This window comes from Microtus oregoni, unplaced genomic scaffold (genome assembly GCF_018167655.1).
Source record: "Microtus oregoni isolate MIOR12 unplaced genomic scaffold, Mior012 000043F_ref0000047, whole genome shotgun sequence".
Taxonomy (NCBI): domain Eukaryota; kingdom Metazoa; phylum Chordata; class Mammalia; order Rodentia; family Cricetidae; genus Microtus; species Microtus oregoni.
The window spans coordinates 9,494,817-9,638,995 of record NW_024543210.1 but is presented as its reverse complement, the minus strand read 5'-3'; the positions used below and the strand labels follow the sequence as shown (position 1 = coordinate 9,638,995).

General features: G+C 40.7%; 2 protein-coding genes across 5 annotated transcripts; one reads left to right on the top strand and one right to left on the bottom strand.

Annotated features, from left to right (window-relative positions):
* The first annotated feature begins 35,524 nt into the window (after positions 1-35,524).
* Ppp4r4 (protein phosphatase 4 regulatory subunit 4) lies at positions 35,525-136,159 on the top strand. Of its 4 annotated transcripts, XM_041633446.1 has the most exons (25): positions 35,525-35,681; positions 37,051-37,124; positions 64,559-64,661; positions 88,656-88,803; positions 89,235-89,308; positions 91,407-91,513; positions 94,615-94,722; positions 98,293-98,414; positions 100,500-100,622; positions 101,736-101,905; positions 102,216-102,335; positions 105,473-105,550; positions 106,178-106,261; positions 107,733-107,915; positions 110,898-111,003; positions 112,433-112,580; positions 115,192-115,336; positions 116,087-116,128; positions 116,222-116,296; positions 124,898-124,967; positions 125,873-125,956; positions 126,661-126,754; positions 128,879-128,949; positions 132,124-132,271; positions 134,535-136,159. In XM_041633446.1, exons 1-25 carry the CDS (start codon positions 35,559-35,561, stop codon positions 134,557-134,559), a joined length of 2,625 nt encoding a protein of 874 aa, XP_041489380.1. In that variant the 5' UTR covers positions 35,525-35,558; the 3' UTR covers positions 134,560-136,159. The 4 variants fall into 4 exon arrangements, with proteins under 4 accessions (XP_041489380.1, XP_041489384.1, XP_041489382.1 ...); XM_041633448.1 differs by lacking the exon at positions 64,559-64,661 and having other exon boundaries at positions 35,623-35,681; XM_041633450.1 differs by lacking the exons at positions 64,559-64,661; positions 88,656-88,803 and having other exon boundaries at positions 35,543-35,681.
* Positions 136,160-138,338: 2,179 nt separating this feature from the next.
* Serpina10 (serpin family A member 10) lies at positions 138,339-143,582 on the bottom strand. Its single transcript, XM_041633350.1, has 4 exons — positions 142,883-143,582; positions 141,229-141,502; positions 140,077-140,227; positions 138,339-138,685 (listed from the first exon to the last, which is right to left on the bottom strand). Exons 1-4 carry the CDS (start codon positions 143,565-143,567, stop codon positions 138,494-138,496), a joined length of 1,302 nt encoding a protein of 433 aa, XP_041489284.1. The 5' UTR covers positions 143,568-143,582; the 3' UTR covers positions 138,339-138,493.
* Positions 143,583-144,179: the final 597 nt, after the last annotated feature.

Sequence of the window (144,179 nt, the reverse complement as noted above, 5' to 3'; positions counted from 1 at the left end):
GACATGATGAAAGCAGTGTTAAGAGGAAAGTTCATAGCACTAAACGCCCACATAAAGAAGCTGGAAAAATTCCACACTAGTGAATTAACAGAACATTTGAAAACTTTATAACAAAAAGAAGCAAACTCACTCAAAAGAACTAGACAGCAGGAAATAATCAAATTCAGAGCTGAAATCAACAAAATAGAAATAAAGAAAACAATACAAAGAATCAATGAGACAAGGAGTTGCTTCTTTGAGAAAATCAAAAAAATAGACAAACCTTTATCCAAACTAAACAAAAGGCAGAGAGACTATCCAAAATAACAAGATCAGAAATGAAAAGGGGACATAACAACAGACACGGAGGAAATACAGAGAATCATCAGGTCATATTTCGAGAACCTGTACTCAACAAAACTGGAAAACCTAAAGGAAATGGACAACTTTCTAGATAAATATCACTTACCAAAATTAAATCAAGACCAGATAAGCAAGTTAAACAGACCTATAACTGCTGAAGAAATAGAAACAGTCATCAAAAGTCTCCCAACCAAACAAAGCCAGATGGTTTCAGCTCAGAATTCTACAAGATTTTCAAAGAAGAACTAATACCAATATTCCTCAAATTATTCCACACAATAGAAACAGAAGGAACATTGCCAAACTCTTTTTATGAGGCTACAATTACCCTGATACCCAAACCACAGAAAGACATTACTTAGAAAGAGAATTACAGACCAATCTCACTCATGAACATTGATGCAAAAATAATAAATAAAATACTGGCAAATCGAATCCAAGAACACATCAGAACCATCATCCACCATGATCAAGTCGGCTTCAGAGATGCAGGGATGGTTCAACATATGAAAATCTGTCAACGTAATCCACCTTATAAACAAACTGAAAAATAAAAACCACATGGATCATCTCATTAGATGCCAAAAAAGCTTTCTACAAAATACAACATCCCTTCATGATAAAGGTCTTGGAGAGCAGGGATATAAGGAACATACCTAAACATAAAAAAGGCAATAGCCAAGATCAACCTAAATGGAGAGAAACTCCCAGCGATTCCACTGAAATCAGGAACAAGACAAGTTTGTCCACTCTCTCCATATCTATTCAATATAGTTCTTGAGGTCCAAGCTAGAGCAATAAGACACCAAAAGGAGATCAAGGGGAATCAAATCAGAAAAGAAGAAGTCAAACTCTCACTACTTGCTGATGATATGATAGTTTACATAAGCGACCCCAAAAATTCTAACAAGGAACTTCTACAACTCATAAACACTTTCAGTAATGTAGCAGGATACAAAATTAACTAAAAAAAATCAGTAGCCCTTCTGTACACAGATGATAAAAGTACTGGGGAAAAAAAAATCAGAGAAACATCACCCTTCACAATAGCCACAAATAGCATAAAATATCTCGGAGTAACTCTAACCAAACAAGTGGAAGACTGGCAAAAAACCCAGGATAGCCAAAACAATCCTGTACAATAAAAGAACATCTGGAGGCATCACAATCCCTGACTTCAAACTCTGCTACAGAGCTACAGTACTAAAAACAGCCTGGTTTTGGCATAAGAACAGACAGGAGGACCAATGGAACCAAATAGAAGACCCAGATATTAATCCAAACACCTACAAACACCTGATTTTTTTTTACAAAGAAACAAAAAAATCAAATGGAAAAATAAAGCATATTAAACAAGTGGTGCTGGCATAACTGGATATCAACATGTAGAAGAATGAAAATAGACCCATATCTATCACCATGCACAAAACTCAAGTCCAAATGGATCAAAGATCTCAACATAAAGCCATCCACACTGAACCTTAGAGAAGAGAAAGTGGGAAGTACACTTGAATGCATTGGCACAGGGAACCATTTCCTAAATATAACCTCAGCAGCACAGACACTGAGAGAAACAATTAATAAACGGGACCTCCTGAAACTGAAAAGCTTCTGTAAAGCAAAGGACACGGTCAACAAGACAAAATGACAGCCTATAGAATGAGAAAAGATCTTCACTAACCCCACATCAGACAGAGGTCTGATCTCCAAAATATACAGAGAACTCAAGAAATTGGTCACCAAAAGAACAAATAATCCAATAAAAAAAAATGGAGTACAGACCTAAACAGAGAACTCTCAACAGAGGAATCTAAAATGGCTGAAAGACACTTAAAGAAATGTTCAACATCCTTAGTCTCAGAGAAATGCAAATCAAAACAACTCTGAGATTCCATCTTAAGATGTAACCTGTAAGAATGGCCAAGATCAAAAACACTGATGACAACTTATGCTGGAGAGGTTATGGGGTAAAGGGAACACTTCTGCATTGCTGGTGGGAATGCAAGCTGGTACAACCCCTTTGGATGTCAGTGTAATGATTTCTCAGAAAATTAGGAAACAACCTTCCTCAAGACCCACTTTTGGATATATGTCCAAAAGATGCTCAATTTGCCACAAGGACACAAAAAGACAATTATCACATGTACTCAGTCATAAGTGGTTTTTAAGCATAAAACAGAGAAAACCAGCCCACAAATCACAATCCTAGAGAGCCTAGACAACAATGAGGAGCCTAACAGAGACTTACATAGATCTAATCTACATGGGTAGTAGAAAAAGACAAGATCTCTTGAGTAAATTGGGAACATGGGGACCTTGGGGGAAGGGTTGAAGAGGAGGAAGAGGCAGGGAGGGGAGCAGAGAAAAAGGTAGCGTTCAATAAAAATCAACAAAAAATAAATAAAATTAAAATGTTTTTTAAAAAAAGAAAAACCAAAACAGAGGGGAGGGGGAGAGACAGAAGGAAAAAACATGGCTTACAAGGCATATACTTGGTGAAGACTTTATATCTAGAAATATGCAAAGTATTCAAAAGCTAACGACCTGATTTTCAATGGGAAACCCAGGCGTGGGATGCAGGCCTGTAAGCCCAGAACCTAGGAGGTGCAGATAGGAAGTGAGCTTTGTTCGTTTGGGGTTTTTTGTTTCTTTTTCTTTGTATAGCCCTGGCTGTCCTGGCACTTGGTCTGCATGCTAGGCTGGCCTTTGAACTCAGAGATCTGCCTGCCTCTGCCTCTCAAGTGCTGGGATTAAAGGCATGTGCCACCACTGCCCAGCTCATGGAAGAGTGTGATCTTGAGGCCAGCCTTTTCTACAGAGTGAGATTCTGTCTTAAAACAAGATGGGAAAAAGTGTGCGCGCGTGTCCATGCTCACTCAGGCACCCACAGAAGTGAGCAAGCTCTGCACTGAGTGAGAAATACAAGAGTCCGTAGCACACCACAGGTTTCCGGCATCATGAGATATTGGGACATAGAAAAAGCTCACCATCCCAAGTGTTAGGAGGTGGAGCACGGTGGGAATTGAAGTTGGTCTTATGGCATTGGATGGTTGTCTGTAACCAAATAATCATCGAACTTTCACTCCAGATACTCTAGAGCAATGAAATAGCATTCGCACAGAGATTTGCACACATCGTGCAGAATGACTTCATTTATAAAGGTCCCTGGCACAAACCCACATGAGTAAACAAGGGATTTATGCAGGTGACACACATTCATTTAGAACAGTCAGAAGGTATAACTATGCCAGTCAAGGACCCGGTGAACCAGTCCTGGGGATACGCCATCCACCCGATGATGTGGCTGGCGGGTCAGGAATTTTGAGCTCAGGCACCTGGTTAAGAGCCTCTGCCAGTCCTACAGACCACCTAACCTACAGCTGAGGGGCTGGAGTCTTGCCAGCTAAGTTGGGAGGATTTGCTTCTGTGCTGATGTGTCCTCTTGTGTCCGTATTTGGAACTGCAAGCAAACAGCTGAGGAGTTAGGTAATAACCAAGATTGTTTGGGTTGGGGTGAGGCGGTTCTGAGGATTGATTAGCCTCTTGCACAGACTGAAATGGTTGCAGGGGTAGCTGTACTCTTTGACATATATATGTATATACACCAAGAAAGCTGGTATTTCTCACAGAATTCCCACCTATGTTTTCTTCCCTGCTCCTTCCTGGCGGCTCCAGGAAACCATGTTGTGAGCCTGATCTCACTTCTCAGACCACAAATGGGAACCTGGAGAATCCAGCCCAACCAAGGTTCTTTCCCTGAGAATTTGGAAGCACAGAAATGTAGAGACAGTAACCACAGGTTCTTTAGCATCTGACAGGGAAGGATGGAGCAGCCACAGTCTGCACTGTATGTGGGCCGAGTGGGAGAGAAAGCCAGTCGTCTGAGAAGTGTGACCCTGCTCACCGAGACCTCAGAGTGCTGGCTGAGACTCCTTCCTGCCGCCTCTCATTGCTAGCCAGCCCTGCGGTGTGGCTGCGAACCACGGGTTCTGAGAGGCTCCTGATGTGGCATCCTCACTGTCAACTTGACTAGATCTGGTCACCCAGGAGACACTATCTGGTGTGTCTGTGAAGGAGTTTCTTTTTTTTTTAAATTCATTTATTTTTTATTGAAAATTTCCACCTCCTTCCCTCCTCCCACTTCCCTTCCCTCCCCCCAATCCCCTCCCCTCCCTCTCCAGTCAGGTTCCCTACCCTGTGGGAAGTTCAAGATCCTCCCTGCTCCCCCCCAGGTCCAGGAAAGTGAGCATCCAAACAGACTAGGCTCCCACAAAGCCTGTCCATGCAGTAGAATAAAAACCCAGCACCCTTGTCCTTGGCTTCTCTGTCAGCCTCCACCGTCAGCCACATTCAGAGAGTCCAGTTTGATCACATGCTCCATCAGTTCCAGTCCAACTGGCCTTGGTGATCTCCCATTAGATCAGTCCCGCTGTCTCAGTGGGTGGACGCACCCCTAGTGAAGGAGTTTCTAGAGATGTGTGTCTAAGAAGGGAGACTGACCCTGAACCTTGGTGGTGTCGTCCTGTACCCAGGGGTCTCAGTCTGAATAAACAGGGAGAAAGAGAGTGTGTGCTCAGTGCTGTCTCTGCTTCCTGATTGCAGACGCCACACAACCAGCTGCCTCATGCTCCTGCCAGCACGCCTCCCTGACCATGATGGACTGGACTCTTCACTTCTGAGCCAAAATAAACCCTCCTTCCTCAAGTTCCCTTTGTCGAGAAGTTTGTCATCACTATAAGTAGTGAATACAGTTCCTCAACCTTTCTAACTAGGCTGCAGATCTCTTCTTGCTGGCCATTCCTTGTGCCCCATCCATCCATCCATCCACCCACCCATCCATCCACTTATTCAGTCAGCAAATCCTTACTGAGACGTTCTACATGCCAAATGCTACGGTAGATACAGAGAAAAGAGCAGTGGAATGCTGTCATGTCAGGGAGAGGAACATTAAACTAACCAACAAATACACACACAGCCTGTTGTCGACGGTGTTGGGCATCTTAAGACAAGCTGAGGATGAGAGACTATTTCTGCTGCAGTGTGGGTTGCTGAAACAAGATTCTTGAGGCTAGTTAACTCATAAAGAAGAGAAACCTGGGGAGTCTGGCTATCCAAGGTGGACACCTGGACGGCTGTACCTCAGAAGGGATAAATACTGCCACCTAATGGTGGAAATCAGAAATGCAGGGGAATCCAACTGGGTCCCAAGTGGAGCCCTTTGGAAAGGCATGGCACCTCACTGCGCCCTCCACCATGGATTACCTATCAAAAGTTCCATCTCTTAATGCTGTCATAGTGGCAGCAGCTGGCTGACGCTTGGAGGAGATACATTCAAACCGCATAAGGTAATATGTCAAGAAGGCTTCTCCCCTAGGGTGAGGCTTGAGTCAGAACCTGAAGGAACTACAGAGGCAGAGGGGGCCTGTGTGTGTGTGTGTGTGTGTGTGTGTGTGTGTGTGTGTGTGTGTGTGGTGTCATCTAGCCTACACACACAGTGCACTCACATACACACACACACACACACACACACACACACACACACACCACAGCAAGCACACCAAGACTTGCACGTCCCCAGACTGGGCCTCCTTGCCTTGGGAGAAAAGCCTTTCCCCAATACCCCCTCCACACAGTGTGTCACCTTAGGACGAGGCACCCCCCCTCCCTTGTTCACAGGCTCCCTTTTGGGTTTCCTCCATCCTTGGGAATTATGTGGTACTCCCAGCAGGGTGCGGAGTATCTCAAGACCCCACTGCTGGGTTATTAGAAGCCACATCTGCTCTGAGTTTATTTCCTCATTCAGGTGCTGTTCATGGACATCGCTCAAATGCAGTCTGCGTTAACTGTGAACAGCAGCGTTAACTGAGCCTGTTTCCCAAACCTTCCCAAGGAAGCACGTGAGACGGAGCGTCAGTCGGCTACAGGATGACCTGGAATCGACCGTGGTGGCCCATTTCCCCACTTTATTAATCTATAAAAGACACTGTCATGGAAAATGAATCCCAAGCCACAAGCCCTCATTTACACAATAGTGGGACAGTCCCTCACCGCACAGCCACCTACCTGATGCTTCCACGCCTCTGCCAAAATCCCGCCACCCGCTTCCCGAGTGAGCAGCTACATCCTTTACCAAGCACCCCGCACGGGGTCCAGGCAGGGAGGGGGCGCTCTGCGGTGCTCTGCCCAGCTCCTGTCTTGGCCCCTCTTCCTCCGCCCACATTTCTTTTTTTCCCTCTTCTTTTGTCCCACAGTGTTTCAGTCTGTGACGGGCACAAAGATGCTACTTGATAAAGGGTCCGCCGGCTGAGCCTGGCTAAGCCATGGTCCTGGTGATGAGGCTCCGGCTGTGGCAGCTTCAGCAGTTCCAATGCTTGCAGATGGTCTGGGGATCAGCAGAGGTGGCTTTGTCCCTGTGTTCTAGAGTGCAGCCAGATAAGAGACCTTCTTACAGAGATGGGAGAGACAAACAGCTCCTTCATTTTTTTTTCTTTTTCGGATTTTAATTGAGACAGGGATTCTCTGTATAGCCTGGGCTACACCGCTGGAACTCACTTTGTAGACCAGGCTGGCCCCAGACTGATAAAGCTCCACCTGCTTCTGCAGGCCTCTGCTGGGATTAAAGGCATGTGCTACCATGCTGGGCTTACCATTTTAACTTTCTATTTACAATTTTTTTTCCTTAAAGAAGTGTCTCTGTATGTGTGTGCTTGTGCGTGCGTGCTTGCGTGTGTGTGTGTGTGTGTGTGTGTGTGTGTGTGTGTATACACAATAGTGTGCTGCTGTGGCAGTCAGCAGATAACTGGCAGGAGTCAGTTCTCTCAGTCTTGTGTGTATCTTCGGGATCCAACTTAGGTCAGCTTGATGGCAAACATCTTTACATACCAAGCCATCTTGCAAGTTTCTTTCTCTCTCTCTCTCTCTCTCTCTCTCTCTCTCGTATGTGTGGGGGGAAAAAGATAAATGATATAAATGATATAATCATATTTTAATTTCAAAAAGAGGAACGAGTCAAATGTCTTAATGAGACCCATTACTGTGTATACTGGAATAAAAACAAATTTTAAAAAAGAAAGAAAACAATACCTTAAGTAGCATATCAAATGATTGTGAGAAAGGGCATCTTTTAACTTGACTTCCTTCAGCTATGGAAAGCACAGGGGACCAAGTTTCCCGTGGTACTTGCAAAGATCAGAAGGGCTTTTATCGGAGAAGCAGCCTCAGCCAGGAGTTAGGCCTTCAGGGTCGGTTCTACCACCATGGACTTGAAATATCCATTAGCAGGACCATTAAGTTGCAGCTGCAGTTGCTAGGGCAAGGGCAAGGCTGGGGAAGGGGCCTCCTGGCCACAGCAAAGCTTTGGATCCTTCTGGAAGCGACTAGCAAGTCTGTGGCAAGAAGGGCTTCCCACATGATCTCCTGTAATGCTCACTGCAGCTCCATAAAATTGGTCATTTTAGACCTTGACATTTCAGTGAGGGCTCCCATCCCTGCAATTTACAGCCACACTCCTCATGGGTAATTACTTGAGTGGACTCTCGTGGAGGACATTTCCCAGAACTGCTGGAGAATCTGGGGACACAGGTCACGCAAGTCCCCTTTTCTTCAGGCTCCGGTGAGGAGAGTGCTCAGTGGAAAGGCCAGTGTGCTGTGTGTTTCCATCACTAAGGTGTCTGCTCTGCAGCTCTGTATCTAGGAGGCACCATGGCCGCACACGCTGTCTCCCCACTTCTCTCACTGACCCCAGTCCTGGGTCTTCAGGTACCATCCGGGAGACACTTTGTGGCCTGGAACAGATGGAAACCCCTCCAACCCTTCCAGTGCCATTCTGGTGTCTGAGAGCCAGGTGCTCGCATCTTCAGTGGAATCTGGCCAACAGCTGTCCTGAGAGTCTGTGCCAAGGCACTCTGGTGACTGGGAAGGGCCAGCATGGAGGCCAGCAGGGTTGGCAGCAGAAGCCCTGATCTGTTTCTAATCTCCACCGTCTCATCTCCTCGGTATCCATTTCCTGTCTGGCCACCGCCAGCCCTCCCAGCCCTCGCTTTCCCTCCCCCCCCCCCCCGGAAAGGGCTGTGTTTCACATACTCAGCCTAAGGCATACTTAACTGTTCTGTGCTTGAGGAAACTGGGGCTCCAGTAGCCAGCGAACCCCATGAAGATCTTCTCCGGCTGAGCTGCTTTCATACTAAGAGTGCAAGGCTCCAAATCTCATTCTTGCCCATAGCTCCAAGCTTGCAGACTGTGGTACCCCTCACATAAGTTGGGGGAAAACACAGATTCTGAATCGATAGGTCTGGGAGAGCCCTGGGAATTGGCTTCTCTTTTTTTCCCCTACTGTTTAAATATTTATTGTTATTTTATGTGTCTATTTGACCTGCACATAGATATGAGTATTGTGTGTGTGCAGCGCCGGCAGAGGGCAGAAGAAGGCTTTGGATCCCCTGGAATGTCATGTGGATGGTAGGAACCAAAGCTGGATCCTCTGCAAGAACAGCAAGTGCTCTTAACCACTGAGTCATCTCTCCAGCCCTGGATTCTGCATCCATCACAAGCTCTAAGATGAAGTCCTTGAAGTAATCTTTGCCTAGCAAGTGTGTGTTGCCTTATCTATTTATTTTTAAAAGTATGTATTAAATTTTTTTTCCTCTTGATTCTTACTGTAACCCAGTGCCTTTGTTAGGGTTTCTATTACTGCTATAAAACACCATGACCATAAAGCAAGTTGGGGAGGAAAGGGTTTATTCAGCTCATACTCCCACATCATTGTTCACCACTGAAGGCAGTCAAGACAGGAACTCAAACTGAGCAGGATCCTGGAGGCAGGAGTTGATGCAGAGGCCATGCAGGGGTGTCTTATAGAACCCAGGACCACCAGCCCAGGAATTAACACTACCCACATGGGCTGGGTCCTCCCCCATTGATCACTAATTGGAAAATGCCTTACAGATGGCTCTCATGTGGGTATTGCCTCAACTGAGGCGCCATCCTCTCTGATGACTCTAGCTTGTGTCAAGTTGACACACAAACCAGTCAGCACACCCAATGAGACTGGCAGGGTATTACAAATGTATTTGTGTCTTCTCTTCTTCTTTGTTTGGAGTTAGGTTCTGTTGTGGTTTGAATGAGAATGCCCCCCATAGGATTATATATTTGAATTCTTGGTCTCTCATTGGTGGAACTGTTTGGAAAGGATTTAGGAGGTGTAGACCTTGGAGGAGGTCTGTCACTGAGGGCGGGCTTTGAGGTTTTCAAAGCCCGTACCATTCCCAGTTAGTTCTCTGTCTCTCTCTCTCTCCCTCCCTCCCTCCCTCCCTCCCTCCCTCTCCCTCTCCCTCATTCTGTTGTCTCAACATGTAAGCTCTCAGCTACTTCTCCAGTGCCATGCCTGCTGGCTGCCATGTTCCCTGCCATGATGGTCATGGACTCACCCTCTGAAACTGTGAGCCATAATAAACTTTTGCTGTGAAGTAGTTTTTAATTAGGTAAACATGTGTATGATTTGTTTATGCTGCATTTGTCCAATTATGTAAAGATGTGTTGTTGTTTTACCTTGCTGGCCTAAGAAACCTGATTGGTCTAATAAAAAGTTGAACAGCCAATAGCTAGAGAGTAGAGGAATAGGCAGGGCTGGTGGGCAGAGAAAATAAATATAAGGAGGAATCTAAGCTCTAGCAAGAATGAGAGAGAAATAGAGGGAGACTTCTGGGGCCAGCCAGCCAGCTGCCAGCCAGCCAGACAAGAGAAGCAGGGAATGGGACAATGGGACAGAAAGAGAGAGAGAGAGAGAGAGAGAGAGAGAGAGAGAGAGTTTGTAGGACAGGCATAAGAGCGTAAGATAAGGCTAAGCATTCATAGCTAATAAGTCTCCATGTCTTTATTTGGGAGCTGGTTGATAGCCCAAAAGAAAACCTATTATACCCTTTCTTCTTTGAGTTTCCTTTGTCATGCTGCTTTGTCACAGAAGTAGAAAAATAACTCAGACAGGGTCTGATATATCTTAGGCTGGCTTTGAATTTGCAACTTAGCTGAGAATGACCTTGAACTTCTGATTTTTCTGCCTCCTTCTCTTCTGGAGTGCTAACAAAATAGGCGTAAGCCATCAGGCCCAGTCTGTACAGTTCTGGGGCTGAGACCCAGGCTTTTGGGCAAGCTAGGCAAGCCCTTCACCAACTGAGCCACATCCCTAGCCCACCTTAGTGTTTTACAGGCTAGTTGGCAAAAGTCCAGAGAGTTGACATGCCATCGCTGAAGCCCCCTGCTGAGCAAGCAGCATTCCGGAAGAGGGCACAGCAAATGATTCAACTTCTTGGGCTTGGCCCATCACACTGCTCTCCTCCAATGTTGCATAAAGACTTGGCCCCAGGCTGCCAGACAAGATCCTGTAGCTGCTGCAAACCATTTCATGTGTTTGATGTCTCTTGAACCCTGCTGCTGAGAAGCAGCCTTGAGATTGTGACAACTGTTCCATTATTCTGAGGTGCCATTGTTCTGGCCTAGTGAGACACCCCATTAAAACAAAAAGAACCCTTAGAGAAGTTGCAAATGGCTGGAGGTGGAGAACACACACATCCTAGCGGGCCAAGCTTACTGTTTTCCTGTGCCGGATCAAGTGCGCTCTGAGAGCTGTCCTTGGCAGGGAAAATGGGCCAGATAAATGATACACTGAAAGAATAGAGGCTCCTGATCCGCCAGAAGGGCTGTGATGGAAGAAATGACAGACTCCTTGTAGGAGGACTGTGGGCTGTGCCAAGGGCACTGAGCATGGTCAAAAGAGGGGGCGGGCTGAGGCCAGGTGCTCAGTTTCTACATTTTCAATCAGGGCGGAACATGGGCTTTTATCTGCAATTAAAGCCTTCTAGCCTTTAACAAAAGACCATATACTCTAGGGTTCAGATCTTGGGGAAGAAAAGAAGAAAAACACTGAGTGACAGCTGAGCCCTCAGGCAACCGAGACTGTCTAGGTTGGAAGGTTGGACATAGGACAGACTAGCTGAAGAACAGAGGCCCAGGGATGGAGGTGCTAGCCCTAGGGCTGCCGATGCTGGTCCCAAGTTTCCCTGCTTGTTATTTCCTCTGTACCTTTTCATGGACCAGATCTTGTCTGACTTTTCTTTAAATAGTTCAAAGGGGATCTGGACTTAAGAGACCTGGCAGGAATCTATAAGGTTCCTATTCAGGGGTAAGGGTGCTAACTTCAATGTTGCCGAAGGTCTACATAGTACAGTACAGTCCCCAGTTTATGGCGATATTGGGAGCTGGCGGAGGCTTTAGAAGGTAGTAGAAGATACTGAAATCTCAGAGAATATGCTCTCGATGGTGACGCTGGGTCCCAAGCTCTGTGCCTACCATACATCCGAAGCAACAAGGGCTTCAAGTAGTGAAACCATGAACCCAAAGAAGCGTTTCCTCTTTTTAACTTGATTGTCTCAGGGATTCTGTCACAGTAACCTCTGACTAACACAAAGGGGTACACATGAAAGGGGGTCAAATCCTGGATATGGCCCCAGGGTGGGGGGGCACATTCCAACAGGCTGGCATCCCTTTCTGTCCCTGTGCAGGACATATTCTGTCTTAGGTCTCTGCTGAGCTGCCATTTCTATCTGCCTTGTGTTTGTCTGGCTTCGAGTAACGTTTGCTGGTTGAATGAAGGGCTGTCTGTGCATCAAGGCTTCTTCCCTTTTAGTTCTTATTCTCTTTCCTCCTAAGCTGGTTGACTCCTTCCTGTCTGTAAGACAGGTCCTGGGCTTGGTGCTGGCTATTTTTAAAAACGAGGGTTTTGTTTTCTTACTTGCTGAGCTCACTTACCAATTTGGAGAGCATTTTCTTTTTTGATTGTCTTTGTGGGTAACAGCACTCTACATTTCTCTTGTGAAAAATTTCCCCCAGGGCTTCCCCCTTTAGATTCTTCAGATAGCAGAGACCATGCGCACTAATGGCCTAGTCTTACTAGGCTCCATACAGTCTCAGGAGCTCAGGTGCCCTTTGTCCCTGGATTCTGTGTCCTTTGTGGGGCTTGAGTTTTCCCTACATCCCAGTGTCACCAGGAAATTCTGCTCATATGTTAAAACTGCAAAGAAGGCTGAGAAACGGGTCTTTCTACCATGTAGCCATCATCTTTGGCCTTTCTTGTCAGACAGGATGGGCAGTAATGACAAGTATCTGCCAAAACAAAGAGTTTCAGAAAGTGGGACTAGCTGGTTGTGGTGGTGCTGGTTGGTAGGACTTACTGAAGGAGGCAGAGAGACAGGAAGATCATGGTTTCAAAACCAGTCTTGGCTAGACTTTGGGGGAACAGTAGTGGTGGTTGTGGTGGTGATGCACACATTTAATCCCAGCACTCAGGAGGAAGAAACAGGTGGAACTCTGTGAGTTCAAGGCCAGCCTGGTCTACACAGAGAGAGAGTTCCAGGAGAGCCAGAGATACACACAGAGAAACTGCCTTGAAAATCAACAACAACAAAAATGTGGGGCTGGAGATGTAGTGAGAGCTCTTGCCTAGCATTCAGATCCCTAGGTTTAATCCCCTCTGCGGTATAAACCCAGGGTGGCGGCATATGACTGTAATTCCAGAGTTTGGAAGGTGTGGGCAGGAAGATCAGAAGTTCAAGGACATTCTCATTTATATAATTAGATCGGGACCAACGTGGAAAAACTGAGACCCTGTTAAGAATCAAGAAGTGCCTCCAGACCAGAGAGATGGCTCTGTGGTTAAGGGCATTGACTGCTCTTGCAGAGGGCTGGGTTTGGGTCTTAGCACCCATGTGGTAGATCACAAATGTTTGTAACTCCAATTCTGGGGATCCAACACCCTCTTCTGGCCTCAGCAGCCACCAGACATATATGTCGTGCACAAGCACACATGCAGGCAAAAAACCTCAGACACATAAAATAAAATGGATCATTTTTTTAAAAAGTACCTCAATTCTTTGTTTAAAATCAAATCAAGGGGGTCTGGAGAGATGGCTTAGTGGTTAAGAGCACTAGCTACTCTTCCAGAGGACCCAGGTTCAATTCCCAGCCCCCTACATGGCAGCTCACACTGTCTGTAACTCCAGTTCCAGGGCACCCAACAGCTTCCCACAGACATATGGGCACACCATGCACATGACACCAATGTATACAAAGTAAAAGTAAATTATTAAAGTCAAGCCAAGGGCCAGTGAGATGGCTTTCTGGGTAAAGGGGATTGCTGCCAAGCCTGACTTGAGTTTGATCCCTGAGACTCTCATGGCAGAGGAAGAGAGCCAACTTCTGAAAGTTATCTTCTGATCCCCACTTGTTGTTACAGGAGCCCACCAGGGATGACCACACAGACACAGTGTATAGACCGTTGACAGCAGACTGGACTATATTCAGGCATTCCTGACCTAAGGGTAGCCCTTAGCATTTACACCAAGGGGTTTTAAAGGCAGAGAGCACATCCTGATATCTTGCTCTGCAGCTACAGAGGAAGGTTTGAACAAGAAAGCAGTTTCACAGAAGCTAAGATCGCTAAAACATTCTGACCTCGGGTTCCTAGAATAGAGTTGGGTAGTTTTCCATGGGATCCTCCATCAGGGAGATCAAATTCTAGCTAAACCTGAAATGGCCTCAGCAAGAATACAAGATGGAGGAACCTGTGCACTGTCTTGCCCTGTCACAATGTGTATGTACATACACATACATGTACATAAAGGCACAATAAATAACCGCGATAAAAATTAAACTGAAGCAAATGAAATCTGGCTTGCAATTGCCACTGTCAGGGACTGGGCTTGGCTGATTATCAGTTTTGTGGTGAGACTGCCTCCCACATACCTGTCACTGCTGTTAGGGTAACTACACCTTGGGCGTCATACTCTTTCTGCTCAGGGCCCTGAGAGGGCACTGCGCCTCTGAAGAGGGAACAGGAGACAACAGCTAGGGATTAGTCACAGGGATGCCTGCCCCTGCTGGGACAGCCAAATTTCAGATCAGGGTTCTTGCAGTGTCCCTTCAGTCACCCCTCACCCGGGGTTGTTATGGAATATTAGTTTCAGATGTGTTGTATTCATTTATGCTGTGGAATATTTGTTGAGTGACGAAAAATGTGTTGCATTCTTTTATGTTACATTTAACTCTATGAAGCTGTGTTACTGTGCCTGTCTAAAACACCACATTGGTTTAATAAAGAGCTGAATGGCCAATAGATAGGCAGGAGAGAGAAAAAGGTGGGACCGACAGGCAGAGAGAATAAAAAAAGAGAAGAGTGAGGAGTGAGAAAAGGAGGAGAGGAGGACGCCAGGGGCAGCCACCCAGCTACACAGTTAGCCACAGAGTAAGAAGGAAAGAAAGATATACAGAATAAATAAAGTTAAAAAGTGCAGAGGCAAAACATAGCTGAAGAGAAATGGGATAATTTAAGTTAGAAAAGCTGGCTAGAAACAAGCCAAGCTAAGGCTGGGATTTCATAAGTAAGAGTAAGTCTCCACGTATTTATTTGGGAACTGGGTGGCAGGCCCCCAAAGAGGAAAAAAAAAAGAAACTACACAGGGCCTCTTTTATTTGCTTTTGCTTTGGGGCACTGTGTGGTGGGGGGCCAGTGCATCTGTGGGTCCCAGGATACCCCAATATATTCTTTGGAAATGTTGAGGATAAATATTTAATCATTTCAAATGTCTTACAATTCATATTAATGATGCTGTCTAGAAGTGTCATTATAAATTTTTAAAGTGTGCTTAAAAATACATCTAGAAGGGTCTCTGGGAACCTGAGGGAACCCATGACCTTTATCTACACAGAGTCTTGTTATGGAGATATGGGGAGAGTGGGTGGCAGTCAGGGACTGGCAAGGAAAGTTGACATTGTTATCGTGGGAGAGTTCAGATGAATTTGATGAAAGGAATATTCATAGAGGTGAAATCAGGTGTAGGGGAGCCACAGGGCTATCCTTCAGGATACCAGGCAGCCTGAGGGGACACGAGGAGCTGTTAGGAAGAGGGCTGCGAGGATGGAGTCTCTGCCTGATGACTGCCTCAGCCAGACACAGACAGAGAAGGCCTATGGGAAACGATGTGCTGACCACACTGTCCCCTCCTTCCAGCCCCTTACCAATTTTTCTCTTTCATCATCAGCTGAATCAACTAGGAAGTCAGAGGCCAGGGAACAGACATCATGCAGGGGTCTAGGAACTGTTGAAGGTGCAGCATGGAGAGACAGATGGACAAGGTGAATAGCCAGCTCTTCTTCAGTGCTTGCCCCCCCGCGGATGAACTCCGAGGCTGTTAACAGGCCACAGAACAAGACTGAGAACAGTGTGTGTATCAAGAGTGAGGACCGAGGGCAGCTTTTGCCGAAAGGCCCAGGGAGGACTTGCAGGGGCAGGTGGCGTCTAGCTGGGTCCTGTAGGTGAAGTGGCCAGCAGAGGATCCCAGATAAGGCACAGGGGAGGAGCAAACAGCATTCTGGATCGAATGGAGCAAGGACTCTCAGGACTCAACAGTAGCCGGTGGCATTGTGTGGACACCTAGAGAAAGGCTTGGGGGTGGGAAGGGTTTGCATGTTCAGACAGGACTGGGCAGAGGAGGAAGAAGGAAATCACTGCTTTTGCTGCAGCAGCTAGCAGGCTACACTCTCTCTGAGAAGGCCAGAAAAGGACATTCAGAGATCGTGAGCACCATCACTGAGTTCCCTATGTGCATGCCAGGGGCATCTGTGCCCATTCTCTACACTAATCACCACACTCCTGCAAGATAGAATCATTGCTTCCTTCTTATAGATGAGGAAACAGAGGCCCAGAGAGATGAAAGAACTTTATCAAAGCCACACAGTTAAGGGGTGGCAAAGTCAAGATTGTGTTCCAAACACAGTGAGTTTTCCCATTGTATTGTTGTTCACATTGGAAACAAAGAGCAAAATGCGGGCTTACAGAAGTTGAGGGGGGGGAGGACATGCAAATCACTGAGGAGAGGTAGGGTGAGGGTGTGAGGCACTGAGCAGAACAGGTGCATTGCCCTTTGAGGGACCAGCTCTCGTGACCATTGACAGACATGGGGTGGGCAGAGCTCCTTTATAGAGAGACTCCCAAAGCACATGGCGGGATTAGTGTGGTTACTAACACCCAGCAGGAGAATCCTCCTTAAGAGCCAGAGTCTAAGTCTGGAGGGATTTTGCCATACAAGGCATGGGGAGAACCTTTGGATTAGCTTCCATTAGATTTAGGTATCAGCTTAAGTTCTTGAATAGAAAAATGATGACAGCAATTAAGGAAGTCTAAAATCCAAGGTACACAGTGTACCACCCAGACTAGGCTTTGAGAACAACCCAGTTCCGTGAGCTCCTCAAGACAGGTGACTCGTGAACACTGGCGTTGTCTATGTTTTCCCTGTAGCATCAGGCACATGTGAAAACAGGGCCAACACAGCTAACACGCGAGCAGGGGTGTGCATTTGCCTCCTTCTCTGACTTGATAAATTTAAAGGACACTGCTATTCCTAACCTGGGAAATGAATGCTCACAACCAACCACCCACCCCGTGTGTGTGTGTGTGTGTGTGTGATGTGTGTTCACCCAGTTTAGACCAGAACAGTAGAGGATCCCCTCCACTGAGACAAGGTGAGAGCCCGGAAGGCAATTTTGGTATGGTGTTTGTTTGCTTTCGCTTTAATGAAACTGTCTAGTTCAATGTGTACTCTTACTATGGAGATTGAAAGTTGATGGATGAGGAGCAGGAGGAAGGTGGAGTGGATTGTTGAGCTGGTGTGCAGGTACTTAAGATGCCTGGGCAGGTGACAGAAAGAGCCAGCGATTAATATTAAGACACATCTAGCCTGCAGGAGGTGCTGCATTCACCATAGGGAAGAAGCAAAGAAATCAGAGTTGCTGATCCTAGGACATCAACTCATCAGGGACCCTTCTACCTCACTCAGTGTTAGGCGTCTAATGAGAGGTCTAAACCAGACCTGGGCATTGATATGGATCAACATCGCTGGAGTCAAGGTGTTAAAGGGTTGTTTAGTAAAACAGACGATGATTTTGAAGGTGAGTGTTCCCCCAGAGGCTCGTGTGTTTGAACACTTGGTTCCCAGATGTTGGCGCTGTTTTGGAAAAAGTTGTAGAACCTCTAGGAGGTGGAGCCTCATGGGGTAAGTGGCCACTGGGGGCAGGCCTTGAAGCTTTATAGTCTGACATCACATCCATGCCCTCTCTCTCTGCTTCCTGGTGGCCAGCTGTCTCACACTCCTGCGGCAGTGCCTTTCATGTTATGATAGGGCTATAGTCTTCTCAAAACAGAATCACCCTCCCCCTTCCTTAAATTTCTTTTGTTACCTGCTTTGTAACCGCGATGAGAAGAGTAACCAACACGAAGAAGACGGCTTTAATGCTGAAGTGGGGACCCGAAAAGGTCAAAGTCACAGAACGGAGTGGAAGGACAGTCACTAAGGATCAGAGGTGAAAAAAGTGGGGGGACATTACTCCAAGGGTCCAGGGCACAGAAGTACTGCAGGTCTGTGAGAACTAGTGCACAGCAAATGACCAAGCTTATTAACAATGCATGAATTCCATCTGTGCAATGTGCTGAGGGAATAGGTGTGAGGTCTTATCACACAGCTAGGAGAGGTAACGGGTGTTAAATAGCTTGAGTGTGCTAATCATTTCAGAATGTATAATGTAGCAAAACATGATGTATACCTTAAATGCAGGCAACTTTGTAGGAGTGTGCATGTGCGTGTGTACGTGTGTGTGAGTGTGTGGGCTCAGGTGCACACATGCATGACACGTGTGCAGAGGTCAGGGGGATGATTTTAGGTATTAGTCCTTGGACACTTTCTACCTTTTGTTTGAGGCAGGGACTTTCATTGGTCTGGGATGTCACCGGTAGGCCAGGATGACTGGCCCATAAGCTACTGGGACCTTCCTTGTCTCTGCCTTCCATCTCACCATCTCTGGGAGTATATACCCATTTTGCCCAGGTTTGTCCATGGGTCCTGGGGAGCTGAACTCAGCCCCTTATATATGTGATGTATGTGCTTTAGCCGCGGAGCCATGTCCCAGCCTGCACACAGCCTTTACTTCGCGGTCATACCCCATTAAAACTGGGTAGTAATGGATGACTTACAGTTCGGTAGGAACTGTTTGCTTTCCTAAGAGAAGTGATAGGTTCCTGAATGACTGTGGAATTCTGGGAAACTTCAGTCGCCAAGAGTTTCCCAGATCCCAGCTTCAGGGACACGATGATTGCAAGAAATTTCCAGTTACTTTTGCTTCTCTTGCTCTTAAAAGGGAAGATGGTCATCATATTGCTAGTGGCCTGTGTGTCCCATGGGACTGGAGAAAGCTCTGACCTCTGCCTCACTCTTCTGGTCTATGTACTTCATGATTTCAAGTTCTAGGTGCCCAGACATACAGGTAGACAATGTTTGAAGGGGGAAGGGGACAGGAAGTGGTTGACTGCTGACTGGTTAATCCTTCCTCCCTCACGTTCACATTTCTTCCTTGGCGTCTCCCTCCTTCACTTTTTCCCAGAAAATATTCTTCAGGCTCATAGGCAGTGTAAGCTTTGAAAAATGAAGCCCCTCCTGTTCCAGTCTCCGGTGTTAAGGCTGTGCAATTAAGTTGGTGCGACAAGTTGAAGTAAGAAGCAGTAGCCACACACTAATACCACGCAGTAGTGGTTGCTTAGCAACGAACAAGAAGCCGTCCGTGTAAAGCAGGTTCTGTTTGCGTCCAGGCTGTGCTGTCTCTGCTAGAGGTAGAAGGGCCACTCAGCTCAGCATGGAGCTGGTTCTCCAGAACTCACTGCAGTCAAGTCGCCTGTGGAGTTGGAGAGGTGGTAGTCGTAGGCCAGAGCTAATTTTCTGAGCAACTAGTCTTATCTGTCCATGTTTGACATTTACACTGTGCTGGGCTCAGAGCAATTCTCCTGCAGTAGCTTAGAGGAGCTTAAGGTCGGCTTTAGCATCGAAGTCCGTCAGATCTCCCTGTTTTCTGTTGCCGGAGTGGTGTTTTATTTTCGTTTTGCCTCTTGCAGTGGAGGTACAGAAAGGAGAAGGCAGGTGCCCACGGTCATAATTGGGCAGTACTGTATTTGATGGATTGCTACCTGGTCCAAGTGTGGTACCCAGAGTCCCCCCAGATCATCATGTTAAAAAAACATATTTGGGCATGGGAGGAGAGCAATTTGGTGAAGTGCCTGTCTTGCAAGCATGAGGACATAGCTTTGCGTTCTAGAACCTGCGTTTAAAATAGGCAGTTGTGGGGCTGGAGGAGTGGCTCAGTGGTTAAGAGCCCATGCAGCTCTTGCAGAGGACAGAGCCTACACTGGGTGACACAGTCATCTGTAACTCTAGCTCCAGGAGCCCCTGACACCTCTGGCCTCTGTAAGCACCTGTATTTACATGCATATACCATGCCCTTCCCCCACACTCACTCTCACACACTCAGAATTAAAAATAACATATATACATATGTACACATATACATATATACACATATATGCACACATATACACATATGCATACACATATATGTGTATATGAATATATATTTATAGTCATATGTAGTGACATATGCTTATAATCCCAGCAAGGGGGAGGAGGTGGAGACAGGTGAATTCCTGGGGCTTCTTGACCAGCCAACCAGGCTGAATTGGTGAACTCCAGGCCAATGAGAGACCATGTCTCAAAGAGGAGCATGGTGTTCTTAAGGGTGGCACCCAAGGTTGACCTCTGGTTTCCACTTGAACCTGAACACATATGCACATGCACCTACATATACATGTGAACTCCCATAACACATGCATTAAAGGTGGTATACTTTTGCACTATTAGCTCATGAAAGAAAGCATATTTTCCTTCCCTTTTCCATGTGATCTCAATTCTTCCTTGACCCCAGATCTGCCTACTTTGTTCCATGTATGGAGTCTGTATGAGTGTTATGAGAAATCCATGTGTGTCTGTTTGAGGGTATCAGGGATTTATTAAGATATAAAAGGTGGAAATTCACTCACCAATCACCAATACAGGATATGGTAAATCCAGGTGCAGAGTCCTTGGAAAGCTGGGGACCAATCACATGCTGCTGCATGCTGCCTGGTTTGGTCTCCACCACCGAAGAGAGTGCGACCACCCTACCTCCCTCTTTATAAGAGGTCACTCTGGTTTGAGGTTTTCACTGTGACCCCTCATGGTATTCCTGCACGTCTATGATATGTGTTTCCACTATCTCAAACCCAGCATGAAATGACGACTGTTCTAGCAAACCTTCTGGGTGAAGATGTGGGAAGAAATGAAGCTAGGTTGTCCTGTAGTAGCGTCCCTACTGCCTTCTGCATGCCTGGGACTCTAGGAGTGTGTACCGAATGAATGAGGAGGTGAACGAAAGATTACCCATCCCATCACATTCACAGTTACTTTACATGCTCGCCATACAGACCAAGGCAGAACACAGTGGTTTCCACTACCTGATACTCAGGAGATTATTTTTCTGTAAATGACACTACATTTGCCTGTTGCTAGAGAATTATAAGTTCTCATTGTTAGAATTATTGTTCTCTGTAATTATTGTGGTGACACAGGGAGAGGAGTGGCGCTGCCCCCTCTTATGAAACAGGGAGTTGGTGTGAGTCAGGCGTGAGTCTTAGTGAGTGTTGCAGGGAAACAGGTGGCGATGGACTGCCTCTGGTACCTTGTGCCAAGACAGACGCCATGCTGGCACCAGCTCTCAGGAGCCTCTCAGAGGCATGCTGAGAAAAATGTGGAGGTATTCACATCCTGGCTCCGTGCATCCCATGCTGAACGCAGCCTTGCTCACATGGGCTTGATGCTCAGGTGTTTCGAGATGTGTGTTTAGGAGCCTGCTCTTCAAACACAAGTAGGCAGGTGTTGGGAAAGATGCGCAGTGGGTGGTTTCACCTGCTGAGCCCGCTAGCTTGTGAGAACTGGAGTTTGGATCCCAAGAATGCATGCAAATGCTGGATGGGCATGGCAGCCTGTAGTCTCAGCCTATGGGGGGTGGAGAGAAAGGGCAGACAGGGGCTCCTTATAGGAAGCTGGATAATTAGAGACCCTGTCTCAACATAGAAAGTGGAGCGAGATCTAGGAAGACACCGCACAATAACCTCTGACCTCTACAGGCACACAGAGTTGCATCTTCACACATGTGAACATGCATGCATATACACAACAAACACACACACACATATTGAATAAATAATAAAACAAGCTAGTAAAAAATCCAGCCCACTTTTGATCGTAGATCCTACCTCCCAGGTCTCATGGTATTTGTACTGACTCTCTGCACCTCAGGTGTCCTCTAGGTGTCTGTCTGGACCACATGCAAGGCTCTGTCTCCTCTGCCAGAGTCTGAAAAGGTCCATTTGCCAAACACAGGATCAAAGTTGAGATGATTAAGCACAGCAGGATCCTCACAGCAGAAAGTCAAGTTCAGAGCATTTGGTAGCTCTGAGCTTGTATTCTGGCCCTGCCTGATTAATGAACCATTGAACATTCCTCCTTCTCCCCCTCCTTTGGTGCTGCTGCTGCTGTAAGGTAGGGTCTCTCTATGTAGTCCTGGCTGACCTGGAACTTGTCAGGTCCGAAAGAGACTCCAATTTCCCAAATTCCAAAAGGCCGTCCAAATGTCTAGAAATGGCCTTTGGCCTCTAGGAGGATTTCTGGTGTTCAGACTGGGCTAGCATTAAATTTAAATTCATAGAGATGCCTGCTTCTGTCCCTACCTCCGGAGTGCTGGATTAAAGGTGTGCACTATTACATCCGGCCCAAATACCGCTTTTTAAGGACAGGCCTATGAACTAATATCCAATGACAGACGTAATAATTCTTTGGATAAATTTTTAAAATTGTCTGAGCAAGAGTTTTAATTATTTTTTTTCTTATGTAAGGTTAGTTGACCAGTTGCAGTGCTGAGCAGATTTGAGTTTTACCAATTTGATTATGTTTTAGGGGGTGATAAGGGCTTAGGCAGTGCTAAAGAGACAAGGGGATGGAGACTGATGAAGTGTGAAAAACCCATGGTTGGAGGAAAGAAGTCCTTGCAAGGGAAATATTAACTCTTTCATCATATATTGACTTTGGTGTATTAATAACTGTTATGGTCCGCAGGGGTTCACCCGAACAAACTTATGGAGGCAAAGCTACTTTAAACACTTGGGGCCTGACTGGTAGGTTGTGTCTGCATGCCTCAGGCTTTCTTAGGGGGGCCTAGTATTAATGCCTGGGGGACTAACTATATAAAAGGGGGCAAAATGCCATCTTTCCAAAGGAGACAGGTGGGGAAAAAAGTCAGGGAAAGGACCTAGAAACACTGTTTTTCAGGGCTGAAATGCTAGAGAAGAACAGCAGAAGGAAGGGTATGTCTTTCTGGGGCCACAGCACAGCTTCAGAGACTTCTGAGACTGTGGGTAGCTGGTTCTGAGGCAGAGTGTCATGGCAACAGGGCACAGTAGAGCAAAGATGCTCATTGCATGGCGGCCAGGAAGTAGAGAGGATGGGGAAGGAACTGGAAAGGAGGTCGGTCATTCAAGAGCAGGCCTGTAACAGTCTCCTCTAACTGGGTTCCTTTTCCTTGTCTCTACCACCTCTCAAAAATGCTAGCAGATCATGAACTCACTGACGGATGAGTGCTCTGGGAAGCCAGTGTCCTCATGGTCTGAATCACTGCCTCAAAGCCCCATCTCTGGTTATTTCACTGGGGACCAAGTCTTCAACACTTGATCCTTTGGGGGCAGGGGCATTTCATATGCAAATAATAGCAGAGTCTTAATTAAATTCTTTCTCTCAAAGGAAGCTCATTTTAGATTAAGGGGTTCAGGAGAAGCAGACCTGCATTTGATTGATCCACTGAATCAGCATTTATTGAGTGCCTGATGTATGCCAGACACTGTGTCAGGCTCTGGGACTTCCCAGAGAGATTCAGCCAAGTCCTTGTCTTAAGTGTACCCTGAATGATGGCTGGAATGGTGGGCGAAATGTGAGTGGGTAGGAAGCGCTCAACCTCTTTGTGTTCTGTGAAATGACTTTTTCACAGCCCTCCCATGGTGGAGGAAGGTCTCCCCCCCAACCAGAGGTTGTTGTGGCTGTGTCACCATGGTAACAAACAGCTTACGGAGAGCTGGAGCTCTGGTGTGGAGCCCAGCTGTTAGAGCTGCCTCCTCTGCTGTCTGCCTGCCAGCCTGATGACTCTGCTCACTGCTAAGCTCACATCATTTCCCTGGATAGGAGATTTGGCTGGAGGACAGTAAGCAGATGGGACGAGGAAGCAGATGGGACGAGGCCTAGTAGAGCCACTGTGGGTTCACAAAGAATAAGTAAGCCAAAAGCCTGGCACGCAACTGCACTGAGCTAGGCAAGTGGCTTCGTCCCGTCTGAGCCTCTGTGAGACTGGTCATCTTAGATGGTGACAGGTTCAAGGGAAGACAGAGCATCTGTCCTAACCCATCCTAAAGTCATAGCTCTCTGAGCCTGATGACTGTGGTTCAGAAAGGCAGGGCAGGGTACCTGGGGGAGCAGTGGGTAGAAAGGACAAAATGCAGATTCCCAGGCTTGGGCCTCCGACTAAGTTACTGTCTGGAGGTGGGACCCAGGAATCCTCCACATCCCAGTGTGGCTTAGAGAGGGGAAAGTGATCTGTCCTTGTTGTAGGGCTAAGTAGTTAGGCTAGCTCAGTGGACTCAAAAGGAATGAATGTAAGAATGGGTTTTTTAACAGAGAATCACAAATCGCTGGGGTCAGGGTCCAAATGCAGAAGGTCATTCCTCATTTACAATGGCAAGGCTCCCTCTAAATGATGCTCCAATCAACAAAAAGAAATGAAAGAGGGAGAAAAAACCCTCTAGCTGGTGCTTATTATATTTTCTTCTCAGCATTTGTGCCTACAAAGCCAGCCCACTTCCCAGCCCAGTCACCAGGGCAACCAGCACCCCCACCTTGACAGCTCAGCCTCATAGGCAGCTTCTTGCACCCACAGCCAGGGCCGAGGGACCCAGCCCTATAATCAGCCTCCCGCTGCCTGTGCAGGCAGCCAGCAGCAAGTCTCAGCCCATCACAGCTCTGCGGACACCCCCTCCTCATGCTCACATGTGGCGATCTGCTGGTTTGCCTCCCAGGAGACGTGGGGCAGTTGATTCTGCCAGTGTCTCATCCCTCTGAAGGGAGGGAGGGATTCGCCATGAAGGGCACAACCCCAAGTGGCAGCCTGCGCAGGAGAAAAACACGCCCTCCAGAAGGGGAGTGGTGGCAGGTTCCCTCGCGGAGGAGAGGAGATGGCTTTGGGGGTGTGGGAGTTGAGGAAGAGTGTGCAAAGTGATGAGCTCATGGGAGGCTGGGCAGCACAAGGGAAGCGGTGGGGAGCTGGGCTCCCACTGCTCCAGTGTTATGGAATTGGCTCCCAGCTGGGCCTTCAGCCAGTCCAAGGCCACACACACCTAGAGCCTGACCCAGAACAGTTTCACGAGGCCAGGGATTGTCTGTCAGGGCTGTCGAAGGTCACCATTCTATCCAGCTCTTCTGGCTCCGATGACCCATCAGTTGGCAGGTAGTTTTTTACCAGCCTACTAAACCCGGTCTTTCACTGTTAGAGTTCACCAGCACTTCTGTGCAGCCCTATCCCCACCTCTGTTTTCCACTATCCAGCAGCTGCCTTCACTTTTCCTATCTTGGCCACGTTCTTGGCCAGGCCACCTAGCTGAGGTCTTACCGGTCCACAGGCAACAAGAAATGGATCTTTTCAACCCTTCTTGCTTAGTTCATGGCAGCCTTAGGCCAACCTTTGCAGGCTCTTCTGCTTGCCCCTGGACTAGGATGAAGCCTTCCTCTAGTGGACTGAGGGTCTGGCTCCCTCTAGGCGGCTTAGAGCCAGCTGTTGGTGGTGGTTGCGGTGGTGGCGGCAGCGGTTGCAGACCTTTAATCCCAGCACTGAGTCTACAGAGCAAGTCCCATCCATACACAGAAAAAACTCTGTCTCAAACACACACACACACACACACACACACACACACACACACACACACACAGAAGCCTGCTGAGACCATTAAGTTGCAAGAACATTAACTAACTCTCCTAGCTGGTCAGAGGCACAAGAGGAAGCCACAAATGCCCTCTTGCCTTAGGTGGTTCCCAGGCCTGTGCTTTCTGTGCAGCCTGTCTGGGATGGTCTGTGTGGCCTGGTGCTGAATGGAGTGGAGCCCGTTTGTCTGCACAGTGTCCTGGACTCTCTTCTCACCCTCCTTAACTCATTTCTTTCTCCATCTCTTTGCTGCTCCCCCAATTGTGCCCTCCCCACTTAGAAGCAGTTAAAAGGAAACATTTCACTCACACTGTTTTCTTGAGAGCCTAGGATAGATCAGTGCTCCTATGCTAGTAGACCTAGGATAGATCACTGCCCCTATGCTAGTAGACATAGGATAGATCAGTGCTCCTATGCTAGTAGACCTAGGATAGATCAGTGCTCCTATGCTAGTAGACCTAGGCTAGATCAGTGCTCCTATGCTAGTAGACCTAGGCTAGATCAGTGCTCCTATGCTAGTAGACCTAGGCTAGATCAGTGCTCCTATGCTAGTAGACCTAGGATAGATCAGTGCTCCTATGCTAGTAGACCTAGGATAGATCAGTGCCCCTATGCTAGTAGACCTAGGATAGGTTACTGCTCCTATGCTAGTAGACCTAGGATAGATTACTTCTCCTATGCCAGTAGACCTAGGCTAGATCAGTGCCCCTATGCTAGTAGACCTAGGCTAGATCAGTGCTCCTATGCTAGTAGACCTAGGATAGATCAATGCCCCTATGCTAGTAGACCTAGGATAGATCAGTGCTCCTATGCTAGTAGACCTAGGTTAGATCAGTGCTCCTATGCTAGTAGACCTAGGCTAGATCAGTGCTCCTATGCTAGTAGACCTAGGATAGATCAGTGCTCCTATGCTAGTAGACCTAGGATAGATCAGTGCTCCTATGCTAGTAGACCTGGGATAGATCAGTGCTCCTATGCTAGTAGACCTGGGATAGATCAGTGCTCCTATGCTAGTAGACCTAGGCTAGATCACTGCCCCTATGCTAGTAGACCTAGGATAGATCAGTGCCCCTATGCTAGTACACCTAGGATAGATCAGTGCCCCTATGCTAGTAGACCTGGGATAGATCAGTGTTCCTATGCTAGTAGACCTAGGCTAGATCAGTGCTCCTATGCTAGTAGACCTAGGATAGATCAGTGCTCCTATGCTAGTAGACCTAGGATAGATCAGTGCTCCTATGCTAGTAGACCTAGGATAGATCAGTGCTCCTATGCTAGTAGACCTAGGATAGATCAGTGCTCCTATGCTAGTAGACCTGGGATAGATCAGTGCTCCTATGCTAGTAGACCTGGGATAGATCAGTGCTCCTATGCTAGTAGACCTAGGCTAGATCACTGCCCCTATGCTAGTAGACCTAGGATAGATCAGTGCCCCTATGCTAGTACACCTAGGATAGATCAGTGCCCCTATGCTAGTAGACCTGGGATAGATCAGTGTTCCTATGCTAGTAGACCTAGGCTAGATCAGTGCTCCTATGCTAGTAGACCTAGGATAGATCAGTGCTCCTATGCTAGTAGACCTAGGATAGATCAGTGCTCCTATGCTAGTAGACCTAGGCTAGATCACTGCCCCTATGCTAGTAGACCTAGGATAGGTTACTGCTCCTATGCTAGTAGACCTAGGATAGATTACTTCTCCTATGCCAGTAGACCTAGGATAGATCAGTGCCCCTATGCTAATAGACCTAGGATAGATCAGTGCTCCTACACTAGTAGACCTAGGATAGATTAGTGCTCCTATGCTAATAGACCTAGGATAGATCAGTGCTCCTATGCTAGTAGACCTAGGATAGATCAGTGCTCCTATGCTAGTAGACCTGGGATAGATCAGTGCTCCTATGCTAGTAGACCTGGGATAGATCAGTGCTCCTATGCTAGTAGACCTAGGCTAGATCACTGCCCCTATGCTAGTAGACCTAGGATAGATCAGTGCCCCTATGCTAGTACACCTAGGATAGATCAGTGCCCCTATGCTAGTAGACCTGGGATAGATCAGTGTTCCTATGCTAGTAGACCTAGGCTAGATCAGTGCTCCTATGCTAGTAGACCTAGGATAGATCAGTGCTCCTATGCTAGTAGACCTAGGATAGATCAGTGCTCCTATGCTAGTAGACCTAGGCTAGATCACTGCCCCTATGCTAGTAGACCTAGGATAGGTTACTGCTCCTATGCTAGTAGACCTAGGATAGATCAGTGCCCCTATGCTAATAGACCTAGGATAGATTAGTGCTCCTACACTAGTAGACCAAAATTCTCGTTCTGTGTTACCTAGCCTGACCCCCTCATCTGATGGAGGGAGCTGAGGAATACAGAAATAAAAGGATTTTCCCAAGAGTGCGGTTGGACTGTGGAGAAGTGGCTCTTGCTCCTGTCTCTAACAATTATAACAAGTGTTTGTCATGTGCTCATAGGCACTGTGAGTGCAGCAGGGAATGAAACTGACAAAAATCCTTGGTTTTATGGGACATGACATTCCAGTGGAGACCTGGAAGAGAAAAAGACCATAATCCATACGAAAAAATAAAATCTTCAAACTGTTGGATTGGTCACTGCTGATTTGGGGATGGTTGGAATCAGGGGTTGAATATGACAACCCTAAAATTCCTGAGTGCAAAAACCCCAAGATCTCAGAGACCCCGGAAGCCCTAGGTGGCTAGGTTAAATGATTAGTGTTCTTGGAGAAAACTGGGACAGGTAATCAGGGATGCCTGTAAACCTAACAGAGTGATGGACTGACCAGGACAAAGCTGAGGTTGTCACTGCTTCTGGAGATGGCAAGTCTGCGGGTACTTTGGCTCTGGACTTTAACCTCCAGGACAGATTGTAGCAAAAACCTGGAAACAACCCCACCAATGATTAACAGACAATTAAATAAATTAATATTTTTAGGCCCAAAAATAGGAAACTGAGAGTGAAGATGAATGGCTCCATCATCCACGAAGATAAATCTTATGAGCATGTGGAACTGTTGAATGACATATGGAAACTGCTGAAGACTATCTACACCTTGACACCATCACAGGGCATTCTAAGACAATAATATGCATGTGATCCAAATGACTCCCCATTTAAAAAAATGATGAGATGATAACACAAAAGGCAGCCTATTATTTAGCTTTAGTAATGAATTGTAATCAGAGGGGAGCCCATGGAGAGCCTTAGAATGTTCTGCTGGTTTTTCTTATTTGATTTTGTTTTGTTTTAAGTAGCAACTTGTGTTTTTCTTTTATCTTTAAGATAATTTGTGTAAGAGTTCATATTTTAGATTTTATTAAGTATGAAAGCTTGGTCTTATTTTAGGCTTGTTAGCCTGTAAATATTAATCCATGTTTTGCCACATGACTCGCTACCTCCCCTTCATGCTGGACGTCCCACTTCTTCCGTGTCTGAATGGCAATTCTCTGCAGTTCTGATTCCTTCCCAGTGTTCCTAGCTCTTCCTGGAAGTCTCGCTGATCCTCTCCTGACTAGCTATTGCTGTTCAGCAGAGACACATCTTCACAGTGGACAAAAATATCATACAGTATGCACAAGTTCTCTTGTGCGTGTCTCTGTGGGAAAACAAGTAAGAGTTTCTCCTGGGCATATGCTGTAAAGAATGTACACCTAGAAGAAGTGATATGTCCTATTTTACAAGCAAGTGACAAATTCTTTTCCCAAGTGGTTGTACCAGTTTTCGCTTCAGCCAGCAATATGTACATGTTCTCCTAGCTTGTCATCAGTACAACATATGGCATGGTCAGAACTTTGCATTTTTGTCTGTTTGGTGAGTATGTAAATGTGTTTATCCTATTTTGTTAATGAATGTTTGTTGAGCCTAGTTATTAAGGTATTATTTATTTATTTTGTTTGGGGTATATACATGTACATGTTCATGTGTATGTGCACATATGTGTGCAGGTTTACATATATTGGTGTGTGTAGCCTGGAGGTCAATGTTGGGTATTTTCTTCAACCTTGTATTTTGAGACAGATTCTTTCATTGAATCTGAAACTCCTCAATTTGGTTGGTCAGAGAGCTCCAGGAATCTGCCCATCTCCAGCTTCCTTGGTGCTGGGATTTCAGATGTGTGTCATGAAGCCTAGCTTTTACATGGTGCTGGAGATCCAAACTCAGGTCTTTATACTTGCTCAGAGGCATTTTTCCAACAGAATCATCTCCCTAGCCATTGTTATTATTGATGACAAATTATTGGTTGTCATGGGATTACAGGCAATTAATCTGGAAAAGGTTTGTTAATCCCATAGATGCGATGAAAAAGACCTCAGATCCAAATAATAGCCTTTTTTTTTTTTAAAAAATCGTGTACATGGGCTGTTTTTCCTTAAAGGTGGGGTTCAAGAGGTCAGCATTGGACATGAAGAAAATAAGGATTTTTATAGCTCAGGAGTAGGGTTTCCAAATGGGAGATTTGATGGGCAAATAGGCAGGGTCACAGAAGCAGAACATGAGCATGACAAGGTCATCATAACAACTTTTGAAAAGAAAACATGGTTGCAAGGTAATTATAACAAGTCCTGAAACAAAGGCACAGTTGCCATTTCCTGGAACAGGCAGTACAGAATCATTTGTAGTTAGTCACAGGTGGGGCAGAGCCCAATCCTTGAGAAACAGAGAATGAACATGGTTTGTCTTTACTATAAAATGACTTTCAAGCCCAAGATGGAGGCAGACTGGTTTATCAGGTTGTATACATATTTTGCTCACTTTTTAATGTTTACTTGATTTTTAAAAAGTTCCCGGTTCTGGACAGTAATCCTTTCAGGATGAATTTGTCGCAGGTTTTCCCAGTCTATGATATGCCTTGTCACACTCTTTGATGATACAAATTCACATTTTTGAAGTAGGTTATGCTTTTTCATTAAAGAAAACACTTTCCTTATTTGGATGTTGTAAAATAGTCTCATATCTCCTTTCAAAAAATTGAGAGATTTGTCTGCCAGTTTCAGTTGTTGTTTTCATTCACCTGAAATTGTTTCCTGGGGTCTGATTCAGGTAGGAATCAAATTCCAGTTCATTTTCTTTGTGTTCTTTTTCCTGCTGCTGTAACACGTCACAACCAACCGGAGAGCAGAAATGACAATTTTGTTCTCACAGTCTGGAAGGAAGATGTCGGAAGCGGTTTCCACTGCGTTGAATCTGAGCTGTCATATGAAGATCTAGGGGAGAACCTTCAAGGTTTGGCGGGGCTTGCCTCCCCTCTCTTTTTGTTTTTGAACATGCATAGTGGCAAGCCTGGTCCTCCTTATGTGGACTTGCTCTGTCAGGACTGGCAAAGTCTGCTCCTCTTTCATGCAAAAGGTCCTCTATGGATAGACCTACTCCGACAAACAACTGAGAATATTCACCAGAAGATCACCTTGAACCATAAATCAGTCACCTCAAAGACCCTTTTCCATGCCAGACATCATGCACAGGCTCAGAACTAGGTCAGGAACATCTCTGGGGTCTGGAGAAGCATTACTTTACCTCCCACAAAAACCAAAGAGTTTACTACATCTTGTTGAAGCTTTTCTGAACCTGAATCCACATGGTTACTAGTCTGCAGCAATAATAGTAATAGCAACCATTTATGCTTGGAAATTTTTTAAAGCATCGAATGCATATTATCCTGTTAATTCTTTCAACCACAATTGATCCAAAATACTATTATTATTTAAGATTTACTTTTAATTGTGTGTGTGTGTGTGTGTGTGTGTGTGTGTACTAGTGTACATGTGAATACAGATTCTCAAGAAGTCCAGAAGAGGGTTCAGACCTTCTGGAGCTAGAGTTACAGACTGTTATGAACCTTCTGACATAGCAATAGCACTTAAGTCTTCTGGAAGAGCAGTATGTGATCTTAACTACTGGGCTCTTAAACATCTCTAGCTTTTATTGTTATTCTCCTTTAAAAGACTTATTTATTTATTATGTTTACAGTGTTCTGCATGTCTGTGTACCTGCACGACAGAAGATCCCATTATAGATGGTTGTGAGCCACCGTATGTTTGCCAGGAACTAAACTCAAGATTTCCGGAAGAGCAGCCAATGCTCTTAACTTATGAGCCATCTCTCCAGCCCTCTTATTGTTATTTTTTTTGTGTGTGTGCATGTGTGCATTTGGTGTATATATGTGTGTGATGGGTGTCTTTCTCTACTGTTTTGAATAGTATTTTTTGGGGACGGGCTCTCACTGAACCTGGAGTTTACTGTTTTGGTTAGACTGGCTGTCTCTGGAGCCTCCCATGATCCACCTACCTCTTGTGGAGTAATCTTTTTGTACACTGTGAAAATTTGTCACTTGGATTGGTTTAATAAAAAGCTAAATAGCTAATAGCTAGGTAGGATTTTAGGGGCAGAGAGAATGCTGGGAAGAAGAAGGGCAGAGAAGGTAAACAGATGGGGAATGAGTTGGACATACAACATGGGATAAAGGTAAAAGTGACGTGGTAGAATGTGGGTTAATAAAAATATGGGTCAAACTAAGTTATAAGAGCTAGTTAAGAAGAAGCCTAAGCTATCGGCTGAACTTTCATAATTAATAAGAAGTTTTGTGTGGTTATTTGGGAGCTGACAGGCGAGACAGAAAAATCTGCCTACACCTACCTTCACCTTCTCCCCGGCATGTGCCACCTATGTAGCTTTTACATTGGCCATGGGGATTCAAAGCCAGATCCTCACTGAGTGCAGTAAGCTCTTTACCCACTGAGCTACCTCCCCAGTTCTCTAAATACTATTACTGGTTCTAACTTAGAGACATTAAAGGACAGAGTGACACTACATAGGGTGGTGGGGAGTAACTGAGCCCTGACTAAAGTCTGGGCAGTAAGCTTCAAAATCCTTGTGTTTGGCCTCACGTTACTAGTAAATGAATAAATGAGGCAGAACTGTCTAGTTTTCCTTAGCGTGCTCTTCCCTAGATCACATAACTTCTCTGAGCCTCAGTTTCACGACTGGTCAAACAGTAGCAGTGCAGCGTCTTCTCTGCACGTCGCAGGCCTACTGTGAGTGCACACTGAGTCAGGTGTAAAAGCAGGGCAGGAAAGAAACCCAGCGCCCTGAGCACTTCCACATCGCACTGGTGGAGCCAGAACTGAGACTCAGGTTTCCTAGCAGCCAGGCTACTTCCATTCCAGGATGGTCATGGGAACACTTACAGGCTGAAGCCATCAAATTGTGCATTTTCTCTTCACCAACCTCCCTTCTATTAGCCAGCATCAAAGCCATGTCTGTGTAGTTAGTCAAGCAACCGTGTCAAAGAGTGTCACCAAATCTCATATGACACAGTTATAGCGTCCAAATATGCAATCCTTATTAGCTGGAGCAGGGTCAGGTTCATAAGTAATATTTACTTTTCACAATTGATCAAGGATCAAAGGGAAAGGGAGGGGAGAATTTCAGAAATTAACAGCAAATGGAAGCCACATGGGCTTTGGTCCCTGTTGCAGCAAGCCTTTCTGTCAGACTTTCTTTTGTGGGCCCGCCAGCCCCAAATAATGACACAGAGATTATTATTAATTATGAAACCTTTGTCTTTAGATTAGACTTGTTCTGTGCTAGCGTTCATAACGTAAACGAACCTGCTTTAATCAATCTATGGTTTGTCATGTGACTTTTTCCTCTCTTCCATTCTGTATGTCTAACTTGCTTGGCATCTTGCTGGCATCTCTTGTGTGCCTCTGATTCAAACTCTCTGAGTTCTCCTCCCTCTGTGCGGAAGTCCTGCCTAACCTCTCCTGCCTATCTATTGGCTGTTCAACTTTTTATTAAACCAGCTACAGTGACACATCTTCACACAGTTTAAAGAAATACCCCACAACACTCCATGACTTTGCCCCCATCCCCATCATATTTCTGCGCCTTTCCATGGCTCCTTGACTACTACTCTTTGTAGACTAGGGAACATAAAATCAGGATGCTAGCTGTGGGCTCACCACCAATGATTTCCATTTTGAATTTCAAAAGAAACATTGGGAAAAAAACAACAGTGAATAGTGGGGAGATGCACTCTATCAGACATTAAGACAGACATTAGTTCCCCCTGCTTTCCTTAGGGAATATATTTCAAGATGCTTGAAACTTAAGATAAATATCTGACTTTGTATATTCTGTTTTCCCTCTATAAATACATATCCAAAATAGTTTATGAAGTAGACACCTTAAGGGAATCATAATGGGAACTAACAATAAATAAATAAATAAATAAATAAATAAGTAAAATAAATCTAACCTAAACACAAGTACTGTGGCACCACAACAGCCTACCTGATAACCAAGATGGCTGCCAAGTGACTAATGGGTGGTTGGTGTATACCATATGGATACTCTGAGCATGGGGTGATTCATGTTCCGTCTCAGCTAGGATGAACAGAATGGCATGAGATAATCTTTACTTCAAGTAGAGCACGATTTAAAGTGTTGGGAAGTTTTCAGACCACAGATGATGGGCAGTAAATGAAACCATGAAAAATGACACTGTAGCTGGAGGAGTACTGTATAACTAAGGCATGGGAATATAAAGACAGGCTGGAAAAGTAGCTAAGTTGTTGGCCTGTGCATGAAGCCCTAGCTTTAATCCCGGGCTTCACACCAGGAATGGCATGCATACTCTCACTGAAGCTGAAGGCACCCTGTAAGCTCCAGAGATTCTTGTGTCTCCAGTCCCTACAGTGCTGGGGTTGCAGGCTCAAGTTTTTCTTTGTGTGTGTGTGTGTGTGTGTGTGTGTGTGTGTGTGCTGGGATCTGAATTCATTTCTTTAAGATTGCACAGCAAGTGCTCTTACTCACTGAGCCATCTCTTCAGTTCATCTTAGTCTTTAAAAAATCGTGTGTGCTTGTACACGCACGTGCACGTGCAAGCAGGCGTGTAAGATGGAGAGAGTGTGGAGGCTATAGGACAACTTGTAGGAGTCAGTTCTCTCTCTCCACCTAAGTATGTTCAACAGGCAGAACTCAAGGTGTCAGGTGTGGCAGCAAGCTCCTTTATCCACCGAGCCTTTTTGATCCCACACTCTCCTTTTCCTTCAAAAAACTAATGTGTATGGTGTTTTGCCTACATGTATGGTTGTGTACCACATGTGTGCATTGTTCAGGAGGTCAGATGCCCTGAAACTGGAGTTTCAGAAGGGCGTTGGCTTCCATGTAGGTTCTGGGAATTGAACCCTTGTCCTCTGGAAGAGCAGCCAGTGTTCTGCTCACCCGCCTTATTCTTGCTAGAACTAAATATAAATGAGTCTGCGAGCTCCTCTAGAGCAAGGCACTACTCCACCAAGGTCTTAAGTATCACTTTCCACTCACCCCACCGTGCCAAACACTAGCTTCTGGTACCCTAGGAAGAGCCGCTCTCGTCACAACCTGAACAGGTCCATGTTTCATTCTAAAAGGGCTGGCTCTAGCATCTCTTAGTAAAGCCTTACTATTTTTTCAGGATTCAGTTTAGGTCTCTCTTCTAGGAGACCCCTTGGGACTTTTCCCTTCCCCCAATGTCAGCGCCGTAGGATTGTATTCCTATACCCTTGTCCCCTACCCTCAGACACACATTGCGCACTAATCGTCCGATTTGGCCACTCAAAGTCCCCGTAGGCCCGGGGAGCTAAGCTAACAGGGGCTTGTCCGCATCAGCAGCGGGGCATCAGGGAAGACAGAAGCCCCCAAATAACCGGAAAGTTACTCTCACACGTGCATGACAGCTCAACCCACCGTCCTCTCCCCACCTCTTCACTCTCATTGGCTTAGCCTGCCCGCGCCCATTCCCCGCCTCCAGCCCGCCTCCCGGTCGCCTGGGGACGCGGAGAGCTCTGCGCACGCGCCGAGAGGCGGGGCGAGCCCCTTGAGGGCGGGGCGCGGGCCGAGGGAGCCCGACCGGGGCGCGTCGTTGCGAGGCAGTTGCGTCCTAAGGCGCGCGCAGCCCCCCGGGCGGGGGCGGGGGCGGGGCCGAGGCGGCCGCTGAGGCGGCTCCCTGCTCTGGTCCCGCCCCCTCCGCGCGCCCCGCCCCCTCCACCCACCCCGCCCCCTCGGCGCGCTGCGCTCGGGCTCCCGCCGCGCTCGATCTCTAGCCGCCCGCGGCCTCTCGCTCTGCTCGCCCGCGGCCGACAGCGGGACCTGAGAGTCCTTCTGGTGGGCGGCGCGGGGCTGCGCGCGTCCGGCATCCCGGGGCCGCTCGGGCCGGCCGGCGAGGGAGCCCCCCTCGGCGGTCCATGCATCCGCCGCCGCCCGCCGCCGGCGTCGCGATGGATTTCGGGCAGAACAGCCTGTTCGGCTACATGGAGGACCTGCAGGAACTCACCATCATCGAGAGGCCGGTCCGCCGGAGCCTCAAGGTGCGCAGGGCCGAGAGACGCTTCCCTCAGGGCGCTCCGCCCGACCCGGCGGCATCCGACGGCCCCGGTCGCCGTTTCACCGCAGTCGCCTTAGAGCCTCACTCTCCGCCGCAGCCGAGGGTCGGCCTGTCCCTGTCCCCTTGACTGAAGCCTGCCCCTTCCCCTGACTGAAGCCAGCCCCTCACTCTGACTGGAGCTAGCCCTGTCTCCTCGCTGAGGCTAGCCCCTTCCTCGGACTGGAACCAGCGGGGTCCCTAGACTGCGGCCAGTTCTGTCTCGGAACTGAAATCAGCACTGTCCCCTGACTGGAACCAGCCCGTCCCTCGACTCCGTCCCTCGACTGCGGCCAGCCTGCGCCCCACCCGGCTCCGGCCTCCCCCGCGAACGGCCAAGCCGCTGTTCTTGTAGCCAGCCTCGGTGTGTCCCTCATCCGCAGCAGGCTTCTCTCTGGGTCCGTGTTCCCAGGTTCTGGACGCTGGCCCACTTTCGGGTTCACACAGCCCTACCTCGGTCTCTCAACCGGACATCCCAGGTCCCATCCATTCACGGTCCTCACCCCGACCTCTTCATACGATCAAGCTTGGGTCTCCTGGTGCCCAGGGCGGCATGGCCTCCCTTCACCTCCCGAAGACAGGCACCCTTCCCAGAGTTGTCCTAGTTGAGGGTTTCAAAGCCTCTCCCATCCGGAGTCACCATGCATCCCTTTCCTCCCAGTCCCTCCAGGACTGTAGGTGGGACCCTGCTCCCCAGCCCCCTTGAGGGAGTCAACCTTTATTTGTCCGTCCCCCCTCCCCCATTAGCTCCCCCACCCCGCAAAGTCATCTTCCCAGCCTTCTGAGACGCCAACCCTCATCCTTACAGACGGTAAACCTAGTTTCGGGACCCTTTCCCTCCTCATCCGGCCACTCCCTCATAGTTCTCTTGAACCTTTGATTTCCTTTCAGCCTGAGTCGTCTCTTCGGCTCCCAACCGAGCTCCAAAGCTTGTCCTTTTCGATGCCATTCAACTCGCAGTCTATTCCCCCCCCCCCCTTAAAGCATTCTCTGGTGTGGAAAAATGCTTTAGTCTTGGAGGATTCTGTTGGAGATAAAAATATGTGAATATATGTATCTGTGTCCACATGTGGTATATATGCATATGAAGTTGGTTCCAGTGAGGTCCTGGACTCTGCAAGTTAGAGTAAAAACAGTCCCCGCGCCCAACCCCCTACTGGAGACCTTGATGTTTGCTATAAAGTAGAGGAATCATCAGACTGAATGAGTTGTCGTTGCTATAACTGAAACCTTTTCACCAATAGGGTCTTTGAGGGTCTTTGGGAGGCAAGAGGGACCAATGTTTGCACATCTAATTTGCATATTATGCTTGACAGACACCAGAAGAAATAGAAAGATTGACCGTTGATGAAGACCTCAGTGATATTGACAGGGCTGTTTATCTGCTCAGGTATGTCTCAGTCTTTCTGTCAGATTGCCGCTCTTTGCCTGTGGGGCAAACAAGCACTGTTTCTGAAATGTCATGTTTCAATTGTCGATGGTGTTCAGATTTACTCTCCCACTTGAACAAAGTACTTTTTTTTTGCATGCATCATAATTATGTTGCGAATTAGGTTAGGCTTGAGCTTATGAATTTGAGAACTGAAATCAAGTAACATATCTAATTTAAAGAACATTGCCTGGAGGAGGAAAAGCAGAAGAGCTAATGGTTTGAATTGAATCACATCCTTTTAAAATTACTTTTCAACTTTGCTCATGCAGGAGTCAGTTAGGATAGATTAAAGGGTATCCAGTGATTAATTTTAAAGCTCATTGTAGAGAATGAATATTACATGCTATTTCCTATATAGAAAAATTCACAAATACAGATTTGTGCTCAGGATATATTTATATTAGTTTTGCAGTATTAGTTACATTGCACAAGCGTTTCTTTTTTTAAAAAAATTAAATTGAATCTGGTCTCATTTAAGTTTCAGACCATCTCAAAGGCTCTATAGAATAGCTTCAGGCAAATGGTTATGTTATATTATGTATGTGTCAGATGATCCTACATTATATCAAACACAAAGGTCTCCAGTCCCATGCTGGGGGTGGAGGGCAGGGAGCGGAGACTGTTCTTACTCTTCTAACTTACAGACTTCAGGACCTTACTTGAATCAACTTCATATGCATATATGAACATACTAATACAAATGTTCAGAATCATTTAAAAGGTAAATATATTAATGAAAAGTCTTCAGAAATAGAAATGTCCTAGGCATTTTGTATATATTTAAAATTATTTTTATCTATTATGTATTTTTTTCCTTTTGGTAAATTAGTCTTCACTTTTGCTGTTGGGAATCAGATTTTGAAAACTGGTATTACCTCCTACAATGTCTGTTCTCCTTGTTTCCTTTGCTTACGTCTACTTTACTAGCTTCAAGTGCTGACCAGCTTCTTATTCTGTTCTTGATTATAGACAATGGATCACATTTCCAGTCCCATCATGTTTATTGAATGAGTATATAAGAAATTCCTTTTCTAAGATTCTTCCTTCTCCTCTTCCTCAGACTCCAGGCCTTGCCCAGTGAAGCAAACTGTTCACCACTGATCTGTATCCTAGCCTCTCTCTAGGATTTTTCTTAATTATTATTTATCTCCTGGTGGCACCTTGAGTTTCTGTTCTTGCTATTTATCAATATACCTACCATTCAGACCCTGTTGATTATGGTCTTCAATGAATATAACAAACAAAAACCAAGCCAAACAGATAGACAGGCAGACAGACAGACAGACTAGCACAAGGAAGCAAGCAAAGTGAAGGGGAGCTTGGTGGCCACACTTGTAATCCCAGTGTTTGGGACTGATGCAGGAGAATTGCTGAGAGTTCAAGGACAGCCTTGGCTACATAGAGAATACCAGGGTAGCCAGGGCTTCATAGTGAGACCTTTCCTGTCCATTGGCTTTCACCATGATTCTTCTGCACATGACTAAACAGTTGAAGAATATTGGATACATTTCTCTTGATATGCAGCCCCTAATGATTGCAAATAAGTCCTGCTTATTCCTGTGGCATACTTTTCTTTTAGTGTAAACCCTTACTTATGATCAGGAAACAGAGAGTCGTACAGACGCCTCACTCTAGATGTCATTGATAAACCTGTTTTTTAAGTTTATTTTTTATTTTGCTTTTACTGTTGATTAGAGAACTCAGTTGTCTTCCTTCCTTCTTCCCTCCCTCCCTCCTTCCTTCCTTCCATTCTTTTTTCTTCTTTTCTTCCCTCCTTCCTCCCCTCCCCTCCTCTCCCCTCCCCTCCCATTCCCTCCTTTCCTTTTCAGATATCGAACATAAATTTCCCTTATGGACCCTCATAAAGGCCTTATGAGACAGATATACCTCATACCCCTTTTCAAAGAAAAGAGTTTAAAAAGAGATCACCTGTCTCCTTTGGTTTCTTATGGATAGGGGAACACTAGTTTGTGTATGTGTGGGTTCTTTTGTATTACTACCCTCTTACCACCTCCTGGGGGCAGGTGTGTTTGGGAAAAGTGGGGTTTCTCTAGAGGAATTAAGGCAGGATTACCTGAAGGGTTCTTTCTTTCCCAGGACTCAGGAGGGGGCAGGGTTGTTTTGCAGATGTATTCAAACTGTTTCTGTTAAAGCTTGCTTTCTTATCTGCTCTCTTGGAGTGAGTTTTCTATTTTAAATAATTTATTCTCTTAAAAAATTGTCTGAATATTCTAGAACCTAATTAGGAACGTCAGTCTTTTCCCTCTGTAGATGATTTTCAGGTTTAATTTTGAGTGCTTCACTATTCCTAGTATTGGATTTGTGTATTTACTTGTGTGTTATATTTGCTTCTTTGGTTCTCTTATTGTGTATTTAAACTCTGGGACTCATTTAAAATATTTATTTATTTTTGTATATGGGTGTTTTGCCTGCATGTCTGTGCTCCACGTGTAGTCAGTGCCTGAAAAAGGCATTGGATCTGATGGAACTGGAGCCTCTATCTTGTGAAAGAACAGCCAATAATTATTAACAAAATTAATAAATTAATATAAAATAAATTAATAAAACAAATTAACCACTAAGCCATCTCTTCACGGACCCCCATTCTTGAAATATTAATAATACTGAATTAGAATGTGTAAGCATCAGTAGGCGAAGCTTTACATTTATGGAGGTTCTCATAGCATTTAAATTGAATCCAGCATCTATTAACAGACAAATTCATTGTTTACTTTGAAAGTGTGACAGGCCAGTTATCATTGCCATTTTAACAGAAAGTTGAGAACATTACGATGCTTGAAGATTTAGCACAGATGATTTTGTGGTTTTGCATAAATATGATGCTGATAGACCCATCTGTGGCATTTAGAACCGAAGCAAAACAACTTCCCAATAGTCACAGCTTGTGTCTTAGTCAAACTCAGAGCACAGCATCTTTTTCCTGTTCTCTCTCTTCTGTGTGATTTTGGCATGTATTTTAGGAATGTACTCAAAATATGTGAATAGTTTTATTAGAGAAGAGTCTAAGTATGCATACTGTATTTTCATTAAGTTTTAGCAATCTTAGTATACAGTTGTTTTTTTCCCCCCTATTTAGAAGTTCAGTTTCTCATGTAAAGGAAGCACTTCATGGCTTCTTTCTGGCATATCCAAATTGCCAGCCCTACTAGCCCAATGCTTTGGCCATTACTAAATAAGGAATACTTAAACACACACACACACACACACACACACACACAGTACTATATTACAAGACATTGCAAGAAGAATTTTTTTCATTTTTGCAGAAATGGCATGCTATTTATTATTTATGATTTTTTTTTATTTCCGGAATTTTCCATTCAGAATCTTCTAATAATAATTGTGGGTGAATAACAAACCACAAAAAGCAAAATCTTCGGTAAAGAAGAACTATTGTACCACATTTCGTTGATCTGTTCATCAGCAAATGAACATTTTAGGCTGTTTCTAGTCAGATCTGAACCTTTTGGAGCAGTAATATTAATTTTTTTTCAGTGTCACTTGGATCCATGTGGTCACCCTTCATGCTGCCTTTCCTCATTCCAGAATATCTCTTGTCAGACCTGTCTAATATTTAACATCCCAAGGTCCTTCTGTAATCTAGCACCAGGAGGCCTTCCCCAACATTAAAGCTTCTCTCAGTTTCCCTATTGTTTTAGTACTTGTATCTCTCAAAAGACAAGTCAGGCAGTGGTGGTGCACGCCTTTAATCCTAGCAGAGGCAGAGGCAGGTGAATCTCTGTGAGTTCGAGACCGGCCTGATCTACAAGAGCTAGTTTCAGGACAGGCTCTAAAACTACAATGAAACCCTGTGTCGAAAAATAAAAACAAAGACAAATAATCTTTTATGCTCCTTAACTTGTATGCCTTTTCTTTACCAGATTTCACACTTACTGAAGGACAAGTCAAGTTCTTTTTAATTCTTTCTTGTTCTTTTTGTGATCTGAATATATCTTTTTGTTTGTTTGTTTGTTTTTGAGACAGGGTCTCTCTTTGTAACATCCTTCACTGCCCTGGAACTTGCTATGTAGACCAGGCTGGTTTTGAACTCACAGAGATCCACCTGTCTCTGTCTCCCGAGTCCTGGAATTAAAGGTGTATGGCACCATGCCCACACAGTAAAGTATATTTAAGATGGTCAAAATCCCAGAGGAATTAAGCAACTTGTGGTATGTGTGTGTGTGTTTGTGTATGCGTGCACAAGCATGTATCGTGGGCAGTGGAATCAGGCTATATCCTTTTCTGTTATTCATTGCTTTTGTGACTATAGGAAAGTTACTAAAGTTTTGGAGATTGATTTTTTTTTTCATTTGCAAAGTGAAAATATCCCTATTTCCCAAAAATGTGAACTGTGTGGAGCACTTAGCACACAGTGGGTGCCCAGTTAATTCTAGACTTCAGTCTCTTTTCTGCTTTCTCTGCTTCTTCATCTCTCAGAGCTTAGCATACATTTCAAAATCATAAAGAGAATACTGCTATTATTTTTTCCTGCCAATAACTTAATAAAGTATAAGTAAAATTATCAACTGAAGTTTGCAATAGATCACTGTTAGCTTCCTTTGCTGAGTGGGATTGGCTTGCAGATGTATAGCTATTTTGCAAATGATGCCCCATCTTAGCAATATGCTACTGATATTTTGCGTTGAATGTGTTCACTAGATAGTGCACCTAACCCATATTTATATGTTGCTTACTTTTAAAGCCACTTGAAAGTATTTTCTACTTTGTACTGTGAGTTTTTAAACATTTTGTACTCTGGCAGTGAAGGAAGTTCAGGGGCAATGAACACAGGGCAGTAAATTATGGTTCCCACTAAGAGCTCTACCTCACTCTGTAAGGTGGTAGCCAGGGATAGTACCAATGAGTAGCTTTCTGTCATCTAGGTTTTGATTTCTATCTTACAGAATACCTATTCCTCTTAAGTAAAAATTTGTATGGAAAACCTTACTGGATGCCTACATTTTAAAGAGCTTCTATTTCCTTACATGTCTTTGCTTTTTCTTTATTATTATGATTTCTAGTTTTGAGCTCTTCTGCTTTCAGTGTTGTTTTAGTCGTTTATGGTGAGGTTCTGTTCTGTCTACTCTTTAAATACTTGAGGTAAAATTAATGAATTTAGAATCTCATTTAAAGAGTGACGTGTGTGTGTTGTTTTCTAAAGAAAACTTTGAAATTACACAGAAATGTTCAAAGGTCATAAATATATAACTTGTTTAACTTTCATAAATGAACACAAATAAGGAACTATCATCATTAATACATATTACATTAAGACATATTACATTAAGACATCAAACTATCTATTTGATTGACCCAGTAGCCTCCCACAGACTCATTCCTTTCCCTCCAGCTTCTTTATAGGAACCACAATCTGTTTTTTGTTTGTTTTTGTTTGTGTGTCTAGTCTCTTTTGCTCAACACTAAAGAGAGGTTTATCCATATTGTTGCAAAAAGCAATAGGTAGTTTGTTTTCGTTGCTGTATGATATTCTTGTAGGAATGTATCACAACTTATAATGCCAATGATGGATGTGTACCTTGCTTCTAGTTTGGGGCTTTTATGCATAATGCTGCTATAAGCATTATATATAAGTCTGAGGTAAATAGATATATTTCTTTTAGTTATCTTTTCTAGAAATAGAGTAATTGGTCATAGCATACTCCTATGTCCAAACTTGAAGAACTGACTGATGATTTCTGAAGTGCTTTTATCAGCTTCTAATTCTGTCAACAGTGCATAAGTGGTCCCACTGATATATTTTTAGGAAACAAAGCAACAAACTTCCTAGCCCACCAGAGATAACTTAACCGTCATCTCAGTTAACAGCTTTTGTGTGTTTCTGTCCTTTGTCTTGACTTTCTTATGTCTGTTAGCTTCTCTTCTTCCCCACAGGAGAATTTCTGTACACTTTCACAACTGGTACTTACTTTGTCTCGGCTGTCCTTAGAAGACTCTTTGTTACATGAGTAGTGAGATGTTTTATGTGTTTTTTTTTCTGAAAAAGAAGCAAAGCAAATGTTGAAGCTTTTTTTTTTTTTTTTTTTTTTTTCCCTGAAGGTACCACCCTTGTCCTGGTGCTTTTAATGAGCCCCAGAAGTCCTATTTTTAAAAAAAAAAAAAACTTCTGAGGGACATCCTCTGTGAAATTGATGTCCAACTGACTTACCCTTTTACATAGAAATTCCAGTACTCCTTTTATTTGTTGTTTGTATAGGACCATTGTTTTCTGTATTAAGAGACAGTTATAGATACAGCTCAGCTACTTGTCTTCCATCATAACAAACAGCAAATGACTTTAGTTCTTGGCAAACTGTGAAGTCCCTGTTCTGGAGTTCTAGGTCTCTGAATAGTAAGAGGCTTGGGGATGATGCCCATCTCTTTTTCCTTGTCTTCTGTTCTGAGGACAACTGCAGGAGGTATCTGCTTTCTTTTCCCCTCGTACTGAAGCTGCAGGAAGCTCTCTCTGTGAATCAGAAGGCAGAGCAGCCTCATGGGATCTGCAGGATAAGCTTCAAAATAAAAGGTGAACTATTTTCATCATTGTAAAGTGACCCATATAAAGTCATTGGAGAGGTTTGGAGTTTAATAGCAAGAAACTGTTATGAGAGAGCTAGGCAAGTTTTCATCTTGTAAGTACAGTTATCTGACTACTTACGAAAATGCTTAGAAATTTCTATAAGAAACTATTATAGAATTATTTAAAATAAATGATTATATACATTTGAATACAATATAAGCCAAGTCATGTAGCTACAATAATGTAGCTATAATAAAAATAAGTAAGTTTTACATACATATATATTTTTACAAATAGCTAATCCATACATACTTTGGGGATGAAGTTAAGGATTAAATTTTATCCTAAAGAATACATAATGGGCTCCCAGTAAACATTTGGAATTGTATTCCTTAGCTTGCAGCCTTAGATGAAGTTAACAGTGGTTTCTTAGTGTTTACATCAAGAATTAGTGTTTATTATACAAGTGATAAAAGTCATACCTGTCTTCAAGTTGGGACTAAATGAAGGCCATGAAACCATTGAACAAACTCTATTGATCATTTAAATCTGTACATTTTTGGACATGGACATTTAATTTGTATAGTGTCTTTCATGGGTCATGTTGGCCATCAGAAGTAGGAGGCAAGGAGAAATGATGAGGCTTAGTTTCTCATAGTCCCTGTTTCTGCCATTTCCTCATAAGACTCTAGTGTATGATAATTACATCAGAATTGTTAAATATCTTATGCCCTTCTTGATAACATGCCTCATAATTTAATCTTCCTTCCAATCAGAAATGTCAATAATGGAAGAGAGTTGTAGTGCAGCTAGAGGTTACTTTATAATGACTCTTATGAATTTAAATTGAAGTATACCAAATATTTATCAAGCATGTACATGCTAGGCTTTTCCTGATAAATAAATGGGTGTGCACTAGCAAATAACTGTATTCAAGGAAGTCATTGTTTAGCAGGCAAATAAATTTTATGAATTTTCAATGGCATAGAAGTCATTCCTAATTATTCACAAGTATTTTTTATCATTGAGAGTCAGTCATATGTGGAGACTGAGGCTTATTCACTTACTTTATTAGACCTTGGGTAAATAGTGTCTCTTCTCTGAACCCAAGCCTTGCCTAATCTTAGTAGGAATATTAATACCTATTTGTAGGATAGGCAAAAGGATTAGAGGGAATGAATGTAGCTTGATACAGAGTTGTGTCACGGAGGTTTTCTGCCCCGCCCAGTCCTGCAGCCGTTCAGTCCCAAAGAAACACAGAGGTCTACATTAATTATGAACTGATTGGCCTATTAGGCCAGGATTCTTATTAACTAATTCTTACATCTTAGATTAGCCCATAATTCTTGTCTGTGTTAGCCATGTGTCTTGGTACCTTTAATCAGTGAGGTGTTCTCATCTTGCTTCCTACAGAGGTTTCTGCCCTGCCAGGTCCTGCAAGCCGTTCAGTCCCAAAGAAACCACAGAGGTCTACATTAATTATAAACTGATTGGCCTATTATCTCTGGCTTTCTTATTAACTAACTATTTTTTTAAATATTTATTTATTTATTATGTATACAATATTCTGTGTGTATGTCTGCAGGCCAGAAGAGGGCACCAGACCCCATTACAGATGGTTGTGAGCCACCATGTGGTTGCTGGGAATTGAACTCAGGACCTTTGGAAGAGCAGGCAATGCTCTTAACTTCTGAGCTATCTTTCCAGCCCTTACTAACTCTTACATCTTATATTAACCCATAATTCTTATCCTAGCCATGTGGCTTGGTACCTCCTATCAGCATGACATTCTCATCTTGCTTCCTCTGCGTCTGGGTGACAACAACAGACTCAGCCTTTTCTCTTCCCAGAATTCTTCTGCTCTTGTTGCTCTGCCTATACTTCCTGCCTGGTTGCCCCGCCTATACTTCCTGCCTGGCTACTGGCCAATCAGCATTTTATTAAATCACTACAATATAAGTGACAGGGTACAAGACCATTGTCCCACAGCAGAGTTGTGTGGTCAGCAAAAGGTGATTTTTACTGTTCCTTTAAATTACCTGTTTTCAGGGTACAACATATTTTACTTTTGTTACAGAGGAAAATTTCTGTGCAGAAACCTTGTGTGGTCAGTTTTCTAGGCTATGATATCCGACCCCTCCTAAAATGTTATGCAAATAGCTTTATTGAGTATACATCAAATAAATAAATTAAGCATACAGTTTAATGATTTTGAAAAACAGATACCTCGTCTGACCAGCATTTCAGTCAACATATAGAACATTTGCACTAGTATCCTTTTGCAGTTAATCTTTCTCCTGACCCTAAGCAACCACTCATGTTTTTTTGTGACTGTTGGTTAGCTTTACTTGTTCTAGAATGTAGACATGTGTCTTCATATCTCTTGGATAAGTGCTTTAGATATAATACAATGAGTCATCTGTCAAGGATATTTTTCTCATTTTTATAGCTTTGAGATACACTTGACATCCAGTAAGCTATATCTGGTGAGAATTTACATGTGTACTTATCTGTGAAACTATTATGAATAGGTAATAAATAAATTAGTCATCCTAGGAAGTTATTTTGTATTCTTTTGTCATGATTTTTACATCTCCTAGTTTTTCCTCTACCCAGAACAATTGTTGATCTGTTTTCTATTGCTATAGATTAGTTGTCAATTTGAGGGATTCTATGGACATGAATAGTGAAGATTATCTACTCTTTGTCCAGCTTCCTTTATTCAGTATAATTTCATTGAAATTCATAATTTTATGGTAGTGAGACATTTTGTTTATCCGCCATTCATCAGTTGATGAACATTTGGTTAGTTTGGGGGGAATTTTTGTAGTTTTTGAGTATTAAAAAACAAGTGACTATAAACATTAATTTACAAATCTTTGTGTGAGCTGGCTATGGTAGCACATACTGTGATCCTACAATGTGGGAGCTAAAACCAGGAGGATCAGTAGTTCAAGGACAGTCTCAGCTACATAGTGAGTTTGAGGTTAACCTGAGATACATGAGACCATGTTTCATTTGTCCTTGCTCACTGTTTAAACACCAGAAGTAGAGTGGCTGGGTGGTATGCAGGGTCTATTATTACACTTTTATGAAATAGCTAAACTGCTATTTTTTGGCAGCCTGTGTGAACAATCTCCTTAATTTTAAGCCAAGATAATGCAGATATAATGATGTTCCATAATAGCTATAATTTGGATTTCACAGTGGCCAGTGGAGGTCATGTGTGTTAATGGAGCAGCCATGAACAGTCTTTTTTGATGATGTGTCTGTTTGAATCTTTGCTCATTGTTAGATATCCTTTCCAAGTGTTTTCTTCCAGCTGGTTGCTTGCCTCTTAATTCTCTTAGGTGTATCTTTTGAAAAGTAAAATCTTTTAAATTTGTTGAGACATAGTTTATTGATGTTTTTCTTTATAGTTAGTATTTCTGTGTCTTGTATAGGAGACATTTGCCTAACAGATCACCAAGATCTTTCCCCCTTTTTAAAAAAAGAAATGTTAAGAATTTAGTTTTTTCTGTTTTAGATCTATGCTCTTCATTTTAAGCTAAATATTCTAAATGTTACGAGTATTCATTGTAAATGCTAAAAGGATTAGAGTTAATGTTTCTTCAGTATGGCTTTAGTGAGGGCCAGTTTGCTTTTATAAGACAGGTATTTGGGTTCTGTTTCTGTCACCTAAGCTCTTCAGTTGCTTTGTTTCCTGGTTCAGGGGTTCAAAGTGATGACTGAGCCTGATTAAGACTGAGTCTAAGATAAGGAGATTGGACATCAGTTTCATATTCCAACCACTAGGTGGTGCCTGCGGAGTGAAACTGATAAAGTGGGCAGGCAAAAGCTTGTGAGGCCTCAACCCTACATGAAGAACTATAGGCAACTGAGGAAAGCTGGGAGCAGGAGAGGTGATTTTCCCCACGGAAGAACACAGCAATGGGTTGTCTAGTGTCAAATTGTGTGTGAGTTAATTGATAAGTTAATTAGATTGATTCTGGTATCCACTCAACAATGTGTATGTTTCTCAAAGCATCCTGATGGCCATGTATGTGTGTGTGTGTATGTAAGTTGTCAGTTTACTTATAAGAGGTAAGACCTCACTATATTCTATATCTTGATCGTACACAAATTTTGTCAGTTATGCCTCAGTTAATCTTAAAATCCCCCTTTTTATAGGTTACTTAGGATTTTGGTACTTCATATATTATTAAGAGAAATGGTAAACTTGCCTAAAATAGTTATTTTACTATGAGGAATATCAAGAAGAAAATGGACTTTTTCTTGAGGAAAACATGCAGGTGTGAAGTGAAGAGTTCTATAGGAAGTCGTGGAAGATCCTAGAGGATCAGTAGGTAATTGTTTTAATCAGATTCTTGCTTTGTGGAAATTATGCTTTCACACTGACAGTTGGATGACTTTGAACGAGTTTCATAGTTGCTTTCTTTACTGTCACAAAGTGAAGGCCATGAGAGAGGTCATTTGTCTTTCTAAATCCCTGTCTAACTCCCACATTCTATTATGTCCTGTTGTTTCTTGTTCTTCATGTCACGGATAACTGGTTGAAGGTCTCTTTGTTCTTTTGGGGTAGAAATCACAAACAGGCAAGAGAAGTAGCTTCCATAGTGTTGATATCCCTGAGCTCTTGAGTGCCAGAGGCTTACAGACCAGGCTTTCAAATCAAGAGCCCGTTTGAAAGCTATACAGCCTTGAAAACTAGGGACTCATGGCTCCATGCTTTCTAGGCCAGAGACTTACTTACAGCTTGGTGCTCAGGTCAGTGGTTTACTGTTTGGGCTGTGAATGCCTGTGGCTCCTTGCACTCAGCAGCTAGTTTTGCAGCCCTTGAACTTGGGTGTTGGTGCTTCTTAACCCTGGGCAGCCCATAGACCCACTTTCAGCAACTCTGGCTGCGTCCTCCCCTACGTGGTCTTTCTTATTCTGCTGTCCTTTATTGTCACATTCCTTAGTCTGTATTCTCTGCCACTCTCTGGAACTCAGAAGACATCTTCTAACTGCTGAATAAATAGAGTGGCCTGGGTTCTTTTGAATGTTATTCTGTAGCAGGTTTTAGTTGCTGCTTCAGGATGCTTGGGATTGAAAGCCCAAGGGTTCATCTATTCTTGGTATTCTCAGCTCAGTCTGCTCCACCTGTAGTAAAAACCCCAAATAGGCAATAGAAGTCCACTTGGGAGAAACCTTTATTGGTACCTAGTGTTGCAACACAAGGGGCAGTGCACCAGAGAGAAGCCACTGGAACAGGCCTGAAAAGAGTAAAAACCAGCATGTTTATATAGCCATATGGGCATGACGTGCTTGTGAACAGCCTGTCACCAATCACAGCCTTACTTCACAGTGCCTGGCTTCTAGTACCAATAGCATATTTTACATATACACAATAAGCACCATCACAGGCCTTTTGATGAGACAATGAGGAGGTGCTTCTTTTCCCATCTTAAGTGAGATTAACTGCAGAGTATATGACATCAATCACCCAGTTCACTGAGGCTTATTGTCACTGCACATTGGAGTGGTTGTTCCCAAGCAAAGCCTCCTGAAACAGAAGTCAGGACTTCTGTTCCTGACAGTTGGAGTGGAGTTTCCTCAGAACAATCATAGAGTGTTCAAAGTAGCCAACTGCTGTGATGACAGTTTAGCTTATTGCCAAAGAAAGGACTTCTTAAAAACGTTCCTTTACTCATTTTTCATATGTGTGCATGTGTGCATATACACGTCATAGCACACATGTGGCAGTTAGAGGTCTACGTCTGAGAATGGGTCTCTCTTTCTCCTTTGTGGGTCCTGGGGCTTGAACTTAGTTTGTCAGGTTTGGCACTAAATACTTTAGCTTGCAGAGCCATAAAACTGACCAGGAAGGGACTTGTTTATTGATAGCTTTAGGCAATCAGGCACAAGGTTTTGCAAGCTGTCAATCAAGTGGCTGCCTGACTCATCCCAATAGGTTTTGACCATTTAAAAAAAAATCAGAGGGGCTGGAGAGATGGCCAAGAGGTTAAAAGCACTTACTGCTTTGGTAGAGGACCCTGGTTTGATTCCTAGCATCTACATGGTGGCTCACAATTGTCTGTAACTCCAGTTCCAGGGTATCCAGTGCCCTTTCCTGGCACTGCACACCTGTATGTGAACATGCATACATACAGGGAAAACATTCATATACATAAAATAAAAATAAATAAATATTAAATAAACACCAAAAGATACTTTACAATAATGACTGCATAAACTGACTTTCTTTTAAAAAGTTGGCTTATGTTGATTTTACCAAGAGTTCTGTACATGGCTAGAATGCACTTTGATATTTCCCTATTACTTTTTCTTATTTTCCCCACTGCCTGTCAGTGCATATTCCTAATAGTCTCATTTTTACTTTCAGGTTTCCCATCTCCTGGATTACATGAGAGAAAACATGCAGTACCTGTCTTTGTGGGACTGTTTTAATTCACTAGCATGATGATTTCTAGTTCCATTTTCCTGCAAATAGATAATTTCATCTTTCTTTATGGGTTGGTATATATATATATCGCATATATCACAAAATGACATATACAATGAATCTTCATCCATTTATTCATTGAGGGGCACTTAGACTGAGTTCATAACTTGGGTATTGTTAGTAGTGTAACCTTAATTATGGGTTTGCTGGTCTCCACAGTAGCTGTCATTGATTCTTTTAGGGTTTATACACAGCAAAGGGAATTCACATTCCTTACAGTACCTAAAAAGGCCCAACCCCCAGCTCAAAGCCTGGGTGAGGGGTTGGGTAGAGAGAAGGAGTCCTTGTTCCACAAAGCCTTTCCAGACTGACTTAGTTGGCTCAAGATCTTCTAAGTGTTATAATTGATTTGTTTGTATTGCATTTTTTCTAACTCAATTCCTTATTTACCTGCATATCTGTCAGCTGATGCCAGGAACTATTATGTGTTATTTGGACTCTGTGTGGGTCATATTATTCACTCTGGATTTTAGTCATCATCTCCATGATATCACTTCCAAATCTGGAGTTTAGGTAGCTGTCCCTGACCTTTTCCCCATGAAATTCAGGCCAAGATACTTTGCTGGCCCTCTGGTGTTGTAGTTCCACAATGTGTCTCCTCTAGAATGTCTTGCTGGCCTTCCAGATGTGAAATTGAATTCGTCACTTTTTAGTCTAAATGTGTTTACTTATTATTAAAGCCTGACTGTCCTTTTATATCAATTTTTCTCTTCATTTTCCCATCAGTACTCTAAGTACCCAGCCACTAATTGCTACCTGACAAAATCTAGTGTAGGCATAAAGCATTATTAGGTTGTGCTAGAGAATTGAGACCAGTACCTGGTAGTCAGCATTTCTGAATAAGTGCTTCCTTCAAGGCTGATCCCATCAGTCCATTTGTCTTCTGTAGTTCAGTAGCTGAGTTTTGTCCTTTCCTGCAGAAGTTACTTATCACCTCTTTTTTTATAGGTGCCAGACTTCAGGTCTCTGTCTCCCAAAGGTTGCTTGTCTTGTTACTTCCCTTCTGAGCTTTTCTCTTACATTTTCTTGCTTGATCTATCTCTCCTGTTATGCCATAACATATCAAAAATACGTCTTAGAAACATTTTTAAAGGATTTTCTTAAAATAAAAACAAACCTAAACTTATCTTAAAAACCTAACAGGGAAGAGCTTCTAGACACCTTTGCATTTTGCATACCTTCAAACTTTCAGCACCCAACGTCAGGAGCAAAAACAGACCTTCAACACATCCCATTTACTATGCAAAGTACTACAGAACTACGGTCTTCATTATTATACTTTTCTGCCTGTATCCTCACCAGTAGGAATACATTTTAAGTTGTGATTGGCTATATACAAGTGCATGTTTGTGTGTGTGCTTGTTAGTATATATATTTATAATGAAAATTTAATAGTAATTATTTTATGTCTATGTCTAATAAAACATCAATGTTAACACCAAAATAATCTTAATATGGAACTATAAAATGGGAAAAATCAAAGTAAATTACATAAAATTAAGATTTAATGATACCTTAGGTGTTATTGTATTTTATAAGTTAGTCCATTCCAGGTAAGTGAAGGTTTTGTCCTCTGTAAAGTGTTGTGAGGTGTGAGGAGAGGGAAACTTAAGCTAATTCTGTGATGTGAATTTGAGAGTCAGAGGGCTGTTTTGTGTCTCTGGTAAAAAGGTGGCTGGAAAACCAACTCCGTTTTAGGTAGCTGGAGGTCATTCCACAGCCAGTTATCTCTTTGACTTGATGATGTGTTTAATAAAGTTGAGGACTGTGGCTCTTTACAACTAGTACAAACCCCTGCTGATAGCAGAGGGCACATAGCAGGAATCATCAGTAAAATAAATTTTATAGTACTGATATCAAATAAACCATCTGACAACCTTTGTGGCAATATCAACTGAGATTCTGTTTTTGGTGGAATTGGGGATCAAACCCAGTTGTGTGTGCTAGGCAAGTCCTCTCCCATTGAGTTAATCCTCATCCCAGAGAACTTCTTTTAAAAAGATTGACTGTTAATCTGATTCTTGTAATAGGATTGTGATCTGAAGGGATGCACAGCCATAGATTATGGACTTAGAAATTGTAGGTTGAAATCTTGCCTGTAATTTTTACTAGCTCATAACTTTGAGTGCACTACTTTCATTCCTTGCATCTCAGTTTACACAATTATAAGCTATAACTATATATATATATATTTAATGTAAAGACTAATAAGATACTTAGGGATAGCATTTTGCCTCATTTTGTAAGCAGGGCCTGCAGTGTATTCTTGCTTTAGTTACATTAAAATAGATATGTTGATTTTTTTGTGATACTAAGCATGGTGATTATAATAAACAGGTTTGATGGTTCTCTGACTTTATAAATCTTTTAAGGCATCGTTTTGAAGATTTAATGTTGGTTTTGATGAATAAAGAAATAAGTAACTATATAAAGCTTAGTTTTTGTTATGATATCAAAGCAAGGTCTGTTTAGCACCCAGTTCCTCATAAATTCAAACACATTGTCCCAGTAATTTCTGTGTGATCTTAAGTGAGAACTCCTAGGAAGGGCTCCTTGGCTGTGTATGAGCTAAGGTCATAAACCCTGCACTTAGTCAAATAGTAGTAGTAAGCAGAGTTCTCAGATATAGTAGTGACTGTGTTATCCCGTCTTTTGTGGGTAGCATCTACTTCACTTCTTTCTTTACTGACTGGTTTAGGATTAAGTAAACTATGTAGGAAAAAGGGAACATTATGCTATATAGTTAATATTCTTATCATGGGAATCTGTCTTCTTTTTGAATTTTGAGCTTTTAGATGGTTAGAGTAGGGTACTAGACTAATGATAATATTTTAAGAATATAAATTCATTGTAATTGCTGGGGATCAAACCCAGAGTTCCTCATATGCTAGGCAAACATTCTGCTATTAAGCTACATACCTATCTTGACCTATTGTAACTTTGTGGGATTGGACAAGAATTTTATGAACTAGAGCAGGTAACCTCATTTTCAGAGACTAGAGATAATGAATTTTCCCTCCCTACTTCCTCCCCCTGCTCCTCCTTTTTTCCTTCCTTCCTTCTTTGATAGAGTCTTGCTATGTAGCCCAGGCTTCCCTTGAACTTCTATCTTTCTCATTCTCTCTGCTGCTTAATATTATAGGTATGTGCCACCATACCTTCCCCCTCAGACAGACAGACACACACACAAATACTCAAATCAGCCTTCCTTCCTTTCCTTTCTTCCTTCCTTCCTTCCTTCCTTCCTTCCTTCCTTGGTTGTCTCAAACTGATTATCACTTTTTGTATCTTTCCACAGTAGGGCACATAGCCTAGCTTAGGAGCAAGAGTGGAGTGAATGAAGTGGAAGGAGAAGTTCGAGCTTGGTTGTACATTATTAGTTATTTTTCTTTTTTTGTGGCTGTGACAAAACACCTGGTAGAAATGACTCAGTGAAGAAGATTTGTTTTGACTCATGGTACAGTGGGATGGTGGTGGAGGTAGAATAGTGGGTAGCTTCATTTTTTTGGTGGAGAGAATTGTGACATGCTACACCATGGTAGTAGATGTGAGCAGAGGTAGCTAGACCAGAACCCTTGATGGCTGTAACCCTTAAAGACTGGCCTCTAGTGTTCCATCTGCCAATGGGGCTCCATCTCCTAAGTGTTCTGAGGTCTCACCAAATAGCACCCCCATCTGGGGAGCAGGGGTCCCAACATGAGTTTGTACGTATCCACACATCCAGCTATAGCAAAGGCTGTGTAATGTAGTGATTGGAAGCATAGGTTTTGAGCTGTGCAGACTGATAGCTTTGGAACCTTTATCTTCCTAAAGAGGAAATAGAATGTAGCCTGTGATCGTATCTATCCACTTGCTAAGATAATTGTGAGAATTAGCTTATGTGAAAGTAAGTCAGGTGTTTATTAGCACACCACCTGGTATGCGGTATAGCAGACACTATTTTATCTTGTTATAGGGGGAGAAGCAAAGATATAACGTTTTTGGTGAACATGTAACTGATGTAGTAGTGAGGGCAGGGTTGGCACAGAAGAAAGAAAACTAGCATGTTAATAGTAAAAACTGGAGAATCCAGAGCTGAGGAGTTAGGATTGTGATGAGTGTGAATCTGGTCTTAACCATGAAAAAAAATGCAAAGTCAAGGTTCTGGCCAGCAAGCGAGATCAGAGTTTAAGCTTCTGGACATGGTAATAAGATCCAGCTTTTGACAACAGGAGTGGAATGCGGATGTGAAGTAGAGATAAATAACTATTTGCTCTGTGCCTTGTGCCAGGTATGGGAGTGTATAAGATCTGGCCAAAACACCCTTGACTAGAAAGGTTGGAAACTGCCTTTTGGTCACTTAGTCACCTGAATGGTGTTTAGTGTCACAGCAGAGGGGGTGGCAACAGTCACAATCAAACTTTATTGTGGTAACAAATGCTTGAATTTTTATTGGCTTAATGTATCACTGAAGAGGCTTTTAAAATAGGTGCATCTCCCAAAGGAAAGCAAATAATTAGTAGCACTAATTTAGAATTTGAAAGATAGCTGTCCTACATCCATTTATTTAGTCTTATATTTTTCCCTCTTCACTTTTTAACCTCTAGTGTACAACTTAGATGATTAACCCAGTTCTTTTCAGTGTTAGAGAAATGGCTTGCTGACTGACTTTAGAGTGAATTGTTTGAATCCTTTTTGTTTCTTAGTGAGTATCCTAAAAATAAGCATGCCCTAAACACTAGGGCAGAGGGAAGCCATGGGGCAGCCCATGAATGTTCTTCATGCATCACTTTCAACAGAAAACTGGAGGCTTTGAAGTCTTGAAAACTTAATTTTTTAAACAAAAAGAGTAAGATTAATTAGATAATTATTTAAAGATTATATATGCTGCATTAAGTAAATGATTTTACACTGACACCTCTATATTGTTCTGGGTCCCTTCCACTAAGTGATGGTAGTGCAGATATGAATTAATTGCATACACTTGTTATGTTTACCCTGTCACCAAAGTTAGCAAATGCTAATCACAGGCACATAGCCTTAAGAAATTCTAGTTCAGTACTCTAATTTAGCAACCAAGCCTACTGTTCTCTGTGTCTCTTTTGTCCTATTGGCAACCATTTTCAGATTGTTTCTCATACTTTTCTTCTAATGCGTATTTACGCAGAGGCTCTTAGTTAGGGTTACTGTGCTGAAACACTCTGACCAAAGCAACCTGGGGAGGAAAGGGTTAATTCAGCTTACAAGAACTCAAGCAGGGCAGGAACCTGGAAGGAAGAACTGAAGCAGAGGCTTTGAGGGGTGTTAACTATTGGCTTGCTTCTTGTGGCTTGCTCAGCCTACCACCCGCCCAGGGAAGACACCACCCACAATGTACTGGTCCCTCCTCCCTCAATCACTGATTAAAATGCCATTGCTGGTGGGAGTGAAAACTGGTACAGCCAATTTAGAAATCAGTATGATGAGTTCTCAGAAAATTAGGAAACAACTTATCTCAACACCCAAAGGATGCTCAATCATACCACAAGGACATGTGCTTAACTATGTTCATAGCAGCATTATTTGTAATAGCCAGTACCTGGAAATAACCTAAATGTCCCTCGATCGAAGAATGGATAAAGAAAATGTGGTATATTTACACAATGGAGTACTACACAGTGGGAAAAAATAATAACATCTTGAAATTTGCAGGCAAATGGATGGATCTAGAAAACATCATTTTGAGTGAGGTAACCCAGACCTAGAAAGACAATTATCACATGTACTCACTCATAAGTGGCTTTTAGACATAAAGCAAAGAGAAAATAGCCTGCAATTCACAATCCCAGATAACCTAGACAGCAAAGAAGATCCTAAGAGGGATATACATGGATCTAATCTACATGGAAAGTAGAAAAAGACAAGATTTCTTGAGTAAATTGGGAGCATGGGGATTAAAGAAGAGGGTAGAAGGGGAGGGAGAAGAGGAGAGGGCGGAGAAAAATATATAACTCAGTAAAAACAATTAAATAAATAAAAATGTATACAGAAAAAAAGAAAGGAAAATGTCCCATAGACTTGCCTACTGCCCAATCTTATGGAGGCATCGTCTCAATTGAGGTTCCTCTCTGATGACTATAGCTTGTATCAAGTTGACTTAAAACTAGTTAGGACACATTTATGCTGCTTTTGTTTTTATCCCTATCACAACATCAGTATTGGGAGGATGGATGAAGGAAGTGAGCGCGTGTGTTTGACAGGCTGCTTCATTTGTGCAAACTGCTGCTGTGATTGTGGCTGGTTCCACTCATTCTGCATCTGTGGTGACTCTGTAGGCTCTTTCTACTTTTATGTCCTACTTTGCATTTTATTGTTGTGAGAAGCACCATAGCCAAAAGCAATTTGAAAGGGAAAAGTTATTTAATTTTATAGCTTATAGTCCACCTTGAAGGGAAGTCAGGGCAGGAACATAGAGGCAGAGACTGAAGCAGTGGTCACAGAGGATCACTGCTTCCTGGCTTGCTTCTCCCGGTTTCTTCAACCTGCCCAGGGGTGGCTCCTTCCCAGTGAGCTTGGCCCTCTCATATCAATCAAGAAAATGTCTCACAAATTGCTTACAGGCAGCCTGATGGAGGATATTTTCTTATTTGAAGATGCTTTTTCGAGACAACTCTTGTTGCATCAAGTTGACAAAAAAACCAATCAATATACTTTTTAAAATTATTTTTTCATTATTAAAAATCATCTAGAATGGTGGCTCCCAAAATGCATGGCCCAGACCACAGCAGCAGTATCACTGGGTACCTGTGAGAAATCAAGTCCTTAGGCCTCCGTGAGACCTATGAACCTAGAGGATCTGGGATTTGGCTTAGTATTATCAAGTGCTCTGCTGATCTCAAGCATGCTAAGTTTGAGAGCCACTTCTCTAGTGTGTCATACTTCCCAGCTTGAAGTTAGCACCTGTGTATTTCTGCTAAACTGAACATGTAGTCAAAAATAGGAAATAACCATTTTAGCTAAGTAGTTATCTAACACTGCTGTTCACATTATTTAGCTAATAGTTGCTTTGCCTAAACCAGAGTTTCCTGGATTTTTGTTGTTGTTGGGAAATGGATGTGTCCTACACACTGTAGGATGTTTAGCAGCATCCTGGGCTCTACCTGCTGGGTAACAGTATATTGTAAATGGACCCCAAACAGGGGTAGGAAGGAAAGGAGGAGTTCACTGACCTGTACCCTATTAACTGATGATGCCCACTATGTTATCCATAATACCTTTTTCTCTTCCTGTCAGGAGAAGAGCCAGGTATTAATTGATTATAGAAATTTAGTTTTTGTGTTTGTCAGCAATTATGAGAATTATAGTTTAGGTAGATTTTCTTTTTTTCCTGTTTATATCCTAGGTATAGTAAGCAGTGTCAGCCTCTGAAGCATCACTGCTTTGTTAATATCATATTGCTATCAAAATCAATGGCAGTGTGATTTTCTGTTGTTAAGTAACTTGTTCATTTTATTTGGATTCCCAAATAATTTTTATTTTCTTTAAAGTTCAAATGTTTATGTAAGTGGTGGTTGTACTGTATTGATTTCTTGGGAATATGTTATGCTCTTTCATTTTTTTAATTTTAGAAAAAAATAATTTTAAAATTTTTATGTGTGGGTGTTTCATCCGTGTGTGTATGTGTCTGTACACTACATGTGTCTTTGGTGCCTGTGGAGGTCATAAGAGGGTATCGGATCCCCTGGAACTGGATTTGCAGATGAAAAAGAGCTACCATGTAGGTTGTGGGAATCTTACCTGGGTCCTCTGCAAGAGCAGCAAGCGCTGTTAACTAATAAGCCATCTTTGCAACTCTCAATTAAAATTTTTAAATATTTACTTAATTTTTTTTTGACCATGGCATGTATGTGGAAGCCAGAGGACAACTTTGTGGAGTTAGTTTTCTCCTTTTTACCTGTTCCTTTTTTCCTGTTCCAGGAATTGAACTTAGGTTGTCAGACTTAGAGGCAAGTGCATTTACCTGCTGAGCCATTTTGCCAGCCTTTAAAAAACACGTTTTCTTTGACCATTTCATACATGTATATAGTGTACTCTGGTTGCTCGCCCTCTCCTCCTGCCACCCTCCCTTCTTCATACAAATGTCTTCCATATTCATGACTGTAGCACAAATAATAAAAATCCAGAGACAGATATTGGGGTTCAACCAGAAAAGCAAATCAGCCAAGCCACTAGAAAAGTCTTACCTCTACCAAGACTGGGTGATCATAGACTAAGCAACTAAGCAGCCAGAGCCCCTTTCTCTCCTCCAAACTGTATTCCCTCTAGTGCTGGGATTAAAGGTGTAAAACTTTCTAGTATTGGGATTAAAGATGTGAGGCACCACCAGCTGGATTTGTTTCTGCATTGATCTTGTTTAGCTCAGGATGGCCTTGATTTTACAGAGATCCATCTGCCTCTGTCTCCCAAATCCTTGGATTAAAAGTGTGTGCCACCACTGCCTGACTTGTAGTGACAAGCTTTATTTATGAAAACAGAAATAAAACATCACTATATTTTTTTCTTTTTTATCTAAAATTAGAAGTATATAACTAATATAAGAAAAACTATATACAATAAATATAATAGCAGTATACAGTATATACAGGCATACATGCAATAAGTACATTAACAACGTCTAGTCCATTTGCATTTGACAAATTCAGAGAAAATACTCCATATCAATCCTATCTTGGTGAGTCCAAAGTCTTGAACCTTTACTTTCTATCAGAACTTGCTTTCTGCATCTGGTAAACAAGGAAAACTATAACTATCTAGTTTTCAATCCTCTCAGAGACCCATGAAGGAAATAATATTAACTGAATTAGCGAGCAAGCAACTTTCAAAAACTGTGAGAAATGACAAAAACAGCTGACTTCCTGGACTCTCACCCAAAGTTCCTCTGCAATGTTGGGGTATGCATCTTCAGCCTACAGACCTAGCATATCTGACAGACTTTTTTGTGAAGCAGGATATTGGGAAGGGCAGTCCCTTCTTGTCTTGACAATGGTGTCACTTTCTTTTATGTCCTGCTTGTTCTATTAGGACAGCATACTGTCAGCAGTCAAAGCAAGGATATTTTCTTGCTCCATGGCTTACTTTTGCCACAAAGAAAGTAAACTTCTTGTGGAGTTTCTTCAATGCCCTTTATCTTCTCTGAAGTAGAATGGTACTGCCTTGGACAGACCTGCCTCATTGTCATAAAAAGAACCTAGGTTATTTTAACATCTTAAATGCTATGTTTTCTAGATCTCTGAAGTGTTTGAAGATGTATCTAAGATATATCTTTGACCTTGAAAACATACCTAATGAAGTAGAATGGTACTTCCAGGGGCAGACATGCCTCATTGTCATAAAAAGAACCTAAGTTATGTAGAAGGAGCTGTGGGCCGCTTCCCACCGCCTGGCTCCCAGCTAGCTTTACCTGAAATAATTACACGGAAACTGTATTCTTTTAAACACTGCTTGGCCCATTAGCTCTAGCCTCTTATTGGCTAATTCTCACATCTTGATTAACCCATTTCTAATAATCTGTGTAGCACCACGAGGTGATGGCTTACCAGGAAGGATCTTAACCTGTGTCCATCTTGGAGAGGAGAGCTATATCGTCTGCCTCATCTTCTTCCCAGCATTCTGTTCAGTCTACTCCACCTATCTAAATTCTGCCCTATCAGGCCAAGCAGTTTTCTTTATTAATTAACCAATGAAGGCACAGATAGATAGAAGACCCACCTACATCAAGTTATTTTAACATCTTAAATGCTATGTTCTCTAGATGTCTGAAGTATTTGAAGATATATCTAAAATATATCTTTGACCTTGAAAACATACCTAATGTGACTATAAGTTTGATTATAATAGGTGGCTAATTACTAACCTGCACTCCCTTATGATCCTAGACATTTGGTAATAATAACTTTCAAGGACTAGAAATTTGCCTTATGTTGTTAAATGAGCTATATAGTTATAATACCTTGAATAAGAGTAGAAATGTATGTACAGTAGGTTCTAATAGAATTAATCTCAATATACAAAGTTTATATACAATATACAAAAGTCCAATCCAATGTAATATGTTTAAAACTAGTAGTTGATTTTTAGAAGTAGATTCAATAGCCTACCCTTTTATCTTATCATTTCTATATCATCCCTTTTTTCAGAGTAGATTCAATATCTACTCTTTTGTCCTATCATATCTATATCCCCCCATGTTTTTCTTTTCAAAATGAGAACCTTAAATCTAATTTCTTTTGTTTAGCTTTTTTCCTGACCATTACTGTTGAAGGAGCTGCGGGCTGCACTCCTGCCACCCAGCTCCCAGCCACAGGCTAGCTTTACCCGAAATAACAACACACAAATTGTATTCTTTTAAACACTGCTTGGCCCATTTCTATTAATGTGTGTAGCGCCACGAGACAGTAGCTTACCGAGAAGGATTCTAGCCTACGTCCATCCTGGGTCAGAGCTTCATTGGGTCTGCCTCAGAGAGGAGAGGAAATGGCGTCTCCGCTCACTTCCTCTTCCTCCCAGCATTCTGTTCTGTTTACTCCACCCACCTCAAGGCTGGCCTATCAAATGGGCCAAGGCAGTTTCTTTATTAGCCAATGACCTTCCTCCATCACATTACCAAGAATAACTTATTACTAACCCCCCAAACAATAATATCCATAATCCATTGAATGACCAAATACCACCCACCCCACCTCTTGGGAATGTGAACATTGTATTTTTAAATTTACTTCCTGCTGTCTGGGAGTGATGGTATCTTTAGGGGATCCTGAAAAGAAAAATTTGAGTTAATTGTCAAGTCCTGGGAGAGGTAGCTGTAGCTTTTTTTTTTTGTCCAGTCTTTGCATAATGGGAAAGTGCAGGCCTTATCTCAAGTCCTGGCTAGAGTAGTTCTTAGGTTGGATCATCTCAGCTAGCCACCTCGAAATTATTCTGAGCAGTTTGTAGTCCAAAGCCAATAATTAGGTGGTGTTTTTCAGCTTAGTAGTGTTATCATAGTCCTGGAGGAGTCATCATCATCGCTGTGGGGTTCCATGCTCCCTATGGAGACTTCAAAGGTTGCTGTTAGGTATACTCATGGTTCACTGGAGAAAACTGATAGAGACTCAAACCAAAATCATGTACAGGAAGGTAGATGAAACATTTTTCTAGAATTAGTTAATACTCTATATGACCATTAATACATGACAAAAAGTTTAAAATATATCTCTTATAAATCTTTTATCTCTTATAAAATGTCTCTAATTGGACTGGGACTACAAAAAGACCATTATATGTCTTTAGAACAGCAGAAACATTTGTGAAGATTTATGAAATTTTACCGTGTTGCAAATGTTATATTTTGATAGGCTTTTGGGATAGTTGTACTACAAGCTCTTTGTCAGGGTCCACTTTCTTCCCATAGTTCATTAATTTCATCATTAGTAAAAGTTAATATAATTTCTGCAGGGACTATTGCTGCTAATTGACAAAGTATCAATTTTCCTTTTAGAATTAACTCAGAGACCTTTTCCATATAAGTTTTTAATTTTTTTACTTGGTTTATGTGGTAAAAAAGATCCATTCTAAGATAATATCTTCCCTTTGCATTAAAATTTCTGTAGGAAAATGTTTGGAGGGTAATAGGATCAGAATGCATTTAAGATTCGGATTCACATGATCCACATGTGCCTTCTGTAACTTCTCTTCAAAGTCATCTCTTTAAAAGATCTACTTACAAAGGTAAGAAAGTGAAATGATTGTGAATCCCTGTATTCCATAGTCTGCTGTAGTACAGCAGGTCAAGACTTGATCCTGGCAGCTTTCTTACCTTTGTAAGTAGATCTTTTAAAGAAAAAAATGAAGAGAAAAGAGAACAGCATGAAATAAGGGACTGTGCTAATCTAGGAAGATTGTCAGAGGTGGAAACTAAAGTTGTCCAAAAAATTACTTGTCATACAATGAAAGGTAACCCCTAAAATTTGTCTACACCCTAATCTAGAATGCTGGAGTGTATTCTTAATTTTTAGAAGAATCCTGAAATGAAGAGATCATCCTATATTATCTAGGTCTAGTAACATGCATATATAAAGGAATTATCCAGAGTAAAACATAGGACAGGAGAAGGCAATTTGACCACAAAAATGGAGATGCAGGAAGCTAAGAGGGCCAAAACTGGGTACCACTGATTTCTTGACTTGGGGCTTCTGGTCTACAGAGCTATGAAAACAATATTTCTTGTTGTCTCAGGTTACACATAGGCAAATACACTACTGTTGTGATTTATATGTGAGTAAAGGTTCATGTGTTTGAAAACTTAGACCTCAAAAGGCAAACATCACATCTTCAAGATTACAAAAAGTAGCAAAAAAAAAAAAAGACTCTAAAATAAGAAGCTATTCTGAACCATACCTTCAGGGTTTAAAGATTATAATCCAATTCCGTGTGTGTATGTGTTTAATGAGAAAGTAAGGCAAAGACTAATAGTTCTTATCACAAGAGACAGAGACCACAAAACATATAATTATAACCTACTATTTGTCTGCAAAAGAAAATTAAGAAAATAAATAAGACACAAGACCATTACAGTCATCATTAATTATGAAAATGTAGAATTGAGGTGATAGAACTCAGTAGAAAGTTGGAAAATGACTCAACTAGAAAAGATAGTGAATGAAACAATTACTATTGAAGAGAAATGGGGAAATTTTAAATATAAAAATAGAAGGTTTGAAAGTAAAAAGAATATGAGAGAACATAATACAGAAGATGAACAAAAATACAACATGATGATAGGAGGAATCTTAAGAAAAAACTAAGCAAAGCATTTTATTTAAGTTAAAAATATTTAAAAAACTGGCTGTGATGGTTTGAATAAAAATGCCCCCCATAGGCTCATATATTTGAATTCTTAGTCATCAGTGAGTAGTAGTATTCCATAGTCTGCTGTAGTGCAGCAGGTCAAGACTTGATCATGGCAGGACATTCACAACTAGAACATGTTTCTTATGACTGGAAAAAACCTGAATAATTCTGAAAAAGCAAACATATTCCTTAAACTATTTGAAAACTTTATATTTAAAGTTCACATACATTTTGTAAAACCACGAATGATTCTTGTCATAGTTACTTTTCTGTTGCTACGATAAAACACTATAAAAGAGTTTACTGGGGCTTACAGTTTCAGAGGATTAGCATCCATGACTATCATGGCAGGGAGCATGGCAGCAGGCAGCCATGGTGCTAGAGCAGTAGCTGAGAGCTTACATGTTGAGACACAACCTTAGGACAGAGAGAGGGAGACTCAGAATGGCTCTTTGGAAACCTGAAAGCCCATCTCAAGTGTCACACCTTCTTCAACAAGACCACACCACCTAATCTTTCCCAATCAGTTCTACCAACTAGGGACCAAGTTATTTAAATATATGAGCTTGTGGGGCCATTTATCTTCAAATAACCGCTTTTATTTTGAAGAGAAGTAAAAATAATTTTAATTTATTGAAAGTATGTAAATAAATAAAATTTATGCCATAAACATTTAATGTGTTTGGTGTCTGTTCAGAACAGGTGGCATTTCCTTCAGTACTTGACATGCATCAAAACTTGTATCACTCAGACTGTATTTTAAAGAAGTATTTGTAGTTCATGGAAGTGTTCTTTCCAGAAGGATTTGAATATTTCCCAAAGTATTTAGGCCTCTAGAATACCACAGATATTATTTTGGGAACAAAGCTGTAATGCATGTTAGACCAAAAAGACATTATATAAAATGTACTAGTGGCCTGTAAGAGCTTTGAGTGTATCTTTCAGAAGTTTCTTGCATTTCATGAAGCCAAACTATATAAGTCATTTCAGTGAACTCAGCATTTTGGTTTTGTGTAGATTATTTTAATTGTTGCTATAATTATTATTTTACTATATTCTTTTTTTAGTATTCATATTTCTTTTTTTAATTTATTTATTTATTAAAGATTTCTGTCTCTTCCCCGCCACTGCCTCCCATTTCCCTCCCCCTCCCCCAATTAAGTCCCCCTCTATTCTATCATTATATATTTTTATAAAGTATAGCAAACTTTCACATCACAGAGAAAAATGTGGTAGATTTGTAAAGTATTAGTAAAATGGTTAATACTTTATGACACGTATATTAACAGAAAATTGTATTTTAGCATATCTGCAATGTCTATATATATTTGTTATAAGATTTATTTAATAAGATTTTATATCTGGTTTTACTTTTGTATTTCAATGATGTGGTTGAAACATTGTAGGAAGTCATTAAAAACGGTTATTTTTTTTAAATTGACCCATTAAATTTAAAATTCAGCTCCTAATTTTAAATTTAAAAATTTGCATTTTCCTTGTAAGTGCTGGTCAAGATATCCAAGGAACAAGTGTGATTGCAAATCTTCCAATTTTGATGCGACAGAATCCTACTGAGACCCTTCGGAGAGTCTTACCCAAAGTCAGAGTAAGTTGGTATGAAATAAGATTCAAGTTTATCGATTTTTTTTTCTTTCCCCAGTAGCATGCTATCACTATTAAGAGAAAATTTTGGAGCTTTGATGGTTTATCTTTTACACCTACTAATGGGGTAGAAGAAATGTTATGTTTATTTTGAATTATAATAAACATATTTAGGGAAATTTGTTGTAAAGAGTTCCTTGGTGATTTTCAGTAAAGACATTCTAAAGGTAAATTTGTAATAGCTTAAAAATGTAGCTATCTTTATAAAATTATAGATATATCATTTGATATTGTTTTCAAAAATTTCAAAAATTAGCACACTCATTTTATGTCTTTACTACTGATAGTAATTTAACTAAGATCCTGTGGATAGGCTTGTGCTGACTTCTGAAGATCCTCAAATGGAGTTCATTATGATCATCTCAGTTTTAGTTTACATGGATTTCACTCCTTCCTAAGTTTCTTGAGAATTAGTTTCTTGCTGTGACCATAAATATTTTCTCTACTGTCGTATTTCTCCTCAAGTATGTAATGTCCATTGATTACTAATATATCATGCTAGATATTAATAATTGATAGTTACTATTTATTTGCACCTGTATGCATATGAAGAACTCCTTTTTTATTTTTTAACAAGTATTTTGTGAGCAATCTGGACAGCTGTCTTTATGTTCTCTAGCATCATAATCACTAATGGGCTCAGAGGTTGCCTGCTATGGGAGATAATATTTGCTAATATTTACTTACCTTCAGCTTTCCATTTGGTTATAACTGCTTACAAATGAATTTATAGATATTTTCAAACTGTAATCATTAATATATCTTTGAGTTTTGTTTTTGAAATTATTTATAGCATGGTTGCAACTACTGTCATTTTCATAAGAAGCCCACATTTCTACAAGTCAATATGATTTCTTACTGGCTACCATGTTGATTCATGAATTCACTGAGCTTTGTTATGTCTCTTTCCCAGAATCATGTCTAATTTTGAAGTGGATAAGTATATAGGTCAAGCCTATTTGTACATTTGATTTTGGTAGGGTTAACTGACCTAACATTATTATCATGACACCAGAGGCACGAAGTGAATGGTTGAAAGAAGTTCATATAAGTAAGAAAATTAATTTAATGTAAAACATCTCTGCATACTGTGTTGAGTTGGCTAAGTCTAGTTCACAGAGATCCAGACTGTCCAAAGTGCATACCTTGTTCCCAAAGAGGTATTAGGATCTCCAGGACTAGAGTTATAGATAGTTGTAAGCTGCCTTCTGGCTTCTGGGAATTGAATTTCAGGTCCTCTGGAAGAGCAGCCGTCTCTCCAGCCCCTAGCATCCAGTTCTCCAAAACAACAATAGAGGATGAAAGGTAGACAGCAGCAACCTTTGTAGGCTCTGAAATAGTTCTGACAAAATTTTGCTAATGTGCTCATAGTCAAGGCAACTAAGTATAACTATTAAGAAATTTTGCATATGTGAGGACCTGGGTTCATCTCAGTTCCCAGCACCAAAATACCTCCCCTTTAGAAAAAAGAAGAAAGGAGAATATACATTCATTTCGTTTATACAGTGTATTTATATGCAGTTTCAGATGTATCTTCTGAAACTATAAGATATGCTTGCATTATGGAAGATATGTTTGCTTTATGTTCTTTGAGAAAGGACTTCTCTGTGTAGCCCCAGATATCCTGGAACTCTCTGTAGATCAGGCTAGCCTCAAATTTAGAGCTCTGCCTGCCTCTGTTTATTGAAGCCTGGAATTAAGGGTGTGTTTCACCATGTCTAGCTGAAGATTTTTTTTTTCAAGACAGGGTTTCTCTGTAGCTTTGTAGCCTGTCCTAGAACTAACTCTTGTAAACCAAGCTGGGTTTGAACTCACAGAGATCTGCCAGCCTCTGCCTCCCGAGTGCTGGGATTAAAGGCATGCTCCACCACTGCTGGGATGAAGATATGGTTTTAATACAGAACATTAACTGATTAATTGATTCAAAACAAGTACCCACTAATGAATTTGTTTTAAGAAAACCTTTATTGATGAATGATTTCTTTCTTTTTTATTTAATTAATTAGTTTCTAGTCAGAATCTCATGTAACCCAGGCTGGTGTAGAATTCAGTATGTAGCTGAGGATGACACTGAGCTTCTGATGATTTTCCTGCCTCCACCTCCCAAGCATTAGTATTGGAGGGTAACATTCCTGTGGCCAGTTCGTGTAGTGCTAGGGCTCGAACCTGGGGCCCTGTGCAAGCTAGGCGAGTACTCTGCAGCTGAGCTATAACCCCAGCTCTTCATTCTTTCTTCAGGATAACTAGTAAGCAAGCATTTGTTAGGACCTTCGTCTCTCTTGCCTGCACTGTTTGGAGGAGATACAAAAAGGTAGAAGGGTCTCAGGTGGGATCCCTCATCAGGAAAGTCCTTAAGTCATGCAGCTGGGTGAAGGAGCAGCAGAATGTAGTAGAGTACTGTGACTCCAGGAGATCTGATGCCCTCTTCTGGCCTCTATGGACACTGTACTCACATGTGTATACATGTGCATACATGCACATGTGTGAATGTGCACACACAAACACACAATTAAAAATAAAATCTAAAAACAAAATAAATAAAATATTAAAATTCCAGCCAAAAAATTAGGATTATAATTGAACCAATTTCAATTATTTCCAAAATTTCCTTTCTAAACTGTATCCAAAGTGGATGTTAAAGGGTTGTGTACTTGTCTCAACATAGAATTTTAGTAAGAATCAAGAAGGAAAGTATTTGTTGACTTCCAATTTAAGTTCTAAAGATGTGAAAATATCTCAAGATATAGTTATTTTATTCATGTTATATAATTTAATTATATGATCATTATTGATCTAGTATTTTTCTAGAACTTAATAAACTGAATTCTGAGACATTAGACTTTAATAATATACTTCTGCTTATGTTATCTGGAAGTGAATGGATTTTGACTGTCAAGATAAATTTCTAAATTTCTGTATCCTTTTATAAAATTACAAATGAGGGTTATTGTAGTGGCATTTCATTTGTATTTTATTTGGGCACCAAATGAAACACAATTAATAAAAACTCAGAGATAGAAATTGGGGTTCAACCTGAAGATCAGAAAAGCAAAACAGCTAGCCACTGGCTCATACTTCTACCTCAGTCCCAAATGACGATCCTGCCTCCAGGAATCTCAGGATGAGGCTGTGGCTGTGAGCCACCTCCTTTCGTTTTATATTCTTCTCTAGGCATGGAATTAAAGGCATAAACCACTGGGATTAAGGGCATGCACTACCTGGTTTTTATGGTGACTAGTGTGCCCTCTGGGGTTAAAGGCATGTGTCATTACTGCCTGGTCTTTAATGCTAGCCAGTGTGACTGTTTTACTTTTCTGATCCTTAGACAAGCTTTATTTACTAAAATACAAATGAAATGCCACTACAGGTGATATCATTACACTTAAGATAGCATAATGAACTTCATTATAATACGGCACCAAACATTTCTTCCTGTTGAACTTTTGAATTAATCTCATTTACTTATATTTTGTTCCAAAACTGTGTCATAATATTGTACAGTTGAAAAGGTGTGTCGTTAGGCTCAGAAAATGACTGTAATGAATATTTACTAAGGTCTTACTGGGTGCCAGACACTGTACACTATTGAATGTTTTATACATTTGAATCTCTGAATTCAAACAACAGTTCTGTGATGCCTGTTCATCCCACAAAGAAAGGGACAGCTTAATCAACCAACTTCCTGTGGCAGTTTAGTCAACCTTATTTATTTGTTTTACATTCAACCAAAGTTTCCTCTCACTCCTTCCCTCCCATTTTTCCCTCCCCTGCAATCCACTCCTTCTCTGTTTCTGTTCAGAAAGGGGCAGGCCTTCCATGGATATCAACAAAGCATGGAATATCAAGTTGCAGTAAGGCTAAGTTCCTCTCCTTGTTTTAAGGGGCAGGGTGACCCAGTGTGAGGAGTAGGACTCCAAGAGCCAGTCAAAGTGTTAGGGACAGCCCCTGCTCCCTTTGTTAGGAGTTCCACAAGTAGACCAACCTACGTAACTGTAACTGTCACATATTTGTAGAGGGCCAAGGGCAGTTCCATGCAGGCACTGTGGTTGTTGGTTCAGACTCTATGAGTTCCTGTGAGCCAGGTTAGCTTTTTTTTTTCTGTGAGCTTTCTTGTGATGCCCTTGACTCCTCTGACTCCTATAATCCTTCCTCCCTCTCTTCAGCAGGATTCTCTGAGTTTGGCCTAATGTTTGGCTATATATCTGCATCTGTTTCTGTCTGTTAGTAGACAATGGCTCTCTAATGACAATTGGGGTAGTCCCCAGTCTGATCACAGGAGATGGCTAGTTCAGGCTACATTTCCACTATTATTAGAAGTCTTAGCTGGGGCCATTTGTGGAAGTTTCACTTGCATCAGGTTTCTACCTGACCCTGAAATGCTCCATCCCCTCATTTCCAGTTATCTTTTTCAGTACTCTCCCCCTCCATCTACCCCTCAATCCAATCTCTCAGGTTCCCATTCCCACCAGCCCCAGGCCACCCAAGAAGTCTCTTCTACTTCCCTTCTAGGAAGATTCGTATGTCCCCTTCTTGGGTCCTCCTTACTACCTAGTCTCTATGGGTCTGTGGATTAAAGCATGGATATCCTTTACTTTATAGATAATATTCACTTATGAGTGAGTACAAACCATGTTTTTCTTTCTGGGTCTGGGTTACCTCACGATGATAATTTTTTCTAGTTCCATCTAATCGTTTTCAAATTTTCTGATGTCATTGTTTTTAACAGCTGAGTAATACTCCATTGTGTAAATGTACCATATTTTCTTTATTCATTCTTCAGTTGAGGGGCATTTACATTGTTTCTAGGTTCTGGCTATTACAAATAAAGCCGCTATAAACATAGTTAAGCAACTATCCTTGTATGATTGAGCATCCTTTATGTATATGCCCAAGAGTGGTATAGCTGGGTCTTGAGGTAGATTGATTCCCAATTTTCTGAGAAACTGCTATATTAATTTCCAAAGTGGCTATGCAAGTTTGCCGTCCTACCAGCAATGGAGGAGTGTTCTCCTTACTACATATTCTCTCCACCATAAGCTGTCATTTGCGGTTTTGGTCTTAGTCATCTGAGCTTTGTTAACCTCTTGACTGGCTGATCTGATTGCAGAGATCTCTAATGTGTAATTCACTTCTCAGGCCTCAGCTACTTTGTCTGAATCTCAGCAAGCTACACATAGGACCTATTGCTTCTACTTTGCCTTCTAGAAGCTACTCACCCAGAGAGGTCTTTAAAAAGTACCAACCAATTGTGTTTTATACTCTTGTGAGAAGAGTATTACTTCAATGGTGAAATGAAGTGACAGAATACTATCCCCTTCCCTTCCCTCCCTTCTGTTCTGTTCCCTTCCCTTTATTCCTAAGAATCAAGCCCTCTTACCAGTAAACTGTAAATGTTACCTTATTCTAGAACAAGGTAATTTCAGGATGTGGGTAAATAACAGATCCAGAGATAGGGAGATTGTCTTGGATCCTTTGGATGGAGCTTAAATGCTGTCACGCGTGATAGCTCAGTTTTACCTGCTGCTTAGTTTTGCTGTCACCCAGCCTTAGTAGAGGTAAGACTTCTCTAGTTGCTTGGCTGCCTTGCTTTTCTTGTTTTTGGGTTGAACTCCAATTTCTGTCTCTGTTTTCTTTTTCTTTTTTTTTTAAGATTTATTTATTTATTATGTATACAACATTCTGCCTCCATGTATGCCCGCACGACAGAAGAGGGCGCCAGATCTCACTACAGATGGTTGTGAGTTACCATGTGGTTGCTAGGAATTGAACTCAGGACCGCTGGAAGAGCAGCCAGTGCTCTTAACCTCTGAGTCATCTCTCCAGCCCCTGTCTCTGGCTTTTTATTATTCATGCTACAACGTATCTCTTAGAAGAGGAAGACAGAAGATGAATGAATGGGAAAGACAACAGTAAAGATAGGGAAAGATATAGGGAAGCCAAGAAGTGACAGCATAATAGCTGGAAGTGGTAAGGAGGGGAGTGTGGCATTGAACATCTTGGCCTGAGTAATACTGCTTTAGCACACCTAGAACTGTGAGAGAGTAAATTTCTGCTGCTTTTACATATTTAGCTTCGGTTAATTTTTAATAGTAGCTACAAGAAAACTGAAGGAAACAAATTTCATTTCAGATAGAATAAAACTTGCTATCATGTCCTTTCTGACCTTGGCACCTACTAGTCTTTCCCTCTTTTCCATAAAGGTAGAATCTTTGTCACTCTAGTTTGCCATTTTATCCTCAGAGCCTGGAATGGTGTTTGGAAATAACAGGCACGCACAGCCTGCTTGAGAAAGAATGTTGATTAAACTGAATGTTCTCAGAGAATCAGTATCTACCCAAAAGACCCTTTGTGTGTTTGACACTCTGGCCCCACTCACTGAAGCCTTCTTGACTGAAGACAGCATTGATAGCATGCTACGACACTGACTTTTGCTCTCAGACATTTTACCAGGAGTAAGAGGAGAAAGTGGAAGTACATAATGGAAGTCAAAAGAGACATAGTCTATAAATCAGTGTGAAATTTGATTATTTAAAGTTGGTAGATGCGATTTAGCAATATTTTGATTCTGCAAAGATGTACCACTTCTTTTATTACTGTTTGTGACTTTATTTTTATGAGTGATACAGTAAGAAAATACGAAAAATATCTCCTGATGTAAATGATACAGCATTTATACTGAATAGAGATAGATTCTTAAATGATCTCATTTTGAATTTGAATAGAAGTCATTTACTTTGCAAATAAAGATATTTGTGAATGAAAACATGAATACGCTTTTTAAAAAGTCTTATTTGAAATAGTACAGTTGAATGGACAAACAATAATGATTTGTGGAACACTTAATGTGGGGCAGGCACTGTGCTGCATGCCTCAGACACATCCTGTAAACAATTGTCAGTTCCATATGATGTATTATACTCATTTAAAGTTGAGGAAATGTGCACTTAAAGCTCAATATTTGACTGCAGTTTTTTGTTAGAAGGTTTCTAAGAAGTATGAAAGAATATATAATTGGTTTTGATAGTTCTCTGAAAAAAAAGTCTTAACTAAGGAATGAAGGAATACAAATGAGCAATACAAATTGCTGCTATCTTCTTTGGTTTGCATCTCAGAAAACGTTACTCTCTTCCTCACTAGAGTTGACATTTTTTGAGATAAAAGTTTAAATTCCGAGAAAAGCAAAAGGGTTTTATGAAAGCAGCACAATTATATATCTGAAACAGAACATGATGTTCCAGGAACTCTGCAGGTCACAGATGGCCTGTGGTGGAGCATAGCATTCCATTGGCTGACACTCTGATTGCAGGCAGGCAAAGAGGGGAGGGGGAAGATTCCCACGGTGGTATAAGGTTAATGGAGGTTTCCAGCATCAGGGTAAGAATCAACTGTGCAGTGCAAGAGGCTTTGTGGTCTAGAGGTATGAAGTTATAAAACACTCTCCCAGTTCACCAAGAGAGGAGACAACTGGAGAAACTGGAGCAGGGACAGACTCTGGGGACTGCTCTTTTGTGCGTTATAGTGTAAAATAAAATTATGTTGATTATAATCTTTTAAAGATAATGCCTGTTATGTTTTTCTAATCTTATCTATTTGTAAAGGATACAAAGGCTATTTTATTTTAAGGACAAATAGATTAACATTACTAATTACTTTATAATAACAAAGATCTATGGAAACATTTACAAGTATGTAGATTGGACAACAAGGAAAATTAATATAAGCAAGACTGTAACTGCGTAAATGAATGCAAACAGATTGTAAAATATATACACAGCTTTAATGGGGAAATTAGACTTACAGTACCACTGTTCCCACGGAGAACAGGAAGCAGAAGGGGCGGCTGCACCCCCTAAGGCTGGGCTTAACCCTACATCTTCCCTTTTGTCTAAATTAGACAGAACTAAATCAAATACAACTATAACAAATAATAAATATAACAAACAATATTGAGAACAAAAGTTTTGCTAGACATTCTATCTCAAGGAGTCTAAATGTAGAGAGTAACTACAATTATATAATCTTCAACTCCGTCAAAGATCTGAGAAGGGAATAAATATTACTTAACAAACGAGAGATATCCAAAATGTGCAACAATTGACAGAGACAACTGACTACCTGGGCAATCACCCAAAGTCTCGTTTGCAAGGTTGAGTCAACCAACTTTGGCTAAGGCCTAACATAATTGACATACCATTATTAAAGGCAAGGAAGTTTCTTAGAACTATTCTACCCTGTCTTGGCAGGATAAGACAATCCTGTTTCATCCACTTAGGGATATTCTGTATCTTTTTCAGAAGTTGAGGTATGGGCTTTTCGTAACCCAAAGGCCAGTTCTGCCAAGAAGACAAGCTCCCAGTGGAGTGTCTTTGGTGCTCAATGTTCTCTCGGGAGTAGAGTGGCATTGCCAGGAGTAATTGTGTCTCGTTGGCACAGAATTCTAGGTTAGATTAAAGGCCATTTTCTACAGCTCTTCGAAGAGGCTGAAGATTATATTATCTATACTAAATATAATCTCTATGTATCTAAAAGACCTGATTAACCTAAAAATAAATATGACAAACATATAATTCTCATACCTATCTAACTTGAAGACTAAAAGAATAAACAACTGTGCAATATATGAAGACAATGATCTTCAACTGTAAACAATGTCATTACATATCAAATGTAAACAATGTTATTATATAAATAGTATCGCCCGCTGCTCTTACAACACAAGACAGTTATTTTATTTTTCTTATGAGATAAGGTCTGATGTAACCTGGCCAGACTCAGATTCTTTATGCATCAAAGAATGGCCTTGAACCTCTGATCCTCCTGCTTCAGCTTCCCAAGTGTCAGGGTTATAGGCGTGTGTCACCATGCTCAGCAGTTAATATTTTTAATAGATCTAAAATTTGATTTTTGTTTCATAAAATTCTTGTAAAGAACAGTGTTCCTATATTTGTTCCTTGGTCATTTAGTCATCCATCCTGACTGTAATAAAAATGAGGTGGATTTTCTGAAATGCTTTTAAATGTATAGTTGAGCTTAAAAGAGTATGAAACAATTCCTGGCCTCAAAAAACGGTTAGCTCCATTCCTTCTTAGGTTGTAGAGGAGTTGTACGAAAATATTATTCTCTTTCTATAACTAGGTTAGCTACTAAATCCACACGCTCATATCTTTCCTTGAGCCTGTCACAGAAGTCCCAAGGCTGCTTCATGAGTTGAATTTTAAAGAGTAACATGTTGCTTAGTTCTTTAAAGAAGGTGGGACATGAGACCACTGGCTTTTTTGTTTGTTTGAATACCAACTCTTTCTTTGTTGCTCTGGCTAGGCTTAAACTCACAATCCTTGTCTCTACCTTCTGAGCACCAGTTGCAGATGTGCTACTCAGAGTCTGTATCAGGTTGGGATAACTCATGACTTTGTCCTCACCAGCGCAATAGGTCTCCCTTGTCAAGGGCAGAGCAGTAACGAGAACCCTCCTTGGTGCTGTAGGTATGGTGGTGATTAACTACTGCTGATAGAAGGAAGCAGCTGTGCCTACTTCCCAGAACCTTCTCTTTGGTAAAGCATAGGCTTGATGAGGGAAGAGCAGTGAAGCTGCTGGTCCTCTGTGAAGATCCATTGTTTCTGTGGGAGTGTGAAGAAACAGCAGCGTGTTCTAGGAAAGATACTGTTATGATTTATGGTGCAGGTGACCCTGGCAGGTCCAGGTAGGAAAGGCCGCGGCAGGTGACAGACAAATTGGCCATACAGAGAAAACTTGGGTACAGAGTTTATTTAGTGGGTATTGGGAAGGATATAAGGGTAAGAGGGTTATGGAGGGAAGAGAGAAAGAGAGAGAGAGAGAGAGAGAGAGAGAGAGAGAGAGAGAGAGAGAGAACGGAAAGAAGGAAGGAAGGAAAGAAGGAAGGAAGGGGGAGGAAGGAAGAAGGCAGAGGCTGCCTCTTCAGAAGGAAACCTGACAGACACAAGAACAGCTTGCCTTGGTGGGAAGGGGGAAATTGGAGGTGGGTGGAGCTTGTATCTTAAAGGGACAGAGTACCAAGGTGACAGGGCAGGCCAGCAGAATTATAATTGTAACATTTCTGGCTTTCTTTTATAATAAAAAGGCGAGGAGTTAGGCATGACAGGGAATGAGGGCGTCAAGTTCTCAAGACTGCTTCCTGCTGATTTGTGGATGTCAGAGTCTTGGGGGACCTGAGAAAGCTGGGGTAGCTGATGGCTTCACTCCTGTTCAGGATTTGTGGTGTGGGACTGTCTGGAATCTCTTGGACCTGGCAAGGTGTTGGCAGAACAGAGGACAAGGTAAAGTTTAGGGAGCAAAAAATTTTCTTTAGGTCCTTGAGGAGGAGGGTGTCAGGACCAGGGAACTGAGAGAGGGGTGTATCTGACCTGTTTTAGGTGAATCCTTCAATTTGGCTCCCTGGAACTCAAAATAATTCTTTGAGTTTATGAAAACATAAGTTTTAGACACATACATTGTATAAACAGCAGCATATTTGTGCCAGAATGACCATGATAGATGTTTTGTACAATGAAAACATTAGAAACATTAGAAAACAACTAGACCCGCCGGGCGATGGTGGCGCACGCCTTTAATCCCAGCACTCGGGAGGCAGAGGCAGGCAGATCTCTGTGAGTTCGAGACCAGCCTGGTCTACAGAGCTAGTTCCAGGACGAGCTCCAACTAGAGACAGTTTAAAATCTTGATCTTGCAGTAGTGGTAGTACTCTGTCAGAGTTAGATTAATAGCTTATCAGCATTTTATTGATAATGTTAAGACTATGAATAGCAACACAATGAGAGAGAAAAATTTGATAATTTGTATTTGTCCTTTGTAGCGTGCAGATACACACCTTAATAACTTGCATTTGTATACCTTAAAACACCTTCTTGGTTTGAGATTTTGCATCTTAAAATACCTTTTATTTAAAACATGGAAAGAACAATGGCAATGGGTTTTTGATCCTACTGCACGTGCTGGCTTTGTGGGAGCCTAGGCAGTTTGGATGCTCACTTTACTAGACCTGGATGGAGGTGGGTGGTCCTTGGACTTCCCACAGTGCAGGGAACCCTGATTGCTCTTTGGGCTGATGAGGGAAGGGGTCTTGATTGGGGGAGGGGGAGGGAAATGGGAGGCGGTGGCAGGGAAGAGGCAGAAATCATAAATAAATAAATAAATAAATAAAATAAAATAAAACATGGAAAGAAGTTATACTGAAATTTGTTTGGTGAGGTTGTCCTTTTTAAACAGGCAAAACCTCTCAGCCATCAAATTGCATCAGAGATCATTAAGAAGGATAAAATTTTATTTGAGTTATTGATTTAAAAAATGACAGAAAACTCTTGATCAGATAGCACATACACCAGTCCTGCAGTTTCTATGGGCCTATGTTTGGAGTTAGACTTACTGTTCTAAGTGAAGAAGAGAACCAAGCCTCTAAATGATCAGTTCCAGTGTATGCTGTTATCTGCTGTTCTGGTCTTGGGGTAAAATCAGAGCAGCAGCTTGGGGAAGTAGTACTGTGAATATCTTAGATGGAATGCCCTATGCCTGGATACTGACAGGAAGGCAAATCTCCACGCTTATCTAGTGGAGAGGAACAGAGGCCTAGCAGTGAGAAACTGTTCTCACAAAACAGTTCTGAACTGTGGAAATTAATTCCCAAATATGTAACAGAAAAGGGAAGTCAGCTCCAGCAAAAAATCTACAGCAAAGCACACTCACTTTTTCACAAAGCAATAATGCCAATAAAGCCTTGCCTTTTGGTTTAGCCTTTACTAGATCCCTTGGTTCTGATAAGTCACTCATGAGAAGATGACTGAGCAATTACTGTATAATGTTGCTACTTGTAGCACTGACCAGCCTTGCTGGCTCCTGCCTGAGATCCAGTCACAGACAGAGTTGGCCTCTATGGGAGGCAGCACAGCGGTGGGATAAGCAGATGGGTATGAGATGCTGGTGGGACAGAATTTAACATGACTGGATTGAAACTTTTTATATCTGCCTGTTCACTGACAGAAATTAGAAAGCTTCCGTGTTGGGGTCTGCCATTAGGTGGCCAATATAGGTTGTTATTCAAGGGGTACGTAGGCTGTTTCCCAGAGTTGAGGGAGGGACGAGAGAAGAGATCCAATAGCAAAATATTCTAGGTGTCCCTAAAATAATGCAAGGGTAGAGCGTATTGGTCAAGCCATACTAAGGCTTGCCAGCACAGAGGACCACTCCGAGTAGTCTGAGGGACAACAGTCTGAGACAAGAAATGAGATCCTAGTCCTCAGCCATGGGGAATTACCAGAAATGAAAGTCAGCTAAAGCTGACTTGGAGAAGGTGGCCTTACCATTTAGTTGGTGTTGTGTGCAGCGATGGAGCGGACACAGGAATTTGGAAAATGGTACTAGTTCAGGATCCTCATGGGCCTCAGCCAGTCTGCCCACAGGTGGGAGGGAACATGGAGAGATCCTGGCTGAGTCATGCTCCAGTGTTGTCATTTATGATTTATGTTAGGTGACCCTGGCAGGTCTGAGTATGAGACCACAGCAGGTGAGAGACAGACAGATACACCATGCAGAGAGAGCTTGGGTATAGAGTTTATTTGGTGAGTATTGGGAAGGAAGGGTATGAGGGTAAGGGGCTATGTGGGGGAGGAGAAAGACAGACAGAGAGAGAGAGAGAGAGAGAGAGAGAGAGAGACAGAGAGACAGAGGAAGAGAGGAAATTGGAAGAGGGGGAAGGGAGAGACAGAAGCTGCCTCTTCAGAAGAAGGATGAACAGAGGGAGGGAGGGAGGGAGGGAGGGAGGGAGAGAGAGAGAGAGAGGAAGAGAGGAAAGTGGAAGAGGGGAAAGGGAGAGACAGAAGCTGCCTCTTCAGAAGAAGGATGAACAGAGGGAGGGAGGGAGGGAGGGAGAGAGAGAGAGAGAGAGAGAGAGAGAGAGGACACAGATCAGCTTGCCTTGGTGGGAAGGGGGAGATGGGAGTGGGTGGAGCTTGTATCTTAAAGGGACAGGGTACCCAGGTAACAACAGGGCAGGCCAGCAGAGTTATAATTATGACAGATATCAGGTGTCCTTTCTTCATGAATGCAATGGTTACTGCTTCTGGAATACAATGGAAATAAGCCTCTTGACCTTGAGAGAAAGGAAGGAAATGTTAGATCCAAGACTCTGTACCCAAATAATGCATAGAGATCTGCCAGTGGGGAAGTGGCAAGAAATTTGACCCTGCCAAATACTGCCCTGCTCCAAGAAATAGTCAGATAGGTACACTGAAAAAGCTTCATTCCTGCAGCCTGGTCTCAAAGGTCCTGACTAAGATGACACAGAAATAAGGAATGAAAGTCTCTTACTTCTCCCACTAGGCCAATGTATAGCTATAAGCAACAGTGCTTTATAAATAGGGAAGATAAAGTATGAAAAGAAATCCCTGCTTGAGAGTACTGTTGGGTTATGGGGGAGAAACCTGTGGCATTTCAGACTGCATGCTAAACACAAAGTAACAGTGCTTCACTGTTGAAGGAATCTAAAACCAGCGATGCCATAGAAGTTACCATAGCAACAATAAAACTTGAACCTATGTGAGTTACTGAGTAGATTTATTTGCCACCCCCCATAACCTTGGAGAGGAGGCATGTCTGTTTCAGAGTTGTTGCATCTCTCTTCAGTGAATAGTATTGAATAGAAAAATTGCTAACCCCCAAAATAAAGGGAGGAAATGACCAAGTATCAGTGATGGCCCAAGAAGTATGAGATAGAGATAGGTAAATTGAATAACTATTATTAACTTGTTAGAAAATTTGGTGGAAAATGATATGCATGCTATATAGGAATCTCAACAGAGAGGTGGTTCAATAAAAATAATCAAAAGGAAATGCTAGAAGTAAAGAGTAATATCAGACATGAAGCATGTGTTTATTGGAAGTTTGGACACAACTGGGGAATCAGTGAACATGAAGACAGATGTTATCCATGCCAACCTCAAAGACAACAAAGAGTATAAAACTTAGCAAAGAAGTGACCTAGTATTCCAGTTGGATCTCAGAAAGACAAAATGGTAAATGGAAGAAATAATGTCCAAGACTCTGGAATTAGTAAAAGACAAGAAACCTTAACTCCAAGAATATAAGGACACCAAACAGGAGAAAGACACACAAATGCACATAGTCACACATAAACACACAAACACTCTCTCTCCCAGGAACACAGTGATAAGGGAAAATGAGACAGTCTTGAGATCAGCCAGAAAGAAAGGAGCAGGAAATATTACTTAGGGTAACATAGGTAAGAATTGAATTTCTGATTAGAAACACATTGCTGGTGGGAATGTGAAATGACTCACCACATGGGAAGACTGAGTTTCTCAAAAATTTAGACATATACTTAGTATGTTACTCTGTTGCTTTCCTTCTGTGGATTAAGATTGACACTCATGTTTGCATAGAGACTTGGTCATGAAGGCATTGAAGTTTATGGTTAGTTACTTGCAGCTAATGCTGAAAACAACTGAAATATACATCCATTAGTAATGGATACATAGATTGTAACAGCATAACCATGGGATAATACTTTTGTTTTTATGAGACAGGGTTTTAGTATGTATTCTAGTTTGTCCTTGAACTTGTATAATTCTATACCTCAGATTCCCTAGTGTTGGTACTATAGGTGTGTACGACTATACCTGTTCTTCATGCTCATTTCTAAACATATTTCATTTTAGGTACCTACTGGCAGTTTTTTTTTGTTGTTGTTGTCTTTTTTGACACACATATGGCTTCTCTAATCCATGGTTTATTTTATGTTGCTAGCTTTGTAAAATTCTGAATTATAATTTTTTTAAAAATCAAATGTGCTTCTACTTCATCCCTTCCAAGTTTCCCATTTCTCATATAATTAGACCTCTTCTTAGTATCCTTTCTCTTTTATTTTTTCTGTCATTTTCTTCTTTGTGATTTATGTTGAGTGTTTAGTCTTGACCAATTGTCTAGTTCAATAGTTTGTGTCTAACCTAATTTTAATTTTGATAACTATATTTTTCAGGTCTGGAAATTCTGCTTAATTTTTGTAAATCTTCTACAACCCACTTAAATATATTGGAATTTTCTGTTGAAATTCTTAATTGTATTTTTTGTTTTCATTAACCAGGCAATGTATTTGGTAACATCAGGACCTGGCACTCCTTTTAGTGTATTTGTTTTTAAGACAGGGTTTCACTATGTAGCCCTGGCTGTCCTGAACTCTTTCTAGAAAAGGCTAGTTTTGAATTCACAGAGATCTGCCTGTCTCTGACTCTGGAGTATTTGGGATTACAGGCCTGTGCCACCAGGCCTACCTAGGATGTTTCTATTTCCTGCTGTTTTGCTGATTCTTTTTTTTTTCTTCTATTTTTTTTTATTGCAAAAAGAAGAAAAAAAAACATAAACAAAAAACAAGTTTCCACCTCCTCCCAGCCTCCCATTTCCCTTCCCCTCCTCCCACCCTTCTCCCCCTCCTCCCACCCTTCTCCCCCTCCTCCCACCCTTCTCCCCCTCCCCCCACTCCTCTCCCCCTCCCTCTCCAGTCCACAGAGCAGTCCGGGTTCCCTGCCCTGTGTTAAGTCCTAGGTCCTCCCCCCTCCGTCCATATCTAGGAAGGTGAACATCCAAACTGGCTAGGCTCCCACAAAGTCAGCACATTAAGTAGGATCAAAACCCCCTGCCATTGTCCTTGGTGTCTCATCAGCCCTCATTGTTCGCCATGTTCAGAGAGTCCGGTTTTATCCCATGCTTTTTCGGTCACAGTCAAGCTGGCCTTGGTGAGCTCCCTGTAGATCAGCTCCACTGTCTCAGTGGGTGGATGCACGCCTCGTGGTCCCGAATTCTTTGCTCATGTTCTCCCTCCTTCTGCTCCTCCTTGGGACCTTGGGAGCTCAGTCCAGTGCTCCTGTGTGGGTCTCTGTCTCTATCTCTATCCATCACCAGATGAAGATTCTATGATGATATGCAAGATATTCGTCAGTATTGCTCTAGGATAGGGTCATTTCAGGTTCCCAATCCTCAGCTGCCCAAGGAACTAACTGGGAACCTCATCTTGGGCACTAGGGAGCCCCTCTAGGGTCAAGTCTCTTGCCCACCCTAAAGTGGCTCCCTTAACTAAGAATTGTGGTTCCGTGCTCCCCTATCCACCTTTCCTTTATCCCAATTCTCCTGTTTCCCCAGGTCCCCCCTCCTTCCCTTCTACCTTTTCTCTCCCCATCTCCCCTTACCCCCATCCCACCCCACCCCCAAGATCCCATTTTCTCCCCGGAAATTTGGTCTACTTCCCTTAGCCAAGAGGATAACTATATGTTTTTCCTTGGGTTCACCTTCTTACTTAGCTTCTTTAGGTTCACCTATTGTAGACTCCGTGGTCCTTATTTATGGCTAGAAACCAATTATGAGTGAGTACATCCCATATTCATCTTTTTGGGTCTGGGACACCTCACTCAGGATAGTGTTTTCTATTTCCATCCATTTGCATGCAAAATTTGAGAAGTCATTGTTTTTTACCGCAGCGTAGTACTCTAGCGTGTATATATTCCATACTTTCTTCATCCATTCTTCCATTGAAGGGCATCTAGGTTGTTTCCAGGTTCTGGCTATTACAAATAATACTGCTATGAACATAGTTGAACAAATGCTTTTGTCATTTGATAGAGCATCTCTTGGGTATATTCCCAAGAGTGGTATTGCTGGGTCCAGGGGTAAGTTGATCCCGAATTTCCGGAGAAACCGAAACACTGACTTCCACAGTGGTTGCACAAGATTGCATTCCCACCAGCAATGGATGAGGGTACTCCTTCCTCCACAGCCTCTCCAGCAAAGGTTATCCTTGGTGTTTTTGACTTTAGCCATTCTGACAGGTGTAAGATGATATCTCAAAGTTGTTTTGATTTGCATTTCCCTGATTGCTAAGGAAGTTGAGCATGACCTTAAGTGTCTTTTGGCCATTTGAACTTCTTCTGTTGAGAATTCTCTGTTCAGTTCAGTGCCCCATTTTTTAATTGGGTTAATTAGCATTTTAAAGTCTAGTTTCTTGAGTTCTCTATATATTTTGGAGATCAGACCTTTGTCTGTTGCGGGGTTGGTGAAGATCTTCTCCCAGTCAGTAGGTTGCCTTTGTGTCTTAGTGACCATGTCCTTTGCTTTACAGAAGCTTCTCAGTTTAAGTAGGTCCCATTTATTCAATGTTGCCCTTAATGTCTGTGCTTCTGGGGTTATACATAGAAAGCGATCTCCTGTGCCCATCTGTTGTAGGGTATTTCCCACTTTCTCTTCTATCAGGTTCAGTGTGTTCGGGCTGATATTGAGGTCTTTAATCCATTTGGACTTGAGTTTTGTGCACGGTGAGAGATATGGGTCTATTTTCATTCTTCTACAGGTTGACATCCAGTTGTGCCAGCACCATTTGTTGAAGATGCTTTCTTTCTTCCATTGTATACTTTTAGCTCCTTTATCGAAAATGAGGTGTTCATAGGTTTGTGGGATAAAATCCGGGTCTTCTATACGATTCCATTGGTCGACTTCTCTGTTTTTATGCCAGTACCACACTGTTTTCATTACTGTAGCTCTGTAATAGAGTTTGAAGTCAGGGATGGTAATGCCTCCAGAAGATCCTTTATTGTATAGGATTGTTTTGGCTATCCTGGGTTTTTTGTTTTTCCATATAAAGTTGATTATTGTCCTCTCCAGATCTGTGAAGAATTTTGATGGGATCTTGATGGGGATTGCATTGAATCTATAAATTGCCTTTGATAGAATTGCCATTTTTACTATGTTGATCCTCCCAATCCAAGAGCAAGGGAGGTCCATCCATTTTTTGGTATCCTCCTCAATTTCTTTCTTCAATGCCTTAAAGTTCTTGTCAAATAGATCTTTCACTTCCTTGGTTAGATTTACCCCAAGATATTTTATGCTGTTTGTGGCTATCGTGAATGGTGAAGCTTCTCTGATTTCCCTCTCTGCTTCCATATCCTTTGTGTATAAGAGGGCGACTGATTTTTTGGAGTTGATCTTGTATCCTGCCACATTACTAAAGCTGTTTATCAGCTGTATAAGTTCTTTGGTGGAGTTTTGGGGTGCTGATTCTTTTTTGTATTGTCTAATATCCTCACCTTCCTGGATATTATGGACTTTGTGCCTGATCTTATATTTGCCAAGTTATTTGTTGATATGGTTTCAGCCCCACAACATAGCTTCATTTAGAAGGGAATATTTTTCTTTTATCCAACTACTTAACTATTGTACTAAAGTCTCTTGTAATCCCATTTCAGGTATAGGATGTATTATGATTCAGGTATAAAATAACCTTGAAGGTACTTGGGTCTAAGACTTAGTTCCCATCTGGTGGCACTGTTGAGAGGCGATTGAATCATGAGGGTGCTAACTTTATCAGTAAGTCAATCATTGATGATCATAGGTAATGATCTTAGGTGATGATCATAGGGTTACTGGAAAGTGGGGCCTGCTTGGAAGAAACAAGTCACTGGGTACATGTCCTTGAAGGGTAGGTCCTGTCCCTGGAACCTCTCCCTCTGTTGTATGACAAAACTGTCTTTGGGGAGATCCAATACACATATACTCACTCCAGATAGGAAGCCCACAACAGAACAAAGTATGGATACCATCAAAGTCCAACTTGACAAACCAGTGAGTTTTATTTGGATTACTTACAGGAGTATGGGTGAGAAGTTACTTACAAGAGCAGAAGTGACTCAAAGACAGCTGCCTCACCAAGATTCACCCCAGCATGGGTGACAGCTCATAAAAACTGAGAAACCTGGAGCAAACTGTACAGCTTGCAGGCAGTTCAGCAGGTTGGAATGTGTTCTTTCCAAGAAACTCTGGTTTAAACTTTTTCATTCAGCTTGGCTGCTTTCTGTTTCCCCAGGCAGCTCGTCTGGTCTCAGAGACATCTTTGTAACCTCACTTGCCTGAGAGTCTTGCAGTTTTATTGTTTACTCTGGGAGGGAGGGGCCTAGTGAATCTGGTCAGTCTCAGGGACTTCCTGAATTTATTTTCAGTTCTTTACCTTCCTGCTTTAAGAAGCATTTCTTCAAGATGCATAGGACACTTAGATGCTAGCTTCCTCTTCTCCCCTTTGTTTCATTCATGAGTAAGTGACTCTGCCCCCTTTTCTGGTCACTCTTCCCTCTCTGTCTTAATGTTCTGCATCATCACAGTTGTGGAGCCAGCCACCTGTTAGCTGAAGCTCTGAGCCAAAACACACCTCTCCTCTTCTCAGTTGCTTCTGGCATTTATCCAAGTGCTAGACTACCAACTATAGCCAGAGTGCTCCTCTCTGATGGCAAGAGGGCTTCCCAGGGCTCTGAAAGCCTAGCAGAGCAGCCAGTCTCTTAAGCTACCAACCTCTCCTGTTTCTTGTCTCAAATCAGCAACTATTGAAGAGGAGAAGCAATTGAAAATTACGTGCTTGCTTTACCGTGTTTACATAGTCTCTTGGGGTTCAGTGGGTGACTTTTCACTACCTTGTTAATGTCTATGTGTTTTCATGGAGACAGTTTTTATATTTTTGTCTAGATTTTAAAAAATCCTTGTTGGGAGTATTAATGAGAATTACCCATCTGCCATTACTAAAAGAAGAAGTTCACTTTATTTTTCCTTGTTTTAATTTCAGAATGTTAACATTGAGATTTATTTATGTGCACATGTGTATAGGTATGTGCATATGTGTACAGGTGCCTGAAGAGACCCTGGATCTGGAGTAACTTCCTGTGTGAGTGCTGGGGACTAAACTTGTATCCTCTGGAAGAGCAGTATGCACACTTGACTGTGGGGCCTTCTCTCGAGCCCTCAGACTGTTTTTGTTTGTATAACTCCATAGGTTTTAGGTATGCATATCTTCCTCTACTATTTCTGTAATAGTACTCACACAAGCCAATTAATTAATTTCTAATGATATGTTAGGAATACTCCAGAACCTGCAGTTAAATATTTTGTAGTTTCCCACTTTCATCTCTATTTTCTCTTTGAGAAATCTCATAAATCTGTGCCTTTAAATTCATCTACATGAATTCATTTACTGTCTTACTTTGGTTTTCTATTATTGTGATAAAACACTGTGGCTATGAGCAGCCTGGGGAGGAAAGGGTTTATTTGGTTTACATTTCTTGACTCGCAGTCCACTAGGGGAAGCCTAGGCAGGACCCTGCAGGTGGAAACTGAAGTGGAAGCTATGAAAGAACCCTGCTCACTAGCTTGCTTTCCATGGCTCACTCAGCCGGCTTTGTTGAACCAGCAGGGCCACCTGCTGAGAGGAGCCCCCCACTTCCTATATGTTGTGTCTTCTCACACCATTCATCAAGTTTGCCTGTAGGTAATTTGATAAAGGTATTTTATTAACTGAAGTTTTTCTTCCCAGATGGCTCTAGCTTGTATCAAGTTGATAAAAATCTAACTAGGGTACTTAAAGAGTATGAGATCTGTATATGTAGCGTTCTTCTTGTGGTATCTATTTATGTCTTAATCAGCAGACCTAAAATTGAGCTTGTAGAATTTCTTTTTGTTGTTTTACATTTATTTATTTTATATGTGTGTTTGGGTGCATTTCCTGGTGTGTGTGTGTGTGTGTGTGTGTGTGTGTGTGTGTGTGTGGTGTGTGTGCACACACAAAACTTGGCAAGAGTTGTCTCTCTCCTACTGTGGGTTTTGGGGAATCAAGCACAGATCGTTACCCATGGAGCAAGAGCCATCTTGCTGGCCTGCTTATGGCATTTCTCCCAACATATGGATTTCCTTCACTGTCTTCTCTGCCAAGGTGTTTCAGTGTTTTCCTGGCTTAAGAATTATCCAGATACCGTTGGTTCTTATACTACATATTCTCTTATGTAGTCTTGTTTATTTTATGTCATAAATACTTCTTGAATGTATCCACTTTTCCCAGCCACACTGCGCCAGTACTGGTCCCAGCAGTTGTGATGGTTTGCTCTGGTAAGCACAGTAGCTTTTCAGGGTTTCCTTTTCCTTGCTTCCCTCTCATGGTGTGCTGCTTCTCTACTTCTAATTCTATTTCAACTCTTAGTAGGCAGGACATTTTAAAGCATTTACAACTACACTGTATTTCTTCTTATGTTTAAAGGGTCTGGTGCTTTGCCTAATTGAGCTGCCTATTTACTGCCAGAGCAAATCTACCTCTTTGCTACAAGCAAACGGATCGTTCTTTTAGTTCTCTTTTTCAGCATGTTTCTCCACACTTCCCAGTGCTGGATGCTGGGACTGCTCTCTTTATTATGCTTCTTGCTTTCCTGTCTTCTCCTATTGCAATCTCTGTATAGGTTTTTCTTTCTCTTTAAACAGGCTGTTACTTCTCAGGAAAGCTTTCTTCAACTCCTCAGTTATTATCTGCTAGGGCTCTCATCATTAGCTCTCATCACAATTTTAACAACAGAATTAGCAGAATATAAGACTCATTCCTGGTCTTGATTGGTTGCTAAGTCTCTAGCACTCAGCATAATCCTTGAATGTGATTGGCTATTTCTTGACTGTCTAAATGTCTGAGAAGAGCAGTGGCCATTTGAAGGTAGAGAACCAGATCTTTGATTTTTCCCAACTACTCAGTCCTTAGCCTGACTCTGGTCCTTAACAAATGTGAATGAAAATATTCTTTCAGCCTAGGAATTTGATTCTTGAAAACACCGGATCTGAGAGTAAATGAGGTAGAGTCAGCATGGAAGCGCTTCAGCATTCCCTGCCCTGCTGTATCCTGGCTCATCAACACCACAGGCACAATAGGGAGCAGCACCAGTGGGCCACCAGCTCACAAATGACATGGAGGCTTATTAATTATGAAAGGTTGGCCTTAGCTTAGGCTTGTTTCTAACTTTCTCTTATAACTTAACCCATTTCTATCAATCTACCTGCTGCCACAAGGTGGCTTTTACCTCTACTTCTGCATGTCCTGCTTCCTCTGCAACTTGTGACTTTCCTACACCTAGATTCATCTCCTCCTTTCTCTCTGCCCAGAAATTCTACCTAAGAGCTTCCTGCTTGTGAAAACAGAGTTGTAGAACAGGTGAGCTTAGGTTTTAGGACAAGAGCAGTGAAGATGTGGGCAAGGTGCTGTTCCTTCTATGAACTCAAGGGTAGTGTAGAGAAAGATACTGGGTGGACAGTGGTCATTATTTAAATGGTCGTTTGCACAGTAACTTGGTAAATTGTACAAATAAAAGCTGCTTAAATAATTTAAATTTGTATGATGGTCATGTTGTAATTGACTTTTATTATATAAGGAAATAATACCAGAAAGGTTAGTTTTCTCAAGATCACAAAAATTTAACTTTATGACAAGTATCATGATATTCTGAAAATTTTTCTCTGCCAGTCACAAAGTTGCTGTATAAGTGAAATTCTCACAATTTCCATGATTGAGCAAAAAAAAAATTCTGTTCTGCCTTTATATTATACATACATCCTTAAAACTTACAGGCTTCTAGAGAAGTACAGTTATCTTGGTATTTGGTAAGGCTCCTTAGGTTATTTTTTAGCCTTTGATGTACTAAAAGTGTATGTTTTAGTATATGCTTTAAATTTGAATATGCATGCTCACATTTTTAAATGTTTATGAATATAATTTATTGTTTAGAAACATCCTTATGTTTAAGAAACTCCCTTAAATTTAGTTTACTTCATGGTAATTTATTCTCTGATCAGTTGTATCAAGGGGAAAGAAGCCACATTTATACTTTTTTTTTTTTTTTTTTGAGACAGGGTCTAACTGTGTAACTCTGGCAGGCCTGATCTTTCTCTGTAAACCAGGCTGGCCTGGAACTCACAGAGATCCTCTACCTCCCAAGTGCTGGGATTAAAGGTGTGTGCCACCACATGGACCATTTGTATGTTGTAATATGAGCGGCGGGCTGTGTCCCGCCACCCGGCTAGCTTTACCCGAAATAATTACACGGAAACTGTATTCTTTTAAACACCGCTTGGCTCATTATATCTAGCCTTTTCTCGGCTAACTCTCACACCTGGACTAGCCCATTTTTAATAATGTGTGTAGCCCACGAGGTAGGCTTACCAGAGAAGATCTTAACCTGCTTCTGTCTGGAGTAGGAGAATCATGGCGACTCCTTGACTCAGCTTCTTTCTCCCAGCATTCTGTTCTGTTTTCTCCGCCTGCCTAATTTTATGTCCTATTAAAGGGCCAAGGCAGTCTCTTTATTTAACCAATGAAATTAACACAAAACAGAAGATTCTCCCCCATCATTTGTACATTCTTAAGTATTTCCTTTTATATGAGAATGTATAAGTTTATTTATTTATTTATTTTAGATTTGTTCTATTTTTAATTATGTGTAGTCATGTATGTATCTGTTTTGAAGTATGTGCATATGAATGGAGTTACCTGCAGAGGCAAGAAGGATCCATTGTATCCTTGGAGCTAGAGTCACAGGTAGTTGAGAGCTGCCTGACCTGGGTGCTGGGAATTGAATTCAGGTCTTCTGCCAAAGCTGTACAAGCTCTTAGCCACTGAGTTATCTCTCCAGCCCTTATTTTTGAAACAGAAATACAGGAAATGAGAATACATAAAATTGAGCTTTAACATTATTATGTTCAGTAGGATGACATTTACATATTGACATTAGCAGTGTAAAAGTTCAAATCCATCAAAGCCACCTACTCTGTTCTTTAAAGGTTTACATGTGCTTTATCATTTTCATCCAGTAAAGCAAAATAGCATTATATTATATAAATTCTTAAAACATTTAAGATTTCTTAAGAAATTTATCATCAAATGAATTAAATATTAGGGACAGATTAATACAGTCCTCTTAAGTAATAATGGTGCATACCCCTAAAAGTTATATTTAGTGATTTGTGGAGTATGACTGTTGGATTTCTGCAACCTTGGCTCTTTTAAACATTACCCTTCTGACCTCTCATCTCTGTAAATAGCTGATTCTTTCTGATCATACAGGAAGTCCTGCATGTTGCAAGCGTGGAAATGCAGCTAACGGCTGCAGTGTCATTTCTGACCATTCTACAGGAAGAGTCAATGTCAGTCCACACCTATGCACACTCCTTCCTGCAAATCATTCTCCTGAACCTGGAGCACAGGGACACAGGTCAGGTCCACGTGTACTTAATTACGCTCTTGTTTATGGCAAATGGCTGTGGTTCATTTGCCATCTATGGGTCTGATGAAAATAGCTGGGGTCCCTCTAAGAAATGCCCTGGGAGAGAGAGGGAACACACTAGAGCGTTCTCGGGGGTCTTCTTTCCTTAGATGTTTTCCTTTACATTTATGTTCATGGAGTTATCATACAGTGAGAACAGAATACCTTGAGTTAGAATTATCTCCCTCAAATTATATTTCAGTTTTTTAAATTTTCTAAAGTTAGTCAAGACAAAAGTTGTGGAAAATGTCTTAGAACGGTAATAACAATTATTACTTGTACTTTGTAATACAATGTTATTGCAGCTGTTAATGGATGAGTTGAGAGTGCATTTGCACCTGAGATGTTTTAACCCGGCATGTCATGTCTGTGCCCATTAGGTGTCAGCAATGCATGGCTGGAAACGCTTCTCACTGCAATAGAATTATTACCAAAAGAAACCCTGAGGCATGAGGTAATACTGTGTTTTTTCTTTTTGTAAATAGTCAACTTTATGATTTTTTTAGTAATAAGATTATTTTCCATTGTGAAAGCAACAATACTCATTGCAGAAAATTTAAGTAATTTGGAAAATGTAAGAGAGAAAAATAATGTATACTTCTGTAGTTAGTTGCTTGTAAGTGCTTGATAGATATCCTTCAGATTTTCCCCTCTGTGGTCACTGCTTGTCATGTCAGTAATCGTAATGAATCTGGGTGTGGTCACTTTTCACGGAGCATTATTTTCTGTGCATAGTTGCAAATTATTTTATTTGTTACATTCTGGAAGCTATTTTGAGCCTTAAGTTTTGCTATTGAAATAAGGCATCTCGGTAGAGCTTTAGGTAGCTCTTTAACTGTAGCATCCACACAAGTGTCACCTGGTGAAAGGATATTAAGATTCTTAAACTCTACTAAATATGTGAAATGTAGTCACCCTGAGTTTTTATTAAAAATAGTGTTCCACTGGGGATGTGGCTTAGTTGGTAGAGTGCTTACCTAGTGTGCACTAAAGCCCAGATTTGATCCCCAGTTCATATGCATATGACCGCATGCATGTGAACCAGGCACAGGGTCATATGCCTGTAATTCTGGTGCTCACAAGGTGAAGATAGGAAGATGAGGAGTTCAAGGTCCTTCTTGGCTGCATTCTGAATTCAAGGTCAGCCTGGGTTACATGAGACCGTGCCTCAAAATCAATTAACAAAAATGGTGTTCCAATTTAATTTGATAGGCTAAAGGCACACCTGCATTTTAATTGGAAAATTTAAATTATACTGTCTGCTGCTTTTTCATATATTATATCAAATTAGTTGTATTTTTTTCTTTTTTGAGACAGGGTTTCTCTGTAACAGTTTTGGCTGGACTGTAACTCACTTTGTAGACCAGACCAGCCTCTATTCACAGAGATCCTCCTGCCTCTGCCTCCTCAGTGCTGGAATTATAAGGGTACACCACCACTGCCCAGCTAGAGAGCTTCTGTATCTTTTTTTTATTGTTTTAGTTGTGCTTATTCTTTAGAAATTATCTGATCATGTCCTTTAGCACATATATATATGTAAATATATACCATCTCTCTGCCATCTTTTGTTATGTTTGTACCTATTTGTATAAGAATTATTGCCTTTTAATTTCCAGTATGGTTCATTCTGTCCATCTTGAAAGGTTTTATTATAAATTAAGATGACAGACTAGAAAAAATAGACAGCAAACTGTCCTCAAGCAATCCTGACTATTATCCCTGTATATATTTCTTTACAAACATACCATGGTAAAATGTTATTCACTGAAATATCTTCTACCGACTGATTTTATTGTGTCTTTTGTCATTATAGTTTTTATTCTATCACGACACTAGAATACTCTTTAAGATGACATGTTTTAGCCAGTTAAAAAAATCTGTACCTGATGGCAAGTATTTAGACATACACATATTGAACTGCTGAGCACAGTGCGGAGATGTTTTCTTTGTGTTTTTGAAGAACAGTGTAAATGTAAATGAGGCCGTTGCTACTCAAGAGTGCTCAGCATTTTTAGCATGTGCTCTTTGATAGATTCCTTGTGATGAGAAATAGCAAGGTTAAAAATTGAAGAGTTGGTGCTAGGATAGTAGACCACTATTCATAATTCTTTACAGTGCTATTGAATGTTTGAGTGCATAGTATGTGCATAATATAGCACAAGACTTTGGTCATTACATAACAGAATTTCAAAATAGATTTTTCTGTATTCTTTAGGATAAATATAAAACTTCTTCTGAAATAAAATTCAGAGTATCTGGTAATTGATTTGCTTTTCTCTGTTAAAAATGTGTTTTTTTTAAAATTGTCTTTGTATGCACTCAGATCACTGCAGCATTTGCCATGAGCTTTACTTCAGTGTCTTCTTCTAATTGGTTTTAATTCCATAGTTTGACATCTTACCTTAGCCAAGAAGACAAAGAAACTGCTCCAGGTCAAGAATTGCTGTGTATCTCAGTTGTAATGAATGTTCTTTAAAAGTGTTCAAAACATGAAAATGTTCTTTGAAGAAGTTGATGACTTCCTACATTTACTCTAACTTGTTTCCTTTCAGATTCTGAATCCACTTGTTTCCAAGGCACAACTTTCCCAAACTGTCCAGTCGCGTTTAGTTAGCTGTAAAATTTTAGGAAAACTAACCAACAAATTTGATGCCCATAGGTAAGTAAGTATATGTAATTTTGTCTTTTTTATCAAATGAGTTTATTTAAATATGTAATGACTGTGTCAACAATGGTTACTTTTGTATTATTCCACATTATTCACAGACTTAACCATTCTAGCTACCCTTCTCAGACAGAAATCTACTTGTTGGAAGCATTTCTTCTCAGTTTCATGGATTTTCTGATCAAGTCTTCTCTGTCCTATACCATGTTTTCTTGTGAAGCTAAAATAGCATTATCTTGGAACTTCCAAAATCATGTCAGGTAAACCTGACATAAAGATAGGGTTTCTTTTTTGTTTGTTTGAGTTTTGTTTGTTTGTTTTTCGAGACAGGGTTTCTCTGTGGCTTTGGAGCCTGTCCTGGAACTAGTTCTTGTAAACCAGGCTGGTCTCGAACTCACAGAGATCCATCTGCCTCTGCCTCCCGAGTGCTGGGATTAAAGGCATGCACCACCACCATCTGGCCAAGATAGGGTTTCTTACATCACTATTATGAATCCCTTATTTTGAATAATTTCATATTAGAGCCTGTCTACAGGTACATGCTGCTCTCTACCTCGATAACAAATGACACATGTTCACACTTGATGTGTTGTGAAGTATAATAACATGAGAGTGAACATCAATCAAAACAGAAGTATATTTTGACTGACAATTGCCAGAATCAGACATTACATTGCTAAAGACTTTTGAATTAGCTGTTGACATTTAACTGCTAAGACAGATACAAGTAACTGATGATAGTGTTCAAAGTTAAGAATTTATGTAAAAATGCATTATAACCAGGCAGTGGTGGCACACGCCTTTAATTTCAGCACTCGGGAGGCATCTCTGTGAGTTCAAGGCTAGCCTGGTATACAAGAGCTAGTTCCAGGATAGGCTCCAAAGCTACAAAGAAACCCTGTCTTGAAAAACAAAAAACAAAACAAAATAATGCATTATAAACTGCTAAACACAATGTTAAAGTATATGGTTAGTAAGGCAGTTATGATTTTAAAGAATGTTTTAATATTCTTTAACAATGTCATATATATACATATATATATATTTGTATACATACATACATTCATATAGATATATAAAACATATCTAATCCAAATGCCCCTTACTCCCATTAAGCTCCTCTAGATACTTCCCTTCCCACTTTCATGTCTTCTTTTTAAAAAATAATCTTATCAATCAGTGCTACCTGCATGCACATGGATGTAGGGCAACCTATCCCCCCACCCTGGAGAAAAGCAACCCTTCTATAGCCATTAGTTGCCAGTAGCTCCTCAGCAATAGGTAGAACCTCATGTGTCCCTTTCCCATCCATGCTAGAATGTCGTCTGGCTTGTTCATATGCCAGTAACCACAGCTGCTGTAAATTCACGAGTACAACAGCCATGCCATATCAAGAAGACAGACTTTCACAGCATGTCTTTTCATCTCTGTTTCTTATATTCTTTCTCAGCATTCCCTGGTTCTTGTAGGGCTGTCCAGTTTGGGGTTGAACACTCAATGATCACTACTTACTCTCAGCCCTGTGACTAGATGTGCTTACTCTGTGCTTACTTCTCCTACCGCCAAAAGAAACATCATTTTTAACTGAGAGCAGCACTAATATATGGGTATAAATATAAATACTTATGAGGCAGTTTGAAACTATTCATTTAGAAGAACAGCTGTAGTATGCTTCCACCTAAGGCCTATACCCTCCTTAGCTGTGACTTTTGACCAGATTTACAGTATAGGCATGGATCCCTTCCCATGGAACAGAATTAAAACCCAATCAGAAAGTAGTTCATTACAACTACAACAGTCTTGCCACTTTTGTATCAGTAGTCACATCTTGTCTCATGGGTCAGTATCAAGATCAACCACGAGGTATTCTATTCTCCATTGGTCACCTGCATTGTACCTTCTGACACCATGAAATCTAACCAGCAGGGTAGAAGTTTTTTATGTCAGTTATGGCTTTATTTCTCTATGTCCTACAATTAAAATATGTTGTATCTTGGGTATTAGGGTCTTAATATATTATTACATGGGAAGCCAAGAACAGTATCACTAATATGGAGCTATCCCACATCTAGCACCAAGATTATCATTTAATAACCCATGTCTTCTGTAGAAAGAAGTATTGTATACCCATACAGAGCACTGCCTTTCAAACTCCTTTATGAATCATTGTACCTTAAAAATTATGTGACAAGCTGGGCGGTGGTGGCACACGCCTTTAATCCCAACACTCAGGAGGCAGAGGCAGGCGGATCTCTGTGAGTTCGAGTCCAGCCTGGTCTACAAGGGCTAGTTCCAGGACAGGCTCCAAAGCTACAGAGACACCCTGTCTTCAAAAACAAAAACAAAAATAAAATAAAATTAGCTGACAAAGCAGTGATTTTCGTTAAAGCTTTTCCATATACCCTTAGTTTTGGTTAACCAACTGTCTTAGTCAGTGTTCTGTTGCTGTAAAGAGATGCAAGGACCATGGCAACTCTTATACAAGAAAGCATTTAATTGGACAATTTCAGAGGTTTAGTCTATTATCATTATGGCAGGAAGCATGGCAGCAAGCAGGAAGACATGGTGCTGGAGAAGTAACTGAGCCTTCTACACCCAGATCTGTAGGCACCAGGATGAAAGAGACACACTGGACCTGGCTTGAGATTTTGAAACTACGAAGCACATCCCCCAGTGACATACTTCCTCTAACAAGGCCACACCTCCTAATTCTTTTCAAGTAGTGCCACTTTCTGATGACTAAGCATTCAAATATATGGGCCTATGGGGGTCATTCTTATTCATACCACCACACCCACCTTCCACCTTATTTATCCCTCCATTCTCCCACCTCAATCCCTGCTTAAACCTTTAATTCCCAATATTCCTCCTGTTCTATTTTCATATCACATGAACTCTACTAGCCTTCCCTCAAGGTCACTTCCTCCCCCATCTTATTTGCCTGTTCTAGCTTCCTGATTTCTACAGACACTCCATATTAAACTTACAAATCTAAAAACTATCTCATATGAGGTAATTTGAAATTTTGAAAATTATTGAAAAATTAGTCTAAAATGTTCATTCATTTACATGTTTTTTAAATCTGTCTTCCTCAGTATTAAAAGAGAAATACTTCCCCTGGTAAAATCACTCTGTCAAGATGTGGAATATGAAGTTCGATCTTGTATGTGTCGGCAGTTAGAAAATATAGCTCAGGGCGTTGGGTAAGTGTACTTCCAAGTCCTTATTCCACACAGTCTTAGATCCAGATTGTGTGGCAAGCATATCCTGCTCATGCATTCCATGAAAGTATGTTATTCATTTTTATGTGCTTTCTTCAATTGCAGGCCTCTCCTAATGAGTCTACAGTAAAAGAGATAAGAGGGGATGTGTTTAGCATAGCAGTATATATTCAATTAATGTCGGTTTCTTTCTTTCTCACCATGGTTACTCAGTAACCAAGTCCAACAAGGGACCATATCCTAGCAGGAACAATATCTGGAATATGTTGAGCATTTCTTTTAGATGACCATATTTTAAGTGTTTTTGCTGGGTTTGCTGTCATTGAAGTATGTCCCTGTGCAATTCCAAGCTTTGTGTGCTTCTGGATTTGTGGTTCTTCTTTTCCTTTGGGCACAAGAAGGACCACATCCTGTTGAGGAAGTAGAAGCATAGGACAGGCAGTTCACCCTCTGCTTAAAAACAGCTCCCAGGTCAGGGTACAAGTGTAGTATTAAAGGAAACATCTAAAAACTATCTTGGGAAGTGATTTTTGCTTTAAGAATTCTAAAGTCATTGGTGAAACTCTGATGTCTTATTTTTAGTAGATACTGCATTGATGATTTTATCTGTTATTGTTCTTCACTGATAAGGACAGTGAGTCTATGGTAATGATGGTTTTGTAAAGCTTTAGGATGTTGCTAACAGACTCGGCATAGTCATGTACTTTGTGTTATGTCTGCTAATCAGTTCTTTTGTTTTGATCTCAAAACTATTTTTCTGATAGGTCTTTTGAAATTACATTATTCATGTTGAATTACTGTGGACTATAATTAACTCAGGTTTATAATTAACATAGGTTTAGGTTTTACCTATGCTTATGAGCCAGAATCAGAATTTGATTGGACAATGTACTGCTTCAGTTAATAAAGATGAGAAATATGTACTTATTTGCTTTTTTTAAACCACCTAACATTTTTCTACTGTTTAAAAAAATGCGAAGGCTAAGTTTCTTAGTTATGGTTCTATTGCTATGAAATGGCACTGTGACAAGACAACTTATGAAAGAAAAGAAGGCATTTGGCTGGGGGCTTGCTAACAGTTTCAGAGAGTTAGTTCATAGTCATCATGGTGGGAAGTAGACAAGCATGGCACTGGAGCAGTAGTTGAGAGTTTAATATTCTAATCAGCAGGCACAGAGAGGGAGGAAGGGAGGGAGGGAGGGAGGGAGGGAGGGAGGGAGGGAGGGAAGGAGGGAAGAAGAGACACAGAGTCTGGTGTGGCCTCTTTATGCTCCAAAGCCCACCTCTAGTGATGCACCCTCTCTAACAAGGCCACATCTATTCTTCTCAAGCAGTTCCAGCTGGTGACCCAAGCATTCAAACAATCAAACCACCACACCAAGGATGTTCAAATTAGTCTCCTCCAAATTGGATTATTCCTTAAGAATTAATTAATGAAAATAAAATTACAGAGAATATACTCAACTTCTGTAGGTTAGAATATTTTTAAGGAACCAATTTCTTGACCATATATGTACATTTATTTGCTTAGTTCTTTTGTCCTATTAACAAATGTACTTATAGGACTTAATGGCATGATAACTGAAAAGCAATGGTACCTTATTTCTAGTTGTGACAGTCAGCTTTCCATTGTTGGCACAGATGCTATAACAACTTATGGGGAGAAAAGTTTTATTTGGAGTCATTCTTTGGATGTTTTTCTCTTACTTTTGGGTCTCTAGGGAGGCAGCCCATCATGGTGGAGAGTGTGGGGGGCACAGCCATCACTTCTTAACCAGGAAACGAAAATGAGGAAGAAGGGACTTTCTGCTTCCAGTGCATGTCTCCAGTGTCTGGAAAACTCCCAATATGTCCTATGTCATAAAGTTCCCATTACCTCCTTATAATAGTCAAAAAACAAAACTGTTTTTGGCTTTAATGAAAAGAGAAAATTAATTATCTTATTAATATTTAAAAGTATGTAAATTCTCATTAATACAATGTGGTTGAGGATTTAATGAGGTGACATTTTTGAGATGAAAAAGCTGTGAGAATGAAAGTTTAAATAAAGCTAAAATTAACTCTTTTAAAAATTAAAATAGGATAGAAAATTCAAATGCATAGTGAATAGTTTTACACAATCATTCTCCAAGTTCAGAAGAGAAAGATGCATTTATGAATTGCTTAGAGGTATGCTGTTAGATGTGGTGGGGCAGGAACTGTCTACCACATGGCCAGCTGCGGTTCATGATGATGTTCTATCTAATAACAAATGCAGTAATTGCAGACAGCATAGAAGGAAACTTCATTCAAAACTCGTGTGAGGAAACTGAGGGAACAATCTTCAGTTGAAAGCTTTTTGTTTGCTTTATTTAGTTATTTATTTATTTTGACTGGGTCTCACTATGTAGCCTTTGCTGGCCTGGAGTTCACTATGCAGAACAGGCTGGCCCCAAACTTAGAAATTCACCTGTCTCTGCCTCCCAGTGTTGGAATTAAAGGAGTGTGCCACCCCTCCCAGTTTTTTAATGTTTTTTAAAATTTGTTTGTTTGTTCATTGTGTTTGTTTGTTTTGTATTTTCAGACCGGGTTTTGCTGTGAAACAGTCTTGGCTGTCCTGGAACTCACTCTATAGACCAGGCTGCCCTTGAACTCACAGAGATCCTCCTGCCACTTCTTTCTAAGTGCTGGGATTAAAAGCATGTGCCGCCACTGCCTGGCTATTATTATTATTTTTTTAAAGATGGTCTTACTGTGTAGCCCTGGCTGGCATGGAACTTACTTTAGAGACCATGCTGGCCTTGAACTCACAGAGATCTACCTGCTTCTGCTATTTTTTTTTTAAATTCTGTCAATATGCTATACTGGGTCTAATTTATGCTATCTTCCTTACTGCATTTAAGAAAGCCGGTTATGTGTCAAGACTTCCTTTATCTGAGTCTGAACCCTTGTCATCAGTAGGAATGAAGTGCTGGCTTTTTGCTGCTTATGACTATGTTCTAAATGTTATTTATTCTCCAAAACCATCTTTGTACCTTATTCTTTTATGTTGAATATCCAGTGTTGTATGTCAATCTTCTGTGTGGAAACTAATTATTGTAAAGTTGTACTTCAAATGATTAGAAAAATAACATATGCCCCAAAATCTATCAAATGATTTTGCTTGAATTTCTACAAATACTTATAATATATTTTTTCTTAATTGGTTGGATCATTTCTTGAAATTTCTTTAAAATAGAAAATGGCATAATTTATAAAGCTTAATATAGTCCAGGTCATTAACATTTCTATAGTTTACAGTAGTTTACAGAAGAAAATAGAATTGATTTAATAATGAAATTAATATTAATATTTATTTAAATATTTTTAATTCTTTGAGAATTTCACATGATATATTTTATTTTAATTATATTCCTTGACAGTCCTCCTTAACTCCTCCTGCATCTACCCTGTATTCCCAACCAGATGGCACACTTGGGCACCGGGACTAACTGTGCTAATCACTTGTGTTCATTGGACTCTTGCTGCAGGTTTGTTGGTCTGACTTACTTTCTTCTACTGCTTATTGTGCAGGACAGAACTGACAAAGAGTGTGGTGCTCCCCGAATTAATAGAACTCTCTAGGGACGAGAGTGGCAGTGTGCGACTTGCTGCTTTTGAAACCTTGGTTAACATGCTTGACATGTTTGATACAGGTAAATCTGCACGTGCAGGTATCTTTATTTCTGAAAGACTATTTTCCATGTTTTATATTACTAATAAGGAACAGAGACTAATTCAGATTGTTTTATTTGATTTTTTTCCTTTTTGATGTCATCCATGCTTCTACTCTTACCCTCATGGTGTCTAGTGCTGCTGTGTGTCTCATACTTCTCACTTCTGTCTTCTAAACGTAACTGACGTATGTGGAAGTTGAAGAATTTGTCCTGAGAAGTAGCCCTTAACTTCCTTAACTAACTGATGTCAAATCCTGTAATATGTCTAAATGACTATAACATGATCATAATATGCCTAAATGAATTCTTTCTTAATAACATTTTAATGCCAGAAATCTGGTCATGGGAGGAGAAATTTGGAGTAGATAATTCAGTGGGGATGTGTAAGAAGGTGTTTCTTGTTCTTATGCAAACCAAGCCACAGAACAGCTAGCTGCTCTACCAAGTGTATACCTAGACCTAGACTGGTGCCTAGCTCTGGACAAGTAGTTCATCATGACAAGGTAACACTTGGAGGGCTAAATGTCAAGACTGAGGTGTGAAAATTAGTTGTGTAATTGTAGGACTGGGTTGACTGGGACTATCAACATTTTGTCTGAACTGGGAGGGTCCCTGGAGATTATTGCGGTATAGACAATAATTTTGTGTAACTATTTCAGAATGATCGTTGAGGTAATATGATAAATCACAGGAGCAAAACTGCACATAATTGGATGAATCTTTTTGCTTTTAATACTGGGGCAACCCTAGAATCCAGACTCAAAGGAAATGTTGGCATTGATTTTTTTCCTTCTTCACTGCCCTGGGCTTTGATTTTGCAGACCTTACTTTATTTCTTCCTGTTCTTCCTCCTGGTGCTCCAACTCCAGCACATCTCTCGCTATGTCCACTTTCCTCTCTCTGATGTTGCCTCTAAGTTTCTTTTCCCCCCTCTCCTCTATTTTTGTCCTATACAACTTTTAGGCGTCTTGTAGTGTCTAGTTCAAATACATGTTCCGCTCTTTTATCTTTTCAAGTTACTTATATGAGAGCTTGGAAGGTTACTTCTGTGTTTAAACCCTATGTCTTTAGCTAAAGTTTGTTGGAAGTTAGCTATGTTCACTTGTGTATATATTATGTGTGGCTATTTTGGTGCTATGGGGACAGAGATGGGTGGTTGGAATAAATAGCCTACACAAACTAGATCATCTATAAAATCTGCTTTCAGATCCCTGCCTTTGCCTTTAAAATGGTGACCACATTGTCTCATTATTTTGTGTGTTTAGTTTCTTTGCTGATTTGTTCTTCAAGTTATAAGACCATTTATTATTCTTCACCTAATGAAACTTCTCCCCCTTAATATTTTGCTTGTATTGTTAAGCAGGCAATACTGTATGTATTTCATCTGGTAACAACTGAAGATAAGGCCCTGAATTATGATATAGTAGCAATCATAAGAACAGTAACATTTCTGCCCATTAGAGCTTCTCACTTCTAAGTGCTGGTGCATGTCTAATAGCGTAATCAAATTTTGAGGGTTTTCAAGAGTACCTGGAAGGAAGACTTAAATATTTCTAACCTATCAGAAGCATATGACCTAGATAGATATATTTAAAGAATTGGTCAGCCTCTAAAGGGCCATCTAAAAACTAAAAACATAAACTTAAGCAGGCAGACATGTTACATTTCAAACTGACTTTGATAAAAAAAAAACATGGCATGGAATGAATGAAAGAGAGAATTAGAAGTTTCCTGGGCCTGCTGTCTGTCTACTTAAATTGAAAATGTTAGAACTCTTCCAGTTATTCAGATTCAAGACCTCAAGCACCTTATTATTTTGCTTGTGATGACCCTTCTTCATTCTTGCGTGACTCCTTTGAAGCCCAAACTTAATGTTTCTGGTGATCTTACTCCTTGTCTCTGGTCCTCTTCCTGTCACTGTTATCAGACATTTCTATCCCTGTTAGTCTAACATGGACATTTTTCTTCTGGAGGGGATATGTGTATTAGTTTCCACGTGGTAATGTGAGCAACTAGCTCTAAACTATATACTATAACTATATGTTATTCTGTTTTGTCTTTCAGATGACAGAAGTCAAACTATACTTCCTTTAGTGAAATCATTCTGTGAAAAATCTTTTAAAGCAGATGAATCCATTCTTATTTCTTTATCTTTTCATTTAGGAAAGCTCTGCCATGGACTCTATGGTATGTTGCAAAACTAGTTGTTTTTCTCTTTAGCTCCTACTCCTTTCGTTTAGCTCTTTACTCATAGCACTTGTTCCTAAGTATGTGAAGTCTTTAGAACACACTTAGAAATAGCATTTTCACGAATGGAACCTTATTTGAAAGAGTCAAATAAGCATAGCTCTTGGAATTTCTGGTCATGTTGCATGTTTAAGTTGGGGTGTGCTAATAGAAGGTCAGGTATGTTAACTGTTGGTGTGAAGTGAAAATAATTTTAAAAACCTTTTTTGTTTTTGTTTTTTCGAGACTGTTTCTCTGGAGCTTTGGAGCCTGTCCTAGAACTAGCTCTTGTAGATAAGGCTGGCCTTGAACTCACAGCGAGCTGCTTGCCTCTGCCTCCCAAGTGCTGGGATTAAAGGCGTGCACACCACTGCCCAGCAAAAAATAAATAAATAAACCTTTTTTCAAATAATAAATATAGCATGTGAATAGTTCAGCTTAGAATGTAGACCAATACCCAAGAGTTTAGGTATTTGAGAACATCCTTAGTTTACTGTAACCATGTAAGAATTGAGCTGGTTTCTAGCACAGTAACATACTTCATATGGATTGTAGACACCTAGTAATTGAAAAGTGTTTTACAATTTTCCACAAATCCTTATTTCTATGAGAGCTGATGAATGTGCAGTCATTCTGTTGATAAATAGTATTCCAATCACTGTGACGTTCTCCAGACTAAGTTCTTAGGTTCCGTCTCGTAGATACACATGCATTTTTTTCTGCAGAGATTTTAAAACATGTACCATAAACAAACAGCAGTATTGTAAGTACAATCCTGATGATGATATCTTAGTTCTTTACAAACAGTGTTAACTAATGTAGACCTGATTCTTGTTTTCTCTAGTTTATGTTTTTAAAATTAAAATATTATTCAAGTGAGCACAAGGTGAAAAATATGACCTAAAGCTTTCTTCAGAGTAGTTCATTGTTCATTGCTATAATTGTGAACCATCTGTAAACATTTGGCTTAAATATTTTGTTCTAAACATGTTTTTATTGCACTTTGAGTTTCTTTTTTTAAATTTTTGTTTGCAACTGAAATGTTGGACACAGTTTTCACATTTAATGTTTTAGGAATTTTCACTCCAGATCAGCACTTGAGATTTTTGGAATTTTATAAGAAACTTTGTACATTGGGTTTGCAACAAGAAAATGGTCACAGTGAAAACCAGATTCCATCCCAAATTATCGAGCAGGAGAAGAAATACACTTCAGTACGGAAGAACTGTGCTTACAACTTTCCGGTAACAAAATGCTTGTTTGTATTTACAGGCTGTGAAGATTATGACATTAGAATATAAGAGCAGAATCCATTAAACTATTTACATGCTTGACACCTGCTGTTTAGCATTGTATCTAAATATATAGGAAATATGAAGCAAATATTGGCAGAATTTATATTTCTGTATATTATGTGCATGCATTTGGGTTTATAAACAAAATTTTATTAAATATGCTTAATAGGATATGATTTCAGTTTTAGCGAAATGATTATATTAGGTATTGATGCATGTTTTTCTCTCCTTCCCATTCATTTCCTTCCACCTCCACTAGGCCATGATTGTTTTTGTTGATCCTAAAAACTTCCACATGGAACTCTATTCTACATTCTTCTGCCTTTGTCATGACCCTGAAGTACCAGTCAGATACACTATTGCTATTTGCTTTTATGAAGTAAGTCTGAGAATGAATTCCATGGTACACATGTTGATTCTGTCTGTATATATTAGATTCTGTTTTAATATTCTGTATGCTGTATTTACACACTTGTTATAAGATAGAGATCCCATAGCTCTTTCATGCTATAGTTTTAAGTCTTATTTTTGAATTCCCATAATTCTCTTCTCTTTTTAGTGTGTTTACAAAATCCATTTACTTAAATACATTATATTCATTTACTCATTAACCTATTTTTCAACATATTTAAACTGAATCCTTAGTTTAGGGCAGACACAATAGCTATAATTTTATATGCTTTGTACTTTTTGTACTTTGCCCTTATGTTTAAGTAGCCTTAGGGTAAATGGAAATTTGAGTAACAAATTGTTTACATTTATTGTTTTTACCGTAAATGAAATATAATGAGCATAGCTTTTAGCACATACCATAAATTATGTACAAAAGTAAAACAAACTTTTGTGGTGCGCATAACTGATGTTGAAATTAGGGGCCTGTTTCTTAGAAGATGGCAGTAAAAACACATGTATGTAGCTGTTGCTAGGCATATGTTCATTCCTCTTCTAGTTGCTATGACAAAATACATGACAAAAGCAGTTTAAGAAGGAAGGTTTCCTTGAACTTACAGGTCGGGGCACATTCCGTCATGGAGGGAGCACAGGCAGGAAACAGAGAGCACTGAATGCTGCTTCTCAACTTGCTCTCTCATTTTTATTTAGTCCAGGGTCACAGGCCACCAGATGGTGCTGCTCACAATTAGTGTGTCTTAGTTTGCTTCTCTAATAAGTAACATGACCGAAAGCAACCTGTAGGAGAGAAGGGTTTATTTGACTTACACTTCCATATCATAGCCCGTCATTGAGGGAAGTCAGGGCAAGAACTCAAGTAGAAACTCAAAGCAGAACTCTGGAAGAATGTTGTTTTACAGGCTTGCTCTATGACTCTTTCACCTAGCTTTCTTACACAGTTCAGCCTGGGCTATTCCATATCCACCATCAATAAAGACAGTGCTCCACAGAAATCACCCAGTCTAATCTAGGCAATTCCTCAACTAAGCTTCCTCTTCCCAGGTGATTCTGTGTTGAGAAAGTTGACAACTAAAGCTAACTAAGACATTGTGGGTCTTCCCACCTAAACTACTCCAATTTAAAAATTCCCTCACAGATGTATGCTGAAGTTTGTCTGCTGGTGTTAAGTCTAGATTCTGTCACATTAATAGTCAGTAGTAACCATCACAATATGTAAACTATAACTTGTCAATTCAAAATAGTTATGTGACAGCCTCTTTATATTGATATAACATCTTTTCTTTCCTTGTAAATGGTATAGTAAATTCTTAACTGCCAGTAAGAATGTTTCATCATCTTCCTTGCACTCTATCCCATGTCAAAGCACCACTAGATTAGCTGAGAGAATGAAGGATATTCATAGCATCATTATAAATGTTATTTAAGGTTCTTTGGGATGTTGAGTTGTATTCTTCTTTAAAATATCACTTTTCAGGGGCTAAGGAGATGGCTCAGTGGGTAAAGTGCTTTCCTGAGTGTGAGGATTAGTTCAGATCCCATGTAAACCTTGGTGGGCATGGCAGCCTGCCTGTGATCCACACCCTCAGGAGGCAGAGACAGGACATCTCCAAAGCAAGCTAATTAGCTAAAATAGCCCAACCTGGAGTCCTAGGTTTAAGTGAGAGACCTTCAGTATATAAAATGGAGAGTGATCAAGGAAGATACCTAATATCAACTTTATGTGCCCACATACATGTGAATATGCACACACACATGCATACTCCCAAACACATGTGAAAATGAAAGCAATGAAATAAAAATGTAAAAATTACACTTTTCTGAAATGTATGGATGAAATCATAGTACAAAGTCTAGAAAATATTCCTCTTAAATGATATGATTGTTTAAAATAATCACAATGTTACACAGTTGCATCAGCTCTGTAAATTAACCCACAAACGCTTGCTTTTGGAGGAGGAAAAGGCAGAATGTGTTTCCGGTGGGTCCTGCAGGTTATTTGTTCATTTAGGGTGGTTTCCATGCAGTCTTCTGAAAACTGCATGGGAGTCGAGTCTGAGAATATCTATGCAAATGTTAGTTTCTCTTATCTACTTTGTTTAACCTTTGATTTTAGTTATATTTCGTAGCAGACAAAACAACACACACATCAGTATTTCTGTAATAGGAGTCACTTTGGAGATGGCTGTTCTATATATCTTATGGATGTCTACTTTTTGTATTTTCATAATGTGCGTAGGCTAAAAGAAATGTTCAGTTCTCTAAAATAAAGGGCTTATTTTATTTTGCCCTTTAAATAATGAAAATTCCCAGTATATTTACAAGTTTTCTAATCTAGTGTTAATACTAGATTTGATAACTGCTAAATTGTAACTTTATTCTTATTTTTCAGAAAATGCCAGTTTGAAAATATTTCTAGCAACTTAAAAACAACCCAAAGCCAAAGATTTTAAAGTTCTGTCTTTATTCAGGCATCTTCCCATCCCCAACCCCTGTAAACAAAACTGACTCAAGCCCACTATAGTATATATTCTTTTCCACCTTTAAAAGGTAAAGTACAAATAGATGAACTCCCTTTGCAGACTCTGAGTTTATTTAGAGGAATGAAACCAAGAGCACTGATCTAGACTGACTGTGGCTCTGTCAGATCCTCTCAGACCGAGGACAGTCTGACAGGCTGAGGACGACTGTTCGCAGTTGAGAGTTATAACACCCCAGTGGCCTCCAATCCAGTTTCTGTCTTTGAGAAGCTTTAGTGGAAATGTATGCCTATATATCTCAGGTATTCTTTGAGATGCCTTTGATTGTTCTAAGATTTAAAGTGTGAGTAATGGCATCTGTGGGTTATTATGAACTGTGCAGAAGTTCCAGCTCTGGTAATCTTATCCTTTGCACTTTCTCTCCCAATTTATGCTCATCTCGCCCTGTGGCCGTACACACTATCATGTTAGGAAACAGACCTATGCAAAACTCAATTTACTAGAAATTAACTTTATATTTATGTTGTAACTTATTTTTAGGAGGAATGTTTAATAAGAATGTAGCTTAAAATATGTATCTTAACTTTATATAGTCTCAAATCTGAGAGATCTTATTGTTGTATTTTAGGTATCTAAACTTCTGAATTCTGGCGTATATTTAATACACAAAGAACTGATAACATTATTACAAGATGAATCACTGGAGGTAATATATGTTCCCACCCTGGTGTTTACTTCTTTTGTGGTGAGCCAGACTATATCAGTGCTTGTGTCACTACATCACTGGGAGGGTCTTGGAAATGAGAACTTCCAGGACATCTGCTTTTAAAATGGAAGTGTGTGTTGTTTATTAAGGAAGATTAGGAAGTGCCAACAAGTAGACAAGAGAGGACCTTTAATTAAATCACTGTTGACATTTTGTTACATTTTTCTCTTAATAGGTGTTGCTTTTTTTCTGTTCACACTTGTAATCATAACACATTTTGGATTTTTGCTCAGTATTGTTTCAGGAGTATTTACCTTGTACATAGACTCATGGAGATACTGAAATTCTTCCATCTGGTGCTGTTTGGCACATTTTATTCACCAAAATGACCATTAGCCTGAGAGGACTTAGCTCATCACATGATACTTGAGGGTGCCACCTGATGTGATAGTTTTGAGGAGATTAGTCTTCTCCAGTTTAGACAAGTAGATGCCACAATTTTTTTTCATAGAAATATATCTAATGTTGCTTGGTCAAAAATATTTCTGTATATAAATTGAAGTGTGGAGTTAACTAATTTAGAAGACAGATAATAACCATTATAAACGTAATCAATATCTCTTTAAGGTACTAGATGCTCTTATAAATCACCTCCCGGAAATCTTGGAACTTATGTCTATTGGTGGAGAAAGCAGTATTCAAGAAAATAAGGTAAATCTCATTTTTCAGAAAAGATACAAGTCTGTGATCTTATTGTACAGGGTGATTGCGAGGAAATGGTGAATGTATGAGAAGCATAAAAATAGTACTTGCTGTTGTGCTGGCCAGTGTCAGCCTTCTGTGCATTTGTCAGGACCCAGAATGGCAGGTAGTGCATCCAAAGCTGGCTTTAAAATTTACACAAGGGGTCTAGAGAGATGGTTTAGCAGCTAAGAGCTCCACTGCTCTTGTAAAGGCCTGGCTTCCATGCCAGCATCCTTATTGGGCACCTGATGATCACAGGTAACTAAGTCCTGTTTCCAAAGGAATCTAATGCCCTCTGATAGCCTCCTTTGGCACTGCATTCAAGTGTACCATCCCCCATCACCACACACATGCACATAATTAAAAAATAAAAATAAATGTATATAAGCGAGTTTGTGTGAGTGTTATGCTATAGAAAGGAAGCACAGGTTACTTTCATAGCTCTGAGTCATATTTGGAAGCATTACTGTGAGAAACAATTATTTTGAAATGTCTCAAGCTCTCAGTTTTTATCCTGTTATAAAGGAATTTGAAGGCCCAAAAGCCATAGGCACCCACACACCTGTATTTCCACAAATGGTGAAACGATGTAAGAACAAAATCTTCCAAGTTACCAACTCCTTTCCCCTCAGGCTATTTCCTGTGCTTCTGCTATATGGGTGACACACTGAAGTGGGTAGAGTATTTGAAAACTTCTAAAGAAAGGCCCTTTTCTTTTCTTTTCTTTTCTTTTTTCTTCTTCTTTTTTTAACATTTATTTAACTTTATGTGCATTGGCATCAGATCTCCTGGAACTGGAATTACAGATAGGTGTGAGCTCCCATATGGGTGCTGGGAATTGAACCCGGGTCCTCTGGGAGAGCAGCTAATGCTCTCAACCACTGGGCCATCTCTCCAGCCCCAAGAAAGGCCCTTTTCAAAAACATTAAGCTTACTGGTTATTTACAATAAATTAGCGACTAAATTAAATAGCACTTGCTGCATAGCCATGTCTATGCCTGTGAAAGCTGCCAGCATAAACTGCCCTCTGCAGCTACTATGTAGTGGTTCCACCTACCACACAATTCTTATTATTGCCCTTGGAATTTATATTCATATTTTCAGTATTAATGTTTATTATAAGCATAATAAGTGGGACAAAGGGTAGGAATTTAGAAGGTCAAAACTTGCCCAGAGTAGTATGTAAGGGTTTTTGCACTAATTAGTATAGTGGCCTTGGTAAACAACCAAGGGAGAATAACAAGTCCATGCTCTAGAGATTTCATTTCCTGGTGTCATAAATTTTACTCAAGAATTTTTAAAATATTTGTTTCTGTCTGGTGACTACCTCCCAGTGACTTCTGAGATGGCTTCTGAACTCTGAAGTCCTTTGGTGTATGTTTACATGATAGGCTGCAGTTTTGGATTTAGTCACCATCACCCTTCTATTGCTTTCCAGTTGTCTTCTCTGCCTGACTTGATTCCTGCACTCACGGCTGCTGAGCAGCGAGCTGCATCCTCTCTGAAGTGGAGGACCCATGAGAAGCTGCTGCAGAAATACGCCTGTCTGCCTCACATCATATCAAGCGACCAGATTTATTACCGTTTCTTACAAAGAATGTTCACCATCATGATGACAAATGTGAGCTCTGAATTTCCCCTGATGGTTTTGAACTTGGGGATAATTTTGTCATTACCAAATTCTTTACCTGTTTAAGATATATGAACCTTATTTCCTGTCAGCTTGGAAGGGCAGCATCTCCACAGGTCCCTGAGGAGGGGAGTCAAGTCTCCTCTGCTTCTCTGATATACTCTTTGCTCTTTCACCATCAGCTGCGGGGAGGTATGAACTCCATTTACACATACTCTTTGTCCACTACCAGAGGAGTGTGGTTAGACTCACCTCACTCTTTTGTGTTGTTTTCAGAAGCAGTGCATGGTAGCCCAATCTGTCCTCAAATTTATTACATAACTGAAGATGACATTTATCCTCCTGCCTCTGTCTCCCAAATGCTGGTCATAAGTGTGTGGCACCATACTTAGTTTGTGTGGTGATGGGGACTGAACTCAGGGTTTACCTTAAACTTGTTAACAGTACTTCTGGAGAGAAAGGTTGACAGAACTCAGTAATGTCAACTGCAGAAGAACCTCTGCTTTGCTCTTTCTTCTGAATGTACCCACAACGTCAGCATCTCACATCTGCCAGGCCTTTATTCTCAAAACTCCCCAGCAGTCCCTGTTAGTGTGTCTTTTATAGGGCCTAAGTACAGTTGCACTGAAAGTATGGATGCCTTAGTGTAGATAGCCCATTCAAGTGAAGGTAGTAACAACTTGAAAACAGCTATGTGAGAACCTCATTGTCCACCTTTTACAACACTTCCAGGAAGGACTGTTTAGCCTGTAATCCACTGTGTCTGCACGATGGCATCCTAAAAACAGTTTTGAAAGTTGTTTTTATTTATTTTTGAAAAATCTGCAACTTCTGGGGATGTAGCTTAACAACAGGGCATTTGAATCGTGCATAAGGTCATAGGCTCAATCTCCTGTAACGGCAAAAAAACAAACAAACAAAAGCTTACTTATGTTTCTACTTTACAATCTGAACTGAAGTATCTTAACTTTTTATTTCATAAAAGGGAAATGAGGAATCCAAGAATCATCTGCAAAATTCTAAATCAGTTTTAGTTTCAAAGATTTAGAAAGGAGAAAAATATTACTGATATTATCAACTTAAAAAAATAAGAAGCACAGTATATTACCTACTACCTAACAAGTTCATCACACATAGCAATGGAAATCTGAGGAATTGAAGGTTGTGCTATAGATATAATAATCTTAAAAAATGATTTGTTAAGAATAACTTCTGTAACTTATTTATTTATTTACTGTGTGTGCATGTGAGTATGTGTAAGGGCACACAGATACCATGACAATTTATGGAAGCTGTTCTAAGGCCCTTATCATTGATTTCTGTCCCAAAATGAATATTTGCCTTGCATTATAAGACATATTACATGAAGAATAAACTGAGCATATTTTCATATGTCTTGAATATATGGATTTGAAAGTTTGTCATACTAAACCAAATGAAAGAAGAGAGGAACAGGCTTTTATTTAGTTCACTGTCTGAAATGCATTTATGCCCTATATTTCTGCTTATGTGCAGTTCTTAAATTTTCAGTTCTAAACCATAGCAAATACTGTCCTTTTGTATCCAACAGTTAACAATATCACATAGCATAGTGCCCAGTATAATGGACACTTGTGTAGATGGAAAGGGGCACAATCAGCACTGACTCTACATTACACAGCTGTGGTTACCTGTCAGAGATTACCACTATATAGTAGTCTGGGTGTTAGGTGAAGAAATATTATAATATTGATAAGTATGTCAGGATGGTGAACATGAATTTACAATGGAAACAGTATACTTGGGTTACAGATTTTTCTTAAAGGTATTGGATTTTTCCCTCCAATTTCCAGTAAAGTTTACCGGTTGAATTCATTTAGAATCAAGGTTCTGTACAGTGGTGTAATGAAAATCTTAAGGACAGAGAGTTTGGAATACTGGTTGTAACATGGAGTCCTGCTAGATGGGGTTTCTGTCCTGCCCAGTTCCCACAGTCTTTAGGTTCCAAAGAAGATCACACAGAGAGTCTACATTAATGATGAACTGATTGGCCCATTAGCTTAGGCTTCTTATTAACTCTTATAACTTATATTAACCCATTATTCTTATCCACATGGCTCAGTACCTTTTTCATCAGGGCAGGTCACATCCTGCTTCTTCGGTGTCTGGACAGTACTGCGGGAAGAACTTCCTTCTTCCCAGAATACTCCTGTTCTCATTGCCCTGCTTCAACTTCCTGTCTGGTTGTCCCACCTATACTTCCTGCCTGGCTATTGGCCAATCAGTGTATTTAAAACATAATTGACAGACTACAGAATTGTCCCACACCAACTGGTGATACTACCTGTCAGCTGGCTGGGTCCTTTTGCTCTGTCTGGTGGCACTCTCTAATATTAACACCCTTGTGGAGTGTTTTGGAACCTTTACCTCCACACTGACACATGTTACAACTTTTGTGTAGGCATAGGAAATTGAGCTTCCTTAGCCCTGAACAGTGAATAGCATTGCACCTCCTGGGCTTAGATATTTAGTCTCCAGCCGTAGATAAGATACCATCACCCAAATTCTTCAGCAATGTACTTGAACATGGGCTCTCTAAATTTCTGCTTTAGAAGTGGCATGGTTTTGGTTATGTTATTGGCACATGGCATACTCCTGGAAATGTTTGTTGAATGTGTAGAAATAATAATCTGTTGACAGAAAGGATTGGTGGCTGAGGAACATGTCATTTAAGATGAGCTGGCAGGGAAATGACAGTTAAACATGGGTAATTTGGATGTGACTCTGCAACTGAATTAGCTTGTGATAGGACATTTTATTTCCCTGAGTGACATTAAGCATTAGGTAACAGAGATCTCCCAGAAAGGTGTGAGCCCAGAGTTTGAAAGATAGTGAACACTTTTCATTTAGCCAATAACTAGTTGATTTGGTGGGGACTAGTTGAGGACGTATCTTAGGGTAGTGTAATTGTCTTTCCTATTTTATTTCTTTAAGAATGTCTTACCTGTCCAAAGAGCAGCTGCACGAACTCTATGTGTTTTTCTACGCTATAATCGTAAACAAGAGCAGAGGCATGAAGTCATTCAAAAATTAATTGAACGTAAGTAATCATTTTGGAAAAAAGTTACTGAAGTAGTTGACCTTAATTATATCTACAATGTATTACATATCATTTTTCAAAGATAAAGCAGGTGAATATCTGATTGTGCTTTTAATGGAATTTTATAGGTTAATTTATCTTGGAAATCTTTGTTTCATAGATGAAAGTAGTATTTAATCAGAGCCCTCTTTTGTGAATTCCAACACTTAAGAAATTTAAATACATAAATGTATGTTGAAAGGCTAATTTCTACCTTAATGAAATAGCATTTGCAACTAAAGCACAAATAGAATATTTTTTTTACATCTAGTAATTTACTTTATAATGCTGTTTTAAATATTAATTGAATGAACCAAATATGGGCTTATAATTCTTTCTTGAATGGTGTTGACAGTACATATTAATGTTAATAGTGAGCTGTGATGATTTGACTATTTAGAAATTAGGTTAACACATGCAAATTTATTGTGATTTATTAAGGGATAAACATCATGGCAAAAATCTTTAAGTTGTTAATTCTGGTAGCAAATATATATATTTGTTTAGTGAGCTTTTTAATCATTGAACACTTGCCTTGACTATAATTATGCTTAAATATTTTTTAATAAAACTATTATCCAGTACAGACAAGGAAGAGGACTTCCTGACTATTAGAATTCACCATATTAATCATGAATCACCACTTTTCAGGGGGAAAATACTTCCATAAAATTCTACTTAAGGAAAACTGTGTTCAGTATTTTTGTTTGTTTGTTTGTTTGTTTTGCTCAGTATTTTGATTTTTCATTTTATGGCCTGTTTTAATTCTGTTTTCATTTTACATTGGTAGAGACTTAAATTTAGGATAAGTCTCATTTTAAAGATTATGTTTGGTTTTAAGTATTAAGAACTTTGCCTTTACACAGTTATGTGAAAATGAGGAGATTATGCTTTAAAAACTGACCTAAACCATTGTCAGTAATTGTGTTTACGTATGATTTTATCCATGTCAGACACTTTTAAGGAAACGAAGAGAGAACAATTAGTTTAGTTTGGAGAGACTTGGAGGGTTTGCAGATCGCATTTGAATTGTTTTAAGTGTGTACATTCACTCAGATTGCTTTCCAGGTTTCAATAAGACACTGTCAATAAGACAGGGTACTCAGCATATAGGCAATGGTCAAACAGTAACGCTAGACATTCAGTCATCGCAGTCCATCAGTGCTTACTGGGGTTTATTCAGTGTTAATAAAATCCTTTCCTAGTTTTTGGTGTGTAAATATTCTAGTCTACAAACCTAGAGTATACAAAGAGTATTTTCTCTTATCTATTATATTTGTTAAATAAGTTACAGGTATAATGAAACTTTGCATACATTTTTTATATTTAGCTTTATAATATTTAATTTTATGTAGGGAAAATTAGGTTATGGTATTTTTGTTGTTTGTAGAGTTGGGCCAAGGAAAGAGTTATTGGAATAGACTTCGGTTTTTGGATACCTGTGAATTTATCATAGAGATCTTTTCCAAATCATTTTTCTGCAAATATTTCTTTCTACCTGTTATTGAACTAACCCATGACCCAGTAGCGAATGTGAGGTATGTATCACTCTGCAAGGTTTGAAAATATTGCGTTTCTCATATGTCCTTTGTGGTAAATGTTTGAAAACTCTCTTAATTAAGTCAAGTAAGGAATTGATGCTTACTTTCAGAGTCTTAGTAGTTGTTTTTGAAGATTGACTTAACAGCCACACATTTATGGGATCCTGCATGGATAATATATGGATATGTAGCAATAAAAATCAGGCTAGTTAGCATTTTTCTTTTCCTTAAATATTTGTCATTTTTATTTGCTCAGAGTCTTCAGACTGGTCTTTATTTATTTATAAAATATATAATGAGTTGCTATGAACTATAGATATCCATTATATTGCAAAGGCTTCAAGATATTCCTTGTATATTAACTGAAGTTTTACATCCTTTGCACCTCCTTCCAGCCTTCCTTCCTCCTACCCTTCTACTTGCTGATGACCACCATTCCACTATTCACCTTTTTAGCTTCCACATCTAAGGAATCTAAGGAGCAACATACAGTACTCTGTGTTTACTTTATTTTACTTTATGTACACCTTCCTGTGCCCTTTGTGTTGTAGTAGTGTTTTATTCTTTGTTAGAATTGTGCTTATATACCATATTTTCTTTACCAGTTGGTGGATAGTTCAGTTGGCTTCATAGCCTGGTTAGTAATAGTCTTGGGATAACAATCTCAGTCTCTTAATTGATGTCGACACCTTTTGTCTTACTGAATTGAGCAAGCACAAATCAAAGCCAGCCTGCCAGTCTGGCTGAGTAACTATTATTAATATGATAAGATCCTTAAAAAGTATTTCTTACTAAAAGCTATAGTCCTTATTTTCAAGAACTTTGTTATCTTGTGGCCCATGAATCAAAATGTTTTCTAGATATGCTTTGGGTAATAAATTGTGTGCTTCTCTACATAAATGTTTCAATATTTAATTTACTGCATTTAGACACCATTAAGGCTAGGAAAATCCTATATTGGTATTTCGAGGACCCTTCTCCCTAGTGACCAGAGTGAAGTCATTTCTCCAGAGGGGACTTGAGGGTTATTAGTTACAATGTCCCCAGTGTCTGTGCTGAGCAGTGGTTGAGATGGAGACAATTGGTGCATAGTAGTGAGAATCCCAGAGAAGAGTTTCTTCACTTTTCATATGCACAGAAGCAAGGGCTACTGTGTAGAAAAAGCTCTCAGCTAAGCATATGCCAAAACACCATCCTGGAAACCCTGCAGTGGCACTTAGCTGCTTCAAGATTTGCAAAAAGAAATACAGAGCATTAACCTGGAGAACACACGATGAACAAATAAGTCTAGCAGCTTTAATTAAGATAGACAACTGTCCAGCTTCTGTCCCCAGAACTAGCCTAAAAAGAAGGAAAGGTGGAGTTAACAAAGCAGAACATCTCATTGACAACCTTCTCCTGGGAAGGCTTTCTTCAATCTCTTGGATCTCTGCTCACCTCCCTTGCAATCCTTAGCCTCCTTGTTTCTTTTTAGTGGATCTAGACAATGGTAGAGCCTTAGCATGTTTCCCATTTCTCTTCTTCCCTCACTGACTTTATTATGTTAACGATCTCTCCATTCCCTTGCCTAAACTATCATTTTTATGCATTCCTGACTTTATCTTTTGCAAGGACATCCACCTGGACTCCAGGCTTACTGAGCTAGCTGCAGATTTATAATTCCCATAGAATATCTAATGGGCATCCCAGACTTAATCTGTCTAGCATTCAGTGCTGGGTCTGCTTTGTCTGCATCTCTTCCCGCTGCAGTGTTCTGCATCTCAATAAGCAACTGGTTCAACTTCCCACTGCCCAGGCCTAAACCTAAACCCCTTTCTCTCCATCTTCCCATCTGCAAGTCCCTGTGGCCACTCTGCTGCTCACAAAAGACATGCAGAGAGCAGGCTTCTCTGGGCACTTCTACTGCTCCTTGCCCAAAGCACCATTAGCTCTTGCTTGGGGTTTTCTCCATTGCTTCTCTTCCCTCCTTAACCACTTACAGTCTAATCTCAAAACAGCAGATGATAATTAGGAAAGTTAAGTTAGATCACTATACTCCTCCGCTCATAGCCTCCAGTGCTTCTCATTGCATTTGAAATAGAAGCCAGGCTCTGTACAGTGTCCCGCAGAGCCCTGCATGAGCTGGCCCCTTGTCACCACTCAGGTCTCATACTAAGCTCATCTTTGCTATATTCTTTCTCGAGGCTAGTTTGCTAATTCAGAGTATCACTAGGCAAGCCTTCCTTCTTGGCCATAATGCTTTTCCAGACACTTGTGAGAGACTTGCTCCCTGTTTTTCTAGATCTTTCCTTAAATACATATTTTCAGTGAAAACATTACTACTCCAACACTGCCTTTCAGACTGACTCACCACTTTCTGGCAGACATTTTCTTTATAAGCATTCTATTTTTCATGCCTCATACCAGAATGTAAATTCTTGAAAAACAGAGGATTTTATTGGTTTGGTTCAATTTTGTGTCTTGGTATCCACAATAATGAATGCCTTATAAATAGTAGGCACTCCACACATGCAGGGACAATTGAACTCTGAGATTTTCTAAAGATTAAACTTTTTCTGTTCCACATTCCTATTACTGTTAGTTATTATTAAGCTCACTCTAAATGCAGAATGAAACTTTGCTACATGCTGCCCAAAGTGAAATCAGCTCTGAAGATTCCTGCAGACATGCATCTTCTTCAGCAGTTAGAAATGTGTGTGAGAAAACTCCTGTGTCAAGAAAAAGATAAAGATGTCCTGGCTATTGTGAAAAAAGTAAGTGTCTCTCCTGCTTAGAAAGCATGTGTCTTGCAGTATGGCAGTGTTAATTTCAGCTTCCCTACCTTAACTTGATAGGATAATAATCTATGGTAAGAATTAATACATGGTAGGTGTGTTTGCTGCTACTGGCTCTACCAGTTCCTTTGAAGGGTGTTTCTAAAGGTAATCATTTTTGTTACTAGCAGTATGAGTTCCTTGTGGGAGAGCTGAGCACCTGTGAGGTGTCTGTGAGCCTGGCTCAAATGATGACCTATACCTCATTCACTAGATTTTATCTATTATTGTTCTCAATTCAGGAAGTTATTTTTTCTAGAAGAGTGTGGGAAGAACCCTCAGAGTGAATCCAGTGGTCTGTCTGGCCTTGTAAAGACATTAGAGCTAGAAACTGGCTGCTTGAGAACACGCTAATAGGTGGTGAAGATCTGATATCACCCAAGCACATCTCTTTCCAAAATTTATGCCATATGATTTTGCTCTAGCATGAGGATTTGTTAGGTGAATTGTTTGAAAATGTTGAAAAACTAAGGTATGAGTGGGTGTGACTTTGGAACACAGTTTTTGAGGGCTTATTGGTGGTTACAGATCAGCATAGTGTAAGCTCTTCTCTTATTGGTAGTTACAGATTAGCATAGTGTAAACTCTTCTCTTTGAATACCCTCGGGAAAGAGTTTCTTTCAGAAGTACTTATTGATTGTATTTCATTACTGTTGGACCAACTGTAATCTCTAAAAACTTCCCTTGTAGACAGTATTAGAGTTGGACAGAATGGAAATGTCTATGGATATGGTGAGTACATTCTACACTTATAGTAAAGAGATACTTAGAGTCAGCAAGAAGTTGGCACAAATGATTAACAATGCCATTTTAAATTTTAAACAGTTTCAGAAAAAAAATTATGAGAAAGATTTGTTGGATCAAGAGAAAGAAAGAGAAGAACTACTGTTTTTGGAAATGGTATGTTGTCCCATGCACGCTTCTTTCTGACTAGCTTTAGATGGGCTTTGATAGTATACCTAAAACTAATTTATTTCAGTTTTGCAAATTTCCTGAAAGACTGAAGAAAAGTCTTCATTTTCTAAAGTTTTATCTGTTATAAATTGGAAGAAAAATTATAGTTGAGAGTGTTTAGGAAAATGAGTTTCTTAAGTGAAACTAGTGGGTATGCAACCACATGTATTCAGTCTCAGTTGAGACATTCCCGCCTGCCCCTGGCAATCCATTCTCAGAACTCATTGAGTAAGACTCTACCACTATGGTGATCATATTTTCTAGAACTCATGTGGCTTTAAATGTCCCTGATGCCAAAGATACAAACTAGTGTTTTCTTTATAGGCCATCCTATCTTGTTTTTTTCCAACTTTTACATCAAAATTACTTTTTTTTTTATTGAGCTTTACATTTTTCCCTGTTCCCCTCCCTGCCTCTCCCCTCTCCCCTTTAGCCATACCCCAAGGTCCCCATGCTTCCAATTTACTCAGGAGATCTTGTCTTTTTCTACTTTCTACTTCCCATGTAGATTTGATCTATGTAAGTCTCAGTGTCCTTATTGTTGTCTAAGTTCTCTGGGATTGTGGTTTGTAGGCTGGCTTTCTTTGCTTTATGTTTAAAAACCATCTAAGAGTGAGTAAATATAATTGTCTTTCTGTGTCTGGGTTACCTCACTCAAAATAATGTTTTCTAACTCCATTTTCCTGCAAAATTCAAGATATTTTTTTTATTCTGCTGTGTAGTACTGCATTGTGTAAATGTACCACATTTTCCTTATCTATTCTTCGGACAAGGGGCATTTAGGTTGTTTCCAGCTTCTGTCTATGAAGAACAAAGCTGCTATGAACATAGTTGAGCACATGTCCTTATGGCACAATTGAACATCCTTTGGATATATACCCAAAAGTGGTATTACTGGGTCTTGAGGAAGGTTGTTTCCTAATTTTCTGAGAAATAGCCACACTGACATCCAAAGGGATTGTACCATCTTGCATTCCCACCAGCAATGCAGAAGTGTTCCCTTTTCCCCACAACCTCTCCAGCATAAGTTGTCATCAGTATTTTTGATCTTGGCCATTGTTACAGGTGTAAGATGGAATCTCAGAGTTGATTTGATTTGCATTTCTCTGGTGACTAAGGATGTTGAACATTTCCTTAAGTGTCTTTCAGCCATTTAGATTCCTCTGTTGAGAGTTCTCTGTTTAGGTCTGTACTCCATTTGTTTTTATTGGATTATGTGTTCTTTTGGTGACCAATTTCTTGAGTTCTCTGTATATTTTGGAGATCAGACCTCTGTCTGATTGTGGGGTTAATGAAGATCTTTTTCCATTCTGTAGGCTGTCGTTTTTGTCTTGTTGACCATGTCCTTTGCTTTACAGAAGCTTTTCAGTTTTAGGAGGTCCAATTTATTAATTGTTTCTCTCAGTGTCTGTGATGCTGGGGTTATATTTAGGAAGTGGTCTCCAGTGCCAATTCATTCAAGTGTATTTCCCACTTTCTCTTCTCTAAGGTTCAGTGTGGCTGGCTTTATGTTGAGGTCTTTGATCCATTTGAACATAAGTTTTGTGCATGGTGATAGATATGTGTCTATTTTCATTCTTCTACATGTTGATATCCAGTTATGCCAGCGCCACTTGTTAAATATGCTTTCTTTTTTTTCCATTTAATATTTTTTACTTCTTTGTCAAAAATCAGGTGTTCGAAGATGTATGGATTGATATCTGGGTCTTCTGTTTGGTTCCATTGGTCCTCCTGTCTGTTCCTATGCCAATACTAGGCTGTTTTCAGTACTATAGCTCTATAGTAGAGTTTGAAGTCAGGGATTGTGATGTCTCCAGAAGATCTTTTATTGTACATAACTGTTTTGGCTATCCTGGGTTTTTTTGCTTTTCCATATGAAGTTGAGTACCATTATTTTGACATCTTTGAAGAATTTTTCTGGGATTTTGATGGGCATTATGTTAAATCTGTAGATTGCTTTTGGTAAGATTGACATTTTTACCATGTTAATTCAGGAGCATGGGAGATCTTTCCACTTTCTGGCTTTTTCTTCAATTTTTTTCTTCAAAGATTTAAGGACCTTTTCATATAAGTCTTCCACTTGTTTGGTTATAGTTACTCTGAGATATTTTATGCTATTTGAGTCTATTGTGAAGGGTGTTGATTCTCTGATTTCTTCCCCAGCCCTTTTATCATCTGTGTACAGGAAGGCTACTTTTTTTTTTTTTTAGTTAATCTTGTATCCTGCTATATTACTGAAAGTGTTTATGAGTTGTAGAAGTTCCTTGGTAGAATTTTGGGGGTCACTTATATAAACTATCATATCATCAGCAAAAAGTGAGAGTTTGACTTCTTCTTTTCCAATTTGTATCCCCCTGATCTCCCTTTGGTGTCTTATTGCTCTAGCTTTGGCTTCAAGAACTATATTGAATAGATATGGAGAGAGTGGACAACCTTGTCTTGTTCCTGATTTCAGTGGGATCTCTGGGAGTTTCTCTCCATTTAGTTTGATGTTGGCTGTTGGCTTGCTGTATATTGCCTTTATTATGTTTAGGTATGTTCCTGTATCCCTGCTCTCTCCAAGACCTTTATCATGAAGGGATGTTGTATTTTGTCGAAAGGTTTTTCGATATCTAATGGGATGATCATGTGGTTTTTATTTTTCAGCTTGTTTATATGGTTAATTATGTTGACAGATTTTTGTATATTGAACCATCCCTGCATCTGTGGGATGAAGTTAACTTGATCATGGTGGATGATGGTTCTGATATGTTCTTGGATTCGATTTGCCAGTATTTTATTTAGTATCTTTGCATCAATGTTCATGAGTGAGATTGGTCTGTAATTCTCTTTCTTAGTAGTATCTTTCTGTGGTTTGGGTATCAGGGTAATTGTAGCCTCATAAAAAGAGTTAGGCAATGTTCCTTCTGTTTCTATTGTGTGGAATAATTTGAGGAGTATTGGTATTATTGGTTCTTCTTTGAAAGTCTTGTAGAATTCTGAGCTGAAAACATCTGGTCCTGGGCTTTTTTTAGTTGGGAGACTTTTGATGATTGTTTCTATTTCTTCACCAGTTATAGTACTGTTTAATTTGGTTATCTAATCTTGATTTAATTTTGGTAAATGATGTTTATCCAGAAAGTTGTCCATTTCCTTAAGGTTTTTCAATTTTGTGGAGTACAGGTTTTCGAAATATGACCTGATGATTCTCTGTATTTCTGCCGTGTGTGTTGTTATTTCCCCTTTTTCATTTCTGATTTTGTTAATTTGGATATTTTCTCTCTGCCTTTTGGTTAGTTTGGATAAAGGTTTGTCTATTTTTTGATTTTCTCAAAAAACCAACTCTTCGTCTCATTGATTCTTTATACTGTTTTCTTTGTTTCTATTTTGTTGATTTCAGCTCTCACTTTTATTATTTCCTGCCGTCTAGTTCTATTAGGTGAGTTTGCTTCTTTTTGTTCTAAAGTTTTCTAATGTTCTGTTAATTCACTAGTGTGGGATTTTTCTAGCTTCTTTATGTAGGTGTTTAGTGCTATGAACTTTCCTCTCAACACTGCTTTCATTGTGTTCCATAAATTTGGGTATGTTGCGTGGTCATTTTCATTGAATTTTAGGAAGTCTTTAATTTCTTTCTTTATTTCTTCCTTGACCCAGTGATGATTCAGGGAAGCACTATTTAATTTCCATGTGTTTGTGAGGTTTCTGGAATTAGTATTGCTGTTGACTTCTAGTTTTAGACCATGGTGATCTGATAAGACACATGGGGGTTATTCCAATTTTTTGTATTTGTTGAGGTATGTTTTGTTACTGAGTATGTGGTCAGTTTTTGAGAAGGTATTATGAGGTGCTGAGAAGAAGGTACATTCTTTCCTGTTTGGATGGAATATTCTATAGATGTCTTTTAAGTCCATTTGAGTCACAACATCTGCTAGTTCCTTTATTTCTTTGTTCATTTTTTGTCTGATTGACCTGTCCAGTGGTGAGAGGGGAGCATTAAAGTTTCCCACTATTAGTGTATGGGGTTTAATGTATGATTTAAGCTTTAGAAGTGTTTTTTTTTTTCACGTATAAGGGTACCCTTGTATTTGGGGCATAGATGTTCAGTATTGAAATTTCCTCTTGATGGATTTTTTCTGTGACTAATATGAAATGTCCTTCTTTGTCTCTTTTGACTGATTTTAGCTTGAAGTCTATTTTGTTAGATATTAGGATAGCTATACCAGCTTGTTTCTTAGGTCCCTTTGATTCGTATATTTTTTTCCCAACCCTTTACTCTGAGATGATGTCTGTCTTTGAGTTTGAAATGTGTTTCTTGTATGCAGAAGAAGGATGGATTCTGTTTTTGTATCCAATCTCTTAGCCTGTGCCTTTTTATAGGTGAGTTGAGTCCGTTTACATTAAGAGATATTAATGACCAGTGATTGCTATCTCCTGTTACTTTAGTTGTCATTGTTGGTGATGTTAATTTGTGTGTTTTCCCCTTCTTTGGGATTTGCTGCTATGAGACCATCAGTTGTGTTTTTGTTGATGTAGCCAACTTCCTTGGGTTGGAGTTTTCCTTCTAGAATTTTGTGTAGGGCTGGGTTTGTGGCTAGGTATTGGTGAAATCTAGATTTGTCATGGAATATCTTGTTTTGTCCTTCTATGGTGACTGACAGTTTTGCTGGGTATACTAGTGTGGGCTGGCATCTGTGGTCTCTTAATGTCTACATAAGGCTTGACTAGGACCTTCTTGCTTTCATTGTCTCCACTGACAATTCTGATCAGTCAACCTTTATATGTTACTTGGCCTTTTTCCTTTGCAGCTCTTAATAGTTTTTATTTACTCTGTATGTTTAGTGTTTTGATTTTTATGTGGCAAGAGGATGTTTTATTTGGATCCAGTCTATTTGGTGTTCTGTAAGCTTCTTGTATCTTCATAGGCATATCTTTCCTTAGGTTGGGAAAGTTTTCTTCTATGATTTTGTTAAATATGTTTTCTTGCTTTTGAGTTTAACTTCTTCTCCTTCTTCTATACCTATTATTTTTAGATTTGGCCTTTTCATGGTGTTCCATATTTCCTGGATTTTTGGGGTTAAGCTCTTGTTAGATTTAATGTTTTCTTTAACTCTTAAGTCTACTTCCTCTATAGTATCTTTAGTGCTTGAGATTCTTTCTTCCATCTCTTGTATTCTGCTGTTCATGCTTGTATTTGTGGTTCCTGATCATTTTCTCATGATTTCTGTTTCTATAATTCCCGTGGTTTGTGTTTTCTTTATTGCCTCTATTTCTCTTTTCAAGTGCTGAATAGTTTCTTTCATATGTTTGATTTCTTTTTCTTGGTTTTCTTTAAGTGATTTGCTGATATCTTTCAATTTTTTTGTTTGTCTTTTTTTTCATTTATTTAAGGGAATTTCTCATTTCCTCCTTTAGAGTTTCAAACATTATCTTGAAGTTACTTTTTAAGTCATTTTTTTTTCTGTTTCATCCATATTTGGTTGTTCAGGTCTTGCTGTTGTAGGGTCTTTAGGTTTTACTGGTGTTGTGTTGCTCTTTGCAGTGTTGCATGTGTTCTTACCTTTTCTACTCATCTTTTCTTCTAACAGGTGTGGTTGGGGTGTCTGAGATTCTGTTGAATAATCTTCTAGGTGCCAGTAAATACAAAGCTCAGATGTTTGTTCCTCATGGTACAGTCAGTGTCACAGTTCTAGTTACCCTGTTGGTTACTCCATGTTCCTAGAGATAGCTTAGCTCTCCTGTGATTTGCTCTGTTCCCTTGAAGTTTGCTGTCTCGGGTTTATTTTGGCCTTTGTTGCTGGCTTTGCCCTGTTTCTTTATATCCTGGTGTGGAACCCTTCCTGCAGAAGTCCATGGGTTGGAGTTGGACCTGGAAAGGTTTCTGACTTCGGTCCACTGCCTCGGAGGTCCTAGGCTCAGGTGTGCCCAGAATCACAAAGAACCTGCTTACTCCCTTAGAGGTCCCAGACACTCAGAGGTTTCAGTTTCCTGCCTATTCCCTTTGATGTCCCAGACCAATGCCTATACCCAAAGAGGTCCTGGCTCAGACCTACTCCCTCTGAGGACCCAGACTCACACCTGGCCCCACTGAGATCTCTGGTTACTGCCTATTCCTTCAGAGGTCCCAAGGTCACTCATGCCCAGACTGGCAGAGGTCCTAGATCAGGCCTAGTTCCTGGGAGGTCCTAGACTCACACCCGGACCCACTGGGGTCCTGGCTTAGGTCTACTCCCCTGAAGGTCCCAGATTTACGTCTGGACCTTTAGGGGTCTCTGGCTCTGGCTCACTTGCTCAGCGGTTACTCCCCTGTAACTGTTCCAGTGGAGATTACTGACTCTGGATATGGTTGCTGACTCAATCCTGATCCACCAGTGTCCAGGGACTGGGTTTGCTTCTGGGGCTGGATTTGCTCCTGGCTTCTGCTCCCGGTGGAGCTTGTTTGCCTATCTTGTTTTTGTAAGTCCATTTTGAGAACCTAAAGTAGGCTGTTAACATCATTAAGAGCTCTTCTGTCACATGCACATATTGTGAATATTTTCTTGAACTCTGCCTTCTCTTGATGTTTTTAACATTCTTTGGAAAGTTTTAAATTTGATGTTCCTTTTATTCTTTAAAAAGATTTATTTTTGATTGTGTGTGTGTGTGTGTGTGTGTGTGTATGTATGTGGTATATGTACAGAAGTGTGATTTCCCTTGAAGGCCTGAAGAGGGCATCAGGCCTCCTGGAGTGTAGGTGGATATGTGCCACCCACTTGGGTTGCTAGGAACCAGACTCAGGTCCTCTGCAGAGGCCTCAAGTACTTTAGCCACTGTCTTGTTTCTCCAGCCCTAAAGTCCAACTTATTAAGCCTTTCTTTTATGATTGCTGTTTTCTTTAAGAATCCTTTGTCTTTTTGACTTCACATGTCCCTCCATGATTCTACAAATTTGAGTTTGAAATTTACACTTAGACCTTTGCCCAATTTTAAATTAATATTTATATCTTTTGTTATTAGCTATTTTGGCTCTACTTACCAAAACTCCTTTTCTCCCACTGAAATTGCTTTACCACCTTTCACAAGTGTCAGTCATCCTTGTGTTTCCTGACTTCCTCTTCTGATCCACTCACTTATTTGTATGTCTGCTTTTTAGGCAATACCAACTTGCTTTCATACTTTTTAACTGTAGGTATTTTTAAAATCAGATAGGGTATGTTTTTGAACTCTTTTTAAAAAAAATTATTTATTTATTTATTTTATGCTTTGGCCAGTGTAGGACCTTTGCATTTTGATAAAAGGTTGACATCTAGTTTGTCAATTTTTATTTGTCAAAAGTGTGTTGGCATTTTAATTAGTGTTGTGTTAACTGGAGCTAATCTAGGGGCTGGAGGTGTCACTTAGTGTTAGTGTGTGCTACTTTGGAAGGCCCAGGGTTCCATCTCTAGCACCAGCAAGAGCAGAAACAAAGAAACAAACAGAGGTTTTAGAAAAAGCATCCAGACAAATAGAACTTGGATTTTTATTAACTTTTTTAGTTAGCATACAAGAGAATGGTTTTCATAATATTTTTATACATATATAGCATTGTGTTTTGCTCATACTCATCTCCTATACCTTGGGACCACAGGCAGGCAGGCATACCTCAGTCAAGTGGGGACATCTCTGCTGTAGCTATCAGGTGCTGCCTGATAATATTTGTAGACTTTGGATTAGTGGAAGCTAGTGTCCGCTGAAGAATAATTCTCCTCTATTTTTAGTTATGTATTGTATGTGTGAGTGCAGATGTCCTCAGAAGCCAGCGTCAGATCCCCTGGAACTTGTAGGCAGTTGTGAGTCAGCATGAGTCCTCTGTAAGAGCAGTATTTGTTCTTTCCATTGAGCTATTTCTCTAGTCCCCTAAACGCACATTTCAAAAGTTTTGTCTGATAGTTAAAAAGATGTTGAAGCAAGTACAACAGTGGGCAATGGATGTCTGTTTAAAGGACTAAAGCTAGCCCAGGTTAATTTAATTCTGTCAGCAATATTCTCTTAAAAATCACAAGCTCCACTGTGGAAATGCCTGCGATCTTAAGTTTATAGTCCTCAGTTTTTCTATATATCATGCTTCAATAAGATACTTTAAATATGTTTGGTAGACTTCTTTTTCCTCTCAGTTTTTTGTTTTTGTTTTATTTTTGTTGTTATTTTGTGAGACAGGGTTTCTCTTTGTACCCTTGGCTGTTCTGGGACTTACTCTGTAGACAAAACTGGCTTTGAATTTACAGAGATCGATTTGTCTTTGCCTTCTGAGTGCTGGGATTAAAGTTGTGTGCCACCACCACCCAGTGAAGGCCTCTTAGTCCTTCACTAAATACTCATTGTAGAGTGATGCCGAAGTCATTCTTTTAGTTGAACAAACTCCCAAGAGCAATATTCTGTGATATAAAATACCACAAATTAAAACAGTGGCAAGCCTCCAAATTCTGTACCAAGGGAAAGCCCCATTTTTTAGAGGTATTTTTGTGAGGTATATTTGTATCTCTGAAGGCTAGAGTCATTTCCCCCAGAACAAACTCCCACGCTGCACCTGTAACACGCCACTGTATCCCAACAGGAACAGCTTGAGAAGGAGAAGCATCAGAACGAAGGGAGGTCCTCCAGTGAGAAAAGCTTTGAGAAGAAACGTAAGTAGTTCTGTGTCTTCTCACTCAGTTACAGGATTAATGTTGGGTGACTGGGGAAATCCAGGTCCCTTTCTGTAGAGCAGAATATATGCAAAAGGAAGCTCAAGAACAACTTCACTGGTTTTAAAAGAAAAACCTGGGAGTGGGCTGTTAATCCAGGTAGCTGCCTGGAGGAGGAAGATGGAAAAGAAAAAGAGAAAGCCAGGAGGTTAGCTGGAGTGCTGGACAGGAAGGCATGCAGTTGCGAGGGGAGCTTTAGAGAAGGTGAAGCCCAAAGCATTAGGGAAAGCGCGCTGAGAAATGCAGACCTGTGAAGCTGTGTGCCTGCAGTTCTCTAAGCAACTGCGCAGAAGCCAGGAGTTCTGGGGCAAAGGTAAATTATTAGAGGGATTATTATTCTTCCCTTCCCTTTATCAAGGCAAATCTGCCTTCTTGAAGCATGATGGTCCCCTAGCCAGGTTTTTGACCAGCCCAATTGGATTAGCTCTTAAGGGAGCAGACTCGGGCTCACCCAGAGGTTGATTCCATTCTTTTGACATTTAGGCAATCAAGGCTACAGTAACTTTGTATCTTTGTATCCTGAAATACTATGTGGAGCTTTAATTTGATAGGGAAAATTACTTTTTTTGCTTTTAAAAAGAAGTTACTTTTGAAAATTGGCTGACTAATGTGGTATAGGTATTAGGAGTACATGGGAGGCAACAGTGTGAGGCTCAGAGTCCCTGGAAAGGGAACCTTAATCTTGGATGACAATTACAAGGTTGTGGAACTGACCCTCAATAGTGGAGACTGAACCATGGAAAATATAAAGTAAAAGTATTTGGGAAATAGTGCTGGTTAAATAGGGATATGAATTTCACAGGAGTCAGATGAAGTTAAACAACTTAAAACAGAGTTTATTTTAGGCAGAGACCCTAGGACACCAACGCAGAGCCTACCCAAGAACATCCCTGTTTCTGTTCCTGGACCATCTAGCACTCCATCAACAAGTAAGGACTTTTTCTGTTTTATGATTCATATAATGTTTGTTTTAAAAGACAAATTGCAGTTTTATTTGCTTTTAGATTATATGATTCCTGATGTGTCATTTTACTTATTTTTTAATAGTAAAAACAAAAATGAAAATTTATTCAATGTGGCTACACTGGAAAGAGGAATAAAGGTCTAGTGAAGTCCACCTTCCCTCCCTGCTAAGACCATTTCCAGGGTCCTGTTATGAGGTTCAGGTTTAATTAAAGCCTAAAGTTATGCATATTTGAGCAGTCAGTCTCTGCCACTGACTCACTGTCTCCTCTCCAGGTGATCTGACAGAGTGCAAATCCCTTATCCAGGAATTTAGTCTCTCCCTTCATCCTGCATGAAATTCCTGGGACACTCTAGTTTCTTGAGGTCTGCTGTTTCAATATTTTGATAGCCAAAGGGTGGGTCAGAGTTGTCTGTGTAGAGCATCTTTATCCCTGCCAGGCCATTACACTTTGACTTTGAAAGTGCCCTTAGCTTTTCCAGTTAGTTTCCCCATTATTCCTCTTGGGTGGTTTGAATTAGAATTACTGCAGTCAGCTCAGACTGAAGAGTGGAGACTTCACCCATCTGGGTTTTTCTGGACATAGTAGGATTTGAGGAGGACTAGGGGGTTGGAATGGTAAAGGGGGAACTGAGAGTTTGTATTTTCCTTCATTCTGCTTCATTCTAGGCAAAGAAATCAAGAAATCCAAATTGATTCGAAGCCAATCTTTTAATAATCAAGCTTTTCATGCAAAATATGGCAACTTAGACAAGTGTGCTAGGTATGTGCTGTCAACTGTTCATTCTTTTTCTTTCTTTTTTTTTATTTTTTTATTTGTCGAGACAGGGTTTCTCCGTAGCTTTTGGTTCCTGTCCTGGAACTAGCTCTTGTAGACCAGGCTGGCCTCGAACTCACAGAGATCCGCCTGCCTCTGCCTCCCGAGTGCTGGGACTAAAGGCGTGCGCCACCACTGCCCGGCCAACTGTTCATTCTTAACTGGAGTTTTTATTTTGCGGTCACCCTACTTATTAACATATTTACATATGTAAATATTTACATCACAAACTCAGAATTAATTTGAATTTTTTATGGGCTGACAATTTATCAATTTCTTCTGTAAAGATTATCACACTAAAAATAGAAGGTACTTAAAGCTATTTACTATTTGTATCAAAATGGGTATCTCAGGAAATATTTTCTCAAGGAAAAAATATTTATTTATTTATTTATTTTTTGCTTTTTCGAGACAGGATTTCTCTGTGGTTTTGGAGCCTGTCCTGGAACTAGCTCTTGTAGACCAGGCTGGTCTCGAACTCACAGAGATCCGCCTGCCTCTGCCTCCCAAGTGCTGGAATTAAAGGTGTGTGCCACCACCGCCCGGCTAAGGAAAAAAAAATTAAAAAATGGGTATCTTTGCACTGTAGGACGACTGGTTCCATGACATTATATGAAAACATCACAGAATATACCCATTCTCTATGAGAAAGGTGGAATATATTATACATACCTCTTAACTTCCAAATGAGTGTGAGCATGCTCTATCTGCCAACAGGCTGCACATCCATGTACATTGTATCATTTCTGCATATGGACAGGCCACAGGTGTGTTTATCCAGTAGGCAGTCACAACAGAGATCTAATAGTAGATATATATCTGCTTTTTATTTATAGCCCAGGTCAAAATTGTAACCAGCTAAGATTAGAAGAGAATCGGCATTATTAAACTACCATGATTTGTAATATGTGTTAAATGCATATAGCATTAACAGCTGTAGGTCACTGGAAAAGCCAAGCAGTTTTAAGAAAACATGAGGTTGCCTGCACAAAACCTCTGCACAATATCAAACGCCAGTCAGTATTCTGGCATGGAAGGTGTAGGGACTTATGACCCTTACCCCTAACTGAGCAGCTCCTGACAGCAGATGGCTTCTGGGGGGAGCAGGTTTGTTTCTTTAAGGTTGTGACCCCTGCTGGATCAACTCTGTTCTGGTGGATGGTCCCACACCTGTGAATATATGGGAAGTACAATCTGTACTTGGTGGGTTATTTAAAAAAAAAAAAAAAGACATGGCGTTGGGAGATATGGTGGGAAGATAAAAAAGGGAGTGGATCCAGGAAGAGATAGGGAAAAATATGGTCAAAATACATTGTATGAAATTCTCAATTAATAAAAATATTTAAAAGATATTGATACAAAACATTACATATTATTTATTCTATATTCTATATAATTATTATATTATTAAATTATATCAAAAGATATTGAAAATTAGAAAGAAAGCACAAATACTTTAAAAATATTATTTCTCAAGATAAAGAACATGTTGAATTGATAGACCAGACTTTGTAGGCTCCCCATGGGAGGTCTTACTTTTTCTGAGGAGTGGATAGGGGTTGGATGGGAGAGTCGGGGGAGGGGAGGGAGAGGGAACTGTGGTTGGTATGTAAAATGAAAAAAAAATTTTAAATAAAAAAATTTAAAAAGAACATATTGAAGAAAAGTATGTTTTGTTTTTTTCTGTTATTAATCATACCTTGTTCCAGACTTTCAGCTCTAGCTTTTGGTATCATCAGTAGATCCATGCATTTCTCCTAGCCAACAGTGTTCTCAGGATGTATAGACAGGACTGTAGCTAGTCCCAGGAAGGTTTTACCCATCTTACCTACCTTTGCTGAGCATCAGAAGAACATCTATAGTTTTGATGAAGCAAAGGGAATGCTTTTCAGTTGTAGAAAAAGTATGTATTTGGAAGCATGAAATGTAAAAAAAAATACTAAATGCAACAGGCATGTTTCATGAGAAGTAGAAGAAAGTATTTTCAAAACAAGGTTAAAACCCCAAGTGTTAGGTAGCTAAATCTGAAAGTGTGGTTTTAGGTTCTAACTATGTCACTTTCTTTCCTAGTAAAAGCTCCACCTTAGCTCACACACCTTCCGTCTCAGGGCTGGTGAGGACTGCCATGCTTTCACTAACTGGTAAGCAGTAGCACACACTCTTCCCAAAATGGCTGCTTTAGTAAAGTATTATTTACTTTAAACGGTACGTCCTTCTAATTCTAGATATGATGCTTTTTAAAATTTTTTTTTTTGTACATTGGTGTTTTGTCTGCATGTGTGTCTTTTTGAGAGTGTCAGATCCCCTGGAACTGGAGTTATAGACAGTTGTGAGCTGCCATATGGGTGTTGGGAATTGAACCCAGGTACTTTGGAAGAGCAGTCAGTGCTCTCAACCCCTGAGCCATTTCTTCATCCCCAAGATGTTTTTCTTAAATGTGTGTCCTCATCAAGTCCTTAAGCAATAAACTTTTCTTGTCACTGAGGAAATTGAGGTTCCTTTTTGGGATCTTAGTTTCCTTAATAAAATAATTTATAAATAGACTTGAAACTGGGGGATAATTTTATTAGAATTTAAGACAAAAGCAATAGGGCAAGCAAGATGTAAATCTTAGCAGTTGCTAAGAGAATAGAAATGGAGAAGAGAAAAAGAGGAAGCCATGCCATCTGAGTTAAGGCAAGGTGGCAGACAAACAGCCATAGGGTGGGGAGGGGCGCTTTAGAGAAGGAATAAGAAGTCCAAAGTACCAGAGAAAGTGTGCTTGGGCTCTGGACAGCATTGAAGAGGAAGAAAAGGAAAAAAGAAAAGTTAGGCCTTTCTGAATCAAGCCACAGGAAGTTGGGCAGATCCAACAGAACCTCAGGGGGCTCTGAGGAGCAAACAATGGTATATTTCTATCCAGAGGTAGATGCCATTATTTTTGCTAGGATGCAGCCATTTTCTCTTAATGGGCCTTTAGTACTACCATAACACAGCAGCCGAGGAAATACTTGACCATATACTATTTTAAACTGCATCAAGACTCAGAGCTTAACACTTGTAAAGAGAGAGTAAGAACTAATTGTCGGTTAGTTAGACTGTGATCAAAGGGCCTGCTGAAGACAGACATTTCCAGTAATTTATAAGGAAGTTGAGCAGAATCCATTTACCATCTTATGTACCTGAAAGTTTGTTTCAAGGGCCAGAAGATTCATTTAAGGCCAGGTGGTAAATGTTTTAGCTACTGTGGTCTAGTTACAGTCACTCAGCTCTTGTTGCAGTGTGACAGCAGCCATAGGTATTGCCTGCTGAATAAACATGGTGTGCTCTATAGCGTCTTAAGTACCCAGACAGGCATTTGTTTCACAACATGTAGTTTGCTGACTTGTGGATTTTACAGTCAAAGATAGAATTATTCATAGAAAAAACTAGGATATATTACTAAAAATTACTTGTGGCTATATATATATTTCTAATGTTGTATATATTGGTTGAGAACTATAATAATGATTGATAAATACTAAGATAAATAATAGTAACCCTTAATTTCAGAGGGCCTGAAAATTTAAGAGTTTAGTTATCTTTTGTTTTTAAGTTTTATTTTGAGTAATCTGTCTTCCTTTTTACTATGTTAATTTTCTTCTCATGAAAAATATGTATGTATACGAGATAGTTTGCAAACAGTGTTTTCATTTCTAAAACAGAATCTCTATAATCAAAACATTGATATTCGCACAAAGACATCAACATGGTAGACCAGATTATCACTAGAAATCAGAAGTGTTTTGGTCATGGTACTTGTATAATGATGTCACCATATATCGTGGTACATTAAAAAAATGGCACTAGGCCCATTGGGTACTTATATTATGAAACCCAAAACTTCAGCCTCAATATCTGGCATTATATAGAAATCATTAGCTCACTATGTAGGCTTAAACACAAAAGATAAAATTACATTTTTTTAAAAGAAGTTATGGGAGAAAGTCTGGAGCAGGTAGGTATATCTATTAACCATAGTAGTAAAAGAGTGACATATTGTGTCATCTGGGCTTTGAGATAGGGCCATAGAAAAACATGAGTCAAGACCTGGCTTGGAGAAAATATGCATAGTGTATCTTATCTCAAAGGATTTGTGTCAAGAATGTTCAGAGAAGACTAGGCAGCTAAGCTTAAAATGGACAAAAGATTTGAATGTGAATGTTTAAAGATAAAGATATAAGTGCATAAAAATGCTTTGCATCACCAATCACTAGGGAAGTACAACTGGAAAACAGTGAGAAAGTGGAGCAGTGTTTGCCTGCAATCCTAGACTTGAGAGTTGGAGGCAGGAATATCAGGAGTTAACTCATCCTTGGCTGCATGCAATACTGATGCAGCCTGGGCTGTAGGAGACCTTCTATTAAAACAAAACAAAGAAGTAGCTGTGTGGAAAATGCTGTACTGCTTGTTGCTTATAACATGTTTGAAAATGAAGTGCTCATAGTATGACTTTCAAGGATGAAGAGTACTCTGCAGACTTCCATACATAGAGAGGGAGAGGAAATGAGAAAGATAGGAGCTAGATAATGCTTTGGCAATTTTTTTCTGAAGTTAAACACACCAAAAAAACCCAGCACATCTATTCCTAAGCATTTATTGAAAAATATTAAAACATAGCCACATACAGATGTATACACAACTGTTCATAGCGGTTTTATGTATTATAGTCAAAAACCAAAATCAACCTGGGTAGTGGTGGCGCACACCTTTAATCCCAGCTCTTGGGATGCAGAGGCAGGCAGATCTCTGTGAGTTTGAGGCCAGCCTGGTCTACAAGAGCTAGTTCCAGGACAGGCTCCAAAGCTACAGAGAAACCTGTCAAAAAAAAAAAAAAAGGAACCAGAATCATCCAATTGCCTCTAAGTAAACTCTTATTAGGAGAAACGTCAGCCCATCTATACAACAACGAAGTGCTAATATTCCTATACAGATGAACTTCAGTTATACTGATCATATGAAAAAATAAGACAGTATATTCTGTATAAGTCTTTTTATGTTAAATCCTGAAAATGCAAGCTAATCTTTAGCAAGGGGAAAAGTGGTGGTTTGTAGAAAGAGGAGGTAGAGGAGGAATGATTATGAAGGACCCAATGGAACATTAGTATATCATGTTTTCATGTCCTGATTGTGATAATGGCAGTGGATTATACACATGCCAAATCTTAATGTAGTACACTTTACTGTAATATAAATTATAAGGGGGAAAAAAACCCCACTGTCAGGAGTCTTCTCTCCTTGGTAGACATCTTTCTGAGTGTATCAACACCTCTGCCTCTGCACATGTTAACTTCCAGATGACTCATTCCGGACTCACAATACCAGTAGCGTCCCAGCCTCCTTTTCTCCTAATCCTGTTTTGCCCAGTACTTCCCGTGGGACAGGTAACACAGCTGATCCAAAGAGTAGTGGAAGTAAAGATGTGCAGCCTCGGAAGGCTACCTTGTAAGTACCAATTTCCTATTGGTGAGTGTGCTGTTTGACTCAGGGCACCTTCCCACTTCCACACTTGAAAGAACTAAAAATGTCTGTAGCAAGGGAATGTTGTAAGATGAAGGTAAGTGAGAGCCTTGACTATGTTAGAATGTACAAGGTATTTGATATTACCATTTGGCAAAGACATTGTCTACTAGGTACCTAAACACCTACTAACTGATGTATCTGATCACCTGGCATTCAGAAAGGTGGCTACAGCTGATGTCACAACAGCACGGGACCCAGAGTGTGGCTGAGCTGAACGTATTTGTAGACAATACTTGTGCTTTGAAGTTAAAGTTATAAAGGGCCTGCTTTCTTTCCCCATGGTTCCTTTGTGTGCTATTTGCTCCTTGTTTGAATTTGTTTCTTTTAGACCTTTAAAAGAACGATACCCTAAAAACCATTACAATAACACTGCAAGGATGCCCAAACTATAGTTACAGCTTTGTTCTTTTATACAGAACAGCCATTCAAATCACAATGAAACTTACTAAATTCATGGGCTTTTCCTTTCTATCTTTTCCCTCCTTCCTCTCTTTCTCCTTCCCTCCCTCCTTCCTTTCTTTCTGTTTTTGAGACAGGGCTCACTATATGGCCCACTCTGGCCTAGAACTTGAGCCCTCTTGCTGTAGCCTCCCAAATGCTGAGATTAATTACAAGTATACCTCACTATGCCTAGCTTACATTTTTGAATAAGGTTTTTAAGCTACTTCTTTCTATGGAAACTCTTCTCTGGCTGGCTGAAGTTTCTTTTAGGAGCTAGTTATAATTCATTTTAAATTCTGATTGACCATTTGGTATATACTTAGAAATATGTGTACCCCATTTCATTCAGAATTCAAAAATAAAGATATTGGATGAAAGTCAGTGGGACTAAATACTCCAAAAATAATCATAGCAACAGGTGATTCAGATAATGCAGAATAGTGGTGCCAACTTGAAGGCTGTTCTTTCTACAGAAAGCTCTAGTGCTATTTAGGAGCTATGGGAGCAGAGGTGGCATGGGTTGGTATGCAGCACTCTAGGCTAGACTCATGTACCCACTCAAGTATGAGGAAAGTCGCTGTGTATTGCTGAGCCTGGCCCTCGGGCTTTATACATATCTGTCAAATAGCAGATCTGGCCCATAGCTCCTTTAAGGGGCCTCTTTTTATCCTGAGATTTCTCTCTTTAACCCCAGACCCTCTTTTTTAATTTTTTTTAAAAAGAAAATAAACTATCTTTTTTTTTCCACTATAATCCAGACCCTCTTTTTTACTGCCCTGAGCTTCTGAGGAACATGGTAGCATCATCAGAACTAGTTTTATTTTTTTAGAGAAAAGACTGCTGAACCAGTATTTTGTGGTGGCTTTCCTTTATTCCAGATACTTTGTCTGTTCTTATGTTGCCGAACACGCATTTCCTTTTTACAAACTGTATTTCCTATTTTCTTGAGTAACCGATGGTTACCAAAATGAATTCACAATAAAGACCCATGAGAACTGATACAGAGTTTGTACCTGTTTCAAGTGATCTGAAGGAAGGCTTGCTAGCATACACAGCCGCTTCTTCACACATGCCAGACTGTGCAGCACCTGGCATATGCTCCTAGCATGCCCATTGGTTGGGTGGGTGATTGGTATCTATACTGGCCTTTTTATAGTGTTTCAGAGACTGTCATATCCAAATTGAAAAGAAAAGAGGTACTCTTTATTTAAAACAAGCCTGTGAAGTGATTGCAGAAAGTATTTCCTCAAGAAAAACTTCTAAGTTTTACTTAGAAGTAAAAACTTTCTAAGAAGTTTTTACTTCTTAGAAAATTTCTGTGCAGTGCATGCACTTGCTTTACCAATGACACCTCTGGTGCTGACAAGCAGTGTCTCAGAAGGGAAGTACAGGTGTGTGGCATAGCGTCTGTCTTCTAGACTAGACAGTTGATATTCCTGTGCAATTTCCTCTATGGTCATACAAAATCGAAAGTGTAGAAAAAGTTATGGAAAGTGAAGGGGATGATACTAGGTGTCCACAGGGTGGTCTTTGATACTTACAGGTAATTCTGAGTAATCCTTAACGTGTAATTCATTTCCTCTTAAACAGAGTTCTCATGTTGTAGGCTTACTCAGAGTAGCATTAATTTACATTTCTTTATTTACTTTATATGGATAATTGTTTTATGTCTTCTTTTTGGTCTCTTTCTCCTTCCCTGCTTCCCTCCCTTCTCTCCTTCCACTTTATTTCCTTCTTTCATCAGAAAATCCAGAAAATCCAATCCTTAAGTCAACTGCTTGGTGAAGGAGGCAAGCAGTCGGCAGAGACTCTGACGGTGGAAAAGAGCTCCAATGATGGCCGGGCTTGTTAAAGTGTGGAGGGGAAGGGGACATCATGCAGCTGCTGTGAAACGTACCTTACTTGGAATTAGATTTCCTAGGAGGTATGACATGTTTTAGCGTGGGCTCTGAACCTCAGTGTCCAGTATAGTGTAATGAGCTCCAACTTGAGATGTGTATCCAGACTGAAGGAGAGACATGCCTGTCTGTGAGAAGCTGCTCTTGGTTACTCTAAGTTGTACATTTAGAAATTCCATAGCAGTCTGGATAAGCTGATTGCTCCTTGGGTAGCAACCTGGGCAGGGACACGGGAGGTAAGGAAGGCACTGTATTTCCTCAGAGCTCTCTAAGCCAAGAAGAAAAATCAAACCAAACACTGTCCTATGGGTCCTGGGATCCTGTGACAGTGTCAGCACCTGGACAACCCCAGTCTAGATTCGGCCATGAAAATCTGCAAAGATTCATGAAAATTTTAGCTAACAAATACCTTAAAAATGATAGATTGATGATTTCCTTAATTCCCAGAATTTCTTTTATAAATGCTTTGTTTACATTTTGGATTGTATCTGTCCTTAATTTCAAATGATGAATCTAGTTTGAATCAGCTGTTATTTCAAGCTATCATGCTCACGCTACGTCAACAGCAGCCATTTGTACTGATGCTAATACTTCCATCCAAGTTTGCCTGTGGAACATAGATTGTCCTTAACTTTAAAGTATCGGTTCCTGAGATAGAATGTATGAAGCTATTGTCAGCTTCTCTATTTCAAATGCAATCAGCATATACCTATATTGATATCAGAAAATACTTGTTTTTTAAAGATATATTGATGTATCATAAAGATGATCTAATTTGTGAATGCATATGTGTGCGTGGTTACTTTTTATAATGTGAAATGGATAATGAGCTTGTTTAAAATAAAGCAGAGGTTAATGAGCACTTGTGAGAAAAGTTTTAAATACTTTCCTACAGCTCTTACTCTATGAAGAAAGGGCAGTTCATCTTTAAACAATGAGCAAGTGGAGCAGATTTATGTTAACTCAAAAGGACTCTGGGACAGCTGCTTACTGCTTTTTCATTCTTTGTCATTCCTTTCCTTCCCTATGACCTCTTTAGGGACCATTGAGGGACTCATAACACCATTCATCAAGGACAGTCAGGTCAGAAGTGAGAGTCTAATAGCCATGAGAAACTTGATTGTTCTGCATAAGGGAATTCAGTTTAACTAGTTTATGTCTCCTACTAGCGTTAGTGATGTGGGATTGAATCTACTGTGGTCTGGAGAATTCATTGTGCGTAAGGGGACCTCAAGGCTGCATCAGTTTTTCCAGTACTCTGGTTCAAAAAGTCGGCATTGACTCTGTCTACTTTAAATAAAATGGAAAGTTTCAATTTGATTGTTAAATAATACACTTAGTAGTTATAAACTTTTTATATTCTTGTTATATATGTGGGATAAGGGGGAAGTGATCTGACAGAATAGTCACCACTGCTTATAAAGTTGGAAGTCAATTGCTTAGGCATTAAATTCTCAATTAAACAGTTATTCAAAATTACTTTTGGAAGTATTTCTTTTCACAAGTATTAAAAACTTTTTAAAAATTTGAATCTTTGTTAAAAATCACATCCCAGAGACAAATATGCAGGAAGATTAAAATGCAAGTGGGTAGCAGATAGGAACACCCACTCATATCTTCATTTTGTCAGCAAACCTAACCTCCTTGAACTAGGTGTGTTGACAGTGCTCTGCTTCCTCTGCAGTGCTGGCCTACCTGCCACTGGCTTTGGCTATGTTTATTTCAGTATGGTTATAACTGTAGGCTTGCTTTACTAGATTTCATCTCTCAAAGTGGGAAAAGAGCCAGAAATTCCTCTTTTCTGGCCCCAGGTTCAGTTCCCAGCGTCCACATGCTGACTCACAGCCACCTAAAACTGTAGTCCTATGGGATCCGAAGCTCTCCTCTGGTGTGCGAATATCCATGCAAACAAACATCCATATACATAAAATAAATCTTTAAAAACAATAAAATTTCTCTTCCTACTATTTCCCCACAAGCACAACCAAATAACTGAACATAAGTACCTATGAATGCCAGTTAGAGCTGTCCGCTCTTGTCTCTCTTCCTAGGCCCAAGAGTTTTCTGGTCCTAAGTGAACACCATTAATGCCTGGGATAACTACAGAGTGAGTTAATGTTGAGACTATGGTGAGGAAGTCTGCTTTAGACTGTCTCCTGTTCATGTTACTCTTGACTTCAGCCATTAAGTCGCTAAGGAACTAATTAGCTTTAGGTGTGTTTATTACTAGACAGCCGATAGAAGTGCAACTCAGAATTTCGTCAACACAGCTGACATTTTGAGACTAGTTAGCCTCATTCAGGAATCTCTGATTAATCCCAAAGTACTGTCTTTTTGTTTGTTTGTGTTTTAGAGACAGGATTTCTCTATGTAACAGTCCTGGCTGATCTAGAACTCACTCTGTAGACCAGGCTGGCCTCGAACTCAGAGATCTGCCTGCCTCTGCTTTGCGAGTGCTGGGATTAAAGTGTGCGCCACCACCACCCAGTTCCAAAGTACTGTCTTATCTCATTTCTATAAGATAGAAAATGACTACCCAAGAATGCTTTAGAGGGATTTTCATTTTCCTTTCATATTGGGACGAAGTCCATGCTTACTTTTGTTTAACCACAGTGGATGATCAAGGCAGTCTCTGAGAGACTTTTAGAGAGGGAAGATGGAGACTTGAGACTAGAGTAAGAAGGAAGGATTGACTTACCATGGTCCTACTGAGTGGCCTTGGGCAAGTGTTTTCCTCCCACTGAGATATAAGACTTGATATATTCATCACGTACAGTGGGCACTATAGTCAAGGCCCTCCACATGATAAAGGCTCATGAAGATGTGTCCTTAATCAACAATGAACAAGACTTATACTTTTTGTTGGCAAAAGATAAATATAATTGAGACTGTATTCATTGCTACAGCATATGTATTTATACGTACATATATAAACTCTTAGGAAGAAAGGAGTGCACAGAGGAAAAAGTACGTGTCATTCCTGAAAGTCAGGATGTGGCCCTAGTTCTGGCCCATTTGTTTTCTGTATAAAACAAAAGCATTGAACTGGATGATCTGTGGTTCCTGTGATGGAAATATGTGACTAGATGTATCATGGAAATGAGGGGGTATTGTTGAGCCAGACATTGTGATTAGGATAGATTATGGTGATTTCATGCTAATTTTAATAAAAATGAAAGAATTCTGTGATTAATTAAAACATATTACAATGCAAAAACCCTCTGAGCATGGTGGCGCACACCTTTAATTCCAACACTCAGGAGGCAGAAGCAGGTGGATTTCTTCAAGTTCAAGGCCAGCCTGATCTTCATAGAGTTCCATGCCAGTCAGAGCTATGTTGTAGGCCCCTGTCAGTGGAGGGTGGGTGGGGATGGGGAAGAAGAGAGAGAGGGAAAGAGAGACAGAGGAATTCTGGGATAAACTAAATTAAAACCCTGATTTTGCGTGAGAGAACTAGAGGGAGAAACATGCCTGTAGGAGAATGCCCATGTGCTCCCCAGAGTCTGTCCAGAGACACCAGCTGCCCTACCTACTGCTCTCAACATGCAGACATGTGAGCTGCAGAGAAAGACTCTGCTCAGCTAGTCTTCAGTCAGTCAACAAAGGCTCTCAGGAGCAAGTTTAAAATGCTGGACAGATTGCACAGAATCTCCTTAAAATATGAGTCACTTTAATTTCTGTGTTAATCAGAGAACAGCCACAACAAACTGGCCAGATGCAGAGGAGGGCACACTCTTTACCATTCACCACCGGCGTCCTGTGGTTCAGACCCCTCTGACTCAGCATCTGATTACACACGCCTGAGTCACAGGACAGTGGGGTTTACCACTCTGCCCAGGAACAGAAGCATCTTGGACATCTCCTCATAGATCATGAAATGAAAAGGTCGGTTCACTTTGATGACAGGAGGCATGGAGTAAGCGACAATCTCAGACAGTGTCCCTGCCACTGCCTCAGTTCCTCTTTCATCTACTTCAAGCACCGATTGTTGTAAGACCTAGAAAAGGAAAGGACGCGGAAGACTATTTGTGTGGCAATGGGAAAAGGGACTTGACAGAAAATCTCCACAGTAGTTCTGCCCACCTAGCCATGTTCCTGAGGTTCAATGTTGCAGCCTATCTTTGCCAAGGGGTGCATGAGATTGTGCCATAGACTGCCTCATAAATCAAAAAAATACCAGGAGGCTATGGCAACTGGTGTGGGGTCTGTGAGATGCCTTCTAGGCTTGGGATCAGGGAAGCTGGCTGGTAAATTTCTACATGTGGGCATCTAGTATGTATTTATTGAACATGTACTTTGTAATGCTGCTTCTTGAGCTGAGCTCCTGGGCCTTGAAGGCACTTTGGGCTGCCTGATATTGCTCTGAGGCATTTCCTGTGGGCAAGCCTCAGGGTTTATGGTGCCTTCCTGGACCCTGGTTGTTTTTACTCAGGCTGAGGTTACCCTGCTGGCTCCTACTTACATGGGTACCAATTTAAATCTCTCAGAATTAACAATTGTATGAACAAATCTGAATCAAACCTTGTTTGTAATGATGAGGGACAGAGTTGCAATGAGCACAGACCAGGAATGCTCACTAGTTCACTGCAGTGCACAGAACTGCTGCAAGAACCAAGATTACTTCCCAGAAGAACACTAATTAGCAAAAGAGATTTGGTGCGAGCTAGCAGTGCTAACCAGAAGGACACCAAAGGGTTTGGTATGTCCAGGCATCTCAAAATATCTTCCAGAGGTACCAGCTCTCATACATACAAAGTATGTGCTTACTAGTACCAAAGCTGAATAAACTTGTTCTCAGTATTTCAGAAACAGGACCAAAAAGTGTGAGTTGGAGTACTTACCAGTCAACATATTGCAAAATAATCAGCCATTTGTGTATTAGGCTGTTTTTCAAAGAAGGGATGAGACCCTCGTCTGAAGAATGGGAAGGAGGGGGAACAGTGGGGAGAGGAAGAACAAGAGGGTCTTCTAAGGGTAAGTATAGAGGAGGTATAATGTCCATCACAAGGCATGGCAGGCTGGGCCAGGTGATGACTAGGGGTTTCTTTCATACTAAAGGTGATATAATTTCATGAGCCTTTTTGATATTCAACACAGGTACTGATGGGTTATAAGGCAGTCTGTCTGAGGAGCAGATGCCTCCCTAGACCTTGGGAGAGAAGAGGGGTGGAGCTCTTCCAATGAGAACCTAGTTTAAAAGGTGTTTGAGTAGCATGGCTTGAGGTTCTTAGAACACCCGGCTTGGATGCTACTTCAAATTATTAGAACTGGAGTAAAATTCCTTACCAAAGCTAGACATTTAATCACAACGACATGGTTTGCACAGTATTTGTTGGTTTCAATGGCTTTGTAGCTGAGGACTGGGCCTCAGCGCAGCCCCTGACTTGCCTTGGACACCTGAAGATTTCTTGCCACGGCTGAGAGTTCACTGAGGTCAGCTGAGGTGGAAAAGATTCTCCTGATTCCCATCTGCTGGAGCAGCTTGTGCATCTCATACCTCTGGTCCAGCTTGAACTTGGGGAAGAAAACCTCCATTTTCCTGTGGCACATGGACAGATGATGGTAAAATGGCTAGGGACTGCTGATAAGGACATGGTTTCTTCCTTCCTCCAAGAATATTTGCCCGACTTTACATAGCTCATGTGATCCTTTCATAGTGTTCTGTCTCAGAGAAAATACTTTAGGCTTATAAAGAGTCACTTTGTCTCCCCCAGAGAGCTAGTTTCTTAGCTCACTATGCAAAATCCAAAGAATTAGCAAAGGATGCCACACTCCATGTCCACTTCCTTATGTTGAAAAAACAACCCCAACCAACTTCCTAGTTGCTTCCTGCATCCCTTCAGACTGCTGGAGGATGCTGTCCCAGCCCAGTACCCCAGACCAAGTATCCCCAGAGAACATGGGGATGAGCAGACAGAGAAAACAAAGAGGGCTTTCAACTAGCCCAGCCATCTTAGCCAGGAAGGCTCCAAGGTTATTTATTTTCCCTCAGAGTTCTCTGAGATTATGAGATTTGGAAAGATGAGTTTTGTGGCTCAGAAAAAAAAAAAGCTACTAATGACATCAAATTAATCTTAATTTTCAGTTTTCTTGCTCTTTATAGTAGTCAAAAATACATATACCAAGAGGTATCTCAATAGGCAAATAGTTGTATTTGCTGAGTTAATAAACAATAAACCGCCGGGCGTTGGTGGCACACGCCTTTAATCCCAGCACTTGGGAGGCAGAGGCAGGCGAATCTCTGTGAGTTTGAGACCAGCCTGGTCTACAAGAGCTAGTTCCAGGACAGGCTCCAAAACCACAGAGAAACCCTGTCTCACAAAACGAAAAAACAAAAAAAAAAACAAAAAAAACAAAACCTAGGCCTACACTGAGGATGCTAAAGATAGAATAGAAAACAGGACAGATATTGCTTCTACCTGTAGGAGCTTGGTACTCACAGGGAAACATGGGCAGTAAGCCACAGAGCATTGGGTAAAACTGTTGGGAGTGATCATGAGGATGGCAGGCCAAAACTGAGAAGCAGGGGAAGCAACATACCTGGTTTTCATATCCTGGAGCCATGTCTCCACAAGGTCTATGGTCAGGTAGTCCTCTAGAGCCAAGTGGTCACCTGTTTTCTCCATGAGGACCACTAGCATGGTGGCATTTCCTTGGTAGGGCAGTTTGAGGATGTGACAACGGAACTTCTTATCAAAAGTGGAGGCAAAGTTGCCTTCCCGGTACATCATGGGCACCTTAACAGCCTTGTATTTGTCCAGGTGGAAATTGTCAGCCTCAGTGGATACGGGATCAAATGGAGTCAGCCACTTCCCTGAACAAGTGAGAAGAAAGCCCCTATGGAAGCAAGCCTCCACAGAACACACTGGTTTTGCTTGAGTGGTGGAGGAGAGACTATCCTACCTACCCCATTTACTCCGAACAGGGAGTGCCACTCCTTTTTCGAGTTTGCTTGAACCATAGCCCAGGCAATGAATTCCCCAAACATCAAACTTTAGCTCTAACCATGACCCATCATGGAACCACCCACAAAGACAAAGATGACCCTTCCTCTCATTTGTTCCCTTATTCTGGATCTGAACAAAACTTTATTTCCTGGCGGATGGCTTCCAATGACTCTCTGAATGAGGGACTCCTGGCTACCACATGGTCCCATCATGCCCTTATGCAAACATATACTTTACTGATAGTAGGGGTTTTTCCAATTCAACATTGCTTCATGTGGCTCTGAGAGGAGAGGCCACTACACGACTCTACTGAGTATCTGTTTTGGGGTCCTGGCAAATGACCCTTCAATCTAGGGCTTTGTGAGTCTCCTGGTACAGCTTTAAGTACCAGAGACATCCACACCATACCCTGTGCCCTGTTGGAGCTGGAAAAAATTGGGGTAATGAGGTTATGGGATCCTTCTTTGTATCTAGCCTCTACCATCCATTTGTGATCCTGATCAACCTAGCTTCTTCAATCTTCACCTGCATCCCTTTAAGAAAGGAGACAGTGGCCCTACTCTGCTTGCTACATTGACTACCAGGAATAGCAAAGATGCCACCTATTCCTGTCCCATGGTGGGTAGTAAGTTCTAAGCACAATGTGCAGTACCTAGCGTATGTCAGCTGTGGTGGCTTTGTACCTATAGTAAGTTAGAATCCCAATTTTTGTATTAAAAAAAAATCTAAGATCAGGGTACTGGAGAGGTGGCTTAGCAGTTAAGAGCACATACTGCTTGTATAGAGAACTCAAGTGTGGTTCCTAGCACCCATACTGCCTGTAACTCCAATTCGAGGACGATCTAACACCTCTGACCTCTGGGTTTACCTGCACACAGACACACGCACGCACGCACGCACGCACGCACGCACGGACACTTTTGGCCCAGATCACAAAAACAGAATGAGAGATGCAGCCCAAGTCTCACTGATAGTGAGCTTCACATTCAATACACCTGTGCTACCTCTCTCAAACATGAGCAAGAAAACCAGGCAGAGGAGCTGTGGGAACTGAGGACCACAGGTCTGCAGGTGGTAAGAGATGCCTCAGAGAGAGCATCGTTCCCTCTTCAATGTGTGCTGGACCTGTAAAGCAGAGCCCATGCTTGTAGAGCATCCTTTTGCACTAATTACACTGACCAGAAGAAGAAAAGGGAGAGAGGGTTAGGTTCCCATGGCTTTGCAGCAACAGAGAACTAACAGAATACCTTTGAACAAGATGTAGTCCACCAAAATTAACTTTGTTTCAGGATTAATCTCATCAAAGAGCTTGGGAATTTTCCCCCGAGTCTCTTTGTTAATGTAGTAGTTCATAAGCCCTTTGGCCTGTGAGGAATTTCGAAAATTTGTAGGCACACACTCTGTATCAAAATACTTCTTTGATAGATTGAGGTAGGTCTCTTTGATGTCAAAGTCCTTGTGGATGAAGGCAAAGCTCCCCTGGGTGAGGTCTAGCTCCTGATTGTTGGAGAGGGTTTCTCTGAGCCTTTTGAAGAGGGATGGGAGGATGAGGGGTTCTGCCTGACTCAGGGCCTGTAGATGGAGCCCATTCTCCACCTGGACTTTGGTCTCTCCCTTGGCCCCCAACATCAAGTTCACCATGGCCACAGACAGGCCAAATGGCGAAAAGATTACATTGCCGTCGTGTCTCATGGAGATCTTCCGTAGCAGGCTGAACCCAAAGTTTGAAGTCTCATTGGACAGCTGCTGCTGGCTAGTCCTCAGCCAATATTCTTCCTCCTCTTCATTGCTAGGAACCCAAGTCTGGTTCTGAGGATCCTGAGACTCTAACTCTGCCTGGGCCTCTGGTAAATGGGAGCTGAAGTTTAAACTGGTCGCCAGACACACCTCTGCCAGGAGGACAGGAAACAACAGGCTAGAAGCTGCCCTCATATGCTCAGCTGTGGAGGCCAGGGGCCACTTCATCCTGGGAGGGGGGAGGGAAGGAGGGAGGGAGGGAGGGAGGGAGGGAGGGAGGGAGGGAGGGAGAGAGAGTCTTAATACCTAATAAAACATTTTTGCTAGGTGTGGGCTTCTCTGGGTTCTTGCAGGTTAGCTATATCCTAGACTGACCTGGAGCAGATAGGTTGGGGGACACCACATTGCGGGAGGGGATTACAAGCCTTCTTCCAAGTCCTGTCCTCTGCCAGGTTCTTGAGCAGCTTGTGGTCCCTCTCCCAGTTTCTGCTCACTGGCTTTCCTCCGGCAAGGCCGGGTATGGCTCTTTTCTATGGAATGGGCCTCCCAGCAGGACCAGGTGGGAGTTAGGGCCATTTACTGATCTGCTTCGGGCTTCGCCTTTATCATTTGGCTGCAAGATATATCATACAGCCCCTCCATGCTGAGCCCCAGGGCCTTGATGTGTGACTCCTTTGACTGGGGATTTGGAGGGTCTAAGAGGGAGTCTGACCAAAGGAAGGCATCCCCACATAGAGCTTTGTGATTTAAGGCCTTCCTCCTCTGTGTGCCCTGTATACAGTTTCTGGAAGGGCTCCTCCCTTCCTC

Bases quoted from the DNA above. Each gene is read 5' to 3' on its own strand.
- Ppp4r4 (XM_041633446.1), top strand. From the start codon at position 35,559: ATGCATCCGCCGCCGCCCGCCGCCGGCGTCGCGATGGATTTCGGGCAG. The intron at 37,125-64,558 runs GTATGTCTCAGT...TTTCCTTGTAAG, and splicing joins AGGGCTGTTTATCTGCTCAG to TGCTGGTCAAGATATCCAAG. The intron at 132,272-134,534 runs GTAAGTACCAAT...TTCTTTCATCAG, and splicing joins CAGCCTCGGAAGGCTACCTT to AAAATCCAGAAAATCCAATC.
- Serpina10 (XM_041633350.1), bottom strand. From the start codon at position 143,567: ATGAGGGCAGCTTCTAGCCTGTTGTTTCCTGTCCTCCTGGCAGAGGTG. The intron at 141,503-142,882 runs GTATTCTGTTAG...TCACTTGTTCAG, and splicing joins GGACTACATCTTGTTCAAAG to GGAAGTGGCTGACTCCATTT. The intron at 140,228-141,228 runs GTATGTTGCTTC...CATGTGCCACAG, and splicing joins CTCCAGGATATGAAAACCAG to GAAAATGGAGGTTTTCTTCC.